The sequence below is a fragment of the Henckelia pumila genome, chromosome 2, assembly GCF_033568475.1.
Source record: "Henckelia pumila isolate YLH828 chromosome 2, ASM3356847v2, whole genome shotgun sequence".
NCBI classification, from domain to species: Eukaryota; Viridiplantae; Streptophyta; class Magnoliopsida; order Lamiales; family Gesneriaceae; genus Henckelia; species Henckelia pumila.
Genome location: NC_133121.1, coordinates 99,621,629 through 99,765,807, shown reverse-complemented (window position 1 = coordinate 99,765,807; position 144,179 = coordinate 99,621,629). Strand labels below are relative to the sequence as shown.

At 35.6% G+C, this 144,179-nt stretch overlaps 11 protein-coding genes, 1 long non-coding RNA gene and 1 pseudogene across 15 annotated transcripts; 5 read left to right on the top strand and 8 right to left on the bottom strand.

The window, feature by feature from the left end:
- The first annotated feature begins 37,459 nt into the window (after positions 1–37,459).
- On the top strand, positions 37,460–40,626 carry LOC140878014 (RNA-binding KH domain-containing protein PEPPER-like; annotated as a pseudogene).
- Positions 40,627–48,748: 8,122 nt separating this feature from the next.
- LOC140882327 (protein LOL2-like) lies at positions 48,749–52,874 on the top strand. Of its 3 annotated transcripts, none has more exons than XM_073288269.1 (7): positions 48,749–48,842; positions 50,702–50,815; positions 51,427–51,537; positions 51,846–51,970; positions 52,278–52,319; positions 52,411–52,482; positions 52,609–52,874. In XM_073288269.1, exons 2-7 carry the CDS (start codon positions 50,704–50,706, stop codon positions 52,639–52,641), a joined length of 495 nt encoding a protein of 164 aa, XP_073144370.1. In that variant the 5' UTR covers positions 48,749–48,842; positions 50,702–50,703; the 3' UTR covers positions 52,642–52,874. The 3 variants fall into 3 exon arrangements, with proteins under 3 accessions (XP_073144370.1, XP_073144371.1, XP_073144369.1); XM_073288270.1 differs by having other exon boundaries at positions 48,755–48,983; positions 51,846–51,958; XM_073288268.1 differs by having other exon boundaries at positions 48,757–48,983.
- A 106-nt stretch (positions 52,875–52,980) lies between these two features.
- LOC140882326 (probable L-type lectin-domain containing receptor kinase VII.2) lies at positions 52,981–55,218 on the bottom strand. Its single transcript, XM_073288267.1, has 2 exons — positions 53,897–55,218; positions 52,981–53,416 (listed from the first exon to the last, which is right to left on the bottom strand). Exons 1-2 carry the CDS (start codon positions 55,134–55,136, stop codon positions 53,061–53,063), a joined length of 1,596 nt encoding a protein of 531 aa, XP_073144368.1. The 5' UTR covers positions 55,137–55,218; the 3' UTR covers positions 52,981–53,060.
- Positions 55,219–58,592: 3,374 nt separating this feature from the next.
- LOC140884075 (dihydroceramide fatty acyl 2-hydroxylase FAH2-like) lies at positions 58,593–61,789 on the bottom strand. The gene is made up of 7 exons (XM_073290742.1): positions 61,633–61,789; positions 60,909–60,967; positions 60,673–60,765; positions 59,980–60,176; positions 59,790–59,895; positions 59,543–59,689; positions 58,593–59,003 (listed from the first exon to the last, which is right to left on the bottom strand). Exons 2-7 carry the CDS (start codon positions 60,957–60,959, stop codon positions 58,887–58,889), a joined length of 711 nt encoding a protein of 236 aa, XP_073146843.1. The 5' UTR covers positions 60,960–60,967; positions 61,633–61,789; the 3' UTR covers positions 58,593–58,886.
- A 4,464-nt stretch (positions 61,790–66,253) lies between these two features.
- Positions 66,254–68,818, top strand: LOC140879654 (tubulin beta-7 chain). Its single transcript, XM_073283469.1, has 3 exons — positions 66,254–66,744; positions 67,420–67,689; positions 67,949–68,818. Exons 1-3 carry the CDS (start codon positions 66,351–66,353, stop codon positions 68,617–68,619), a joined length of 1,335 nt encoding a protein of 444 aa, XP_073139570.1. The 5' UTR covers positions 66,254–66,350; the 3' UTR covers positions 68,620–68,818.
- Positions 68,819–69,133: 315 nt separating this feature from the next.
- On the bottom strand, positions 69,134–72,264 carry LOC140879655 (ferredoxin--NADP reductase, root-type isozyme, chloroplastic-like). Its single transcript, XM_073283470.1, has 5 exons — positions 71,971–72,264; positions 71,818–71,874; positions 70,497–70,829; positions 69,844–70,063; positions 69,134–69,731 (listed from the first exon to the last, which is right to left on the bottom strand). Exons 1-5 carry the CDS (start codon positions 71,992–71,994, stop codon positions 69,232–69,234), a joined length of 1,134 nt encoding a protein of 377 aa, XP_073139571.1. The 5' UTR covers positions 71,995–72,264; the 3' UTR covers positions 69,134–69,231.
- Positions 72,265–73,156: 892 nt separating this feature from the next.
- LOC140883652 (AUGMIN subunit 2) lies at positions 73,157–75,831 on the bottom strand. Its single transcript, XM_073290210.1, has 6 exons — positions 75,530–75,831; positions 75,284–75,409; positions 75,041–75,145; positions 74,585–74,653; positions 74,156–74,269; positions 73,157–73,771 (listed from the first exon to the last, which is right to left on the bottom strand). The coding sequence occupies exons 1-6, from the start codon at positions 75,653–75,655 to the stop codon at positions 73,454–73,456; spliced, it is 858 nt and encodes a 285-aa protein (XP_073146311.1). The 5' UTR covers positions 75,656–75,831; the 3' UTR covers positions 73,157–73,453.
- A 2,121-nt stretch (positions 75,832–77,952) lies between these two features.
- On the top strand, positions 77,953–82,391 carry LOC140879653 (protein ALTERED PHOSPHATE STARVATION RESPONSE 1). The gene is made up of 7 exons (XM_073283467.1): positions 77,953–78,085; positions 78,568–78,660; positions 78,814–79,875; positions 80,277–80,461; positions 80,689–80,909; positions 81,377–81,710; positions 81,790–82,391. Exons 3-7 carry the CDS (start codon positions 79,068–79,070, stop codon positions 82,210–82,212), a joined length of 1,971 nt encoding a protein of 656 aa, XP_073139568.1. The 5' UTR covers positions 77,953–78,085; positions 78,568–78,660; positions 78,814–79,067; the 3' UTR covers positions 82,213–82,391.
- A 133-nt stretch (positions 82,392–82,524) lies between these two features.
- On the bottom strand, positions 82,525–83,310 carry LOC140879656 (photosystem I reaction center subunit psaK, chloroplastic). Its single transcript, XM_073283471.1, has 3 exons — positions 83,096–83,310; positions 82,924–83,004; positions 82,525–82,816 (listed from the first exon to the last, which is right to left on the bottom strand). The coding sequence occupies exons 1-3, from the start codon at positions 83,183–83,185 to the stop codon at positions 82,589–82,591; spliced, it is 399 nt and encodes a 132-aa protein (XP_073139572.1). The 5' UTR covers positions 83,186–83,310; the 3' UTR covers positions 82,525–82,588.
- Positions 83,311–94,838: 11,528 nt separating this feature from the next.
- On the top strand, positions 94,839–97,357 carry LOC140882156 (protein kinase PINOID-like). The gene is made up of 2 exons (XM_073287957.1): positions 94,839–95,893; positions 96,425–97,357. The coding sequence occupies exons 1-2, from the start codon at positions 95,313–95,315 to the stop codon at positions 97,191–97,193; spliced, it is 1,350 nt and encodes a 449-aa protein (XP_073144058.1). The 5' UTR covers positions 94,839–95,312; the 3' UTR covers positions 97,194–97,357.
- Positions 97,358–103,143: 5,786 nt separating this feature from the next.
- LOC140883709 (protein BREAST CANCER SUSCEPTIBILITY 1 homolog) lies at positions 103,144–109,591 on the bottom strand. 2 transcript variants are annotated; one of them, XM_073290278.1, is made up of 14 exons: positions 109,466–109,591; positions 109,301–109,354; positions 109,143–109,213; positions 108,491–108,604; positions 107,035–107,504; positions 106,791–106,892; positions 105,725–106,696; positions 105,506–105,606; positions 104,972–105,158; positions 104,784–104,884; positions 104,525–104,651; positions 104,280–104,445; positions 103,910–104,028; positions 103,144–103,641 (listed from the first exon to the last, which is right to left on the bottom strand). In XM_073290278.1, the coding sequence occupies exons 1-14, from the start codon at positions 109,519–109,521 to the stop codon at positions 103,297–103,299; spliced, it is 2,985 nt and encodes a 994-aa protein (XP_073146379.1). In that variant the 5' UTR covers positions 109,522–109,591; the 3' UTR covers positions 103,144–103,296. The 2 variants fall into 2 exon arrangements, with proteins under 2 accessions (XP_073146379.1, XP_073146380.1); XM_073290279.1 differs by having other exon boundaries at positions 107,035–107,498.
- Positions 109,592–110,611: 1,020 nt separating this feature from the next.
- LOC140880439 (CSC1-like protein ERD4) lies at positions 110,612–114,609 on the bottom strand. Its single transcript, XM_073284880.1, has 6 exons — positions 114,074–114,609; positions 113,312–113,460; positions 112,897–113,172; positions 111,811–112,655; positions 111,477–111,732; positions 110,612–111,152 (listed from the first exon to the last, which is right to left on the bottom strand). Exons 1-6 carry the CDS (start codon positions 114,342–114,344, stop codon positions 110,775–110,777), a joined length of 2,175 nt encoding a protein of 724 aa, XP_073140981.1. The 5' UTR covers positions 114,345–114,609; the 3' UTR covers positions 110,612–110,774.
- A 21,451-nt stretch (positions 114,610–136,060) lies between these two features.
- On the bottom strand, positions 136,061–141,561 carry LOC140877633 (uncharacterized). Its single transcript, XR_012149293.1, has 5 exons — positions 141,427–141,561; positions 137,330–137,475; positions 136,899–136,962; positions 136,776–136,818; positions 136,061–136,231 (listed from the first exon to the last, which is right to left on the bottom strand). It is a non-coding gene; the product is annotated as an uncharacterized lncRNA (long non-coding RNA).
- Between the last annotated feature and the right edge of the window lie 2,618 nt (positions 141,562–144,179).

The following is a 144,179-nucleotide window of genomic DNA, read 5'->3' as shown; positions in this document are numbered from 1 at the left end:
ACAGCCGGATAAACCGGTGAAAAAGATAATCCCAGTAAAAGCAACATATCAAGTAATACAACAATAAACATGCTTTCAAGACAACAACACAATCAATAACAACGTAATGAAATGCATGTCTTTAAACCGGGATATCAAATCTGATAAACGAAGGATTGCTGCTGTGCTTTTGGAATCCCGAGGATGAGATCATGGGATGACTCACCGACTCTCCCGATCGAGGTGGTGTCACATATCTCACTCCTCTAGACTTTGAGCAACCATAATGAGTATGCTAGCACTAGGCGATACGACTACGACCTAGGCCGCTCAATCATAGTTTCCAAACGTCCAAACAAAAAGGGCGGTTCTGCCCGCTGAATCAACGTAATCTCAAGATGAATGCATAACAGAAATATAAAACATAAGCCACATAGTTAAAAGCAAAATCAATCAACAAGACACAAGTTCCTCATGCTAGAACAAGTGTAGATGCAATATGTGATTTGAAAGGGAAACTCGAGAACCTACTGTCCCGAGTATGCTATCCCGCTACGATGACTGCTTTTACCTTTCAATGTCGTAGATACAACTCCGAACAAGCTACAACAAAAGATTGTATCAACAACTATACAACCTAAACAACAAACAACGGTTCAAGGAAATCTCTTTACCGTTCTTCGTCCAACTCTCGACGAACAATGCTGCTAACACAGGGCTCGACAAAACTCCAACGAATCTGTACGAATACAAGAGTTGATCAACAACTGTGGGGCCTCGGGTTGCTAATCTCAATTCTTAAGGGCAATTAATGAATAAGCAATCACCAAGCATTCGAAGCTTTAACAAACGAAATATTTTTTTTTTTTAAATAGGCTGCGCTCGAGCGGCTGAAAAGCGCCGCTCGGGCGCGCCCTGCCCATTTCGAGGCAGAACTTTCTGCCCCGGGCTGCGCTCGGGCTGCTGTTTTCTGCAGCTCTGGCACGACCCTGGGCAGATTCTTGCCCACACTTGACAGCTCCCAAAAACTTGGCAATTGACAGCTCCAAAACTTGTTTCCTTTGATGTAAACACAAACTTATACATCTAAACAAAGTCTCAAGCAAGTATACATGTATTTTATTACATCAACCAAGTCGCTAAAGAAACGATAACAATAACGACATAAACTATCTCAAGTTTTATACATGTATTCCAAAACCAACAAGTTCTAAAGTTCCTTGTTTCTAACATTCAAAACATCATCTACAACCCGAGCCCTCACGTGCTAGACTCTCTCCCAGCTGTCAATGACGTCGATGATCAGCTCCTACCCTCTCTATTGTCATGCACACATACAAAACAAGACAACAGCCGGATAAACTCCGATGAGATATAATTCTCAGTATAACCAACATATCAAAAGCGTTAAATAAATCATAACGACTCTATTTAAAACTCAACTCAACAAATAGAGTACTCAACGCTTTAAAGACGAATTGATTCACATAACTTCGAAGCCATCAAGATTCATAACTGATCTTGACATGGATATCCATCTAACGAATTCGTAAACGACTCGCAAATAAGGTTAACCGCAACCTTGGCTTAGAATCCATTCGATATAACATCATATCAACTCAAATTTAAAGATCCACTACCTGAGATGGATCGACAACTCCACAATCAAATCAAAACATAAACAAGTATGTGATTTTTGCGGGCCAACTCAAAGATAATCGTTTTTGAGTTTCAAAGTCCCTATTTCACGATGTCGTCATTATACCTTCGTTTATTGAGGTTCTGAACTCTTCAAATCTATAAGATATAATCAAAACACATATATCAAACTTCATATCAACCTATCATGTCAGAAACGAACCAAAACCATCAAGATTTCATCAATCAAAACCATTTCAAACCTCAATCAACTTTCTTTGGTTCAAAGTCGGCGTCTCGTGTTGTTGGCCTTCCAAACGTGACTGAAATTGAACAAGACACATTCTTTAACATTGATAACATCTCAATAACAACATCAACTCAGAATTCGGCTATCAAAATAGTTCCAAAACTCGATTAAACAACGTAACGATTCAAAATCGGTAACCGACGTAATTCCCGACTTCGAAACTTGTAACTCAACTCATATATCAGCATATATCTTATAAAACTCAGCCATAAAACAACACATCAGCAGCTATACTTGTCAAGATACATGCTACAAATCATAATCAATCCCTTCAAGCATTCAACTTTGATCCGGTGTCAAAACTAGACGCAATACACAACTCAAAACATAACCGAAAACTCAATATCTGATATCTATCAATTTTCGAAATTCAAACCATGCTAAAAGATATAAAATCTTACACCAAATCGAAGCCCTTGTCGTAAGGATTCCAGAACACTTTTCGGAATCAAAATCGGATACCCGGAGCAAAAGTTATAAGGGTTTGAAGATCAAAAACTCAAAGAAAACAAATAAGATCTCGGCTCTGTTTCTCAATTTCTGAATAAGGAATGAAGTACACGTGCAAAAGCTGAGTAATCCAACACAAATCTGATAACTTTCAATAAAATTGCACTTTAGTCCCTAGATTCTTCAATAATTGCAATTTGGTCCTCGGCCCTTATTTTAATTCAATTTCAATCCTAAATAATTTAAGAATATTAGAATTTAAATCAAAACTCTAAATATTCCCAAATTAAATATACTCGGATTAAAATTAAATAAATTCGGATTAATCTCTAATTAATCCCGGGCCTTACATTTCTCCCCCACTAAGACATGAGTTCGTCCTTGAATTCATAAACAGTATAGATATGCAGTCCGCATGCTCATAAGAATAAAGAATAACTGAAAACTGAATAAGAACTCACATCAATGAAATAAGTAAGGAAATCGTTGCTACATATCATCTTCGACTTCCCAAGTCGCTTCTTCAACTCCGTGTCGACTCCATTGAATCTTCACCAATGGAATGGTCTTCGTTCGGAGTTGCTTTGTCTTTCTATCAAGAACCTGAATAGGTTGCTCGAAATAGCTAAGAGTGTCATCCAAATCAGCTTCATCGGAGTGAATCACATGAGATGCATCAGATATGTACTTCCTCAACATCGATACATGAAAGACATCATGTATTCCAGATAAAGACATAGGAAGAGCGAGTCGATAAGCTAGATTGCCTATCTTCTCGAAAATCTCATACGGCCCAATATACCTCGGAGATAATTTCCCTCGTTTACCGAATCGAACGGTTCCTCTGAACGGTGAAATCTTCAGAAACACTCTATCTCCCTGATCAAAAGATAACGGCCATCGTCGTACATTCGCATATCTGGTCTGTCTGTGCTGTGTTGTTCTCATTCTCTGCTGTATTAGTTTCACCCTTTCAGTCATCTGTCTGATCATATCTGGCCCTAACTCAGGTACCTCAGAAACATCATCCCAATACAAAGGCGATCGATACTTCTTTCCATATAACGCTTCGAATGGTGTCATCTCTATACTCGTCTGATAACTGTTGTTATAAAAAAATTCCACGAGTGGTATAGAATTTTGCCATGTAACACCAAAATCAAGTACTACAGCTCTAAGCATATCCTCAAGCATCTGAATAGTTCGTTGAGATTGACCGTCGGTTTGAGGATGGTAAGCAGTACTCAAATGTAAACGCGTACCTAGAGCTTCCTGTAGGCTATGCCAAAAGTGCAAAGTAAACCTCGGATCTCGGTCAGATACAATCGACTTTGGCACACCATGTAGTCTTACCACTTCTTGAATATAGAGATCCGCCATTTGATCATGACGATAAGTCATTCGATAAGGAATAAAGCATGCAGATTTCGTCAACCTGTCGATGATCACCCAAACAGCATCGCACCCTCGAGATGATCGCGGTAACTTCGTTACAAAGTCCATGGAAATGTGATCCCATTTCCATTCAGGAATTGATAAACTCTGTAATAAGCCACCCGGTTTCTTTCTTTCAGCTTTCACCTGTTGGCAATTCAAACATTTGGACACAAATTCAGTCACACCAGACTTCATTTGTTTCCACCAGTACAGACTCTTCAAGTCATTGTACATCTTCCTGCCTCCAGGGTGAACACTAAAATGACTACAATGGGTTTCTTTCAGAATATTCTGTCTCAAGTCTGCAATATTGGGAACAACTATTCGGTTATTCACATACAATATATCATCATCACTAAGCTTGTACTCAGACTGATGTCCTGATCTGATCATTTCAATCGATTTCTGTACATTCTGATCAGCTTTCTGTGCTTCTTTGATACGAATCAACAACTCTGGCTCAGCACTGATTGCATAAACTTTCATAGGCCTTCTATCTGTCTCAAATACATATCCAGAAACACAACAATTCTCAATCAAATTAGATACACCTATAGTAGATAAAGATAGAGCACATACTTTTCTACTTAGGGCATCTGCTGCTGCGTTAGACTTTCCCGGATAGTATTTGATTTCACAATCAAAATCCTTCAATAAATCAAGCCATCGTCGTTGTCTCATGTTCAATTCAGATTGTGAGAATAGATAATTCAGACTTTTATGATCAGAAAAGATTTCAAACTTCTCGCCGTATAAATAATGTCGCCAGATCTTCAATGCAAAAACGATAGCAGCCAATTCAAGATCATGAATCGGATACCTAATCTCATGTGGTTTCAGTTGTCGAGAAGCATAAGCAACAACATGTCCTTTCTGCATTAAAATACATCCCAAACCCTGGTGAGAAGCATCACAATAAACAACAAAATCACCAGTACCTTTAGGGATTGTCAAAACTGGCGCAGAAGTCAATCTCTTTTTCAGTTCAATAAAACTCCTTTCACATGCCTCAGACCAAACAAATGGTGCATTCTTCTGTATAAGCTGTGTAATAGGCTTCGCTATAGATGAAAAATCTCGAATGAATCGACGATAATAACCAGCTAAGCCCATAAAACTTCGAATTTCTGGCACAGACATCGGTCTTTGCCAACTGATCACAGCTTCTACTTTGCTTGGATCCACTGATATACCATCTCCTGATATTATATGGCCAAGAAACACGACTCGCTGTAACCAAAACTCACATTTGGATAACTTGGCATATAATTTTTCTTCTCGTAACGTTCTCAATACAATTCGGAGATGATCAGCATGTTCACACATATTCTTAGAATAAATCAAGATATCATCGATAAATATGATCACGAAATCATCTAGATATCTTTGAAATATCCTATTCATCAATCCCATAAAAACTGCTGATGCATTCGTTAGACCAAAAGGCATGACTATGAATTCATAATGGCCATACCTGGTTCTAAATGCAGTCTTAGGAATATCTTCGTCTCTAACCCTCAGTTGATGATATCCGGATCGCAAATCAATCTTCGAATATACTGACAATCCCTGCAATTGATCAAATAAATCATCGATACGAGGTAAAGGATAGCGATTCTTTACCGTTGCTTTGTTCAATTGCCGATAGTCAATACATAGTCTCATCGATCCGTCCTTCTTTCTAGCAAACAATACCGGAGCATCCCAAGGAGAGACGCTCGATCTGATATAACCCTTGGCCAACAAATCTTCGAGTTGGTCTTTCAGTTCTTTCAATTCAATCGGTGCCATACGGTAAGGTGCTTTTGATATCGGTTGTGTACCTGGCATCAATTCAATACTGAAATCTACCTCTCTGTATGGTGGCAGTCCGGGAATCTCGTCAGGGAATACATCTTCAAACTCGCTCACCACCGGTATATCAGTCAATTTCGGACTAGTCTTCAGTATATCGACTGCATAAATAAGGAATCCTTCTGCCCCTTTCTGTAACAAGTCAGTCATAGAAAGAACATATATCAAAGGAATTCTAGCTCGTGATCCCTTACCATAAAATTTCCATTCATCAGTCATATCAGGTCTGAACTTCACAATCTTCTGAAAACAGTCTACTGTAGCTCTGTACTTGGTTAGCATATCAATACCGATTATGCAATCAAAATCAGACAAACCGAGTACAATACAATCTAGCTCAATCTCATGCCCCTCACACTGTAATATACAATTTTGTACAGACTTCACTGATATAATACCTCGACCCAGAGGTGATGAAATAGATACAACAGTAGCTAAGGGCTCAACAGGTAATGAATGCAATGCAACAAACTGCTCAGACATAAAAGTATGCGACGCACCATTATCAAATAAGACATAAGCAGGATAACCATAAAGAGAACAGTTACCTGCAATCACATCATCTGGTGCCGTTTGTGCTTGCTCCTCAGTCAATGCAAACACCCTTGCTTGTTGCCTCGGAGGTTGATTCACCGTCTGATCTCCTCCTCTACTCGGTGCGGCAGGCTGTGGTTGAAAAGAGTGAACTGAAGATGTAGATTGACCCACCGGTCTCGATGCTCCTGCACCCTGTGCACCTTCAGATCCTCGTTGTGGACACACTCTTGCAAAGTGTCCCATCTTGTTGCAAATGTGGCAGCTTCCAAACACACCTTGGCATTGTTCATCAGTATGGCAACCTCCACATTTGGTGCAATATACATCAGACTTCTGTCCAGCTCTAGACTGTCGGGATCCACTAGAACTAGAAGAGCTACCACCACCTGATCTCTTGAACTGTTTGCTCTTACCCTTGAAGAAATTTTTCTTTCCACTGCTGCTACCTCCAGCTTCAAATCGAGGTGGCTGTGGGATCTGTGGCTGTTCTTGTGGTTGTCTCACTGGCTGTGGCACAAACTGTAAGAGTAGGTGCCCAGTGAGCCAACTGTGTGGCTATGGGCTTTGTTGACTCTTTGTATAAACAATCTTTTGTTTAATATTATTTACACTTTTATGGCAATGACTTTATATTACTTCATATTGTTATATTGTGATATACTATTGTTGTTTTGATAAAGACCTTGAATATACTATAGTGTATGTAAGATGTGGTAGAACATGGAGATGTCTATCATGAAATACATCTTATAGTCACTGTATATTCTAAAACCGTTCCTAGTCGATTGAGCCGTCCGATAATAAGGATAAGGATCGCTCGAGTTTGAGACTAGCATTTGCGATGCGGAGTACCACGTTTCATTGGTAGGGAACATGGAGATGTTCGAAGCATGCAAATGGATATTCATAGGATGAATAGTCGAACTACCCTATCCGGACTTTCCAAGTGGTTATCACTTATCGAGTGGATAAAGTCCGCGGTTTTGGTTGTACACCATTAGTCCTTACGACTTGAAACATCATGGAGACTCTATATGCTAGTACTGTGCTTTGACTCGTTTACCGACTCTGAGGGGGTCATCAGGTGTCGAGATTGGGTACAGTTACGACACATATAGGAGTCAATGCATTGTTGTCAAGGATTCACCACATACTTGCGAGTGTGGATATCCTATGCGATCTGAGGAGATATTAGTGTGACAAATCTCTGGCCAGAGTACTTGATGTGATTTAAGAAATGGTTTCTTAGTAGCACATGCGATGTCACTAATTTGATCTTCAAGATGCATTGCATAGTTATCGAATCTTGAGCGACTCTCGATATACCAATGGTTGTTGATTCGATCGGGATATATGGATGAAGGGACCGTACTGTACGTTAACCAAAATCTACTGGTTCTTGTAGGCACTATCAGTGATACCTAGGGAATCATGGGGCGATGTTGCTAGGCGCTTTACCATGATTCGTTGGGCAAGTCGGAAAGTGTTGTTCCGAGTCACAAGGAGTTGTGAGCCCACGGCTAGCTGTATCCCTGAACCATTGAGGGTCACACAGTGTAATGGAGTTTTAATCCCCGTTGAGATAGTTAAATTTAAAGAGTTAAATTTAATGAACTAAGGAGTTGGACTTCTTAAATAAGAGTAAGGGAGTAGGATTTCCTAAAATGACATAGGGATGGACATTTTTGGAAACCACTGAATTCGGATTCAGGAAAATTTATTTTGACTTTAAAACGTGCAGAAATGGTTTCTGTGCACATTGGTGAAATCGTTTCATCAATCGGAGTCACGATGAATTTTATATTAATTTCTGAACGAGCGGGCTTTGCTTGTCGGGCCCCAGCTTATGACTAATGGGCCCTAAGGTGTTAGTGGCCTGCATTATAAATAAGTTATTTCAGTACAGAAATTACACACAACAGGTCATTATTTTTGAGACAGGATTTTCGAAACCCTAGCCCCTCTCAAAAACGTTTTCGGCCGCCCCCTTGCTCTGTCACAGAGAAATTCCGGTCTGTGATTTTGAATCGCAGTAAGGAATAACGAATCAAATTCGTGTATTCTCTTCGCAGAAAACTTCTGATAGATTTTCTAGTGCAATCTATCAGAGGGATTAAACCTCTGTTCGTGGACCTGATTGAAGGCGTTCATCGGTTCCAGGGAGAGACAACAAGAGCAGAATTGTTCTGTTGGTGTCCATTAATCTCGTTGCGAGATTTGAGGTAAAATTTATTTAATTGTTATTTAAATTTTACACACACACGTAATTCAATTGATGAACGGTTGATACCCATACCATGGAAACGTTCCATGAAAAAATTTTAAACTTCCGCTGCACCGGGTATCAATCGTAATTGGTCTGGGAACTCGCCAGTTTTCCAACAGTGGTATCAGAGCCAGGTTGCTCAGATCAATCGATTGAATTAATCAATTGTACAAAATTTTTGAGTCTCGGTTTATGAAACAAAATAAATATTTTTAAATAAAAAAAAATTTTTTCGGGGCAAAACCCGGGCAGCGATTGGATCGCTGCCCGGTGGGGCAGCAATTGTTGCTGCCCCGGGCGGCGCACGGCGCCGCCCAAAGGGGGCGCACGGCGCCGCCCAAGGCGGCGACCGTCGCCGCCCAGGGCGGCGCACGGCGCCGCCCAGGGGCGGCGCCAGGCGCTGCCCTAAGGGGGCAGCCGGGCTGCCCCCGGCCCGCGCCCCGGGTGCGGGCCAACCCGGGAGTGTCCCGGGTGGCCCGCGGGAAAAATTAATATTTTATTAAAAATTAATTTTAATATGTTAAAATTTTATTTTTGGTCCGGTCAAAAATTGTTTTTGATTGGTTCACGAGATTTCGGATCGAATTGTTCGAGTCCGTAAATTTTAAAATTGATTTTGGATAAATTTGAATTTTTGGAAAATTTTAATATTTTATCCGTAAATTGAATTTTGAAATCAATTATTTTGGTACAATTGATGATAAGAGATGATCTTATGATATATTAGATAAAATATGATTTTATTTGTAAAATTGGATTTTATAGATAAAATATGATTTTATTTGATATGGAGATAAAATATGATTTTATATGTGAAATGTGATTTTATATAAAATATGATTTTATCTTGTTTAAATTTGAATTGCCACAGCATGTTATCCAATAAATTAATTTTGAATTAAATGTTATTGGATAAGGATGATCGATTGCCATGACCAATTTTGTAGGTGTATGTTAGGAATTTACATTTTGTCTTTATTGTTGTTGGTTTTATTAATGGGCCTGGTTTATGGCCCGATATGAATGTCATATGTAATAAAAGTGGGCTTGGTTTATAGCCCGTTCCCACCCCCTAAAAATGTATCCCCTACTTGTCATTGTTATTTATTGTAAATACATTAGATTTAGTGGGAGATCAAGATTTGAAGATGGTGGGCCCAGCAGACAATGAAGACTGAAGAAATGTAAATTGGAAGCATATGTAATAGGATTGCATTTGCATACTGCATATTACCTAGGATTGGACTAAGACCCGTGATTGGCAACCACGGGTCAATTAGAAATGGAATCGATCATCCTATATAATATGTGATATTATGATTGTATGCATGTTTAGACATAAATTGCGTGAATCCGGCAATGCATGCAATAAATTAAATATGATGAGACAAATATTTTTATAAATAAAATCCCTCATTTTAAATATGATTTAAAATTTATATCAAGATAAATAAAGGAAATTTAAATATTGTTTAAATGTTCCTACCTTCCATCAACGGTCAATGTATGTGATGCTACCCGCGGATACGGTCCGGCTCATATTATTGGGGGGGCCCGTCCGTCGGAAAGCTGTACATTGGATCGACAAATGTTGTAAGTTGGGTGGAACTCCCATGGGATCGGCTCATATTATTGGGGGATCCACATGGCGACCGTCCATCACAACTTAATATTGATGGGTCATCTTGACATGTCACTTTAAACGGCGTCATATTATTGGGCCCTTATTGGACATGAGGTAAACACATGGGGGTTGCTTTGGAAGCAATTGGGCTCTACCTTTTGAGAATTATGGTTGGCTGATATTATTCGGGACCATAAGTTTGTCAATTGGACTCCATGTTCTCACTAAGGAAAAAGTTTCCCGTTTTCACTAGAGGGTGGTGAAATCGTTAAAATAGTGGGAGTGAGATTCATAAAATTAAATTCGCCTATTTTATGTCTTAGTAAATTGTTAAACAATCATTGATATATGTCTGTTTTCCTTTTCAGTATTTCATACAATGAATTCGCGAAATCCTTTATTCTCGATCCTCGAACAAAACAAGCTGACTGGCGCCAACTATACGGAATGGTTCCGGAAGTTGAAGATTGTCTTAACTTCGGAGAAAATGCTCTACGTGTTAGAGAAAGCACCTCCGAAGGAAGCACCAGCTGACATAAGTCCGGAGGAATTGGCCAAACTTGATGCATGGTGTGACCATGACATCAAGACCAAATGCTATATGCAAGCCTCGATGTCTGATGAACTCCAGAGGCGATTTGAGGACACGGTGAATGCTGCTGACATTCACACGCAACTCAAGGAACTTTTTGGGGCTCAGTCGAGGGCTGAAAGGTTCTCTACTGTTAAGGAGTTGATGACGTGCCGCATGCGTGAAGGGACTTCGGTCCGTGATCATGGGGTACGAGTGATTTGGCTCATACAGAAGTTAGCGACCCTTGATTTGGTGTTGGAGCATGAACTCAATGTGGACTTGCTGCTTCTATCTCTTCCTTCTTCATTTGATGGATTCGTGATAAATTTTAATATGAACAAGATAGAGGCCACCCTTGAAGAGATGGTCAATATGCTCGTTACATATGAATCCACACTTAAGAAGGATAAGCCAGCTTTCTTGGTGGGCTCCTCATCTTCTGCTAAGAAGGGGCCAAGTATGAAGGGCAAGAAACGTTCTGCCCCACCCAAGAAAGTGGAACCCGAGAAGAAGCAAAAGACAAAGGCTTCAAACGATGGAAAATCCAAGGATGTTTGCCATTACTGCAAGAAGCCGGGTCATTGGAAGCGCAACTGCAAGGAGTATCTTGAGCAGTTAGGAACTGCAAAGGGTATGTTCTATATCGAAATAAACATGTCACTTAATACAACTTCTTGGGTATTGGATACCGGATGTGGATCTCACATTTGCAATGATTTGCAGGTGATGACAAGAAGTCGCAGGCTTAGAATGGGTGAGACCCAGCTGAGGCTCGGGAATGGTTCCAGAGTTGAAGCTACGGCCATTGGAGATGTTTGTTTGATTTTGCAGAATGGTTTTAAATTATTGTTGAGAGATGTTTTATTTGTGCCAGATTTAATTAAAAACATTATTTCTATTTCTATGCTTGATAGAGATGGTTATTCTTGTAATTTTGTGAATGGGATTTGCAATATTTACAAGAATGAATGTTTAATTGGAAATGGACAACTTGAAAACGATCTATACAATTTAAAACTAAAAGACGTTCCAGTAAATTGTATTGACAAACCGGCGACAACAAACAAAAGGAAAATCGATAGTCAAAACCCGGCAAACCTTTGGCACGCTAGACTAGGTCATATTTCCTCAAGCAGGATGAACAAGCTAGTGGGAGAGGGCATGTTTGATATGTCTGATATTAACTCTCTACCTACTTGTGAATCCTGCCTAAAAGGGAAAATGACTAAATCTCCTTTTAAGGGGAAGCCTGAACGTAGTCAAAATCTGTTGGATTTGATCCATACAGATGTTTGTGGTCCATTTAGAGTAGGGACTCAACATGGCCACACCTACTTCATTACCTTTACTGATGATTATTCTAGGTATGGGTATTTATATTTAATGAAATATAAGTCTGAAGCATTTGAAAAGTTCAAAGAATTCAAGGCTGAAGTAGAAAACAAGCTAGGTAAAAGTATTAAAGCACTTCGATCGGATCGAGGTGGAGAATACTTGAGTACCGAGTTTTTGGACTATCTAAAAGAGAATGGGATTCTCTCTCAGTGGACTCCTCCTATGACACCACAGCTTAATGGTGTATCGGAGCGTCGTAATCGAACTTTGTTGGACATGGTTCGATCCATGATGAGCTTCACTGAGCTTCCACCTTCGTTTTGGGGCTATGCGCTTGAAACGGCGGTATTGTTGTTGAATAACGTCCACACTAAAGCAGTGGACAAAACACCATACGAGTTATGGAATGGCAAAGCTCCTAAGTATTCGTACTTGAGGATTTGGGGATGTCCTGCTTACGTGAAGCGGACAGTGGGAGATAAGTTGGATAGTCGATCCAGCTTGTGTTATTTTGTGGGGTATCCGAAGAATTCAATCGGATATTATTTCTATTATCCTGCTGAAACAAAGGTGTTTGTTTCACGGAATGCCACCTTCTTGGAGAAGGAGTTCTTATTGGATAAGAAAGGCGAGATGATGGAACTCGAAGAAGTTCGAGAAGAACCCGAAATACAAAATAACGATCCCACACCTCAGGAACCATTGCTGGACACGCCTGCACCTAGAAGATCCGAGAGGACTTCTAGACCTCCAGTTCGATATGGTCTTCTTCTTGAAGAGGGTCAAGATGAACCCGACATTGGATGTGATCCAAGAAGCTTCAAGGAAGCAATTTCTGATGCGGATTCGAATTTATGGCTTGAAGCTATGCAGTCAGAATTGGATTCGATGCATACTAACCAAGTCTGGTCTTTAGTGGATCCTCCCGATGGAATTGTTCCAATAGGGTGTAAATGGATCTACAAAAGAAAGCTTGGGCCTGATGGTAAGGTATTGACCTACAAGGCGCGATTGGTGGCTAAAGGTTATACTCAAAGGCAAGGAGTTGACTATGACGAAACCTTTTCACCAGTTGCAATGTTCAAGTCCATAAGAATCCTTATTGCCATAGCTGCATGGTATGACTATGAGATATGGCAAATGGATGTGAAGACTGCTTTTCTTAATGGAGACATTAAGGAAGAAATCTATATGAAGCAGCCTGAGGGGTACACATCCATGGGAAGCGAGCATAAGGTATGCAAGCTTCAGAGATCAATTTATGGTCTAAAACAAGCATCAAGAAGTTGGAACCAGAAATTTGATGAAACAATAAAAGATTTTGGTTTCATCAAGAACCCGGAGGAACCGTGCGTGTACAAGAAAGTAGTTAAGGATGCTGTGACATTCTTAGTACTTTATGTTGATGACATCCTACTCATTGGGAATGATGTAGGGATGTTGCAGTCAACAAAGATATGGTTATCAGGTAGATTTTCGATGAAGGATTTGGGTGAGGCATCCTACATTCTTGGGATACAGATCTATAGAGATAGGTCTAAGAGAATGATAGGACTCACTCAATCAACCTACATCGATACCATATTGAAACGGTTTTCAATGGATGGGTCCAAGAGAGGACATCTACCCATGTGTCATGGAGCTTCTCTATCCAAGTCTATGTGTCCCAAGACTGATGCAGAGATAGAGAATATGACACATGTACCATATGCGTCAGCTATAGGTAGTATCATGTATGGGATGATATCTACCAGACCGGATGTAGCATTTGCTCTGAGTGTCACGAGCAGATATCAGTCTAATCCTGGTCAGATGCATTGGAAAGCCGTGAAGGACATTCTTAAGTACTTGCGAAGGACTAAGAATATGTTCATGGTTTATGGAGGACGAGAACTCAAACTGGAAGGCTATACCGACTCTAGCTTCCAAAGTGATGTGGATGACTCGAAGTCAACCTCTGGATTTGTGTTCATGCTCAATGGTGGTGCTGTCTCTTGGAAGAGTTCCAAGCAGGACACCACAGCGGATTCCACCACTGAGGCTGAATACATTGCAGCATCAGCTGCTGCTAAAGAGGCCGTTTGGATGAGGAATTTCGTCCAAGAGTTGGGCGTCATTCCTGAATTTGTTGGTCCAGTCCCGGTGTACTGCGACAACACGGGTGCCGTTGCTCAAGCAAAGGAACCAAGGTCTCATCAAAGATCCAAACACGTACTGAGGAAATACCACATAATCCGGGAGATTGTGGAAAGAGGAGACATCAGTGTCGAACGAGTGGCCTCTGCAGACAATATCGCTGATCCACTTACTAAGCCTTTGCCAGGACCATTGTTTGACAAACATCGCGAAGCAATGGGTCTACGTAGTATGACTAGTTGGCTATAGGGCAAGTGGGAGATTGTAAGAGTAGGTGCCCAGTGAGCCAACTGTGTGGCTATGGGCTTTGTTGACTCTTTGTATAAACAATCTTTTGTTTAATATTATTTACACTTTTATGGCAATGACTTTATATTACTTCATATTGTTATATTGTGATATACTATTGTTGTTTTGATAAAGACCTTGAATATACTATAGTGTATGTAAGATGTGGTAGAACATGGAGATGTCTATCATGAAATACATCTTATAGTCACTGTATATTCTAAAACCGTTCCTAGTCGATTGAGCCGTCCGATAATAAGGATAAGGATCGCTCGAGTTTGAGACTAGCATTTGCGATGCGGAGTACCACGTTTCATTGGTAGGGAACATGGAGATGTTCGAAGCATGCAAATGGATATTCATAGGATGAATAGTCGAACTACCCTATCCGGACTTTCCAAGTGGTTATCACTTATCGAGTGGATAAAGTCCGCGGTTTTGGTTGTACACCATTAGTCCTTACGACTTGAAACATCATGGAGACTCTATATGCTAGTACTGTGCTTTGACTCGTTTACCGACTCTGAGGGGGTCATCAGGTGTCGAGATTGGGTACAGTTACGACACATATAGGAGTCAATGCATTGTTGTCAAGGATTCACCACATACTTGCGAGTGTGGATATCCTATGCGATCTGAGGAGATATTAGTGTGACAAATCTCTGTCCAGAGTACTTGATGTGATTTAAGAAATGGTTTCTTAGTAGCACATGCGATGTCACTAATTTGATCTTCAAGATGCATTGCATAGTTATCGAATCTTGAGCGACTCTCGATATACCAATGGTTGTTGATTCGATCGGGATATATGGATGAAGGGACCGTACTGTACGTTAACCAAAATCTACTGGTTCTTGTAGGCACTATCAGTGATACCTAGGGAATCATGGGGCGATGTTGCTAGGCGCTTTACCATGATTCGTTGGGCAAGTCGGAAAGTGTTGTTCCGAGTCACAAGGAGTTGTGAGCCCACGGCTAGCTGTATCCCTGAACCATTGAGGGTCACACAGTGTAATGGAGTTTTAATCCCCGTTGAGATAGTTAAATTTAAAGAGTTAAATTTAATGAACTAAGGAGTTGGACTTCTTAAATAAGAGTAAGGGAGTAGGATTTCCTAAAATGACATAGGGATGGACATTTTTGGAAACCACTGAATTCGGATTCAGGAAAATTTATTTTGACTTTAAAACGTGCAGAAATGGTTTCTGTGCACATTGGTGAAATCGTTTCATCAATCGGAGTCACGATGAATTTTATATTAATTTCTGAACGAGCGGGCTTTGCTTGTCGGGCCCCAGCTTATGACTAATGGGCCCTAAGGTGTTAGTGGCCTGCATTATAAATAAGTTATTTCAGTACAGAAATTACACACAACAGGTCATTATTTTTGAGACAGGATTTTCGAAACCCTAGCCCCTCTCAAAAACGTTTTCGGCCGCCCCCTTGCTCTGTCACAGAGAAATTCCGGTCTGTGATTTTGAATCGCAGTAAGGAATAACGAATCAAATTCGTGTATTCTCTTCGCAGAAAACTTCTGATAGATTTTCTAGTGCAATCTATCAGAGGGATTAAACCTCTGTTCGTGGACCTGATTGAAGGCGTTCATCGGTTCCAGGGAGAGACAACAAGAGCAGAATTGTTCTGTTGGTGTCCATTAATCTCGTTGCGAGATTTGAGGTAAAATTTATTTAATTGTTATTTAAATTTTACACACACGTAATTCAATTGATGAACGGTTGATACCCATACCATGGAAACGTTCCATGAAAAAATTTTAAACTTCCGCTGCACCGGGTATCAATCGTAATTGGTCTGGGAACTCGCCAGTTTTCCAACACAAACTGTGCTCCTCGTTGTTTTAGTATCCCTGCTTCAGCACCCTTTGCTTGATTCAGAGCATCAGCAAAAGTATTCGGTCTTCCCGAATTCACCAGTGTAAACACCTCAGGATTCAAGCCATTGATGAATTGATCGGCTTGAGCTTCGTCACTAACAGCAATATGTGGTGCAAACTTCAACAGGCTAGTGAATTTGGCAACATATTCTTCAATATTCAATTGTCCCTGTTGCAAACTTGCAAACTCTGCTCCTTTGTCCTTGCGATAAGACATAGGAAAGAAACGCTGATAGAAAGCAGTTCGAAATACAGACCAGGTAATAATAGTACCTTGGTTTTCCAGTGCTCTCTTCGTCGCTATCCACCAACTTTTGGCAAGGCCATGCAGTTGATGAATTATCAGTCTCACACGATGATCATCTGTATAGTCAATGGACTCAAATAACTGCTCAATATCTTCCAGCCAGTTCTCACATTCTATAGCATTCTCCGTTCCTTGCAACTGTGGTGGTTTAAATGACTGGAATCGTTTCAGAAGTTTCTCCATTGGATTAGCATCGCTGAACTCATCAGTAGACGTACTACCCTGTCCATGTTCTGACACTGTCACTGGGACCTGTGCAGCATTTGTCTGTTCAGGCTGATTTGTAACCAATGTCTGCCTAACTCTCGGTGCTGGTCGGGGAGGCATATATGATAATCAAACAGATTAGTGTACAGTTCATCATATAATAACACATTTCTGTTTCAGTTCCTCAATTCCTTCTCAAAAGATCGAATCTGATTCAATCATATTATTACATGCTTCCAATAATATCAGATAACGAATAGCATGCAATTCTTAAAGCTGTAAATCAAGTCAGATAATAAACATGCTTCAAGAATACTTAAATCAGAGTAAAAGATTCGATCTACCCCACTCATCTATTCTTAGTCCGAGAAACTTAACGCTCTGATACCACCTGTTGTGGGGCCTCGGGTTGCTAATCTCAAATCTTAAGGGCAATTAATGAATAAGCAATCACCAAGCATTCGAAGCTTTAACAAACGAAATATTTTTTTTTTTAAATAGGCTGCGCTCGAGCGGCTGAAAAGCGCCGCTCGGGCGCACCCTGCCCATTTCGAGGCAGAACTTTCTGCCCCTGGCTACGCTTGGGCTGCTGTTTTCTGCAGCTCGGGCACGGCCCTGGGCAGATTCTTGCCCACACTTGACAGCTCCCAAAAACTTGGCAATTGACAGCTCCAAAACTTGTTTCCTTTGATGTAAACACAAACTTATACATCTAAACAAAGTCTCAAGCAAGTATACATGTATTTTATTACATCAACCAAGTCGCTAAAGAAACGATAACAATAACGACATAAACTATCTCAAGTTTTATACATGTATTCCAAAACCAACAAGTTCTAAAGTTCCTTGTTTCTAACATTCAAAACATCATCTACAACCCGAGCCCTCATGTGCTAGACTCTCTCCCAGCTGTCAATGACGTCGATGATCAGCTCCTGCCCTCTCTGTTGTCATGCACACATACAAAACAAGACAACAGCCGGATAAACTCCGATGAGATATAATTCTCAATATAACCAACATATCGAAAGCGTTAAATAAATCATAACGACTCTATTTAAAACTCAACTCAACAAATAGAGTACTCAACGCTTTAAAGACGAATTGATTCACATAACTTCGAAGCCATCAAGATTCATAACTGATCTTGACATGGATATCCATCTAACGAATTCGTAAACGACTCGCAAATAAGGTTAACCGCAACCTTGGCTTAGAATCCATTCGATATAACATCATATCAACTCAAATTTAAAGATCCACTACCTGAGATGGATCGACAACACCACAATCAAATCAAAACATAAACAAGTATGTGATTTTTGCGGGCCAACTCAAAGATAATCATTTTTGAGTTTCAAAGTCCCTACTTCGCGATGTCGTCATTATACCTTCGTTTATTGAGGTTCTGAACTCTTCAAATCTGTAAGATATAATCAAAACACATATATCAAACTTCATATCAACCTATCATGTCAGAAACGAACCAAAACCATCAAGATTTCATCAATCAAAACCATTTCAAACCTCAATCAACTTTCTTTGGTTCAAAGTCGGACTGAAATCTGGGAGCTTGGAGAAACGTTGGAAGCATTTTAATGGAGGGAGACAGCTTGGAGGAGATGAAGAGACTTTGTCAACCAAGTTCTAAGAGTAGATAATATATAAAATCCACAATTTGCATTTTAGTCCCTGAAAAATCCATTTTTTGCAAAAAGGACCCTGATCAAAATCAAGTCGGCTCGTGAACTCTATAATCTCCGATTAACTCAAATAAACTCATTTAAGATAAAAACAGGACGTTACAATTCTCCCCCACTAAGAAGAGATTTCGTCCTCGAAATCAACAAGAATCACAACTCATAAGATAGAATAAAGAACTAAAGACAGTAAGAAGAACTCACGTCATCCGAATAACTCCGGAAATCGCTGTCTCATGCCAGATTCTGTCTCCCAAGTTGCTTCCTCGACTCCGTGATGGCTCCACTGCACTTTCACCAACGGAATCAACTTGGTTCTGAGTTGCTTCTCTTTTCGATCAAGGATCTGAATCGGTCGCTCAAAGTAGCTCAGAGTCTTATCTAACTCGGCTTCGTCAGGCTGAAGAACATGAGAAGGATCTGGATGATACTTTCGCAGCATAGAGACGTGAAAAACGTCGTGAATACCAGATAAAAATGGAGGAAGTGCAAGTTTGTAGGCAAGATCGCCTATCTTCTCGAGAATCTCGTATGGCCCAATGAATCTCGGAGATAACTTTCCTCTCTTACCGAATCTGACAGTGCCTCTGAACGGAGAAATCTCCCTGATCAAAACTCAGAGATCTACGCCTGACATTCGCATACTTCGCCTGTCTATCTTGAGCTGACTTCATTCGGGTCTGAATGATCTTAACCTGCTTTGCCATATCTCTAAGCATCTCCGGCCCCAAATCTGGTGACTCGGACAAATCATCCCAAAACAACGGAGATCGGCACTTTCTACCATACAAAGCCTCAAAAGGCGCCATACCGATACTCGCTTGGAAGCTGTTGTTGTAAGAAAACTCGACAAAAGGCAAAGAATCCTGCCAACTAGTGCCAAAGTCTAGCACTACCGCTCGCAGCATATCCTCTAACGTCTGGATAGTCCGCTCTGACTGTCCATCGATCTGAGGATGATAAGTTGTACTCAGATGCAATTGAGTACCAAGTTCCCCCTGAAGACTGTGCCAGAAGTGCGAAGTGAATCTAGGATCTCTGTCTGAAACGATCGACTTCGGCACACCATGCAATCTCACAACATTGCTAACATACAACTCAGCCATCTGATCATGACGATACGTCATCCTGTACGTAATAAAACATGCAAACTTTGTCAATCGGTCGATCACTACCCAAATGGCATCGCATCCTCGAACGGATCGTGGTAGCTTCGTGACGAAATCCATGGAAATGTGATCCCACTTCCATTTAGGAACAGATAGACTGTGCAACAGACCTCCTGGTCGCTTCCGTTGTGCTTTAACTTGCTGACAGTTCAAACACCGAGATACGAACCTCGCAACATCGCTCTTCATTCTCTTCCACCAGAACTGGTTCTTCAGGTCGTTGTACATCTTACGACATCCAAGATGAATACTAAACCGACTGCAATGAGCCTCTCGAAGAATACGCTGCCTCAACTCCGAAATATCAGGCACAACAATACGGTTATTCACAAACAAAACATCATCTCTAACCTGGAATTCAGACTGATGCCCAGATCTGACTTTCTCTACTGAAACCTGAATGCTCGGCTCAGACTTCTGTGCTTCTCTGATTGCAAAAAACAACTCCGGTTCGGCTTGAATAGCAAACACCCTGATAGTCTCCCTATCTGTTTCAAACTCTAAACCAGAAGTGCAACAATCATCGATCAACTGAGAAACACCAATAGTAGAAAGAGATAAAGAACAAAGCTTTCGGCTCAAGGCATCTGCAACTGCATTCGCCTTTCCCGGATAATACTTGATTTCACAGTCGAAATCCTTCAACAGGTCTAACCATCTTCTTTGTCTCATATTCAGCTCTGCCTGTGAAAACAAGTACTTAAGGCTCTTATGGTCAGAAAAGATCTCGAAAGACTCACCATACCGATAGTGACGCCAGATCTTCAGAGCAAAGACGATCGCAACTAGTTCAAGATCATGAACCGGATAACGAGTCTCGTGCGGTTTCAGTTGCCTCGATGCATACGCCACCACATGCTTATGCTGCATAAGAACACAACTCAAGCCTCGGTTAGAAGCATCACAATAGACTGTGAAACCTCCAGTACCCTTCGGAATAGAAAGAATCGAAGCACTGGTTAGTCTCCTCTTCAGATCAACAAAGCTAGCCTCACAATCTGCAATCCAGACAAAAGGCGCATTCTTCTGAGTCAGCTGGGTAATAGGCTTGGAAATAGACGAGAAACCCTCGATGAATCGGCGATAATAACCAGCTAAACCCATGAAGCTTCGGATCTCAGGTACTGATGTCGGTCTAGGCCAATTCATAACCGCTTCAATCTTGCGGGGATGGACAGAAATCCCATCTCCAGAAATGATATGACCGAGAAAGACAACTCGATCCAACCAGAATTCACACTTAGACAACTTGGCAAACAACTGCTCAACTCGCAAAATCTGCAGTACGGTCCTCAAGTGCTCTGCATGGTCAGTACGGTTCTTCGAGTAGATAAGAATATCATCGATAAAGATAATGACGAACTCATCTAAATAATGCTGAAAGATACGGTTCATCAAACCCATAAAAACCGCTGGAGCGTTAGTCAAACCGAATGGCATGACTATAAACTCAAAGTGACCATACCTCATTCTGAATGCGGTCTTAGGAACATCTTCCTCTCGCACTCTCAGCTGGTGATAGCCTGACCTCAGATCAATCTTAGAATAGACAGAAGAACCCTGCAGCTGATAAAAAAGGTCATCTATTCGGGGTAAAGGATACCTGTTCTTAACTGTAGCCTGATTCAACTGACGGTAGTCGATACAAAGCCGCATAGAACCATTCTTATTCCGAACAAACAGAACAGGAGCACCCCAAGGCGATACACTAGGTCTGATGTATCCCTTGGCAATCAAATCTTCAAGTTGCTCCTTCAACTCTCTCAGTTCAATAGGTGTCATACGATAAGGAGCTTTGGAAATAGGTTGAGTACCTGGCACCAAATCGATGCTGAATTCGATCTCTCGAATAGGTGGCAATCCAGGAATATCTTTCGGAAACACATCAGCAAAATATCTAACCACTGGTAAATCTACCAAAGATGGGCTAGATTTCAGTACATCAACCGCATAAACCAAAAATCCTTCTGCACCCCTCTATAACAAACGAGTCATAGATAATACTAAAATCAAAGGAATTCTAGATCGAGAACCCTTACCAAAGAATTTCCACTCGTCTGCCATTTCAGGTCTGAACCTGACAACCTTCAGAAAACAATCAACTGTTGCCCTGTACTTGGTCAAAGCATCTATACCGACAATACAATCAAAATCTGACAGTCCAAGCACAATACAGTCGAATTCTAACAAATTCCCCTCAAAACAAAGTTCACAGTTTCTGACTAGTCTGACAGAAACAATTCCTCCACCCAACGGTGAAGTAACAGCTACTATATTAGGCAACAACTCAGTAGGCAAGGCATGCAATAACACAAATTTTTCAGAGATAAAGGAATGGGAAGCACCTGTATCTATCAAAACATGAGCAGAATAACCAAAAATCGAACAGTTACCTGCTATAACATCATCAGGTGCTGCCTGAGCCTGATCCTCTGTCAAAGCAAAGATTCGTGCCTGCTGTCTCGGAGGCTGGTTCGCACTAGAGTTACCTCCCTGTCTGTTCTGCTGCTGAGGCTGGAAAGAGTGCACTGCAGAAGACTGCCTCTCGGGTTGAGCTGCAGGTCGAGATGAAATTCCGCTCTGAGCTCTATCTCTGTTACGCTGAGGGCACACCTTAGAGAAGTGTCCCGATTGCTGACAGGTGTTACAATTACCAAAGACTCCCACACACTGATCCGGTGAGTGTCTTCCCCCACACTTGCTGCAGTACATGGCTGAAGATCCAGAACTCTGTCCTGAACCGAATTGCTTGGAACCACTGGAACTAGAAGAACTGTTCCCCTGCCTCTTGAACTGTTTACCTCTTGCTTTGTACTGATCTTTTCTGTTTCCCCCACTATTTCCACCTTCATACCTTTGCTGCTGGTTCTGATGCTGAGGTGGCTGATTCTGATACTGAGATGGTGGGTTCTGATACTGCCTCTGTTGCTGAGATGCTACCTGGTTACCTCTTTGCCTCCACAAGCCTGCTTCTGCTCCCTTTGCGTGATTCACGGCATCCGCAAAGTTGTTAGGCCTGTTGGTGTTTACCAACGTGAAGACGTCGGGGTTCAAACCATTGATGAACTGATCTGCCTTAGCTTCTTCATCTCCGGCAATTAGCGGTGCAAAACGCAACAGACTATCAAACTTAGCCACATACTCTTCAATGTTCAGATTCCCTTGCCTCAGGTTGGCAAACTCTGCTCCCTTATCTTTGCGATACGAGATAGGGAAAAACCGCTTATAAAATTCAGATTTAAAAAAATTCCAAGTAACTTTCGTACCTCTACTCTCCATTGCTTTCTTTGTCATGATCCACCAACTCTTAGCAACCCCACGTAGCTGATGAATGACTAACCTGATTCTGCGATCATCTGTGTAATCAATGGAATCGAACAGCTGATCAATATCATCCAACCAACTCTCGCAGTCAACTAGATTTTCTGAACCCATCAATAACGGCGGATTGAACGACTGAAACCTCTTCAGCAAGGTTTCCATAGGCGTTGCTGAAGCATCCAACTGATCAACTTTAGTGCTAGCTTGCTCAGTCGCAGGGATAACTGGCGGTGTGTTTCTGTTTATCACTCGACGAGGACCCATCTGAATAACAAATGTTAGGGCACAAGATATCTCAATCGCTACAATCGGTGCCCCTTTAAAACCGCTCAGTAAAACCGGATACCAGTCGATAACATAAGCAGTTATATCTCAAGTAGATCATGCTTTATAAAAGTAAATCACATAACCATGTAATTCAATAATTCTCAACAATAAAGCATGCTCGCATGGAATTAATTATACAGCTAAAATAATTCAAACACATGCGAGGAGCCAATACACACAGACTCGATCTACCTGCTCACTCTAGTTCAACCAAGAATCTTATCTCTCTGATACCACTTAATGTGAGACCTCGTTTCTAATCAACTAATATCAGACAACAAGCGATAAGTAAACAAGAAACCAATAATATATATATATATTTTTTTTTAATAAAAGAAGGCTCGCGCGCCCGCGCTGACATCAGTGCGCCCGCGCCTAAGCTCCGCTAAAACCAGCGCGCCCGTGCCTAAGGCAGCGCGCCCGCACTGATGCTGCGCAAAAACTAGCGCGCCCGCGCTCTAAGTAAGAGCGCCCGCGCCCATACCTCGCAAAGAGGCCGCGCGCCCGCGCCGTCCTCTCGCCCAGAAGAGTTAAGGCACCGAAATAAACTCAATCAAAACCTAAACACTTGCATTAAAAGTATTTGACATGCCAATAACAATACAAGTAAGGTTTAGGGAAGAGAAACATTAAATACGGTAGTACCTACATCGATTCTTGCTTACAAAACAATAACGAAAAGTTCGAATGACTAAACATGTTTGCAAAACATAACTAGGTTGACATGCTGATTCGAATTCTAAACGAGTCTCACTTCTATCCCTTGCTCTTGACGCTAACCAGGTCTATTCTGACTTGATCCTGCCCTTCCTGTTGCCAAGTACACATACAAAATAAAGCAACAGCCGGATAAACCGGTGAGAAAGATAATCCCAGTAAAATCAACATATCAAGTAATACAACAATAAATATGCTTTCAAGACAACAACACAATCAATAACAACGTAATGAAATGCATGTATTTAAACCGGGATATCAAATCTGATAAACGAAAGATTGCTGCTGTGCTTTTGGGATCCCGAGGATGAGATCATGGGATGACTCACCGACTCTTCCGATCGAGGTGGTGCCACATATCTCACTCCTCTAGACTTTGAGCAACCATAATGAGTATGCTAGCACTAGGCGATACGACTACGACCTAGGCCGCTCAATCATAGTTCCCAAACGTCCAAACAAAAAGGGCGGTTCTGCCCGCTGAATCAACGTAGGCTCAAGATGAATGCATAACAGAAACATAAAACATAAGCCACATAGTCAAAAGCAAAATCAATCAACAAGACACAAGTTCCTCATGCTAGAACAAGTGTAGATGCAATATGTGATTTGAAAGGGAAACTCGAGAACCAACTGTTCCGAGTATGCTATCCCGCTACGATGACGGCTTTTACCTTTCAATGTCGTAGATCCAACTCCGGACAAGCTACAACAAAATATTGTATCAACAACTATACAACCTAAACAACAAACAACGGTTCAAGAAAATCTCTTTACCGTTCTTCGTCCAACTCTCGACGAACAATGCTGCTAACACAGGGCTCGACAAAACTCCAACGAATCTGTACGAATACAAGAGTTGATCAACAACCATGATCACTCACAAGCCAAATCTTCAATCAATACAAAAATGGTTCGAAATCTCCAAAACTCAAACCGACGGCATAACGGCTATAAAATGAACAAACCGGAAACGCAGACAACAGTTCAATACCGATATAACCTCATATCAATGCCCAAAACAACAATAACAAAGCAAACCCATCAATCTCAAAATCCACATTTTCGAAAATGGCTTTCAAAAATCATAACAAATCCGAACGTCGCTCTAATTCAAAACCGACAGATAATAAAAGATCAGAACTCTGTATAGAACAACATACTCGAATCTCGAACGATTCTAACAACATCCAAAAACTAGAATGCATCTGATCGTAGAAAAACTTACGATATAACGGAGCTCTCGCTGCAGTGATCACTAAACTGCCTTCAGAAATAAATTCCAACGGTCGGATCGAGCTCGGACTGAAATTTGGGAGCTTGGAGAAACGTTGGAAGCGTTTCAATGGAGGAAGACGGCTTGGAGGAGATGAAGAGACTTTGTCAACCAAGTTCTAAGAGTAGATAATATATAAAATCCACAATTTGCGTTTTAGTCCCTGAAAAATCCAATTTTTGCAAAAAGGACCCTGATCAAAATCAAGTTGGCTCGTGAACTCTGTAATCTTCGATTAACTCAAATAAACTCATTTAAGATAAAAACGGGGCTTTACATGTTTCTTTTCTTTTCTAATTTTTGTACGCTTTTTTTCTTTGGTTTAATAATTTTCAAATAAAAATCTAAGCCCAGTCCAAAAACTTGAATTTTAAAAAATAACTTCCTACAACAATCTAAATAAAATAAAAGAAACAAGAGTTCTAATCTTTTACTAACCCAGTCCGGATAAAATAATAAAATACTAAAGTTTCTTCTACGGACTAATTTCTCATAATTCTACAGTCCAGTCTAATTCCTAAAAATTTAAATAACTCGTTTTATTAACTAGACTAAAAATCATCATAACTAATATAAAATAAAATTATACCTTAAATTGTGTCCGGATATCTCTTCTCCTGAATGCCTCCAAACACCGTATTCAAACATTAAAAATCTTAAAACAATGATAAACATTAGAAATAAAAATGATTTAAAATCTAACACATAAAAACATAAACTTTTAACTTCAAATCTAATATCATGCATGTGGTCAGGTCGGTCACTTAATTTTTGGGGTGTTGCATGTATAATTTAAATGTATTTGATTTTTAACGTTAATATAACAGACCTCACATTTAATCTTTGGCCCATGACCTCATTTTCTTTAGGACCGCATCTGAGCACTTGAAGCTGTAGCTTGTATTGCATTACCTCGGCTCTTGATCTTGTAGCAAAAAGAGAAGTAACTCTACTCCATAACTGTGTGGAGGTTAAGCAACCAATCATTTGGCTTTGAACACCTTATGTCATAGATGCAAGAATAAATGAAAACAGCAGTTTGTTTTGTCGACATTAACAGATAAAAGTTGGATTGATCATATGAACTCCATGTTCATCGAGTGACACCTTTTGAAGAACATGCAGATCATCAAGAAGATATATATCCAAACCTAATCCACGAATTCCAGCAAGAATATGGACATTCCAAAGAAGAAAGTTGTCATCGCTCAACTTTACAAAGTTTATGTGATTGGCTAGATTAATTATTAAGACGGTGGGACTGGTGGTACTGATAAGAGAAGAGGATGGATTTAACTAAGGGTATTCATTCGGACCAAACTGAACCAAAAATTCAGTTAACTGAACCGAATTTCATGGTTCGGTTCGGTTAAAAACCGAAATATTTTTTATTATTTGGTTTTTCGATTTAACCAAATTTCTATTTATTTACTAATAAAAACATATAAAAATGAATTAAAATATTAAAATAAACAATTAATTTTTTTTTTAAAAAAAGAAAAAATCTGGTTTTCGGTTCGGTGAACCGAGCGAAAAGAACCGAACCGAACCAAACCAAAAATTTGAAAAATTAAAAACCAAAAACCGAAGCCAATGATCACAGGTGGTAAAGAAATCGTAACAAATTAACAATCAAATTCTCCTTCTTACGTAATGAAAATCTATCCACTAATCTTTGCTAGGTTAAGCGCCGCTATACACTTTTGGGCTGATTTAGATTTGGGCGTTGAGTTACTTTTGGGCCTTCCATTGTTTTCTTGACTAATCCCATGAAAAACTCTTCGAATGTCTATAAATAGCTCAGCAAACAGGTTGGCGACGCCACCCATTGTGATTTTGTGATGCAGCTAACAAGCATTAGTTCAATTTCGAGTTAATATTTGCTTCTATCAAAACTCTCTCATCTGTCGTCGACAAACGTATGACGAACACGTATTCTAGATGAGACAATTTCAGTTGGCTACAAAAAAAATACAACAGTGAATCATAAATTTTCATAACCAATTCCTGGTTTGTATCAAACAACTTAGTGGAGTTAGAACTGTTAAACAGGCAGGCTGTCCGCTCCCCCTCGTCTTGTGGTTCGTTTGGTTTAGTTCGTGTAGGCTCGCCTCCAATGGGCATTAAAATCTCAACTCACCTTGCCTCGTCGCGGGTTGCTGGTTAGGAGGGCCAATCAGCCAAAAAAATTTAGAAAACAATAATAATATAAAAATACAAAAATAACACTAATATTTGGAAGGAAAAAAATATCGACGATGTTACACGATGACAAATAATGTTTGTTATAATCAAACAAATCATATAAAATTTTGATGTCAACTATTATATTTTGGATTAAAAAAATAAATAATAGTGTAAGATATTAAAAACACATCAAATACTAGATTTAAATGTTCAAAAACAAAAAAAAACATAATTTAAAAATAAGTGTCTTTATGTCGCAATTCAAAAAAATAAAAATAAAAATTTTAAAAACTTGGCGGGCTCTGTCTCCCTACATGTCTCAACTTGTGGCCCGTTTTGTTGCCCTATTTAGAGCCGCCTCCAAACATGTCAATAAAACCATAATCCAACTTGTCAATTTTTCATGGTGTGACGAACTGATCTGACATATTTGACCCGATTAATCTGCATTATTCCACCTTCCACCTCTTTAAAAAACGTGGGATCCACATGCCACATACTCATTACATTAATACCTTCTCATTATTAATACATACTCATATTCATTTAATATCAATACTCATTATTTATGGATCCCACTGTCCATTCATTATTAAATAAATAAATTTTTAATTTTTTTTACAATTTTAAAATTGTATATTTTTTGTTTTGATTAAAAAAATAATATATTTTAAAAAAATATGAAATAACCGTTGGGGCTCTAGAAATTAATATTTAAATAAATTGTGATTATTTAAAATAACCTTTGATGTTAAATATTTATTTTTTAAAAAAAAAATTAATGAAATGAAAGAATTGTTATTTGCTTTACAAACTGATACATATACACATACTACATACATTTGTATTGAAGCAACCAACCGCTATTTTACTTTTTCCTTTTTTTTAAAACATTTTTTACATTTTAATTGCAAAATATGGGAAAGTGTGAATGAAACATAGTTTTCCTCTCTCTTCCATAAATTAATACGTTAATGCAGATGAATTTTTGGGCTGACTTGACAACTCATATTAATAATTAATACACCCACATTGGTACAATAATATTAATATATATTCATAATCACTTATTAATGCACCACTGTTGATGCTCTAAGTCGAGTTAATCAGAAGTATGAAGTTTCAATTTAAATGTTAAATCTGTCCAAAAAGAATGCTGTTCATTATCAATACGACACATCTATTTCTTGAATCTCGAGGTATCCAAATGGTCACATTTTGTCCCATCTGTAATTTGGATCCCGGTCTTTGTTTTCATGCTCTATGAGAGTTTGATAAAGCACATGATTTTTTTTTTTAAAAAAAACACATTATAAATCATTATAAATAATATAAATATTTCAAAATTCGTAACCGACGACCATGCATAAAACAATAATATAAATATTTCAAAATTAATCAACTGTATGTAAATAATTTCAAATAAAGAAATTTTTTTAAAATCCATTAATTATACATAAAATATTACAAAAAGATATATATATTTCAAAGTTTATCAATCATTAATCAATCATTTCTAACAATATATATTTGAATTTTTCAAAACTCATCAACTATGCATAAATCATTAAAAATGTTGTGAAAAAGTAAAAATTTATGGTAAAAAGTAAAAACTCCAAAACTCAAAATATATCAAACTCTACGCTTTATAATATTTTTCTCTCAACTCAATTGTGATTTTCATCACAAATGAAGACCTATTTATAGATCCACATTTGAGATTAGTCCAAAAATTAATATATCATCATCTACATCATCACGCACTAATTTTCAACATTTTACAACTCAATATTAAACATTCAATATTCAACAATAATAAAATAATATATTTTCAACATTCCCCCTTGTGATGATGATCGTCATATGATTATTTTCTTTATTACGTGTTTTATGCTGCCTCGTTAAAAACCTTACTAGGAAAAACCCAGTGGGATAAAAATCATAGCAAGGAAAAAAGAGTGCAGCCACGTAAACTCCCTCTCATGTTAACATGAGTGATTTTTCACATATTCCTTAGATTGCGCATCTCAATGTTGTATATATACACTACAAGAAAAACGGGATACGACAACGGATATAAGTAGGGGTCAAAAAACCGTTGTACTTTAAGGTGTTGTCGAAAGTATAACATTCAACAACGGTTTATATCCGTTGTGGATTCCAACGTACGACAACAGATATGCAACAGTAAATATCTGTTGTCGTATGCAGTATTTGACCACGGTTTATAACCGTTGTCTTAAGTTGCCTTTAACGACAGTTATAAACCGTTGTCTATGTTGACATACGACAACAAATTTGCAACATGTAATATCCGTTGTCGTAGACATTATTCAACCATATTTTAAAACCGATGTCCTATGTAGGTGTTTGCTTATTATTCAACCACGTTTTAAAATCGTTGTCGTATGTTGTTTTTTACAACAATTTTAAACCGTTGTCTTAAATTGATTTTCACAACAATTATTATTCATTGTCCTCAACATTACAAATGAAACAAAATTTAAAATTTCTGAAATAAAATTAAATATACAATTTTTCAATATTACAAATCAATATTATTATTCTAAATTCTAAATCAATCTACACTAGAAAATATATTGATCGAGTTATGAACTAATCTATATAAATTAACTCGGAACTTTCCAATGTATCGAGCTATGAACTAATCTATATAAATTAACTTGGAACACTCCTTCCAGATTAACATATCCTCTGCATAACGACTATCTGCACAAGTTGACAAATTCAAAGCAAAAAAAATATCAAAATTCTTGAATTCAAACCCATAAAACAAATATGCTGGGAAGATCGACTTGATAGTAAATTTCCAATACAGTTATCCAAAAAATCCGCATATGACTGAACCATCTTAGAAGATAAACAAAGAATCGAAGTAAGCAACAAAGACCACGTGACATCTCCCTGGCAAAATAGTACTTAAAGAACACCAGTATATAAATAAATTATAGACAACTATGTTTACCGAATCTTCCAAATCTGCATCCACATTTGAAATTTGATGTTGCATCTGAAACTCGGTATGTCCGACTAATTCACGCTGCAACTTTATAAATTGTAATGTTTCGAAGAGTATCAAAAATAGTATAACATCAACATTTTCTTTAACAATAGTACCCATCGTTGTTGATCAATTTACTAAAATAAAGAACCATTTCCCACAAGAAAAGTCCAAATTTACTATCATTATACAAACACATTACCTTTAGGCCATACTTTGGAGACATAAATTTTCACCATTCTCAGCCTAGCACCTAAATCCCAGGTGGACTCTGAATTTAATGGAGCAAAAGGGATGGGACTTGGGAGGATGTGATGGGATTAGATGAGAGGTGAGCATGCATCTTGCTCTTGTACAAGGCATGAAATTTTAACTTTTCCATATAATTTCAACTCAAGATTAGCCAAAAACAGATACTTAGCTGCACATCGAACAATTGACAAGAAAAATCCAAATACATTCCTTGTTGATAGTAATAAAAAAAGAAAACTCACAGATCTCGGGATTCCCTTATGCTTGTTGAAATATTTCTGGGGCATAATTGGAGTATCCTCATCTTCTGAAGATGAGTCATGCTCAAGGCCCATGGCAGAAGGGACATTCCTTGAATCCTAGTCTGTAAGATAGAATAGACCTGGCTTCAACTGATCTCTCACGTTGGAAATCAAAATCGTACAACTTAATAACAAGACAATCAAGCAATCCTTCAAGATTTCAAAATCATAATTTTTAATAATTAATATATAATTAAAAGCTCAAAGTCAATATTTAAAAACAAGCTGAAATCCCATTAAAATATCTGTCTGGACCTTTTTGTTCTCTCAGCTTTTTTCACTAGGTCGAGCGAGCTTAGATTCATGATCGGCTGGACACACGAGCTTTAACCAGTTAAGATCAAGCTCATCAGAAAACCCGAACATGAAAGCTCGAGCTAGAAAAATCTAAAGCTTGATCAGGCTCATGTGGTTAAGTCAGCTCGACGGGTTTATGCGCTGGCTAATGTGTTTAAAGCTCTATACTCAAACACAAGAGGAAAACCTTATATTAATTACTATTGCATTTGAAAAGAGAATAAAAAAAAACCTTTACATATATAACTCAGAACAAATTATCACAGATGGTGTCATCAAGAAAGAACTATGATATATGAAAGAAATGGGAAAAATGCATGGCCATGTAGTTCTCTATCCTTTGTGTGGCATGGGATGCTGCATCTGCTGCTTCCTTGGCCATCCCAATTATAGCATAAGCAAGCCCAAAATTTATGGAAAATTTTAGCATTTAAACAAGAAGAAAAAAAATGCCCACAAATATGAAATAGATATAAATCCAGCTATCAAATAAATTGCTATTTTACCTTGGTTTTCTCTCTGGGATGAACATGTTTTGGAATATATCTAAGAGCTTCAGCTTTCTCACCTACATTAGTAGGTGCGGATAGATGACCGGTAACCTAAAGATGACAATATAATAAAAGGTAAAAACATGGAAAAAAGAAAAAAACAATGAAATCTCTCCATGAACTATCAAAAGCTATATCCATGAACCTCGAATTCCTCCTGATCATCCTTCCATCTGGCACTGTATTCGAATTGATCATTTAGAAACAAAATAGAGACACACCCAAGATAAATAATTTTTACTGCCTCTTTTGTGATTACAAAAACTGAAACTTACAATAGAGCATATGAGAGAACATAATAAAGATTAAGAAATAACAAATTTATGCTTCCAAACTTGGCTTGAGACACTAAAAAAAATACAAAATAGAGCGACCAAGACCAACTGCCCGTAAATAAAAAATCAAACATCTGTCAACTGTCAATGCCTACTTGACATGCTCGAGTAGTCCTGGGACCTTTTCCACCAAAGTTGTGACCAACTACCACTCGAGGAGTAATCCTCATATGACCAAGATTGTTGACAGAACAATTGTGAAACCAACCCCATTCAGCCAAAATAAGAAACACAATCCATATATTCTCCATCTCTTCCCTCACAACTTGTTAGGCCTTCCCAACTCTGTATTCTGATACAAATTCACCAATTCACATGATATAGTTATGATAAATGTAATCAAGTTTGGAGCATGCCTATTTACATCTTAGTTGTAAAAATGTATTTAAATGATAGTTTTGTAATCATACAAGATCTTAATCAATGACAAGTACACTTTAAAGTATAAAGAACACAACGAGCAGAGGGAATGGATCAAGAATTTCAATAGCGCAAACAAGAAGTTGATGGGTAAAAACACAATATGACAATTAAATTTCAAAGCAGAACATTAGTATAGTCTACAACTTTCAAGCAAGGAAATGATGTAGGGTGGTGCCATCAACAAACCTTGATTCTTTTTATTTGTTGAGGTCCGGAATCCGTGTAGCTAAATGTAAAAGTATGCTAGAACTTATTTTCCAAATTTGTCTTGGATTGATTCCATAACGTGCAGGTCAACGTTCTTCTTTCAAGCTCGGACTCAAGATCATTCATCTATCAAATGACAGGAAAGATATAGTGACCAACTACTCCAGGATACAATTTGCTATTATGCCAAACATTTACAGCCTAGAGGATTGTGACTTTTATTTCGTAAGGAATGGTCAGTTCCCGATACTGCTTAAAAAAAAAATAAGTAAATGGAATAGAAAAGAAAGTAGCTTACAGCAAGTAAAGTCTGCACATAGTGTTCATCCGGGATACAATTGTGCTGTTTCTGAAGTTTCTGGATTTAATTATAGGATTTTATTAGCTATATTCCTTGCCCAATAAAAGGCCAATGATGAGGATGAAAAGTAAAAATAAGACAAAAATTTTCGGCATGATCATTTTATTGAATTTCTTAGACAAGGTCGGAACAACACACCTATTTCTTTAGATTTCAGAATCCATTTTGGAACTGAAACTCCATTCGGACAAGCCTTCCGCACATTGTTAGTCTACAAAATATCAATACGCATTTTAAAATTTCAAATAGTGAATTGAAACTCTTTTTATAACACAATCCAGACACACATATGAAGTAAATGAAAGGAAACAATTTGCAAAAAATGAGAAAACAATGAAGAAGTATCAAATTTACTGACTAATTTTCAAAGATTCTGCATTAAAGAGTTCTTCTTGGTCTCGATCTGAGTGGAATATGTCATGTGAGCAAAAGGAGTCACGACATCGCGGACACTTCTACCCTTTAAAACTGAAGCATTTGGAATTGAACTGCCATCATCATTGTCATCGTCATCAACAACTGTTGCAGTCACATTAGAACCATCAACGACCTGTGAAGGATTCTCTACTTGCTGTGTGGTGTTAGGAGGCCTTGAGACTTTACTCTTTTTCTCAAAAGACCTTGGAATGACGTCAGAAACCTTCAGAATCCTGTTATTTGCAAAAGATTTCCCATTCAATGCCTGCAAAATTATAACACAATACATCAAATTCTAACTTCTTAAAAGTTCCCAGAAGATTCTTCCTAAACCCTGTAAAAAAGAATACCTTTACTGCAATTATGACTTGTTCTGTGCTTTCAAAAGTTACAAATCCAACATACATGCCTGGATTTTTCTTGGCCGAGTTGAAGAGAATTCCCTGTTGAGCGACAGAAATCATATCACAACGCACGAATCAAAGCTTGATAAAAACCATTTGAAAAAAAAGTAACTTGAACACTCAAAAGAAAAATGGAAAGTCTCGAGACAGCATTTCTAAAGTTTATGGAAGAAAAGTTTTGCACATATTCCCATTTTCACCAATGCAAACTAAATCCTGAAAAAAGAAAAAAAAACTTAACTGACCTGTTCGCTCAGAAAGTTCTTCAAATTATTCGAAGACCATTTCATCGGTAAATTCACCAAGCATTTGGATAATCCCGAAGAAATCTCCTCACCTTCCGTCTCCAACGCCTCCATCATCATTACATTGCCCACCTCTCCCTCTCTTCCTTCTCCGTTAGTTTCTGTCTTGGCGATCTTTTTTGCCCGCTCGGAAGTGGGGTCCCAGGTATTGTCGGGTCTAGGCCCATTCACTGAAAGCATAGCAACAAAATCCCAGTATCCAATCTTTAATCCACCCATTCACTGAAAGCCCAAACAACAGTAAAGCTAAACCACAACATCGATCTACTAAAAGACCACGAAGCAAGAGAATGAAGCAACAAAACTTACACGTACAGTGATGGTCGCGACAGGACAGCATTGAGATTCAAGTTGAAAACTCGAGATTCAAGTCACCATTGGAGTTGTTAAGGCTTGGGCTAGCTGAAATGAGGTCGAACGACCTGTTTTCGGCGCCCGATCGGCGGCTACGGCGCCGGAGTTGAGATGGGTTGAAGGCGACGGGTTGGGGCTTAGGGTTTGGAGTTTGCCTTTTCTTTCTTTTGTTCTTTCTTGTGTTAAAGACTTAAAGAAGCGGGTAGCCTATTATTATTATTATTATTATTATTATTATTATTATTATTATTATTATTATTATTATTATTATTATTATTATTATTATTATTATTATGTATATTTTTATTAAAAAAAAGAAAAAAGAAAAAAGAAAAGACAACGGTTTGACAAAAGTGTTGTCTTAGACTACATAAAATAATAGAAAAAGACAACGGTAAAAACAAACCGTTGTCGTAGAGTTTAAAAAAACGCACATAAACAACGGTTAATTAAAACCGTTGTCGTAGGCCATAAAAAACACGCTCATAGACAACGGTTTTTAAAAACCGTTGTCTTTGACGCATATAAGACAATAGATTTTTAAAAACCGTTGTCTTTTTCATTAAAAATACGGTCAACGACAACGGTTTTTGTAAAAACCGTTGTTAAAGGCCAAAAGACAACAGTTTGTGTATAAAACCGTTGTCTTTTTAGTGTGGTTAATTAGCATATTTGTTGTAGTGATACTTTCTGAATATCGTCGTGGGAAGTGCCTTTGTGAAGAGATCTGATGAGTTCTTAATTGATTGAATATAACATATGTCAATATCTTTATTCTTCCACTAGTAGAATTTTCGCATTTTACTTCGGCAATTATTAATTACGAAGTAGTATGTAATAAACAACTTCGGTCATAACACAAGTGAAGTAAAAACAAACATTTTACTTCAGTATTTTAAAAAACACGGGCTTCACTTAATTTTTGAGAACATATTACTTCGGCATATATTTGTTTGCCGAAGTAAAAAGGGAAAAATAAAATTTTTAATGGTAAGTTGTGAAGTAAATTCCTTATCTTTCCAACCTTCAATCAATTATTGTAGTCGACTTACAGATCGTGAAAAGCCCAAACTCCATCGATCTCCTTCTTCCAAACTCCATCGATCTCCTTCTTCAGCCCTAGCGCCCCACCGATTGACAACTCCAGCCTTCCACCACCACCAGGAGCCGTTCGACGTCTTCCAAACTCCATCGTTCCCCTTTTTCAGCCCTAGCGCCCCGCCGATTTACAACTCCAGCCTTCAACCACCACCAGGAGCTGCTCGCCGATGGAATAATTGTATGAATCCTTTTCTTTTCCTATCGATTCGGGTTTTAAATGTACTTTTTGGATGAGTTTTCTATTTTTTTTCTGAAATCAGGTTCTGTTTTTTTAAAAAAATCAATTCGGGTTTCCTCTTTTTATTTTGGTTTTCAATGTTTCATTATCGTTGTTCCCTCGAAGAAACTAAAAATATGCTAATGAATCGCACATTAGTGGTATGTGCTTAGGTATGGCCTGTGCTCGAACCACCACTTCCAGCGGAGGAAAACTCCCGATTGAAGTTAAAATTGGGTAGAGCTTGTTCCAAGATTCATTTTGACATCAAAATTTCCAAGAACTCGTGACTTGAAGCTCGAGCCTGTCGCCCCTGTTTCTGCTATAGCTGTACGAGTTTTTGTTCTTCGATCTTCAGGTGATTTTTCTTTGATTAAAAGTTTGATATTATGATAAAAAAACATAGCTGGTTTCAGTCACATTCCACGGGTTTTCCGGAGATTTTGTCTTCAATTCCAGGTTGTTTTTGTTGTCATTTAGTTTAGATTCAAAATATAAAATATCAGAGCCAAACTCTATTTCTTTCCAACCCGATTCAGTTATGTTCAATTTCAGGTTGTTTTGTTGTCTTTTAATCTCATGTTTTGTTGTGTTATGTGTACGTCACTTGCTGATGTTTTGGACTCTTGTATAAATTCTAAGGGCAAGTCTGCGTTTTGGGTTTTGGGCCTCTGGCTAATCCCATGTGGCTGAGAATATTTAATGGATAGAAATTGTAATTTGATGTGTCTTGGGTTAGCTTGAATGAAATAAATTCAAGCTTTTTATGCATTGAGTGTTGAGCATTTGGGATTTCACCTGGGTACTGCATACTTCTGTATATTAGCATGTTAAAGTGGATTTTCCTTTTGCTTGATGAATAATTGCTCGCTTATTGGTCTTGATCTGAACCAGTTTTTTCCTTTTCTTGGTTTCTGATTTTTGCCTGATCTTTTGTTGGTTATCATTGTAGGAATGAGAAAGTGAAGTTGATATTTATCAGTACCATTGGTGAATTTATCGAGTCTATTATGGAGATTATGACTTGTAAAATTGTGAGTGGAACCTTTTCAACATTTGACCGTGTGTGATTATTTTGGGGTGCATAAATGAATCTGTGCATTCGTGTATGTGTTTCATTTAATTTAATGTGCTGAACTAGATGAGGATCGGTGAGCATTTATATTATACATATTTCATACACACTCATTTTTCAAGTGGAGGATCCCTAGTTGGCATGCACATGCAAGACCAATAACTTGACAAACTATATAATGCAACGATGCACTTGGAACCATTATTTTCTCATGCTAATGACTACATGTGATTCTTATTTAGGAACAATGAGCTGGCAATAACTACATCCGCATAAAAAAAAGTTCAAAGCTCAAGTTTCTAGATGAAGTATCTTCCCCGTTCTGACAGGTGTGGAAAAGACGGTGCTGCCATACGGATGTCAAAATCACCAAGCAAGAAAAGGAAAATATGTGATTTATCTACTAGACAAGACTATTGCAAGGTATAGACTCTAGTCATCTGTCATGTGTGAATAAAGATCAATTTCATTTGCAACTCTTCTTAGGAATTCTGGTAGAGTCAGCGAAAACTTTTTACTTTGAAGAAAATTTTTATATGATATTGTAATTTTCATTGGTTTTTGATAAATTTGTCCTGCTAACTTCTTGTTCTAAACTATGGTCAAATGTGACGTATAGTAGATCAGGGTTGCACCGAAGGGATATCAACACCTGCTTATGGGATATCAACACCTGCTTATGTTCATACTCTTAGTATTCAATGGTTGAATGAGACGTAGTTTCTAGAATCTTACAGTATCAGGTTAGCTGATCCAATATTAACCAGTGAGATTCTTGTGCCTATTCCTGTTAGGATATGATGAAACTGGATGCGGATGAAAGAATGCTTTTAAGAGGTTCAAGGGGCCTTCCCAATATCCATCATGTCAATGACACTACCATGGTAAGATTTTGTCTAGTTTTAATGCAAGTAAAATATTTAGTTTGTATTTTAGTTTGTTTCTGCTGCTCTCCAGCCAATCTAAGTTCATGTAGTCGAACTGTAATGTTTCTTGTCATATATTTAAAAGGGTTAAATATGTGCGTCAAGTTCCTTGAATTCTTCCTCTAGTTTCTCTCTATCTGTGATAGTATCCTTTTTGACAGAAATAATCCATAAAAAATGTAACCAACATATGAAAACATATCCTCACCTCTAATTAATTTTTTTTTGTTTCTTTTGTCAAATTATGTTAAATATATCATGCGCCACAGATGAGAGTCTCGTTGTGGCTGGACTACAATATCTGTTGTGATTATGTGAACTAGCATATTGGCCTTATGGATATATTAAGGGATAATTTATAGATTACATGGTTATTTTAGCCATGCAATGCTTCGTCAAATTATTGGGATATGATCATTCTGATTTTTTTATTAAAACAGCAGAAAAGGCATAAGAGAGGAAAAATTGTCAGTTTATGATATTATTCCTTCTTGATTATGTAATTTTTCACGAATTGGTGTTTGGTTTCCTGAAAAAGTGGGTGCCCTGATTTTCCGTTGAGCAAGCAGCACTACTACAGTCCTATCTTTGGCTTCTCGACTAAACTGTAGTACATGAGTTTCCAGAATGCAAGTAATCCTTTTTTTTAGAGGTGCAAGTAATCCTTTATATTTTATTGTCACTATAAACTATTTTTTCATGGGTAAAAAGCCACATTACAATTAGCTATAATTTTACCCTCTTGCATATTGGTGACTTCACATCATTAATTCGAAATGAATGGAGAGAATCTGGAAAAAGAACCTCGTATCATGGAACTTAGGAATCAGGTAAAGTTTTTGTTCTCTGAGAGGGCATACACTTTTTATTTTCCTTAGGTATTACAAAATTGATTTTTAGCATTAGTTGTATTTTTAGATTTTAGCAGCTCTTAGTAAGCCTCCCCATCCTTTCAAACAGTCTTTGGTTGATCTCAAGGGTTGCATCCACAATGCACCACTCTTTATTCTACAACTATTAATTCAAGCCACTTAAACTTCATGATAGGAAACATTCTTTTCTTGCACTCCATTTTATGAGCTCATGATTTTTAAAGATGTGTGTGGCATACACAACCTTAATTGATTTATTATAATCTTGATGTCATGGACGTAATCAGTTAAAGCACAAAATGATCAGTTTTTGCCCCCTTGAAATGATCATTTGATCTCAACTAGGAAAATGTATATCCCAGTCATATTTTTTTGGCTCTATAATCCTTTTCTCACGATCCACTTCAGAAAATTTTTGCCCTTTATGATGAACGAGGTGGTACTCTATATTGCTTGTTATTTGCAGATGAATTACCAGTATATGCTAGTTCCGATGAAAGGGTTGTTGATTTACAAGGAGAAGCTGTCAAAGTCCTAAAAGGCTTGGAAGTTGTGGTGGGTCACCTGAGAAAGTTTTTGGTGGATCACACAGTTCTTCCTTTATTTGAGAAGAGTGTAAGTTCCTGGTATAGGTTTTTTGGTTTCATGCGATCACGAGACTATCGTGAGAATGTTACTCCTTTTTGCAGTATAATGCTTCGGCGACGCAAGAACGACAAGTAGAATCTTGGGCTGAGAAAAGATCACTGCATACTACCCCACAAAAGTCACTAGGTTCCGATTACTCCGTTTTTCTAAAGCAGGATTCACTCTTCCTTGACCATGAAAGAGAGCTAGAATCCCGTTTGAGTTCGTCCAGACTTTCAGTTTATGGAGCAGATCATGGACTTGGAAGTCGCCCTTCAGCAATAGGACATTCTGGCGGGCCTATTGTCACTCAGGTTTGGGCATGTACTTTGAATATTGCTTCTGTTCATTGAATTTAGGAGTTGGATGTTACTGCTTGCACTATTTATTCCTGTAAATATGCCATGTTGATTCCTTGTGGCAGGTTGCACAGACAATGCAAGTACCATTTGCTTATGCAGAGGATATAATTGGAGTTCAGGGAGCAAATATTGATTACATTAGACGCATTAGTGGTGCCATTCTAACTGTGCAAGAGAGTAGGGGCCTGCCTGATGAAATCACCGTGGAGATAAAATGCACCTCTTCACAAGTTCAACTAGCCTAGCAACTTATTCAGGTTAAAGTCTCTTCGGTTTTTTAATGGCTTTTTTTCTAATCTGATCATGAATTCATGATCATAAACTTTGGTTCTTTGGCTTAAAGTTCAAATCCCCAAATAGGGGCTGAGAAACTAAGTTGATATGATTTTGATAACAATTTGGTTTAAATTTGCCTTGAAGTAGTAAACGTAAGGAAGTTACTATACATATAAATGGCCTTGTTGTTATCTAAAGATAAAAAATGAGGTGGACGTTATCTTTATGTTATGCAGGACTTCACCAGTGGTCACATAGAGCAACTTCAGGGGACCTATGGCAAGCTAGAATCCACTTTACGACATTCCTACTCTCAGTTAGGTAGCAGTTCTTACGAAATACGTGTGGATGTGTACACGTTTTGGTGGTTGAATATGTCATTTCAAATTGTTAGTGTATTTTGGTAGATAGAATACTTGTTGATTTATGTATGTGTCGTTTTGGGATGGATTAATTAATATTATTAGTGTATTTTTAAGTTTCAAAAATATATTTATGGCATTATTGTATCTAAATCTTAATTTAGAAAATGTGTTCTATTGCTTCGACAATTTTAGAATAAACGAAGTAAATCATTATCTTCTACTTCGTCTATTAATAAAATTACCAAAGTACAAATTATTCTATTACTTCGGTAATTTCATTAATAGACGAAGTAGAAGAATGCATTTTAATACGATAATATAGGAAATTAACGAAGTAAAATACATTATTTCACTTTGTATATTATTGAAATTACTGAAGTAATAGACAATATTTAACTTCAAAATTTGATTAAAAATCGAAGTAAAAGAATAAATTTTACTTCGGTTATATACGAAATTAACGAAGTAATAGACAATATTTAACTTCGTCCAAAACCCGAAGTAAAATCATAGTTGTTACTTCGGCAAATTCATTAATTGACGAAGTATAAGAATATATTTGACTTCGTAACTTATGAAATTAGCGAAGTAAAATATATGTTTTTACTTCGGCACCGGTCCAATTCTGCCTCCAAAAAATGACCAAAGACTTCGGTAATTTAAGGTATAAGACTTCGGTGATTCAGAGAAGTAAAAAAGTACCATATTACTTCACATGACACTACTTTGGTAATTAAGTGCCTTCGAATTCGGTTATTAACCGAAGTCTTACGCGATTTTTCTACTAGTGTTCTCAAGCTCTTGAGTGTAGGCAAAGAACTTTGAGGGTATATGTTTGGTTCTGTCACTTTTGATGTATCCTTCTTTCATTTGAGCAACACATGCAGCATTATCTTCATATAGTGTCACAGGCTTCTTGTCTACTGTCAATCCACACGATGTTTGAATATGTTTGGTCATTGACTTTAACCATACACATTCACGACTTTCTTCATGTAATGCAATAATCTCGGCGTGATTTGATGAAGTTGTTACGAGTGTTTGTTTCTATGAACGCCAAGAAATTGCGGTGCCTCCACGAGTAAATACATATCCGGTTTGGGAACGTGCCTTATATGGATCAGATAAATATCCAGCATCAGCATAACCAATGATACTTTGATTGGTGTCTTTTGAGTACAAAAGTATCAAATCTGTCATTCCTAGATAACGGAATATATGTTTAATTCCGTTCCAGTGCCTCTTTGTTGGATATGAACTGAATCTTGCCAATAAATTTACAGCAAAAGATATATCAGGTCTAGTGCAATTTACAAGATACATAAGGGCACCAATGACACTTAGATATGGTACTTCTGGACCAAGAATAATTTCATCATCTTCACATGGACGGAATGGATCCTTTTCTATGTTTAATGATCTTACAACCATTGGAGTACTTAATGGATTTGATTTATCCATATTAAAACGTTTAAGGATATTTTCTGTATAATTTGCCTGGTGAACAAAAATTCCACATTCTTTTTGTTCGATTTGCAAACCAGACAATACTTGATTTTTTCAAGATCCTTCATTTCGAATTCTTCCTTCAAGTACATCATAACTTCTTGAATTTATTTATTCGTTCCAATGATGTTTAAATCATCAACATATACAGCAATAATTACACATCCGGATGTTGTTTTCTTGATGAAAACACAAGGGCATATTGGATCATTTACATATCCTTTTTTCATCAAGTGCTCACTTAGCCGATTATACCACATTCGGCCGGATTTCTTCAACCCATATAATGATCTTTGCAATTTTACAAAATAAAATTATATGGGTTTTGAACTTTGTGCTTCAGGCATCTTAAATCTTTCAGGGATTTTCATGTATATATCACTATCAAGTGATCCGTATAAGTAAGCTGTAACAACATCCATAAGACACATTTCCAAATTTTCAGATACGACCAAACTAATCAAATATCGAAAACCTTGTGCAACAAGTCTAGCTTTATATCTGACTATTTCATTTTTCTCATTTTGCTTTCGAATAAAAACCCATTGTATCCAACAGGTTTTACACCTTCAGGTGTGAGGACTATAGGTCCAAAAACATTACGTTTATTTAGTGAATCCAATTCAACCTGGATGACATCTTTCCATTTGGACCAATCATGACGAGTTTTACATTCACCAAAAGATTTTGGTTCATGATTCTCATTTTCATTTATGATGTAACAAGCCACATTATAAGAAAATATCTCATCAATATCTTCTATGTCTTTTCAGTTTCATATTTTTCCAGTATTAATATAATTCATAGAGATTTTATGATTCTCTTCAGTTTGTGGTTCTGACAGAACATTTTCATCATCAGGTGTTTCTTATGGAACACCATTTTCTATTTTATGATCATCGTGTTTCTCTATGCCTTTTCTTTTCCGAGGATTTTTATCCTTGGAACCGACTGGCCTTCCACGCTTCAACCTTTTTATGACATCATGAGTGTCTTCAATTTGTTTCTTTAAAATTTCAATTCGAGCAGGAGCATTTACAGCATGTATATATGATTTTGTTACCTCTTTTGTGTCTGCAAATGCATCTGGCATTTGATTTGCAATTTTTTGCAAGTGCACAATTTGCTGTACATCTTTCTCACATTGTTTGGTCCTTGGATCCAAATGTAACAATGATGGTACATACCATGTGATTTCTTTTTCGATGTGTTTCTTTTCTCCCCCTAACATTGGGAAGATTTCTTCATTAAAATGACAATCAGCAAAGCGTGCTGTAAACACATCGTCTGTCTGAGGCTCAAGATATCAAATGATTGATGGACTATCATAACCAATATAAATATCGATTTTTTTTTAGGACCCATTTTTTATCGTTGAGGTGGTGCAATAGGCACATACACCATACATCCAAAAATTCTCAGATGAGAAATATTTGGTTCTTTACCAAATGCAACTTCAATAGGGAGAATTTATGATATGCACTTGGTCTGATGCGAATTAATGCCGCAGCATGTAAAATTGCATGTTCCCATATAGAAATAGGGAGTTTTGTTCTTATAATCATTGGTCTAGCAATAAGTTGTAGACGTTTAATCAATGATTCAGCTAATCCATTCTGTATATGAACATGAACAACAGAATGTTCAACAATAATTTCCATTGACATACAATACTCATTGAAAGTTTGGGAAGTAAATTCTCCAGCATTATCAAGTCTTATTTTCTTGATTGTATAATCGGGAAATTGATTCCGCAATTTTATTATTTGAGCCATTAATCTTGCAAATGTCACATTCCGACTTGACAATAAGCATACATGTGACCATCTGCTAGAGGTATCGATCAATACCATAAAATATCGAAATGGTCCACATGGTGGATGAATTGACCCACAAATATCACCCTGAATGCGTTCAAGAAATATGAGTGATTCTGTTTGGATTTTAGCTGGCGATGGTCTTATAATAAGTTTTTCAAGAGAACATGTTTTACATTAAAACTTATTATTATGAAAGAACTTCTGGTCTTTCAATGGATGACCATGCGTATTTTTAATAATTCTTCGCATCATTATTGAACCAGGATGTCCCAATCGATCATGTCAATTTGTTAATATTGAAGAACTATTAACCACCACATTTGATTCGATTGGACTTATATGTGTATAATGCAATCCAATAGGAAGCATTGATAATTTTTCAACCACATATTTCTTTCTTGATTTATATGTGGTAAGACACATATATTTCTGATTTCCATCAGTTATCGTCTCAGTATCATATCCATGAGAATATATGTCATTAAAACTCAGCAAATTTCTTTTCGATTGTGGTGAATATAAAGCATCATTTATCAGAAATTTTGTACCATTTGGTAACAAAAATTGTGCTTTATCACAACCTTCAATCAAGTCTACAGGACCTGATATTGTATTCACCATAGTTTTTGTTGGTTTTATTTCCAAGAAATATCTTTCATCTCGCATAATAGTGTGCGTTGTACCACTATCCGATATGCAAATTTTCATGATATTATTTCCATGTTTGCTCATAGCATTTTTCATATCAAACTTCATAAAAATGCAATAACGAAAAATTAAGTACAATACAAATGCAAAATATAACATGCTTTATAATACAAGAATACATGAAAAATACAAATTTGTTACAATCTAGTCCCACCAATCTTTTAATCAATGTCTTTGAAATCATTCAAAAAATCTGCAGCATTGAAACTAGTTGAACCAATTAAATGGTCACTATTTTCAACAAAATTGGTATTTTTTCCTTTCCCCTTTGTCGATTCTTAATAGAGCTTACATAGGTGCTCAGGGGTTCGACAAATATGTGACCAATGTCCTGGAGTGCCATATCTATAACAAACACTCTCAGATCTTTTTGAGTGATTTTCATTTTCACTCGTATTTTCATGCTGTCTTTTTGGTGGGTGGTTTGTGACGTTCTTTTGAGATGAGTTATTGAAGTAACTATCTCGATTATTTTCATATCCACGATCGCGACCACGACCGTGATCATTTTTACGTCCACGCCCACGTCCTCGTCCTCGTCCACGACCAAAATCTGGTCTATTCCTTTGATTTTGGTTTTCATTTTTCATTACGACATTTACTTCAGGAAATGCCGTTGATCCAGTGGATCGGGATTGATGATTTCTTATTAACAATTCGTTGTTCTTTTTCACTACAAGAAGACATGCAATGAGTTCAGAATATCTCGTAAAACCACACACTCTATACTGTTGCTGTAGAGTTATATTTGATGCGTGAAAAGTGGAAAATATTTTCTCAAGCATTTCCATCTCTGTGACTTCAAGTCCACAGAATTTTAATTGCGAGACTATTCGATACATCGCAGAATTATAATCACTGACTTTTTTAAAGTCTTGGAATCTCAACGTATTCCATTTATCACGGGCGGTCGGAAGTATCACTTTCCTTATATGCTCAAATCTTTCTTTCAACCATTTTCATAAAATCATTGGGTCTTTTTCTGTGAGATACTCACATTTCAACCCTTCATCAAGATGCCGGCGTAAGAAAATCATTGCCTTTGCTTTATCTTGTGAGGTTGATATATTAATTTCTTTGATGGTATCACTTAGACCCAATGACTCAAGATGCATCTCTACATCGAGAGTTCATGTCATATAATTCTTTCCGGTGATATCAAGCGCAACGAATTCAATCTTTGCCAAATTTGACATGGTGGTACTAGAAAAATAACAATGCATTTTATTAGTTAATTTCCATTAATATGACAATACAAAATAATGGAAGAACGAAGATTACAAGTGCGTGTACAAATAGAGAAAAAGTATGTGGTGGAAAATCGCGGGTGAGTACAAGACTCGTGAGCATGATGATCATAATCGTTATGAAAAATAGCCTTAGAAATGCCATCATCTCCGTCTTTGAAAAACAAGAAAATATTTTGAGAGAAAAAATGAATTTTGGTGTGATTGAAAATGAGTTTGAGTGAACATATTATAGACCAAAAACTAGCCGTTTTGTTACCGTTTGTGACCGTTGGGGGTAAGGAAAAAAATCGAGTATGTGTTGAATAAAAATTCGTGATAATGATGCAATACATATAATGATAATCATAATTAAATAATTATGTATATCATATCACATTATTATAAGTTCGATGTCATAGACAGTCTTTTATATAATAATATGAGATTATACGAATATGATTAATATATAAATACACAATAATATATATCATATCACGTTATTATAAGATCAGTGTCATATACAATATTTTATATAATAACATGAAATTATATATTAATACAGTTAGTATATATACATAATAAATATATATCATATCACGTTATTATAAGGTCAGTGTCATAGACAACCTTTTATATAATAACATGAAATTATATATTAATACAATTAGTATATATACATAATAAATATATATCATATCACGTTATTATAAGGTCAGTGTCATAGACAGTCTTTTATATAATAACATGAAATTATATATTAATATATACACAATAAAAATATATAAACAGTAAAATAAAAATTCTTACTTGTTGAATATTTTTGACTTCTTTTTGTATTTTGGAGCATCAGAAATTATAGAGAACCTTCGAGCGATCGTGCTGATAACGTGTTGTGAAAAATTAAAAATTTATGGTAAAAAGTAAAAACTCCAAAACTCAAAATATATCAAACTTTACACTTTATAATATTTTTCTCTCAACTCAATTGTGATTTTCATCACAAATAAAGACCTATTTATAGATCCACATTTGAGATTAATCCAAAAATTAATATATCATCATCTACATCATCACACACTAATTTTCAACATTTTACAACTCAATATTCAACATTCAATATTCAACAATAATAAAATAATATATTTTCAACAAAAAATAATATATTATTTTTTAAAAAATTAGCAAGCCAAGTAGCCAACAGCCTCGCCTTGACTCACACAATTCAAACGGGTCAACTTGTTTTGATCTGCCCCCAAACGAGTCGCCAAAATCATAATCCAACATATATTTTTTTAGTGGCAGAACGGGCTAATTCAAAGAATCCAATAAATACTTATTTGTGATATTCAAATGTTGTAGTAAAAATTATTATTTTACCTTAAAATATAGGAACAAAACCATAAATCATTGTTTTAAATAGGGGAGTCAATTCGGGTGGGTCGGTGGGTTCGGGTCGGGTTGACGAATATATTATTCAAAAATTCTCAACCCGAATCAACCCGAAAATGGTGAATCCGAACCCGAACCCGAACCTGAATAACCCGATAAACTCGAACCAATCTGATTTTATTTTTTATTTTTAACAAAATAATTAAATAAAAATTCAAAACACAAAATAATAATAATAACAATATTTAATTTAATCACATAATAAAAAAATCTAAACTAATATATAATTTTAATTTGAAAGTCTAATTGTAGAAAATTTAAATTATACTTAAAAAAAATTAAAAATCAAAATTATACAAAATAAATATTAAATGACAAAAAATCTATTATATCAATATATAATAATTTTTTTAAAATATACGACATAATAGCAAATCTTTCTTAATTTTATATAATAATAATAATAATAATAATAATAACAACAAAAAAAATATTTCGGGTCATCTCGGGTCAACCCGGTTTGACCCAAACTCAATCCGAACCCGATCAATTTTTTCGGATCAAGTCGATAATCTAAACTTATATCTTAATAGTAATAATAAAATATAATTATTTTTCATATAATAATATTAATATAACAATAATAAAAAAATAATAATAATTTTTAAATATGGAATTATAATAATATTAAATATTTATAATATATTTTTTAGAATACTAAAAAAATAATATTTTTATAAATAATAATAATAGATAAATAAATAAATAAATCATGATACTAATAATTATTAATAAATAATAATGTTATTTATTATATAATAATTTATTATTTTATATATGAGATTATAAGAAATTATTATTATTATAGTATAAGTGTAGATTATTTGAAATAAACTATATATATAGAAAAAAATTTCTACAAAAATAAAAATGAGAAGTGAGTATGATCATTTTTTTGAATCTAGTAGTTAAGAACTTAAGATTTAATATATCAACAAATTAGTACTGAGAATAATTAGTAATATTGCACAAAGAATATTTTATTTATTGGGTTTTTAAGAGCATTTTAGTAGTTAGTACACTCATGCAAATTAAAATAAAAAATATAAATTATGGATTTATGGTTATGACTTATGTGGTGTAAATTCATCAATATTTCAACAATGTCTTAAATTCAAATCATGTCATTTGTTAGTAATAATAATTTTATTTGTCAAACTCAACATACGAGCTAAGTTGATATGGCTCACAAGCCATAGAATATGTTCAAGAATATATAGAAGAATCAAACTCAAAATCAAACTCAAATCGGAGAAACGAACCAAATTTGAGCTTGCAAGCCATATAAATATATATTTGGAGCCACGTAAACGAGCCGACAAACATGTTTCCGAGCTCACAAACTAAATATCTTAAATTCGACTCAATAAGCTAAACGAACAAACTTTGTAGAACGGTTCTATTCATTTGTATCCTTGCACCCGTAAACAAAGTATCGGGCTAAAGTGCAATTATACATTACCCCAAAAAAAAAAACCCCAAAGTCAAAGAATGAAAGAGAACCAACCATGAAAGGCGAATTTTCAACGTCGGCCTCCCGCCTCTGGTAATTGTCAACGGTGGAGCTAATCCCATCCTCCAAACAAATTCTTTGTGATTGTCGGTTTACTACTATTCGATTTCATTCATTCGACGATCAATTTCGGTTGCGTTTTCGTTTTGTACCGTAATTCTACGGCTATTAGCGGTAAGAAATCATCGTCCTGCTGTAAGATGTTTTATTTGCATGTTTTGGATGTGAGATTATTGACGCCCTTCGGAAAATTTGTTCTTGCGATGACTTAGGGTGATAGCGGGATTAATTGCACCCAAAGCCATGTCAAATTTGAAACAGTCTGAAAGCTTACAAATAGAGATGAAAAATCCCTGACCATGTTTTGAATTAATTGCTCATGCCCACACGATGAATCAATATTTTGTTTCTATGTGTTTCTTTGTTGGCTAAGGCAGATAATGATGCTGTAATTTATCCTCCATTGGTAAATGGAAAACAAGGGGTCTATGTATATTTCCTGAGTAGGACTTCAAGAATAACTTGAGCTGTTTGGCTGTCAGTTCTTTTCTTATAGCTTATCTAGTTAGGGGTATTTACAGCATTTAACGAGTAAACGTAGCAATATATAATCTCACTTTCCTTTATTCCTCGTGGTAGCATTAATTTTTACAAAACATTCTACCGACCTCAATCCAAAAAAGGAAAAGGAATCGTGAAATTCTGACAAATCTCTGAAGTGAAAGGCGCCTAAATGATTACGATCACTTATAACATTTATCAATATGCAAATCAGATTCTCCAACAGTTGCCCTGAATCCGTCGATAGATATTCATCATTCCAAGCTTGTCTACGAGACTTCCAAAATTGTGTTCTGGCAAGCACTTAGTTGGCATATCTGCCTGTTGCATTCCAGTAAGAATGCAAATGATTCAATCTTATCCTTATCAAGTTCATGCCTAACAAAGTTTATATCAATCTTGACATGTTTCATTCCTTCATGTGGAAATGGATTGTTCGCGATGATTTTGACAAACTTGCCATCACAATATTTTCATCGAATTCCAGATAGAGATTGGCATATACAAACCATACATTAGCCTTTCTAGCCTAATCACTAATGTGCAGTAGATGATTACTTGGTCATCGTATGAGTTCCGACAATTTGCTGCTTGTTCCTCATCTGTTCCTCATCTGTTGTTTTCACTAAACATTGAGAACCACAGGTAAATGACTTTGATACCATGAAACAAGTACATAAGTTGATAACCGTGCGCCTGCTTATGCTTTTGTCATAGCAGTAATTTATGTTAGCATTCTACCTGCCTTCGTCCGTGGATCCCAAAGAAAAGGAAACTGGGTGCTAATATTTGTCCATAAATAACCAAATTCTCCAACATAGCATTTACACCGCTTTTGGTCGACAAATAAACATATAAACGCTAAAAAAACATGTGCATGTCAAAAGTTCAGCATATGGGGTTCTAACAATGATTTTAAGAACCCTCGGGATTTATGTCAATTTATCATAGGGGGTTTCAACACATTCAACATTAAAAGAGGTGTTAAATGTAATGTCATGCAATTTTGTCACAATCAATAGCAAATTTCTTGCATTCTGTTAGTTCTCATTTTTGTTTGTTTCTCTATGCTCAAAGATAGGGACTTGCCACTGTATTATTTAGCTTTCTGGTGAGATTAACGTGCAGCAAATAGCAAAATCCATAATTACATAAAATTTCTTCTTCATCACCTGCCTATGGTGCTGCTTGATAAATTCTTTCAGAGATTAAAGTTTCCACTTCTAATTTTTATGGTTGAGGCCAAAAATTTCAAACTTGTGGATTTGCCTAAAGAAAGAAGAATCTGTTGAGATTAATTTCATTCTTATCCTGAACTCCATGCATGACAGAAATGCAGAACCAACTTGTTTGCAGTGGGTGTAGGACTATCCTTCTCTATCCCTCTGGAGCTAGCAATGTTTGCTGTGCAATATGCAATATGGTTACTGCAGTGCCACCTTCTGGTAATGCGAGAAACACTACTTTCTATTATTTAGCTCATCTTCTTAGCATCAGATAGGAACATCATCGGTTATCAATTTTGCATCACAAACTCGCCATTTTGGATTTTGTTGCAGTTTTACTGCTTTATGCATTTAAATTTCGTTGCACATTGTTTCTGTGGGCCTTCTATTTCACCTTTTTAAATTATAGTTATTTTAATGGATCTTATTTTCTCCACCATGCAGTGCATCTCTCTGTTTTTCATTTATTTCGATATTACCTCATAATAATATTTTATGATTGGATACCGTATCTAATAATTTCATGTCATAACTTTTGAAGAGGTGAGTATCGTTCTAGGAACATATTTCTCAAAATACCAAAATGTTTGAGTTCTAATGATGATGCATCTTGTGCTTTGCTGACTATACAGAAACCAATTGCCATACAAATATCCTTGTTTGAGGAAGTCCATAAAATAGTAGTCCGTTGTTGCCAGTATTGTTTTCTTGGAGTTGATAATGAAATCAGTGGAACCTGTAATTTATGTTATTCGCATGTTCAGTACATATTTTGGGTCTCCACGTTTTAGATTGGTGGCTATGTCAACTAAGTTCATTTGCGTGGGCAGGGATGGACATGGCGCAATTAATATGTGGGGGTTGCCATACATTACTCATGCATTCACGTGGGGCTGCGAGTGTCAGATGCTCCTGCTGCCATACGGTGAACCTTGTGCCAGGTAACCATCTGATGAAATGTATTTCAATCACATGATGCTTGGACCCTATTGCTTTTGGTAATCTCAATCATCTTTTTGATTTGTTTTGTTGATTTCTTGTCCACGAGCTCTTTCCTATTAGTCAGATTGATTTCTTTAAAAACATCAACTACGTAATATCTCAAATCATTAAATATGCAAAATGTCCCCTGCATTACCACTCCAAACAGATATGCTTTGGAGCTTCTTTGACTTTCTAGTTTTGCCTGCTAACTTGTCGATTTTTGGTGCTATTGGCTACTAACTAGCTCTGATTTATGGATCTGCAGCACCTAATCATGTTGCTCATGTCAACTGCGGAAACTGTCATACTATGCTGATGTTTCCAGCTGGGGCTCCATCAGTTAGATGTGCAATTTGCCATTACATTATGAGTACTAATGTTGGTGCCGCGGTATACACTTCATGAAGTGATATGATCTCTTTCATTATCTCCTTGCATGAATCTTCGAAGATACAAATGGGAATCACACTTTCGTCTGTTGGTTCCATTTACTTTCCTGATCTTAAGGCTTGCTTTTGCATGATGTTGAGGAGATTAATATGAATAATAAGTAAAAAATGATAACGATTTATGCTTATGGCTTATTGGGATTTGCAATAATCTGGTTGGTGTCTTGAATTCAGCCTTGTAGATTGTGTGCATTGACATTTCATTTTTAATATCTTTCTTCTTATCCACGATTCAACTTCCCGCGCAGGGTGGGAACTCCACATCTACATCAGCACCGCCTACTTTGAAGGTGAGTTGCTTGTCTCTGATATAGTTGCAACAGTTTAGGAAAACTGACTTGGCATGCCATTACCTGATTCAAACCGTTATGCTTTATTCAGGCAACAGCCCGTCCACATAGTCAAACCGTGGTTGTTCAGAATCCTACTACAGTCGATGAAAGTGGCAAGCTGGTGAGTTTCTTCATGTTGTTTGCCCTGGTTTCCTCTTTAGTGCAGGGGTTTATTTACAATTCTATTATCTTATCTTATATTCCAAATGCGAAAAGCTTATATTTACATTTACATATACTTTTATAGGTGAGCAACGTCGTGGTTGGTGTCACAACATGAGTGAATGACTTCCAGTCGGTATAGAGATGCATATTTTGGCTATGATAAGTATGGGTTTCTTTGTGTGAAGTGCCAAGAGAGAATTGCATTTTTTTGTATCACATGGATCGATTATCTGTTCCGCTTTGACTTTGCAACTCGGGACTTGTACATTATATCTGTCAATGTGTGAGCGAGATTGTATGAAATGGATTTTGTTGGTCTCATGATATGATGCACCGTATTGGGTTAGATGTTAACATGTCAGCTGTTAGTCGATGTTGTTACATATTTCAAATATTTCTTATTTCGAATTTAGTATCATACTTTGAGGTGCCACAGTAACAAGGACAAGTAAGAGCTAGTACGAGTCACCAAATGGTTGTACATAATTCTTCAAAAATAAAAAACCCATATTTCACAGAACTATCGATGTGAAGTCATCGATGGTGTGCATGCGTGTGGCCATCTCCTCGCTTAGCTCGCGATGTCATGTGATCCAGCGAGCCTGGTGCTGCCATAGAATACAAATTTGATAACACATTACAGATTTGTTCCCAGTTTGGCTGTCGGCTGGTAGACAAATCAGTGCACATTAACCCAAGTTCAATAACTTCCATGGCTTGTTCAACAACGTTGCCTGTTTTCTTCATTCTTTTATCTATTGCAGACTCGAGGTTGTCTGGGTATTGCATCTTCACCCAATCGACAAAACCAGAGTCATGACTTTGGGAATCTTCCAATGCCCTTTTGTTGGCCACCATCTCCAATATGAACACACCGAATTTGTAGGTCTCTGGTATGATCATGCTGAAATTTCATTAATTTTTCCAAGTAACTTGTGTGATGAATAACAAAGAATGTATCATAGTTATAACATGCAAGCCCTGTCAGGCGGAGAGGAGAATGAAGATTCTCACTTCAATTCATTAGACTTCAAAATTACAAGTTTTGTCATTGTTTGATATACTGAGTTATTCAACTGTTGGGGCACCAACCAGTCTTGTTTATACTTTCATGTTTCCAGGTTAAGTCTTTATGATAAGCTATGTTGGGAGCTTAACTTGATTAAAGTCTGAATTTGATTAAGTGAAGCTTCGAGCTACTCCGTCGGATGTTAAAGTTGGTAACATGGACTCATGCACTTGAACAACATAGTTCACTTTCAACACACAAGCACAAGCAAGCGTTCGAATTTGTTAGTTTTAAACATATCAACACCAGCACCTTACAGGTCATTTGATCATTTGAATTCAGAAACTTGCCGGGGACTTACTTTTCGAGCTGCTACGGCGATGATGATCAACTTTGAACCTTGTTATGAGCGGTTCTCCGTCTTCAGACAGCAGAATGTTTCTTGATTTCAGATCATAAACAATTTCAGGGAATTCCTCATGCAAATAACAAACACCTGCTGCAACTCCTAACATCACTTTCAGCCTTTGTTTCCATGGAGGTGTCGTATTCAACAGCCATGTTTCAATGTTGTCTGAATCGATCCACTCAGTGATGATGGCCCTAAATTTGCGGTGATCGCACCAACCCATTACAGGGACAACGTTTGTATGGCGTAATCGAACGAGAATCTTACATTTTTGGACAAATCTTCTTCTGTTCACTCCTGGTTTCATGTCCCAATAAATCTCAATCTTTACTTGGTTTCCATCTCTTAGTACCCCTCTATATATGCTTACATTTCCAGCGTTTTCAACCAAGTTTCTCTTCGAGAATCCATTTGTCGCAGCTTCGAGAATCGAAGGAGTGAACATGTGTTTTCTCCGGAGAAAATCTGGTAAAAAGTCTGGTCTCCAAAAACAGAGCCATCCGCAGAAAACAACCATTAAAATTACAGAAACTGGAAACCCAACCAACAGAAGCAAAGCCTTGATCCCGAACCGCTTATGATTTGGAAGAAGCCCCGAGTGAACAAAACTCGACGAATTAAACCGTTCCAAAAAGTGTCTGTCCGAGAGTTTAATCTCTGAAAACTCGTTGTAAGAAAGGTTCAGAGACTTGAGATTTTCGAGGCCAGAAAATTTATCTAAAACAACGTCTCCAGAGAGGTGATTGTGGCTCAAATCAAGTTGTTGAATCTGAGAACAGTAGAAAATCTCACCCGGAATGCCACCCTTCAAAGAACTATTAGCAAGATCAATGGACAATATGGACAAGGGGCAGAATTTCCAGAAGAAAGTAAAGGACAAGTAGAGTGGCGCTAGTTTGGGCTGGCCACGGAGATTGATCTCCGGAAAGGATTCGACGCAGTTGGGATTGTCAGAAATGTTGCATAAATGGCTTGCAACAATGGTGGACTTGAAAATTTCATGAAGATCAAAAGGGGTGGAGGGGCTGCAGTATCTGAGAGAAGGATTGGAGTGGCAGTTGTTAGTGATTATGGAGTTGAAATCTGAAGGGGGGTGTAGATTATTGAGATCTTCTATTACAGTGCCTTGAAAAGTTAGAGGACACGAGATTGCGAGGAAGAAAACAAGGGAAGTTGCAGAAATGGATGCCATTAGTGAATTAATTGACAATGTGGAAGTGGTACATTATAAAATCTGCATCAGCGGTTATCAGCAGTTAGCATACGGCAGTTGACCGCTCAACTGATCCAAAAATTAATTTGATATACTTTTTTATGTCTAAATTTTTAATTTTTAAATCACTTTACTTGTTATCCTACCCGGATCCATCTCTAATCACTTGACATAAAATAAAGTGTCCAACATCCATAAAATAGCTTATGTAAATTTTTCTCAAAATAAACGACGTTAAAAGAGATCTTAACTCGTGTATTTGTCTTCTTTTTAAAAATATTGCAGTGCCATTGATGTCATTTTGACTGTAGCAAAATATGAAAATCAACGGCTCTTTTAATCCTTTTGTCTTTAGTGAGAATATTTTCGAACAATTCGTGAGTACATCAGATCGAATGTTATACACAATATTTTCCTGTTCAAACTGGTTTGCTTGTTCAACGAGGCTTTGTAGAAACTTGTGAGTATTGAAATGCTTCAAGTAAATAACTCCCTTTAATTCTCTTGTTTATTAAAACATTTCATCTGTTCCTGGAGTTGGTTTTCAACCTCTTGGAGATTCAAGTTGATTGAAGTTTGGGCACTGGAAGGAGCCACAATTGCAGTTTTCTTTCATTTGGTTTTGAACTGTTCAAATCTAAAATCTGTTTGGACCACATTCTTTTCCGTGATCACAATTCAATATCGTATTGTGGAGATTAATAGCTGTAATAGGAGCGAGTTGAATTGCTCGAGTGATCACATGTTTGACAAGCTTGGATCTCTTTTTCTTCTTTGGGTGATGAGTTTTGGGAGGTCTGGTCTGGTTTGGTCTGATCTGCTTCTTCCGAGTTGGTTTCTCGACTGGACTTCATTTTGTCTTGGTAACCAAGACCTCCATTGGTATAGATTCTTGCCCTTTAAGTTGTATTAGATTTCTCATTCAAAATCTTTTGCATTTGAAGAGTTGAAGTATCACCCAACTGAATGTCAAAATTCTTCAAATTACAACTGATTTGGGCCATGAACCCTTGAGATTGCAACTACGGATGATGATCATAGAATGAGATTTTTGAACAAAACTTCGGACAGGGTGATATGGATCCAGCAATGATAATAGTCATCACATCCAGCTTTTCCACGGTGATGGTATCAAACAACCCGCTTTACCAAAATAGACTCCGCTACAATATCACCAAGAAGTATGTATTCCATCTTTATGCATTTTTTCTTGCATGATGACTTGATAGGAACATTTGTTATGGAGTATATTGACATCATTTATTCTCGAAGTTGCCTAGAAATTTGGTATAAGTCAACGAGTCTAGGTGAAGGTAGATCAAATGTCTCAATGAATGAATCTTTAGTGATGGATACCGATATCCCACCAATAGAGCTTTCTACTATATCAGACCTGGAAAAATTTGGGCGACGCCTACTTGTAGATCTAGTTGCCACAGCTCAGAAATTTTCACAGCCCAGATGCTTATAGAGATCACAACATCTCTATCATATCATCATTCTGTAGGTCGTACACAGTGTGAAAGTCGACCTGGAAAATGTTTTGGGCGATTGGAGACATGGTTGCAACAGAAATTTGTGCAACGAAGAACATTGAGTACTTGTAGATAGATATTCTTAAGAACAAAAATTCTAACTATTGTTAAGAACAATAAGAATAAAAGATTGAGTTTCAAAATATTGAGTATATATACGTTTACTTAGGTAAACTTGTCAGTCCACGTGGTTACATGTTTAAAATTTTAAAAGCTAAAGGGCAATTTTTTTAAAAAAAAAAGTAGTAAAAAATAAAACATAAATGAAAATACATAAAAATTAAAATGAGTAACTAATTTTGACTGTTTCATATTGCATTAATATTTACGAAGTGAATGTTAATTACTTGGAAATATTGGATAAGATTAGACTAATTTTTGAAAAGTTGATATGTATCAGCTTAATTTCAAAATTGAATTGTATCATCTTGAGTTCAAAATCGAGTGGTACCAGTTTGACTTCAAAATCGAGATATACCAGATGAATTTTCAAAATTAAGCTGACGATTGTCTTATCCGTTCCAATTTTCATTCCCCCGAGTCCATGCGTAATCAATTTAAATAAACTAAATCAGGAAGTATGAAAACTTAGGTCGGGACTTAGTGAAGATGTCTGCCACTTGTTGCTTAGTTGAAATATATTCAATTTGAATGTCGTTTATCATAACATGATCTTGAATGAAGTGGTGTCTAATGTCAATATTTTTTGGGGTTAATTGCATCCACACCCACTGTAAAAAGTGTAAAAGGCATAAAACCCCTTAAAAAATATTAATAGGCTAATGCATCCCTCAGTTTTTTAAAATGTAGCACATTTCACCCCTATGTTATACAAACTCGGGCACATTTATACCCTCTCATAGGGGTTTTTATGCTAATTTTTTTAAAACATAGGGTCTAACATGCTATTAATTTTACACAGGGGGTTTTATGTCTTTTAAACTTTTCACAGGGAGTGTGGATGCAATTAGCCCATATTTTTTGTTCTGAAAATCTTTGAGAAAAGTCAACCCTGCTTATATTTTCAAATAAAAATAATACTTTTAAAATAAATATTACTAATTTTCGTCGGTGTCTCAAATATAAAATCTGTCTCGCAAAATTGACTTGTGAGATCGTTTGCATGAGTTTTTATGTTAATTTTTTTTTTCGAATTCTAAGTATTTCAACATACGATTTCCACGTGCAACACACGTGCAATTTTTCTAGTATATATATATATATGCAAGAATAAAATTTGGAAGTTCGGATGTAAATGCAACATCGATTGAAACCAGCAACAAAATTAAAATAACGAAAGTGAAGACCAAAATTCAGTGTGGAAATGAAGAAATGTTTTTACTATAATGATAATATGTTTATCTATTATAAACAATATGTTTTCAATATTATTTGTTATTTGATGGGTTGATTTTAAAATTATTGATTTATTTGATTGACAAATTTATTGTTTTATATTTTTCAAGTTTTTCACTCTGAATTGATATTTTCTTTGTTGTACTTTAATTATATATTATTGGCTTCCATTTTCATTAAAATTTTATGTACAAGTCAAAATTTATGTTCATAAATATGAACATATAAAAAATTAAACAAGACAAATATGAAATATATAATTGATATGATATAAGAAAAGAAAAAAAACAAATTAATTAGACTGATTATAAATTAGTTTAATTTATTTAGATATTTGATAATTTAATGAATATTAATTTAATAGTTTATGAATTCTTAAATTTAATGGAGTTATGAACTCATTAAAATTAAGTTGTGTGATTGTAATTTAAGAGTTCATTGGTACATCGATTTTTTTGAAAAGTAATTTAATGGGTTTGGTAGGATGAATTCTCAAATTGGCAAAAAAACAATTGGTGTTACGATTTACGAATGATGTATGGGCTTTTATAACAGAAGAATTTTTCCTCATTGTAACAATATAACTATGTTTATTTTACAATAAACCAATCTCTGGATGATTTTTTTTTTTTTTTTTGTAAAAAGTATAATTCTTTATCGACCTTTAACCTATAATTACAATGGTGAGTAAAAGTTGAGACAACGAAGTAATCTAAATAAGGGACAAGATTAAGAAAACAAAAATCTACAGCCTGAACTACCTTCCTTGCTTAGAGAGCAATGCTATGTTCGTAGCCGAACCGGTTCCGCGAAAAATGATTCAAAGCTTTCCCTGAAATCAACTGTTTTTCTTAGCAGGTTTGGGAGGTAGTGTTCCAAATATCCTGTCCCAGAAAGGTGAAGTGATTCCGAACCCCTTGTCTTGAATCTTGAAGTGGTGGTTCATGTGATTTCTCTACAGAAATTATCATGCAGATCCATATATTATTTTTCAAATAAATATTTATATACAATAGTACATACATGGACTCATCTCAATAAAATGGTAGAATTTAACATCTATTTCAACATTTTCCATTCAATGTGAATTTAGTCGAAGCAATAATATTTCGACAATTAATTTTAGTCATACATTATCACTGAATGTGCCAAATTCTATGTTAAAAGTATACATACCATAACTAAATCATCTATCCTAAGCTCAAGATTCTAAGAAGTGATTTCTAACATGGCATCTATCATACAGGTAGTCACAAGTTCAACTCCTAAGGTTGAAATTCCCATCATTGTTACTGACATCATGGAGATCCTGGTTACTATGTATGAGCATATACATATTACAAAATACCCAGTTTCATGCATGTGCACTAATTGGGTGTTAATTTCAAGTATGTATTATCTGTCTCCGACTTAGATATGCAAGAGCGAGCGTGTACTGGTCCGCCTATAATTACACGCAGGACATAATTCTTGCCTAATGTTGCTTTACCATACCTTGATATCGTAAGGAACTCCTTTGGATGGTTTTCCATAATGCAAGTAGTAATGAGTGCAATCATATATAACATATCCCAGTAAGGTACCGGCAAGAAATGTGGGGGCACGTGAGGCAGGCACTAGAAGCTTAATCACGTTCCACACCTGATAGATGTAACAAATATAAGGATTAGAAAAGGGGGGGATGCTATAAAGTTAAAAAAAATTGGATAATGTAAACGAAGATCGTGTTTTGAATGCATACAGGCACAAGTACAATTGCAGTAGCAGCTGGAGGGAAAACAAGACGGAGTCCATCCATTGGGTGCTTGTGATGACATCCATGGAGGAGGTAATGCATTGTGTTTCCCCTGCATGAAATTTTCAAGATATCAAAACTTGTTGCTTCATTTTGAAAATAAAAATGTCAGGTTAATGTAAGAAGACAGACGAACCAATAGCTAGTTGTTTTTATGTGGAATAAAAATCGATGCAAGGAGTACTCGAGCAATGTCCAAAAGCATACACCGGTAATTAATGACGTTGCTAGATGATATGGAGGAAGGCCATTCTTCATGGATGATGAGATTAACCAGCATACAACTGGTAGCCAGATCGTAGGAATCGTCCACCAAGGAGTACGTGTCATGAACTGGTCCAAGTAATCGAAAATATATTCATTTTGATCACTCAATATGTATCTTATTGATTATATCAAACTTCAATTGCAACATCTAATCCAAAACATACTGTTGAATTTTAAATAGTTGTAGTAAAATGAGTAGAAAAAGGCACAAAGCAATCATAGCAAAGTGATAAGGCCATAAATTATAACATCCAAATACAATGCATAAAGTATTTCAAATCTAATAATATTTTAATTTGAAACACCTTTATACAGAAACAAAAATCTCATGATAAAAAATGTAAATTTTCAACACAACTAAATCTCAATCAAAGCATATCTGAATAATAAAGATATCAAATCTGAGTTCAGAAATATTGTTTGATTTCTGATATACTCCCTTTATGATTGATTAATCATGTTGTTCTTGGGCAAGAAATGGCTGCCGTAATAACATGGAAAGAACATTTTACAAAATCTAAATGTTTTACAAACCATATTCCACAAAAAATTCTCAAGATACCTCAAGAACGCCGTTGGAAAAAAATCTCGGGGTTTCCTTGCTCACTATAGGTTGGTGAACCCATTCATCATAAGCTTCTCCAAGACGGCCAACCTATTAGGACACAATTTCATCAAGTTTTAATTTTTTACAAGTTCAATTAATTTCCTTATAATCTAGCCACTCAATGACATAAGATAGAACAATGTGGATAATATAAACAAAAACATAAAGATGTTTTTTGCCAAGCATCCAACCTGAAAAACAAGTGGTTTGTTTAAATCCACCATGTAACCCTGATTGACCATCTTATCACCTGTTAACGCAAAAATAAGGAATAATTTCTACTTGAATCATTTTCATTTCACATAGATTAACTCAAACAACTAGCATAAATTTCAGAATTTCACAAATAATTTTTTAAACATGTACTTTTGCTCATAAACAATTAATCCACCTCAATTTATTTCTCAGTTATATATTCTTCCATTAATCTATATATTTTTTAGGGAAAATTGTTTTTTTAGTCATGTATATTTGTCACTTTGCAATTTTAGTCATTTATATTTTCAGATTTCAATTTTAGTACGCAATCTTTATTTTTTTTTTGGCAATTTTAGTTTTTTTTATGTGAATCAATACAATGCTGATGTGAAACTGACGTGAATCGTTTTCGAAATAGAAAAGACTGAAATTGTTAAAAATTGAAACATGAAGAACTAAAATTAAGAGAACCGAAATCGCAAAGCGACAAATATAAAGGACCAAAACTGCAGTTTTCACAATTTTTTATCAGCGCCTATGAACATTTTGTTCCAAAAAAAAAAAGTAGTTTTCACAATTTTTTATCAGCGCCTATGAACATTTTGTTCCAAAAAAAAGGTGGAATTCGAAATGCATTTTGTTGACGAAGAATTGAATATCAAATGTGAAAAAGACATACAAATCCATTGGAATTAACAACAAATTGAGACAATGTACCTTAGAACAATGTCACCGGGAACGATGGCCCAACTTCACGACACTTTGATTTCGCTGTCCAATTTATTTATTTATCGGGAAAAAAAATTTCTATATAAATGAATTCTCTTGAGAGATAATGGACAACGTTGAAATGCGAGAAGGCCTGGACTCAGGAGAAATATGTGGGGTGGGAGAAGGAAGGAGAGAAGTCGTGGAATGCACTTCTCACCGCCAATCCCCGCGAAATCGCAGGGGGGCCGCTGAATTAAGTTACAGCCCACCGCTTCTTCCGATAAATCAAACAATTTTACACAAATATTATTTTGTAAATATGATGCGTGTCAATCAATAGAAGTTGAAGGCTTTGTTATTTTATTTCATTAGTTATTTTATTTCATTAGTTTTGGTGGGAAGTTTAGAAATGATTTGATAGCATTGTAAGGTAATGTATATATGCTTGCAATATGTATAATAATTCTGAATCTGATGGAGGAAGGCATGCGAGAGAAAAAAAAACCAAAAATATAATTCTCTTTCTAATTCTTCTTCATTGTCCTTTTCATAAATTTTTCTTATCATTTGGTGTGATAAGTGTGGACTCAACCATGGACACTTGAGGTAAAACAAACTAAGAATAATTCCACAACGATGGTAATTGTGAGACTCTTGTTTCAAACGAAAGCTTTAAAATGAAATTAAAATGTGCTATAATCAATCATGTGCCGGCTTCTGGGAAGGCCACCTAGGCAACTGCTTAGGGTCCTCCCCTATTGTAGGGCCTCAATTTTTTTAAAAAAAAGATTATATTATATATGTATGTTTTATTTTTTCTATTCAAAATCTTTGATGGATTATGGTTCATGGATTTTTAAATATTTTGTAAAAAATTTGAAAAGTTAATATTTTTTTGATTTTGGTAATTTGTTTTGTTTACGTAAAAATAAAAAATAAAAAAAATTCTTTATAATATACAAAACTCTTTTTTCTTAAATTTTTTCTTTCAAGAGTAAGGTTGCTCAAAGTGGATAAATTATCGTATCGTTTTTTTTTATAATGCGTTGATGTTTTTATTTAATTTTTAACTATTTTATTTTTGAAATTTGATCTTCACGATTTTTAATTCCTTACATATTTTAGTATTTAAATTATAATTTGTACTTGTTTTGTTATATTTAAAAAAACGAAAAATCAAGTATTTATGTTTTCTTAGTTTGATGATTCTTACTATGTTTATGTTATAAATCTTTTTTAGTTTTAGTGTTTTTTTTTTAAAAAAATTCAATTCAATTGTTTATGTCATTATTTTTAGTCGTAAGAATTTGAAATTTTGATTTTCACATAAAATTAGTGTATTGATTCTTTTTTGTTGAAAATTTGACAGTAAATAAAATCAGTGATTAATCTTTTATTAACATCTAAAATACATTTTATATTGTGTTTATATTATATCTCATATCATCGATCCATATTTGTTATTATTTTTTTTTATTTTTTTTTGTATTTGTTTTGTTAGATTTGCTTGTGAAGCATGACGAGAAAAATAACATTAGAATCTGAAAGTTCGACGAGAAAAAAATGCAATAGATTTATTAAATTATACATTGGTGATCGTTAAGTTCATTTTAATTATTACCAGTTCATATGTAATATATTTATTTTTAATAAAAAATTTATATATATTTTAAATTAGTCTACGACCTCCAATTTTCTGAAGACGGCTCTGGCTACAATGGACACCAGCCGGCAGACCCTAAGAAATAAGTGTTATGCGGGGTAAAGTACTACGTGCATGGGAGCCACCTCTTAAATCTGCGGGACAAAATGCTACATGACGGGAACCACATCTTGAACCCATAAGAGCCACCTCTAGATTCCCGGTGGTGGTGGATCGAAGGTCGGGTCGCGAAAAGGACTCTGAAGGAGGGGTGATTGTGAGATCCCTGTCCCACATGAAAAAAAACAAAAAACTTTTGTAACAATTTGGTTTAATCATTTTCGTAAAGCGTATTCATCGCGCAGGCCGAGGGCATGACATAATGAAATTTTAGCACGAAATGAGTCAAGCTTTGATCAAGTAAATGCTACTTTGCTAACCGTGTTGACAGAGCTTCAAGCTTTGATCAAGTAAATGCTACTTTGCTAACCGTGTTGACAGAGCTTCGAGCCCTAAGAGCCTTCATCCACAGTTATTTATGATTGCAGATTCTCCACCTCTAACCTTTGATAACGATCATCTACTCAACTAAAATTAATATTAAATCAGATAGCGAAGCACTGCCGGAAATTTCTTTTCATGCGATTTCAGGAACCAATCATCCAAAAAAGATATGTATATTGAGAAGGCTGAAAAATAAAATATAATTGTGTTGATAGATGGTGGAATCACTCACAATTTTTCATCGAACAAGGAATAATTACTAAATATATGTTACCGATTATTCAAAACAAGAAGCTTCAAGTCACAATGACTTAGCCAATATAAATAGAGTGTATGGGTCAGTGTCCATAGCTAACCATCATTATTCAAGTCATTCCATCACTGCCGATTACTATGTTCTTCTGTCGTTGCATGCCAGTTGGTTTTCGGTGTAAAATGGATGAAAATTCTTGTACATGTTGAGATGGATTATAAACAATTAACTATGTCTTTTAATGTTTGAGAGATTTCTCATACTTTTCAGGGATTGAAGAATAGAAGCATGGGCACTCTAACAAAAATGGAATTTGACACTATTCAAGGTACTGAATTTTTCTTCTAAGTTAATTCCAAAGTAAGTGAGGGTGAACCTAGCCCATGTCCATAAGACATGGCCCATCTTCTTGCTAAATTTTTCAAGTTTTTGCACCACCCACAATTTTGCCTCCAAAGCGCTCTCATGGTCATCATTGCATTCCATTACAGCCTAATGCAGAATTGGTGAGTGTGTGGCCATATCGATATGTGTACTTCTAGAAAAGTGAAATAGAGAAAATGGTTTGAGTTTTTACAACCTGGTTTGGTAATACCCACGAACAGTCCATTTTCATCACCAGTTCTATTAGTAAAGAAGGCAAATGGGGATTGACGATTTTGTGTCGACCACCGAATCTTGAACAATATTATGGTCAAGGGTAAATATCCAATCCCTGGATCAATTAGCTTCATGGAGAAAAATTCTTCTCAAAATTGGATTTGCGGACCGACTCCCATCAAATATGATTGCATCAGGGACGGAACCAAGATTTTGTTTATATGAATAAAAATATGAATAAAAATCATAGGGTCAATATACATATTAAATATATGTTAATATTTTATTATTCATATATCTTTCAACTTGTTTATGATTTTAAAAAAAAAATTGAACATCAATCATGCTTGTAATGACACAAAATTTTAATATATCAATATCTTTATAAATATTTTCTATATTCAATAGTTAATGTAATTCAATAATTAAATTGTATTTTATAAAAAAATTCATGAAAATTTGACGTGTTAATGAATAAAATATTTTTTCTTTTTAAAATAACTTGAATAATTGTTTTATATTTTATAAAGTATACATTTTTGAATTTGATAATGTACATAATTATAGATTTACTTTATATATACGATGTTATTTTTTACTCAATAGCATATAACGTTCAATATATTGAATGTTCCATGAAATGGTCTACATATACACAAAATTTAGAAGCATAAATAACTTGAAATAAAACTCATATATATCAATAAATTAAAAAATCCAGTTAACTACAAATAATAAATATATATAATACCCATATACTAACTATATGGGCTGGGCTAACCCCCATATAATTCCGTCCCTGATCAGGAATACATTCTAAAAATAGCATTTCGTACACATGGATGACAGTATGAGTTTATTGTAATACCATTTGGGCTTACCAATACACCATAAACCTTTCAAAACCTTATGCATGATAATTTCCGTCCCCATCTCTAATCAAAATGTAGGTTTGGAGTTTCACAGGTTGACTACTTATGCCATGTTATATCTGAACAAGGAGTCCCAGTTGATCCAGGAGAAATACAAGCAGTACCTTAATGGACTACGCCCACAACAACCAAGGGGGTCTGTGGGCTCTTTGGTCTATCATGCTACTATCGAAAATTCATTCGGAATTTTGGGTGCATAGCTGCTCCTTTACATCAACTCTTGGCTAAGGATTAATTCATACGAGACGATACCACCGAGTTGGCCTTCCGAAAATTATAAGAACCACAAACATCACCACTGATTTTGAACCCTTCAGATTTTTTTTATTGAATGTGATGCAATTGGAATTGGTATCAGTGCTATTCTTTCTCAACCCAATAGTCTAATAGCATATTTTAGCGCTGCTTTGAAGGGATCAACTTCGTCGTTCTAAAATTATGAGAGATAAATGTTGGCTAATGCAAAATAGTTTTAGTTTTCGTTTCAATTATACATCTCTATTTATAAAGTATAGAGAATATTACACAAAAAAATATTACAATTAAATCAATCACTAAATATTATCAATGTATAACATATTTTTTTAAATAATTTTTATAATTAATTATTGTAATTTGAATGGAATATTTTTTTTTTTTTAAGATATCATATTCAGACCCTAGAAAATCTGTGTTGGTCACCGTCCATTTAATTTAATTTAATTTAATTTAATTTCCTGACATCCAATCCAATCCATTTCTCCTTTCTCCAAATTCTGAAACCGAATCGATACTTGCCGGAGACGCCGTGAATATGAGAGAAATCCTGCACATCCAAGGTGGTCAATGCGGCAACCAGATCGGCGCCAAGTTCTGGGAGGTTATCTGCGACGAGCACGGAATCGATCAGGCCGGAAGATACAGCGGGGATTCCGATCTACAGCTCGAGCGTGTCAATGTTTATTACAATGAGGCCAGCGGCGGAAGGTACGTCCCACGCGCCGTCCTCATGGACCTTGAGCCCGGAACTATGGACTCCGTCAGATCTGGTCCTTTTGGACAGATCTTCAGGCCGGATAATTTTGTTTTTGGCCAGTCTGGTGCCGGGAACAATTGGGCAAAGGGCCATTACACCGAGGGAGCGGAATTGATCGATTCCGTCCTGGATGTTGTTCGCAAAGAGGCCGAGAATTGTGACTGCTTGCAAGGTTTGGATAGATCTCTGCTCCTGTTGGAAGATCTCGTTATAAATAACTGTGTCTTAATCTTTATTTTTATTTTGTAATCCTAGTATCGACAATGTGTGTGCTTTATTTTATGTTTTGTCAGAAAAAAAAAAATGTGTGTGGTTTGTGCATGTATGCGTTTAAGTTGCTTTAATTTTGTTTCTTCGTGATGGTTGTTGAGGGTTGGTTGCTGTTTAAGCGTTTTTTAAATTTATATGTGTGATTCTGCGCTGTTTATGCATTTATTGAATGTGTGATTGAAGCGTTTCTTAGCTATGTATCATCATCATGTAATTTAACGGTTTTGTTTTGTTGGTTTTTGCTGCAGTTTTTGTGGTAGATTTTGCCTGCAATTCTCTGGCTTATTATGTTGGTTTTCAATGAAAATTAACAGTTTCTTCATTTTTCTACAGATTGCCTTCCTATTATTTTATTTTGGAGTTTCTTGTAGTTTTGCTAAGTTGTTAGATTATAAACCTAAGAGGCCTTTCATCCCCAAAAGGCTTCGCGATTGGGTGATATATCCTTCCTCGGTTTATAAGCTGTTTTAATGTTCGACATGTGATATTTGTAACATAAGCTCAAATGTATGGTCTTGCTGTTTTCTGTTAAAGTTATCCCCGTGATTGTGTGATGTCATCGTATATTTATTACCAGGATTTCAAGTCTGTCATTCGCTGGGTGGAGGTACTGGATCTGGTATGGGCACCCTTCTGATTTCCAAGATAAGAGAGGAGTATCCAGACCGCATGATGTTGACATTTTCGGTCTTTCCTTCTCCAAAGGTTTCGGACACTGTTGTTGAGCCATACAATGCCACCCTTTCTGTTCATCAACTTGTGGAGAATGCAGATGAGTGCATGGTTTTGGATAATGAAGCTCTCTATGATATTTGCTTCCGTACTCTCAAGCTCTCCACCCCTTCATGTGAGCACACTCTTTCATTTCTGTATTATGTACTTCTACTTGTAGCAGACCCAAGACTTCAGTTTTCAGAGGGGGACCCTTTTCTTTGTCCCTCTCTGTTGGGTCAATGGAAAGCACCACCCATTGACACTGGATTATCTCTCACAATCCGTCCAAGGGTGTGGAAAGTGCCACCCATTGACACACCCTAATTATTACTAATTGATTGTAGCAGGGTAGTGTCTCTAATGTATTTGACTTTGACTATGTGATTTCTCAGTTGGAGATCTCAACCACCTAATATCAGCTACCATGAGTGGTGTCACATGCTGTCTCCGCTTCCCAGGGCAGCTGAACTCCGACCTAAGGAAGCTCGCTGTTAACCTCATCCCATTCCCACGGCTTCATTTCTTCATGGTTGGGTTTGCACCTTTAACCTCCAGAGGCTCCCAACAATATCGTGCTCTCACAGTCCCTGAACTAACTCAGCAAATGTGGGATGCCAAGAATATGATGTGCGCTGCTGACCCACGCCATGGTCGCTATTTGACTGCCTCAGCCATGTTCCGTGGCAAGATGAGCACCAAAGAGGTCGATGAACAGATGATCAACGTTCAGAACAAGAATTCCTCGTACTTTGTCGAGTGGATACCAAACAATGTTAAGTCTAGTGTTTGTGACATCCCTCCTAAGGGTCTGAAAATGGCATCTACTTTCATCGGAAACTCTACTTCAATCCAGGAGATGTTCAGGCGTGTGAGCGAGCAATTTACTGCCATGTTCAGGCGCAAAGCTTTTTTGCATTGGTACACCGGCGAGGGAATGGATGAAATGGAGTTTACTGAGGCTGAGAGTAATATGAACGATCTTGTGGCCGAGTATCAGCAGTACCAGGATGCTACAGCTGATGAACAATACGAGGACGAGGAGGAAGACGAAGTTGCGAATTGAACTGCCCTTCTTTCAACGTGTCGTGGTTATACCCGAATCTCATTCTGTTGATGTGTTTTCTAAGCGTGCTATCTGTTGATGTGTAATATAAAGATAAGTTAGATTTATTGTGTGATCTGTGTATCGTATTCAACATTGTGTTCTTTTTTGCCTTCTTCGTTTGGGGCTTGAATTTGATATATTGATATATTTTTTAAATTTCTCTTTTACTTTTTACCCGACATTTGACTAGACATAATGTATAATGGTTTTGACTTGACATAATGTATAATGGTTACCACATGTAAGTGAGGGAATTGACAATTATAATTCATAGCCTATAGGGGATGTGAACACAAAAAACTCGATTTCTAAAATGACAATCAGGACATGATCTATTAAAAACCAAACGTTATGTTTAGAATGTGATCGTTACCAATTAGAATATTTCTCGAGCCCTCACAATTACAAGACCAAAAAAACAAAAGGGATTTCGGCAAAATCCTGCACGTTATTTTTTGAAAAGATTAAAACATTATCCACTAGGCAAATTCTTTTAACAAAATCGAAGCATACAGATGTCTTTTCTTCATGAGCTACGACAGCCATAAATACATAACAAGAGATGAATGGTCAATACACTTCAACATGCCACTGCTTGTTCTTCTTCAACTGTGAAAGCTTCTCCTCCCAGCTCTCCCCTCTCTGCTCCGCCACCTTCTTCAACGTATCTTGAATCCCAGGCATCATCCCCTTGAGCCCACAAAAGTAAATATGCGCCCCGCCATCCAAAAGCTTGAAAATTTCATCACTGTATTCTTCGATTTTATCCTGAACATACATTTTTCCGCCCTTTTTGTTCTTTTGTTCTCGACTAAGAGCACGATCATACCTAAAGTTGTCTGGATAGTCTAGGAGATACTTGGAGAATTCGTCATCATAGAGAAGACTATCCGTGTTTGCAACACCAAGAAATAACCAAGCCAGACCACCAAACTTGTATGTTGGAACAGACTCCATGAACATACGTCTGAGATAGCCTCTGTAGGGAGCTACACCAGTGCCAGTGGCAATCATAATGTGGGTGGCATTTGGATCATCTTCTGGAAGAAGCATAATCTTGCCCGACGGACCTATGAGGTTACACTGGTTAGTAAATCTAGACTACTGAAAGCCAAGAAATCTATTGCTTTTTCAGATATTACACCAAAAAAAGTGCTAGATGATGAATTATGAATATCTTACCCGTTACCAGAATCTTGTCACCGGGCTTTGAATCACATAAAAAATTGCTGCATACACCTTGTTTGGAAGGGTCTTCTAATCCAGTCTCCGGATCATAATACACAGCCCGTCGAACACACAGACTTGCTGTCTTGCCATCAAAAGAGTCTCCATATCTAGTAGATGCTATAGAATACAGGCGAACATTATGGGGGTTACCAGGCTTTTTCGGGTTCTCACCCTGTAATGATACAGAAAAAAAATATAAAAAACAAAAATTGTAACAGAAAAATAAACTTCATAAAACAGAAACTTGGTGAAGCTGGAGCTTTAGAGACAAGAATGAATCCAAGACGGGAGATAATTTAAAAAATGCCCAAAAAATACAGAAAATAAGATATCAATCTTAACATTGGAGCAAAAATAGCAGGGATTACAGAAGAGAAAAAGACCAGACAAATGGAATAACTATTTAATCAAGCATAAAAACTTCAACATGGTGAGCCGGTATATGACCAGCTCAAAGACCCATCGAGTGAGAGCGCATGAAAAATAACTATTCTTCTCAATTTGAAATAAGCGAAAACCAACAGGTGACTAAATAAATATAGTTTTCTAAGCAACACTAAAGTAAACAACACATTATGGAGGCAGAAAATGAAATGAAAACATACTGGAGGAATGACTCCATAACTTTGCCCTTCCCAATATGGAACATTTCCACCATGATCTATCACAATGTGGCATGTCTCTCCGGGAGCATTCAGACCAACAAGCCTTTCAACAGAGACAATTTTTGCTGCATAGGGCGCCTTGTTTTTGTATATGTGCATTGGCGGCTCTTTCGCATCATCTAAACTAACAGGCGAAACTGCAACCTTACATTTGCTGGCTTGTTGCACTGACATGCAAATTATGGGTCTACTCCTTGGCCCCGAGTTCGTATTTTTAAGGTCTAAAGACAAGCCAGACGCCCATAATTTATCATGAAAAGGCACATTATAACCCTGTAAAATGATGAGATGTCATACCACTTAAGAGATTGAATTCCTTGATTGTGACAACATTCACTAATGTAACAAGTCGTAAGGCAACCAAGTTTTATCAGGGAAAAATAGTTTCAAGAAATCTACAGTGCATGTAAAAAATAAATTCAGGTAGTAAGTACAGATGTAAAATTTAGGTGAAAAAAGGTTCAAAGATTGAATAACCTGTGAGTGAAGCAAGTATGGTGGACGTAAAACAAATTGCAAAATATAGTTAATTTTCCGTTAAATGGTGACCAACAAGACCTTGTAATAGTACATCCAACAAGTTAAACCACTTCAAATACATCCAATCATTTCAACACAAAAAAATTTAACAGTTTCCTGTCTAAAGAATTCTTAGTTGAATCAAAAAATCTCTTAGGTCCCTAAAACAGCAGCAGGACCCTTTAAAACAGAGTTTCAGAAAAAAAAATCAGACAAAAGGAAAGTAACAACCCTCACAGATCACTCTTTTCTTGATATAGAGCCTTGCAAAAGCTCAGTAGCACAAGGTCCCATTACATCTATGCATGTGTAGTTGAATGAACAGAAGAGAATTAAAACAATAGATCTCTCAAAACAAAATTCAGAAAATTTTTTTAGATTCTTCCCCTTTGCAAGGATCGGTCACATCACCATAGTACACTGCACTTCAAAGCTAAAGCACTAGAACTACGATTGCAGACACCAGAAGGTAACTAGAGGAAAGAAAAGCAAACTCATGCCTGCTAATTTTCAGGGTCAGTAGACTAAATTTGCCCATGTTCTGGAAAGATCTCGAATAAATAATAAATCGGGATACTAAAAAGTTCCTGAAAAATATCTAGCTCATCGACCAATTAACTAGGGGAAAAACAAAACAATACACTTGTTCTCTGAGCAATTCAAAAGGATCACCGCATTCGATCAACCCAATATATAACATAGAAACAGATTGTGGAATAAATAGAGGGGACCAATAAAGAACCTTAAACACGGATCGGCGAAGAGAGGAGTCGCTGTTGACGTACATGGCAAATGGGACCTGCAAAAAAATCCAAGATTTGTCAAGACATCACATAAAATCGACCCAAGAACCCAATGAAGGAAAGAAAAACAGCAGGTATGCTTCGAAAATTACCTGATACACAGCGGAATGAGCCATGATCGATGTAAACGAGCTCCAAACCAGATAAAACTGTTCCCAGATAATTATTTATCGAAGAGGGTACCGATGGCCCACTAGGTAGAAGGTAGGAAAATGGTGGGTGACGGCTCTAGCCTCTAGTACATATATTTATACTCGTGGAGTCAAGATTCAAGATTCAAGATTCAAGAATGCGGGCTTTTTTATGCCCAAAAAAAAGAAAAAAAGAAAATGGGCTGTCAACTGTGGAGGGCAATGATCTTTGGGAAATTGCAAAGGACGGATCTTTGGCTCTTCATGGTGTTGTATCTTGCGCTCAACTTCAGGCTTTATTATTTCATTTCGATCTTTGCATTTGCTTTCGAAACCTGTCTGTTTCATCTGTTTATTTATTTGAAATTATAGCTTTTAATATTTATTTCATATTTAACTCCCCTTTTTAATTTCTTTGATTGATTCACCGTGTATTTATTTTAAAAAATACAAATCATAATGTATTATTTTACATTTCGTAAGGTCAACCATGTTTGTTGGAGTGAAAAATTGCCTCTGAATTGGATTTCAATTTAGACTCGAACATCATAAGAGAAAAAAAAAAAAAAATTGCATATAATATGTTTGAGTCGATAAAATAACTAGATAGTGGACTGATAATCATGCATTCGAATTTTTATCAATATTTTATTGAACGAACATATCTTTTAAAGTTTGTCCATTGTAATTAATTTTCTTGATTAACGTGGTTTAATAGTTGTTACATGGACATTAGTTCAGTTCAAATATTTAGTACCCGAAAATAAAATGTTACATTTGTATAGGAATCATGTTGATTTGTTTGACACGTTTAGTGGCCATTTGGGAAACTTTACGTGGTACTTCCGTACTGTAGTTAATAGGAGGGGCCTATTAAGTTATTTGTGTTCATGATTGTTAAGATATATCTATACATCTATCCGATATAATCTATACAATATAATAATGACTAAACCCTTTAAAATAATTATTTTGGTGAAATTAATGAATGAACAAAAATGTTCTTTATCACTTATAACTATCATCTTTCAATTTTATTTTTCAATTTAAAAATATAAAAATATATTTATTATTTTTAGATGTAACAAAAAATATTTATGCGCCCGAAAAAACGACAATACAAATAAATAAAAACGACAAACGAAAAGAAAGTAAAATTTAGTTACACCCTGGACAATACAAATGTACAATTTACAATGCAACAATCGGGGAAAAAAAATTAAAGTGAGTACGGAAAATAGTGGAATTCAATGGAACAAATAACACAAATGGGGAACCCAAAGGCCAAAGGTGGAAGGAACAACACATTACATTAGAATAAGCTACGTACGACTACACACGGCTACATTTGTGAGCAAATTTAGAAAGAAAAAAATTTATAAGAATGAGCAACCTGCACTCATAGTTCTGTTTGATTCTGATGGTGTAAAATTTGTGAAATTGATCAGACTCCAGTTTTTTTAACAGATGGAGGCCACGACAATCTCCTGTGGCTTGTGCCGTCTACATAATCAGAATCACCGCCGATATAATTAGATTCTACAGCTTTGTCGGCTGCATCGTCCCCTTCTGGACCTTGTACACCGAAACTTGATTCAGTTCTCCAAGGTGGGGTCACACAATCGGACTCTCCAATCACTCTTTGAGAGGAACTACCAACTCTCAGTGTTTGAAGCTTAGCAAAGGACTCTCTCATTGCTGTCATGGCTTCAAAGAAACGGGTGCACGATGCCAATGCAACAGGAATAGGACGGAGCATTTCCTAAATGACAAGGCAACACAGGGTCAAACAAGAGTGCGAGTTAAATTCGTGTGGCTTACATTCTCAATAGACAATGAGTACATTTTGAAAATCGTAGGCGAATTGCTAATTCACTTGGAAAATAAGCTAATTGAGGTAGTGCTTGCAACCTATAAAAATAAGTGATTATGGATTTTTCCTTAAAAAATTGTCAAGGAAAAATTCACAATTCCTTATTTTTATAGGTTGTAAACACTACCTAAGTTTGCTATATTGGAAGTAGATGTAAATTACATTATTTCACAAACATATGGAAAGGAATTCAAACATATGTATAGTTGTGTTTGAAGGAATATGGGTATTTCAACTTGTGATGCGAAAGTGTGGGATGGTCTGTTAACTTACCCCCCATACTGTGGGTGGTTCCTTAAAGTTCTGGGTCCATTGAAAATCAGCTGCGGAAGCAGTCAAAGCACCATAATCACTTGCTGCCTTCATAAGCAACTCTGAAAATTGTTTCTGTACAAATTAGGAACAAAATCATAAGAATCAAATCAATATAATCTTCCGACATTTAAGTGACGTGGAACGGTGGAAGAGTGATGATGGTTATTTCAATGCTAAATTTCTGAGTCATTCATATCTTAGTGGACAATCAGAACGATCCCAAGGTCAGCCTCCATAGTAACAACTAGCGAACCTTGAAGGACAAATTCTGCCAGATATACTCATGCATATATGAAATGATGAATTAGTGAAAATAAGTCGAGCTTGAACGGCACTTTCACATGAAAATGTCCGGGACCTCGTTGATTGTCTCAACAAAGAACATACCTGATACTCAGCTTCCACAGGAATGCAATCTAACGAGTAAGGTTGTTGGAGGCGAGCTATAATCCTATCCTGAGGAGACAGTATATAAGCACGAGACTCTTGCGCATGAATTACCATAAAAGGGTGTAAACAATACAGATTTTTCCTTCTCAGCAAGATGAAAAAAGATTTGATCAATTTGCAATCACTCTATTTTACCTCCCATGCATCTGTATTATTTCATTTCGGGTTCATTAATTCATTGCTAACAATAGAAATTTGTAGAAAACATTACTAGACCATAGCTAAGACACCAGCAATTGTCTCTCGGGTGAATCAATATCTGTTTTGTCTTCCTCCACTAAGAATAGAAATAAGACACTCACTTGAATATTCTCGAAGATGTGATAGCTTCTCCATTTCAAAACTTCTAATCAAGACATGAAGTGTTCAATAACATTAAGGAAGGTACATTACCTTGTTCATAATTACATCTTTCAAGATAGTGGTGATCCGAGCTAAAGTTTCAATCTTCTTTTCCATTTCACTCACATGAGTTAAATGAGCAACATTCTTGTCCTCCTGATATTCCAAAACACACCATTTCAATCCTCTTCTCAAGAAGCAATTAAACATAGAGCAAGTAATTCAAAACTCAGCCATTCAAAAAATTCAAAATTCGATGCCAAGATCGTTGTGGGAATAAATCGAAAACACCACCTTTCTTCCTTGAAGTTCGACTTGCAGATCTGTGATTTTTCGATGCACAGCAGTTAACTCTCTCAAAATCCTAATCAAGTCATCCCCCTTCTCACCAGAACCAGTTGACAAGTTCTGCATATCTTCCTAATCCAACAAATACACAAAACCAAAAAAATAAAATAAATAACAAAATCCAAAACACTGCGAGCATCAAAATAATACCAATTTGAAAATCGTAAAACGATCTTGTGAAAGTATAAGGACCTGTAATGGAGGCGGAGGCACGGAGAATCCTAGATCGGCGGCGATGGATAGGGCATCGGACATTCCACCCACTCTTCTCAGTGGTTTCTTTCCCACCCACGTCGTGTCGCCGCCGGCCACGGACATTTCTGTATACCCGGAAGAGCGTGTATATAATGTATGTCCGCCCAAATGTAAATAAATTAAGCGTATGCAGCCGGCGGAGAGGCAGTGAACAGTGGCGGAGGGATGGTCGGCGGTGCTGAAGGGACCCAGGCGGTGTTTTACGGCATACGATTTTGGGATTTAGAATTAATGACTGTGGCAGCGGATTCAACAACTGATATTTGAATAAATAAATATAAATAAATAAATAAAATAAAAAGAATGAAAGAAAGAAATAAAGAAAGAAAGAAGATAGGTGTCTTCTCACCTCTAATACGTATCAATTGGTTCAGGTTCGAAGTTTAGTCACACATTTTATTTCTTTTGACTTTCGTTTGATGATGCAAGTAGTCACTTGTCTGGAGGAAGATCTACATGTCAATAGTGCAATTGCAAATGATATTAGATGTCTTTTGAGTCGTAATTTTAATGCGAATTTATTTCATGTGCGTTGTTCGGCTGGTTGCGCATGTTATAGCTCATTTTGTTTTTTTCTCCCAATCTCTCTTTATTTGGGATTATGAAAAGTTTTTTTTTTTGTTGGTTGATCTTGTAACTAAAAACAATATTTTGGTTGAATAAATTACAAGTTTTATCTGTCAAAAAAAATTACGTATCAATTTATATAATCAATTTTTTTATTGATTGAATTGAACTAAAATTTATTTCATAAAATTTGATCATACAACCGTCTCATAAAGGTTTTTTCTTAAGAATGAAAGGATTCATTTGTTAAAATATTCACGTGGTTTCAAATAATTCCTAGTCATGTCCTTGGTGATTTTCAGGTGTCCAGATCTGTTCCTCTATTAATTTTTTGGATTTTGGATTTTTTATTCTAGAATTTTGAGTTTTCGTTTTTTTTATTATTATTACAAATTAGAGGGAGGAGAAAATTTGCAAATTGACGAATAAATGAGATCAATTAAGGGTGAGATTGGGTCGGAACTCGTCTCATAGTCCTCCCATTCAATCTCCCGAAAAGAATAAGGAGACTTTTTTTAAAAAAATCTCATACTCGACACATTTCGGTATTCGAATATTTTTGAAACCCCGTCGAATAAAGAGAAAATATACCGATAAATTTTTTTTTTCATGTTTAATGTTTTGTTCAACAAAAAAAAAAATTGTTTTTATATTTTTAAATACTAATTAAAAACTTATATTTTTAAATAAAAATAAATCTAACTTAAATAAATAATATTAAAATATTACGGATATTACTTCACGATTTAACCAGAGTAAGAAAATCATAATATCCACTGTGTAATTATTAATTATTATTATTAATATTAATAATAATAAAATATTTGAGATACAAATGAGAACATCATCTTGTATATCGATAAGCGAACCGATCCATTTTTAAAAAAATGGAAAAAGCCCCCGAGAGCACGCGTCTACCTTGTTCCATTCCACGGCTATAAGTGCATTAACGATTTTTCTGTTTGATTTCAGATATTGATGCAAACTTCCAGCTATTTCAGTATATTGATTTTGCAGAAATCGACATATAATATTGGGATACATATTAACAGATGAGATATAAAATTAAATTTGACTCGGAAAAAACTTCAAGGACATAATCGATGAGTTAAAACTAGAAGGAAATAACCGAAAAGGAAGATGAAAACATTTTCAATTTGAATTAAATTATCTTCGTTTCAAATTTCTTGAACAAGTAACTATTTTAAAATAACTTTGCCTAAATAGGTATGTGCTTGTAATGAATGGATTATTAGCTGATTGGTTTAAAAAACAGTGCTATACTTGAAATTGAAAAAAGTCAGTGTCCTATTAATGCAAATTTATGGGTTGGAAAGTAAGATGTATTGTTTAACGAGTTATTCATATTTATAATAAAAAATAATATTTTTTATAGATGACTCAAATAACAAATTTTTTTCAAAAAATTGACTTGCGAGACTGTCTCATATAAAATTTTGTTTTGTTTGATTCCTCAAAAATGATAAATTATAGCATGTGAATATGCAAATGTATTATAACTCTAATCATTTGTAAAATTTATGCAAAACTTTAGATAAAATAAATATAAGTTAATTTGAATGTAATACCAAAATTATATTGGATTTGCATGTAAATGATGAGCATGGCAAGTATATTAGCATTAACTGTATAGTTTATCATAAGTTCCAATTTTTTTAGGAAAATAATAAGTTAAAAAAAGGAATACATGGTAATTTTTATTAATGAACATTGAACTGGAAGCAATATTTTGACTGCGACGTTCCTTTTAATAAAGAAAAATGGTGTAAAGTAGATAAACCTTTAAGTATTTCAAAAAGTGAGTCCCTTTGCTTAGGATTCTTCCTCGCACTGCACTTGGGAATCGAGGAGTCGTGGGTGTGGAGCTCAACCTTTTCACATTTCTCCATCTTGTATATTCTTCAGGTTCTTTCTTGCCATGGCCTGTTTTTCAAAATTATATCTTTTGTATGCTCTGCACTGGTTTTTCTTTTTTCTCCATTATGGGTTTTTTTTTTTTTTTTTTGGGTTTGTTTGGTCGTATTGACTTCCGTGTCAGCGCCGTTGTTGTTTAGTTGTCATCTGTTTGGTTCTTGAAAGCGAAAAAATGATGTATTATCGGTGGTATTTGTGACCTGTTTGAGGGGAAAATTGTACTTTAAAGAATATAATTTCTTCAAAAGTTTTTGTACTGTGTGTTTTTGACAGCGAATTCCATGATTTCTGAGGCAAAAGAAGGAAACTTTTTGTACTGTTTTTTGTCTGGAGACTGGATTTGTTTAATGCTGAAAGCTTCTAAGTCTGTCCAGTTGCATTTCATTTGCCGATTCTGAGCTCGAAGTGAAAAGGCTAATGGGTTTTGTTTTGACAGTCTTATTTTCTGATTTGTATTTCTATTGAATCTGCAGATTCTGGGCACTAGCTGAGGCATATATATCTGAAGGACTTCAGATCTTTTATGGGTTTGCGAGCTTGGTAGAGTTTTTGAAGTGGGTTATATGGTAACTTTATGCGCTTCGGTTCTTGAAATTGTAAAAAACTATTCGTGCTGTGTAGTGTCGGAATAGTTTCGAGTAGGTTTTTGGTACACCGTTTCCACGCTTCTTTGGGAGCATCATCTATTCCTCTCACTGTAGTGTCTGAATATTTCCCAGGATTTAGTCGTAGGAATACCGTTTCCATGCTTCTCTCAGAGCATCATTGCCGTTTAGTCACTTGAATATTTGATTATACCGGGCTGAAGCAGCATTTCAAGTTGTCTTCTAGACAATGAAGTATGACGTTCATCCTCAAGAATATGCAGATTATGGTGTAGATTCTACAGCGAGCAGTAAACGTTGAAGAATTGTTATTCTTCTGCGTTCGGCCTCTGCTACAATTTTTCATTAGCACATTCAGATTGGAAAAAATGGGGTGTGTTGCATCAAGAATTGATAGGGAAGAGCGGGTGAAGGTCTGCAGGGAGAGGAAGAGGCTTATGAAACAGTTGTTGGGATGCAGGAAAGAATTTGCTGATGCTCTGTTAGTGTACTTAAGATCACTGAAAAATACTGGAGCGACCCTTAGACAGTTTACCGAATCCGAATCCTTGGAACTAGAGGACAACACTTCTGATTTTGCTTTTCCTCCTTCCCCTCCAGCGCCCCCTCCCCCCCCTCCTTTGCCGCCTTCACCTCCACCACCACCTTCATTCAGCCCCGATTTAAGGAAGCTTAAGAATAAACACCCGAAGGCTCATTCCGCTGTGGAAGAAGAAATAATAGAAATTGATGAGGATAAAAATCACACTCCACCACCTCCACCTACTGGTTCTTCTTGGGATTATTGGGACCCTTTTGGTTCTTCATCACCCCAATGTGGTAAACAAAGTGAAGCAATGGAACAAGAGGATGAGAACTGGGCCGAGACAAATACTGAATTTATAGACGAAGATGAGGAAGCAGCTGTTGATGCTACTAAAGAAACCGATCTGATTCCCATGAAACAGCAGAGGTTTGAACTCGCTGATGACAATTCCTCAATGATGAACTGGCATGCTAAAGACACAGCTGATATGGGTATGGTGGTTTGGAGGAATAACAAGACCTTGAGCAGTATTGTTAAGGATTTGGATGAATATTTCCTCAAAGCATCTGGCATTGTGAAGAATATAGCTGTTGTTATAGATACCAATATGGGTGATTCTTTCCGTTATAACGGCATAAATGAGAACAAGAGTAATTACTTTTTCCCTCTTAATTGGAGCAAACTATTTGTTTTTCTCTTCTTGGTTTATGATAACTCTTAAACTAGACCTATCTTGCAAATTTGTCTGTCATGTTGTTTTCCTCTATGTTTTGTCAAAATTCCTCGCATCTTATCTGTTTTATACCCATCAAACTTTACAATGGTGGCATTTTTTTCGAATGCATGAGTTCCTTTTTGTTTTGTTTTGTGATCGACCTGATGATATTGAAGTTCCGTGGGTGATGCCGAGGAAGGCATTTCTTAGGTTAATTTGCAATGGAACATCAACTTTTTAATCTAGGTTTTAACTAATTATGCAAGTGGTTTATTCTCTTCGAACCAAATTTGTATGGTAAGACATTTTGGGGGCTTACACCATCTATATTTGCAGGGAAGAGAAGTAATTCAACAAGAGTTTTTCGTGCTCTGACTTGGAGCTGGTCCCTTAAATCACTTCAATCCTCAAGAGAAGCCGAACTTTTCTCCCAATCTAATGAACCCTGTAAACCTGGAGCTCATTGCACCACCCTCCAGAAGCTTTATTCCGAAGAGCAGAAACTCCATAAGGATGTTAAGGTAATTGGGCTGAAAATAAAGTACAAGTACATACCAAGAAAAAGCAGTGTAGTGTTTGTTATAAGGAGATTTAGAAAGGAAGTCATAGAGATCTACCTATAAAACAGATTCCCATGTTTGTCTAAGGACTAAGCCTTATGAATGTGAAAAGTGTATTATTATCTCTATGATTAACTTTTTTTTTGTTCACAAATTTAATGGCAAGCTTGGTTTTATATTTTTTAAAGGAGGAGGTGAATGCCAAGGTGGAGTATGGGAGAAAACAAGTGCTGCTACAGAGACAAGAGGAAGACCATGATTGGGCCAAGGCAGAGAAAACTCGGCTAGCTGTTGAAAGTTTAGAGTCGCATATTTTATCTACGCAAGAATCGATCAGTGGGTCTTACTCAACTATATCAAAGCTTATAAATGAGGAGCTACACCCTCAGATTGTTGCGCTAGCTTCAGGGTAAACTCGCAAGTTATTGAACTTTATGCGTGTTGAATTTGTTTAGTTGCTAGCTGGGACTACAAGCTTTGAAATTTCATAGGCCATATTGGTAGAATTTGTTTTCTTGCATGGTCAGGAAGTTCAAATTAAGGTGATAGAGCTTATATTAGGAAACTGTTTTAAATAAAACGAAGGCTTACTTGTTTTCCCCCCAGTCCAGATTCTTGAAGTGTAAAAATTATGCTTTTCTAATCTCCCATGAATATCTGATTTGCGTATTGCACACGAGGGGGGTGTATTGAAGTATAAAAATTATTGTTGGGTCACCTTCCATGTGCTTGAGTTTTAAAATTAATCTCCAATTCAGATGTCCCAGGATGGCCAGTTTTCATATTTTGAATCACACTGAATACATGCTTCTGGTCTTTTGACGTATACCCGACTTAGTTCAAAGTTCAAACTGTCTTGTGTTTCTTCTTTTACAGATTGATGCATATGTGGTACACAATGCATGAGTGTCATCAAGCACAGAGTCAAATATCTCAGCAGCTGATCCATCTTGCAGTTCAGCAACACATCGAACCTACTTCTGAATACCATCTTCAGGCTGCGGCTCAGCTCCATACTGAGGTCACTTCTTGGTACAACAGCTTCTGCAAACTAGTTAAATTCCAGCGAGACTATGTAGGTACCCTCAGAAAATGGACCGAACTTACCAGCTGCCTTGCAAATATCGGAACTCCGCAGAGTGATAACTCTTTAAAGTTGGATGCCCTTCTCGGTGAATGGCTGAACCAACTCAATAATTTACATGATAAGGTAACTTGTTTGATTAAATCTTGAACCACCTGTCAACTTTCTAACTTGGTTAATTTGTTATCCCATTTTTCAACTGCAGTCGGTGTCTGAAGCCATCAAGGGCCTGATATCTTCTGTTGAAACCATAGTCTTACAACAGCAAGAAGAATACAACATGCGCAAGAGAACCGAAAAACTCGGGCTGAAATTGGAAAGAGAACTCAACTCCCTTTCAGAAGTCCAGTTTAAGTTTGAGGGAAGCGTCTCGCTTGAAGAAGCAAACTCTGTGACCACATCCAAGCATCCTTTGTTGATTAGGCGCGCCAAAGTCGAAGCTCTCAAGACATTAGCGGATGAGGAGAAAGCCAAGTATGTGAAGTGTGTCAAAGCCACTCAAGCCATGATTCTGAACAATTTACAGACTAGGCTCCCAAATGTATTCAGCGCCCTAACGGACCATTCGAAAGCTTGTGTTCATAGCTTTGAGGCCATTCTGGGCGGCCAGATTGCATTAGAACAGTAAGGGGTGAATCGAATTCGATGTCCGGAGAACGTGCAACTTGTGGAAATCAGGTAGTTGATTGATGTTTAACCAATGTGCAAGAGGAGTTGAGTTGCACATCAACTGCTCAACATGTTCTGATTTTGTTGTAGTTCAAGTTCAAGTCCCTATACGTTTTCCTATCAAAGCATGTCACATCTTCACGACCATATTGAATATGTTGATTAAATCTTGATAGAAAATGAAAAAAATGGGGGCTCCCTGTTCTTTTAACCTATTCTCCATCATTAAAGATGACTAGTATTGCATATAAACCCCATCTGATGAGTCGAGTTAATCAATATGCACATAACATTGAACATTACAAGATAAAGCATCTCTGCTAAACAAAGACAATTTAAAGGGAACCAATGTTTTTGAGACCAAGTACAACCCCAACCCCAATGATGTGGCCTACAACACCACAAGCCAATGTATCAGCCAAGGTGAACCCCGCTGGATCACCGGTCTGCAGACCGGATTCCCTCACCTCCAGCTTCAACCCTGCAGTCGCCTTGCGGTTCGCAGACGGAGCCAACCCGAACCGACCCGCAAACAACATTAAACTGGTTGCTGTCACCATTATCTGCATTTGGATCAGGCACAAAATAATTGTTTCAAACTTCCAAAGTTATCGACTTTCTTGAATTCCCAGAAAGATTTGAGAGTATTTAAAGTTGCAAACCAGCATACCAAATTAGTGGGTGAGCCAATGAAGTCACAGCGAGCTCCCAAGGCTCCCTGCCCTCTGCGCTTAATGGGTTGAACTGCAACCTGGAAAACCAAACAGAAACATATGTTTCAAATCTTGGAATAAAATCCCAGATCAAAATTCTGAATCTCACTCGAGGGAAATTTGACTTACCAAGCTCTTGACAGGAGAAACTACTGGTGCTGTTTGAGGCCTGAGGCCATTGAACTGCGGCAGAGAAGTCATCATCACTGTACTAGCCATTTAGATCGGTCAGATTTCTTGATCAAAATGCAAATAACTCTATACTCGAATTGAATGATGCAGATTCGGTGATGCCTAGTGTTATATGTGCTGTAGTTGGAATTGAAACAAAGCCACACAAAGAGCTGGTGGCCTTGAGAGTTCAAAAATGGATACATCGAAATATTGCTGCTGAGATGGCGATGATGTATTGGTTGGTTTCTGTTGGATAAGATATGTTTGTGTCTTTGTTTTACGTAAAAGTAGAAACTATGTAATATATATGAAAAGTTGAAAGTTATGAGATGATTCATTGATTCCTGCTCAATACATTCTATGATATACAAAAAAAATCTCTCCCGTTAGTTTTGTGAAAATGATAGGTTATTTAATCTGATTCATAAAAAAATAATATTTTTATGTTAAAAATATTATTTTATAATTTTATTAATAGACAGACGGAGAAAGTACCAAATTAAAAATATCATTTTTTCATTTTATTAATGGAAGAAGTACCCAAACCATATATAATTATGCTCATATAGTTTTGCCTAGTGGATTTGTGTTTGCTTTTAACATTTCCAAATAACATATAAGCCCAAGTAATTAAAATTATTTAACTCACCATGACTTTTATTTTTTGGCCAAGTTATTAGTTCAATCATGACACATTCTATTCTTTGTTATAAGTATGTATCAACTTTGACACATCACACGAAAAGATAGTAAATTTATTATTATTATTAGTTTATTAATACACGCATCGCGTGCTTGTATAATTTTTTTTTATAATTAATTTGATTTATATTAAAATAAGAGTAATATCATAGTTGTAAAAATTATCGAGAGATTAAACTATAATTTGAAATACGAAATTAAAAAAAACAAAAAAAACAAAAATGTAATATATATATATATATATATATATATAGAGAGAGAGAGTTCTTTTATGGTGCCCAACACTATATGTCAACTTCATGTCTACCATGTACAAGCCAACTCATCTATTGTACCGGTCAACTCACCTATTGTACATGATGGACATGAAGTGAGCATATAGTGTTGGGCACCATAAAATAACTCATATATATATATATAGAGTTTCTTTCAAATGTCCACCTACTATGTCCACCACCATGCCCACCAATGATGTGGCACTACAAAATAGTGTCACATCATTGGTGGGCATGGTGGTGGACATGGTAGATGGGCACTTGAAAAAAATTCTATATATATATATCACATAAGTGCAATTTGGATAGAAAAAAAGATGGTATCTAAAAAACCTATTCTTTATATAGGGGAAAAAATTATATTTAACCATCAATTGTAACCCTAATGCCCCACTCCTCACTCATTGATTGGTGCGAAAACTTTGGACGATTTTCATATAAAATTTGTACTATATAATCGTTTTAAACTTTATTATTATTATACAAAAAATATTGAGATGTATTTAGTCTGCATATGTTACTTTGTTGAAGTTTTTAGAGGTCTATTTTGGAATAAATTAGTCAATTTTTTATTTTCGTATATCATTTATTTTAAAATATGTTCAATTTATTATTTATTGTTTTAAGTTATAAAATCATTAGAACCCATTTTGTGTGAGTTCATATCTTTATCGTTACTATAATATGCTATATATTTTTTATATGATTATACATATACTTGAAACAAAATTTCACACACCAAGAAAAAAATTTCTAGCTACGCTTTTGTATTTAGATCGATATATATATATATTGATTCTTAAAACAAAAAATAGGTCTCTGGTGAGACACAAGTCAACTCGATATATATTTACTATATTATTAAGTGTGTGTACCTTAGAAAAATTATTTTTGGTGTCATGGTAAATTTTCTTAAATTTTACGATTATACCCCCACACTCCCAAAGAAAACTATCATGTTTTATTTCCTCCCACCTTCTTTTTGGTTTTTCTTATAACCTCCTTTTTTCTCTTCCATTTTTTCTTCACTGTCAAATTAAAAATTTCTCTGCAGCCATTTTATCAAGTTGAAGTCTTTATCAAATTATATATTTATGGGACACGCATCGCGTATGTCATGGTGACTTGTATATCTATACCTATTTATTAAGTGAGAAGACCTTAGAGAAACCAACTTGATATCTTGTTATGACCTTAATTTGAATTTCAAATTATTTGAAAAAAATGGTGAAAAATAACTAATATAAATATATAATTTATGGTATTTTAACTACTACTCATAGACTTATAGCTAATATTTAACCCAAAAAACATTCATTTTTTGTTCCCGAAAATTTATTATATTTTTTTCCAAAATTAATTTTAATAAAAAAATTCATTTTTTTTGCCACACACAACGGGTGTGCAAATACGCTAATATATATATATATATATATATATATATATATATATATTCTTTCAAGTGCCCACCTATCATGCTCACTATCATGCCCACCAATGATGTGGCACTATTCTATTGGACCACATCTTTATCACATCCAATAGAATAGTGTCACATCATTGGTGGGCATGGTAGTGGGCATGATAGGTGTGCACTTGAAAGAAACTTTCTATATATATATATATTATATTGAGCAAGAGCACCTAGTTGGTCTCTTGGTATGCCCAACCTCAAATTGCCAACAAAAAAAAAAAAAGAACCCATAAAAGTGTCAAATTACAAAAAATGCATATCATATTAAAAATCAATTACTTTAAAAATAAATTTTATATAATATACACACAATACATAATATTTATGTATTACGTTACGTATACAATGAGTATGCGTTACCGCTTATATATATATATAAAAGAAAGATAATATCGTACGATTTGATTCATATTAGATATATCATTAATAATTTAAATTATGTGAGGTGAATAATTATAATATTTTATTTTTGAAACAAACACCAAATAATTATAATATTTACAGCCACGCAGTTGATGAGATTGGATTATTAAACGAATCAATGAATTACTGGATCAAGTTGCTTGATAATGTACGCGTGGAAGACCCATAAGATATTTGTACTTGGGCCTGTTTTTCTTATGAGACTAAGAGGCCCATGTTCACCTATTAAGGTTATCCAATTTTGTTTTCGGCCCCTAATTAATTTTTCTTCCATTGGAGGACCCAAATTTCAAAGCATCCTCGTAAGAGCATGTTCAACAATATGAGGAAGTTGATGTGGTGAAATTGATAACTTAATCGCATGATAATGTCAATGTTGATAACTTTATTGTATGTTTTTACAATGATGCGATGATGTTGTGGTGATGATGTTGAAATATTATTTTTTATTCTATTTACTTAATTTTTAAAAAATATAATAAAATTGCACATAATTATAACAAATTTAAAATACATATAATTAAAGTTTAAAATTACACATAAGTTTAAAAACATAACATAAATATACAATAGCTAGCTAGCATTGGAAGTCCCATAGGCCATATACTTTTTGGGGTTTGGATTATTTTGGGAAGTGAAACCCAATTAAATCTTGGGCTTTCCATTAATGATATTTGCTGACGAGGGTCTTTGTGGTTCGTGTGCCGTTAGTTCATGTGAAATTTGTGGTTCGGATTTGGAAACTTGAAAGAAAATATGGTCCGATGTGAAATTTTTGTTGAACATAATGCATTTATTTATTTACTTATTATGTATGATGTGGAATTCGAAGTCGTGGTTTTTCGATATATACTTTGTAAACTTTTGGACTAATACAACAATCTGTAGACAACATTAAGCATGTGAATTGCACTTGGTAAAAACCCTATGCTAGAATGTTCATCGGTCGGTTTGTTTTAATTTGTCTAAATTCGGTTCGATTTTACAGTTTTCAATTAATGAATAATGTAATCCGAAGTCAAACCATTTTAGTTCGGTTCGGTTCGATTTTGTACTACAATGGACCAGTTTATACGGTTCGGTTTAGTCGGGTTGATCAATAATACATAACACAATAAAATGTAAAAGTGTTCATCGACCGGTTCTATTCCGTTTTCGGTTTTGTATTTCGTTTCTTTCGGTTTTCGTTATAGAGATATATAATCCGAGATCCTAACCATTTTTCTTACATGATTTTTTACATGATTTCTTATTAAAAATTTAAAAATAAATTTTAAATGAATTACATAAACAAAAATCAACTAAAAATTACATTAAACGACCATCAATTAATTAACTATGAATTAAAAAAATAACAATAAATTACATAAACGACAATCAACTAAGAATTATTTAAAATGATTATACATTCCCTAAATATTATCTCATAACATATATATAATATAAATACAAATATAAATATAAATAAAATTATTAATTTAATGAATTTTGATTTTTTCGATCGGTTCGGTTTTGACATATATAATCCAAAACCGAACCAAATAAATTTCGGTTTTAAGAATTATATCCGAATTACAAAATACGGCTTTTGGTTCAGTTCGGTGTATGGTTTTTCCGGTTTGAATTTCCGGTTTTTTCGATTTTATCCGAAATTTGAACACCCCTACCCTATGCTGCTAAGTTGCCGATAAAAGGTTTTCGCATTCGTGGTTTTTCGATATATACTTGGTACAATTTTGGACTAATACAAGAATCTGCAAACCACGTTAAACATAGGAACGACAACGGGGTGGGTTTGAGCAAACCCAAGACCCGCCCCGTCCCGCCCCGTGAATCCGGCGGATCCAATCTGGGTTAGACTCGTTGGACCCGCCAAATTTCATATAATTTAAATTTTATTAAATAAAAATTTAAATAAGTTAAAAAAATTAACAAAACATTATTAAATTATTTTTCAACTTTATATTAACAATATTCAGGACAAAAAATATTCTCACAAGTTAAAATATATCATTTTTTATTTAATTAATAATTAATAACAAAATAAAAATTATAACAATATATTTTCATATTAAAAATATCATAATATATTAAAATTATTTTAATCCAAAAATATTATAAACTCAAATTATGGATAAAGTGTTGATTATTTAATATAAAAAATATAATTATATATTATTAATATATATATATATATATTGGTGGGACGCGTCTGGCCAAATTCAAGACCCGCTTGGTTGGGTCTAGACCCGTCTATCCGGACCGGGCTTAAACGGGGTCGGGTTTAGACCCGACTCATTGTCATCCCTAATTAAGCATGTAAATTGCACTTGGAAAAAACCTATGCTGCTGAGTTGCCGATAAAAGGTTGATAGATATAAATATAATCTAACTCGTGATCATAACTATTAATTAAGCGTTCATTTACCCACCAAATTTAGATATGACGAAGACGAATTATAGATGGATCTACTTGTATCGATCATGCATTTGCATGCTGACACGATTCATGGGGTGACTCGTCCAAAAGGACAATTAAAAATAAGTTACTCAAAAAAAACTAATAATAATAATTAAAGACTCCACTTTTAATAAATCCCATGTTGCATATTTACAAGACCGATTCAAACTAGCTACCTCTCAAACAAAACTCACGCATTAATAATTTAGCAGATTATTTAAATAGTAATTGACTATTGTAGCTACTCCTAACATTGTAAGCTTCCAGTCAAGACAATGCCATTTTTCCTTGACATTGGGAACTGCTGATATCTTCTTCCCAATTGGACCAAATCATTAAAGAATAATATTCAAAATATGCCAAGTTCTGTATTTTTTTTGCTAATTAAGATCACCATAATAAAAAATTAACAAAAACACAGAAAGATTTGCAGAAACAATCGACAAAATCTAACCGAATTAGATGAACAAACATATTATAATTCATGCCATCTTTCGAGCAAACATCGGAACAACGCAAACAGTTTTGTGGAATATATTTATATATTTTTGGTTGATATATAAATAATAATATCCAGAATTATTCCATCTTATTTTTTGAGTCTCTTCTGGTTTGGTGATTATGTTGCCAAAATCATAATAATCAACTACAAAACTTTGCAGTTATTAAAAATTTGTTTAGTTTTGCATATGCGAGCAGTGTCTCTGTGTTGTCGATGTGACAGCATATTTTGTCCTCTTGTCTCCTTGTCAAAACGGAGGGAATATTGGTATTGTGTTTTCTTTCCTTATTTATAAAATAACAATAACATAACATTAAAATTATTTTAATCCATTGTCACGATCAATTTTATGAGATGAATTTTTTATTCAATTTGTTTTACAAAAAATTTTAATTTAATACTAAAATTTAGGGGAGTTCACGGTTTAATTAACCGCCCGAACTGAGCGAAACCAAAAATCCGATTTTAAATTTTTCAGATTTTCGGTTTGATTTGGTTTTTTTAGCTCGATTCACCGAACCAAACCGAAATTTAGTTTTCTTATATTTTTTCTAGTTTTTAAAATCATTTTTAATTTATTTTTATTAATAAATAAAAATAAATTAACACGAAATTTGGTTCGGTTCTCGATTTTGGTTAACCGAATTTTCGTTTCGGTTCAACCTGAGTGAACACCCCATCTAAATGTACTGATTTTTATTATATCTACAAACACAATCGATTCATCTTACATATATAGATACATAAGAGATTTCTGCATCGTCATAATATAATACGAGATTAATAGATAAATGTCAATTTAAATGAAATCTTGGTGTCTTTAATGTTTTCTCCATATCATACTAGTTGACCAAAAATAAATAATTTAGTGGGTCAACAAATGTTTCACTATGTCAGTTTGATTTTAGTATAATCGTTATTTTGTTATTGCTTAGTGTTTGTGTTTCTGATGGTGATTTACTGATTTATACATGCATTTATATTAAATTTTAATTTAATGTAATAAATTATCGAGGAGATTTAGCTTTTATTTTGATTAGCTGATTTAATAAGTATGAAAAGACACAATGCAATTAACCCGACATATACCTCATCGATGACGTATAAAATCTTAATCACAGTAATTACTCCTAAACCGATCTTATGAGATAATAAAGAGAGACATTAAAAGATGCAAAATCTTGAAAAGAGAAAACCGATCCCACGAAAATCTCCATCCCAAGATTACCAAAAAAGTAACCTCAATTATTTACCTATTTAGTTCTTCGTAAACAATATTAATTAATGTACATTTTAGTAATCCCATGTAATATGTTTGGTATCAGTTCATTAAACATGAAATTAGTTACCTACGAACACTAAGTCCCCATTATTGTCTACCCCAAATGAAGGATTAACATTTGTGAAGTTTTTATTTATAAAATCAAAATAATTATACGTACCCTCGTTTTATATCTTTATTGATAAAGATTTTTTTTTCTAATATAATATTTCTTTTTTAAATCTTGATTCATATATTTATATATTTTTTAAAATCTATAGATAGTTAATTAGTATTAATAAAAAAATGAAAAAAATCATTAATTAACAAAAGTGTGATGTTTAGATAAATCCTAGTATTTTTTACAATGCAAAAACTCTTGTGAGCTAGAATGTATCACAACTTAATTTTATGAGATGGATCTTATACTCGACTTGACCTAAAGTACTATTTTTATGCTAAAATTATTATTATTATTATTATTATTATTCTTATTTTTTTTCACTTTATACATAGATTGTTTCGATCCATTTACATATGACCTGTCTTATTTATAAAACGGTATAGTTTTTTTTTTTGGTCTTAATTATATCAATTTATTGTGTTTTCCTCATAGATTTATAATGTCATTAGAAAAATAAGATTTACAAAAAAAAAAATTATTATTTCATCTTTATGTAATTCATTCAAATCATAACATGATTTCCATGCAAGACTATTTAATACGAAGATATCAGTAAAAATCAATAAGAAGCGCAATACTATATATACTGGATATTTGAAAAACCGAAAAAATTAAAAAGAAAATCGTATGTACAATCGGTGTGAGAGTATATTTTTTGAAATGAAATAGATATGGTGCGTATGAGTCTCTGGTAATAACCATGGACACCTTGATCAGATGATGTACATTAAAAATTGAATGTCTTGCTGCCAAACAAAGCACATGGGAATTAATGGCTGCCCAAACAAGACACCATGAATCTTGTACGACACCATGAAATTTGATCCAATATGTCTCGCTACACACACCACACACACACACACTCTCTCATAAAACACCCAAAAATAATAACTTGTAGATAGTCTTGTATATTTATCTATAACTCGAGTCAATTTAATCCATATTTATATTAATAATAATAATTTTGACACAAATAATTATTTTTTGTGGATCGGATCAGATATTCGTATCATTTTTTTTTCTCTAAATTTTCAGTTTATAATTTATGATTCATACACATACACAAGCTTTGTATCTTGCACCCCTCTTGATCCATTTTAACTTGAGTATCTTGAAAAATAATTAATTTAGAACTCATATTTTCTTTTGTTTTTCGATGATGGTGCGATTTTGATCAAGTCGGATCATTTTCTCGAACAACGGAATTCGACATTGGTATTCAACCTGAAAGCATTATATATTCATAAAAAAAGTTTTATGACGTGGGAATTATTCACATTCGTTATTTTTTGGTGTGCATTGGATAAATTTCAGAACTAACGTAATAGCCTGCAAATCACGCTAGTAAGATAAACTGCACTGAACAAGCCATGTGTAACAGACTAGTTCAAGATAGTTTTGATAGAGAGAATCGAACATCTGACCAATGGTCAAATGCTTACCTACTCCACCAACTTAGAGACCAAGAGATAGGCGAGTTGGTAAGGCCTGAGGTGACGTGGGAAGAAATTTCCCAGCGTTGCGGGTTCGATCCTCGTGTGAAGCATATTCTCTGCTGAAATATTGTGGGAGGTATGCTCTGGGGATTGGGTCATGTGCTCCCTCCTTCAGATCCCTGCCGCTCGTGCACATCTTTCGATTTACCCTCCGCATGAGCCAATGGGCCTCTGACTCATGTGAAATGGAGTCTCCTTCGGGGTCAACCCTTTTTGAGAAGAGATTGATATTCATCGAGTTTTTTTTATTCATTCTTAGCAGACATCAAATTGGTCTGCAAAAAATTCGGATACATAATTCATTTGAGTAACTAGGGTTGAGTCGACGCTACCCGCAGGGTAGTGCCATGCGGGTGACGTGGCGCCTCATGATTAATTCAAATCAGTGGGCTCCATGTGGGATCCACTATTTTTTATCAATCATGGTTTTACACGTCACCCGCAAGGTAGTGCCATGCGGACGGCATGTACTAAACCAATAACTAGATGCGTTAATTAATTATGTTATGAGTCCAAATGCGCAATATCACTAAGGCTGGAAAATTTTACGTAAATCCCGACCCTTCTCGATTCCCAACCCGTTCTCGTCCCGAATTTTTCCCGTCTCGAACTTTTCCCAACTCGAGTGGTCTGGATTTTTTTCGACCCGATCAATTTCGGGATCAGGATCGGGACAGGGAACTCTTCCCGACGGGATTCCCGATCCGACCCGAACATAAAAATAATTTTTTTAATAATATTTTTTAATTAAAAAAATATTTTTTTTATAATTTTATGTTTTAATATTAATTTTTTATAATTATCTACATATAATTTTTTTTATATTTATCCCTTTTAATATTAACATTGAGTTATAAATTTTTATTTTGTTTTTTTATTATTATGAATAATTATATGTTTTTTTTATTAATCAAGTAGTTGTTTTAATTTATTTGTAATATACTAAGAAGATGTTTTAGTTTTTTAATGGTTATTTACAAAGAAATTTTAATTTATTTGTAATATACTAAGAAGTTGTTTGATTTTCTTCATAATTTTATTTAAAAAAATATTTTCATAATATTTTTTTTAAAAAAAATATTGTTCGGAATTATTCTTTTCCGATCCGACGAGATTCTATCGGGACGAAAATTGAATAAGGGTTACGGGACGGGTTCCGACCCGATCCACTCTAAATATCACTAGGGCGTTCACGAAATTACAAAAATGTACGACCAAGAGGGGCAATCTCGACATTCTAGGTGTAAGGCTGTTAAGTCCATGTCCCGAGCCCAATCCAAACCAATGCTTGCCTGAAGATGCTGGAGAACACAAGCAACAGCCTTCATGGATGCCACGTGTCGAAATCTCGGCTCTCCGTAGTCCCGCACGTGCGAAGATGCATACGTCGTTCTGTCGGACCTAAACATAGATCTTGCCGCTAAATTAACCTTTTAATTAATATTATGGTCAAATAAATAAATATGATTAACATTATAATTTTAGTCATTTAATAAAGAACAATATATTTAAGCAAGATATTATAAGATTTATGACTAGAAAATATCCCATCCGCCGTTCGTTAACATGACCAATTATTCGCTGAGCTTATTCAACGGTTGATTTGGACAAATTTATATATATGATTTTACTTTTAAAATATATATCTAAATAATCGAGAATAATATAATTTCTCTATTATTAATTTATTATCCCACAAAAGTAGTCGATACTCTCAACATCTTGGAAAAATCCAAGAATCTAATTTACGGATCGAGAAAGGGTATGATTATTTTTATACATTTTTAAATATGATCTGATATTTCATATATATACACCTTTTTTCAAATATTTTCAACGGAAAAAACCTCATGCAAAAAAAAAAAAGAAGAGAAAAAACAGTATTTGTGTGTGTTTCCTTCTGTATATACATATATGATTGACACTGATCCAAAAATTTAGACTCATGCTTGCAAAAACATGGAGTATATTTCAATTTATATTTAAGATGAATGAAAAAAAAATTAAATTTTATATTTGAGAATGTAAAAAAAAATTCAACAATTCTATTATATAAAAGACGAGCATATTATACACTAACTACTTTTGAAGACATCAAAATACATTATTTCACTACGATCCTTTTTTATCCATTATCCCACTAAACCTTCCATTCACTCCATATTTTGCTTTCAAAAAACAAAAAAATACATATAAAAAAAGAGTAACATTCCTGTGAGACGGTCTCATCCATAAGACGGGTCAATCCTACCCATATTTATAATAATAAGTAATACTTTTGACATAAATTGTAATACTTTTTAATGGATAACTCATACAAGAGATCCGTCTCATGATAAAAATGACCCTTGAGACCGTCTCATAGGAGTTTTTGCCATAAAAAAGACCTTTTATTTTACACACTTAAGATATGTGTAGTTTTTCACTAGTTTCTATTAAATAACATCCAAGTGTCTCCAAAAACAAAATAACATCCTAGTGTGGCATTCAGCCCATTAATGTATATATTTTTTGAAAGCATAAAATACTTACAAACGCATAATATAATATAATATAAGTAGAATACAAACGATAACTGCTTGTGAATGGAAACTATAGGTCGTACTGTCAATTATTTATGGTATCGCAGTTGAAAATTTCAATTTAAATAAATATTTGAAAAGAGCTTCCTGTACGTACTTGAAGTAAATTATTATTAATAAATAAGTGGTAGCCCTATGAAACTGCACAAAGAAACATGACAAAAGGGAGACAGAAGCAGTACCAATATATATATATATATATATTGAATTGAATTATTATTACCACCAATCTCCATTTTATTAAAATTTTGTCACTACTGTCCCCGTACCTTGTCCCTTAAATAACCCCCCAACGCCCCATTTTCTTTTTTTCTCCCTTATTATTACATTACGGCCCCCCTCTCATCTTCCATAGCTTCCACTCTCTCTCTCTCTCTCGTAGCCATACCCAAACCTAGCTACGAGCTTTGTATCAGAAAATTCAAGCTTTGTTATTAATGTCTTCTGTACGGAAACAAACCCCACTTTAATTTAATTTCTTCTTAATAAGCCTGTGTTACGTTGCTCTTTATTTACTAGCTACCCCCCACGCCTTTTCTTTAAATTAAAGAGCTCGTTTATATATATATATATATATATATATATATATCTCTGATTTTGTTCATTAATTTCTTCTTTGTGCATGTTAAGCGTGAATTGTTGACTAATTTGTAATTGGTTTTCTTTAAAATGGGTTGCTTTTGCCTGGTTTAAAAGCATCATTCGTGAATGATATCATCCACACTGTTAATTAATCTTTTTTGACTGGAATGATTATTAATGTTATTCGACTTTCTGGGTGAAAAAAAAAAGAAGCATTTCTTTGACTGTGCATGCAAACGCGGCGGAAGATGGTGGAAGAATCACGCAGGAATTCTAATTCGGATGAGATTATCTTCGGGCGAGGATTTTGCTCCACCAAAAGCTCCAGGAGCAGTGACACTACTAATACTATAAGCCATTGCACGAGCTTCAGCCGGCTTTCATTCGACCTTCCGACGAGCTCGCCGGAGGAGCCAGCTGGGATTCAGCCCCACCGCTCGTCGTTCCAAGTCATGCGTCCGAAGTCTTCGACGTCGGGGCTGAGTTTCCGGGACTTCAGCCTTGTCCGGCAGATCGGCAGCGGAGACATCGGCAGGGTTTATCTCTGCCGCCTCCGCGGCGGGGATGAGCGGAGGCTCTACGCCATGAAAGTGGTGGATAATGAAGTGCTGGCTATGAAGAAAAAAACCCAAAGAGCTGAGACAGAGAGGAAGATCATGAGATTATTAGACCACCCTTTTCTTCCCACTCTCAAGGCAGAATTTGAGGCCTCCAATTTCTCTTGCGTGGTGATGGAGTATTGTTCCGGCGGGGATTTGCATTCTCTGAGGCACAAACAGCCGCTGAAACGTTTCTCTATCAGCTCCGCTAGGTAAATTAATTCTCTTCTATTTTGTCATCTTGTATAAATTAATCCAAACATATTTGAGGTACTAATTATCTGTTTGAAAAAAAGGCTGAAACTTGTGTCATTATAATGTAGTTTTCTCACTCGATATGATTCTGTTTATACATCTGTTCTTTTGTTTGATTATTATGCTATTATATGACTGTTGATTCAAGTTCTTTTCTTGAACATGTACTGTGCCTGTCTCATTTCTTGCAAAGAAAAAAGGAAGTCTGCAATTTTGTTGGAATCTGTTCAAGAAGAGGAAAACAAAGAACATTTTTATATGAATTTGACACATTTTAGCCGCAATTTTCCTGTTATTTAATGTTTTCCAAATCTGGGTTTTCTTGTTTAAGTCACTTACTTTAAATCTGAAACCAGAAGTTACCACATTGGGTTTCTTCACTTTATCGTCTCCACCAAGAAATCAGAAGCAGTAGTTTACTTTTTTCAAAAAATTATATTTCTTTTCAGTAATAAATAAACAAACAATTCAATATTTTTTATTAACAGGTTTTATGCAGCTGAAGTTTTGGTAGCACTAGAGTATCTTCACATGCTGGGCATAATATACAGAGATTTGAAGCCAGAAAATGTGCTGGTCAGATCCGACGGTCACATTATGCTGACGGACTTTGATCTCTCCCTATGCTCCGACGCAATCCCCGCCGTTGAATACCCAGACTCCTCACCGGAGTCTCAATCTTCACCGGCGGCAGCCCAGGGCTCCCGGCGCTACCTCACCCCATTCTCATGCATCTCCAACCGGCTCTTCCGGTCCAAAAAGATCCAAACTTTAGCCGCGAACCGGATATTCGTGGCGGAGCCAGTGAACGCCCGGTCAAGCTCCTTCGTGGGGACCCACGAGTACGTCTCGCCGGAGGTTGCCGCCGGCAGGCCACACGGGAACGCCGTGGATTGGTGGGCTTTCGGCGTCTTTATCTACGAAATGATATACGGGCGAACCCCATTCGGCGGCGCGAAGAACGAAGCTACGCTGCGCAACATCACGAAACAGCCGCTGGCGTTCCCCGACGAGTGGCGCTGCGGCGCGAGCGAAGCGCACGCCAGGGGGCTGATATCCGGGTTGCTGAACAAGGATCCGGATCGGAGGCTCGGGTCGAAGCGGGGCGCCTCGGAGGTGAAGACCCACCCGTTTTTCAAGGGGTTGAATTTCGCCCTGATCCGGTCCGTGGCCCCGCCCAGCACCGTGCCGGTGGGAATCAGGAGGCGGAAGACCGCGGCGTCGCGTTGCCAAACGGCGCCGTTTAATGTGTTCTGAAGATTAGTGAAAGTTCACTCCTTTGACATATTTTTATGGTGTGGGGGTTTCCCGCAGATTTTGGTTAGGAGTAGAGGACGCCACAAGTAAACAATATAACATAATATTATTATATATGAATTTGAATTTTTGAATATGGTTTTATTTTTGTTTCAAAAAGTGTATAGGAAAATACTATAGGGTGAATATATTATTGTTGACTTTAATCATTGCGATAATGTTTTTCTTTCACAATTTAGTATGGACTGATTATTTACATATTAGTTGCCCATAAACCTTAGAACGAAGGTACAAAGCATACATGAGAGATCTATCATACACATGAAGATAGAGGAGTAGGCCAAACCTCCAAGGTGATGGAAAAATCACAACAAAGAAAATGAGAACTTTCAAGACCTGATTAAGACATGAATATGAAATTCCCAATTAATTAATATTATGTAAATGTTACACATAACAAAAAGTGTTGGAGGGAAGATTCCTCTTGTCTAAGTAGTACATAAATCTTGCCAAAATGCAGTAGGCTTTTGTTCAAATTAATGTTGGTTATGTCATTCTTATGGAGAGCTGCCTAGTACCCCACATAGCCTCAACTTTAGGGTTCCCATTTCCATTTAAAATATTTTGGAAAAATCATGTTATTGAATCTATTAACATGTCTATCTTCAAATTTTAGTCTATTAACTTTTTACAGTCTTGTTTTGATACACTAATTTTTAATGAAGTGCATTTTGACATGCTTCACGTCATTATTTACCGATATCGAATCAACAATTGAACCAAAAAAGTCAAAATTTAAAGTTATTATACGAAAACAAAACTTCGAAAACTTAGTAGATCAAAATCTAAAACTGAACAAGTTAGTGAAAAAAAGAACTATTTTTCCAAATATTTATTACTTATGTTTTTTTGCCTCTCCGAAATAAATTAAAAAAAAAAAGAAAAGGAAAAATGTGGGCACAAATCCTTCCAAAATTAGCTAGGTGAGGTTGTTGGCAAGAGTTTGGTGGATCGGTAGTCTTTGTTTGGATGGCAACAACACATATGGGGAACCTCTATCATGCTCCCGCGGGGACACTGAGCATCCCGCATCATGTGTAGCGTTTGAATGTTGTGCAATGAAACTCCTATATCCCCAATAGTAATATTGTTTATTTTGGCTTAAACTCTCATGAAATGCTTTTGAACTTTACCTAAAAAGTAATGTATCTTGGTGGGGCATCAAGTACATGTATCTTTACCGATTAACCAATTTCTAAACGCTGAAGTGATCATAAAAAGATACCACTTTTTCATAAATTTATCCTGAATCGCGATCTTTTGGCTCAACTTTATCCAAGTTTTGCCGAGGGAGCAACCCCATTTTTCACCTTGAATTGGTCAAAATATGCGGAATTTCTTACTTTTCGTGGAGGATTAGATCTAATAATTGAGCGCCTATAGATACTTTTTCATTTTATTAACCAATGATATTTCTCGAGTCATATATTTTCAATGTGGATCTTTGATTACATGCGGAACAAATCAAAATACTAGAAACGGTTGCGACAAAGGAAAAATAGCGGCATCCAAAGTGTTAAGTGTCGTGTGTGATGGAATGTAACATATGACATTCATTAATTTCTGAAACAATTGCGTTGTGTGATAATTTTAAAAATGCATGTTTATTTATTAGTTAATATAATATAAATATTTTGGCTTGAAACATATGGACACGTGACGCATTAATCATTGAAATCAATAAAAGTATATGATTATTCGTGTCGGCCTTTGATGTTTGACCACACATGGATTAATGTCCATGTGCAACCTGCCAACCTATCAGCCCACTTTTTGTGGCACTGTCCCTTTCGTATCCAGTTACCTAAGCCCAGTTCATTCCAACAATTTCTGGCCCATTGGGCCCAATTACCCACCATGATGGGACCCCCTTTACGTCGCTGGTTCCATGCTTGGACACCTTTTTTAAACTAATGCAAATCTTTATTTAATATCAATAGTCTGGTGTACGCGTTGCGAGTTAGTATAGTCTATTTTTTAGTAAAAAAATAATGATAAAATAAAAATATATATTTTCTTAAATAATTATCCACCAAACAGTGGGCAAATAGGTAAAAGGTGACATTTTCATAATTAAATGACTATCACAAGACAAAACATATGAGGGGGACTTGGAGATTATACCAACAAACTAAAGTCTCTTTAATGCTCGATATAGTACTAATGTCCAACTTCACGAGTTGCGTGTCTGTACACTCTTTTTCCCCAAGTTTATCTATCAAGTATTATCTATTACTTTAGACAAAAAATTTCATGAGACGGTCTCACGGATAAATTTTGTATGATTGATATCTTATTTAACGGGCCCATGAAAAATATTGATTTTATATTGAAAGTATTATTTTTTGATTTTATATCGAAAATATTATTGTTTATTTTAAATATAAGTCTGGTTAATACATCTCACGCGTATAAATCTGTGAACATCGTCTCGCAAGATAACTAGTTAGAATAGATGAAGGGATAAAATGATAGTTATATTATTGCTAGTTAAAAATGTAATTGCTTACAATTGCCAAAGTGGTGTTTGTGAATATTGCTGAGGGGTGAAATGATATTTATTAAAATAAGTAGGGGTGATATACGATTAAAAACAAGGTCGCACCAAACTTACCAAAAATTACTCTCTATGAGGTCAAGACTTAGCATAAGTGATAGATTTGGGGTCTAAAATAATAATTATATATTTATTTATTTACATCGTGTTAATTAATTTTAGTGTCAATTTTTGGATAATATAATAAATTAAATATTAAAAATTTTAGATACATTCAAAATAATATTTTGTATTTTTTTTAAAATAGACAAGATAAATAATAGATAAGTTAATTACCTAAACTCCTTAAAATTATTAATATATTTCATGTATAGACGAAGATCCAATTCTAATTTTCATTTAAATTTCATTAGCAAGAAATTGTACTTTAATATATATTATAGATTTTTAGTTTTTAAAATGTAAATTTTATTTTCTATTTACAATAATTTTATTTTATTTAAAACTTCAAAATAATAAAATAAAATTAAAACTCAATTAAAAATTATATTTTACACAAAATTTTAATATACATAAAATCACAACACAAAAACTCCTATTAGATATTCTAACGGATTAATTTTATTTGACTAATATCTTTTTTTACTAGACTAACTAAATAATATTACTTTTATGTCAAAATATTAATTTTTGTTATAATAATAAATCAAATCGTCTAACGCATATAAACTGTTTTACAGTTAATAAACCATAATATACCAGGGAAATGTATTCACATTTTTGTCTCATTTATTTTTTTGAAAAAATAACAGTGAAAGGATTGGCATCAATCAATTATTGAATAATAATTATGGAAAACGGCTTCACTTAATAATGACAAAATATTGACAATGCCATGTGCATGGTACGAATTGCGATATTGATAAAAATCTGATTATTCATTTTGGAGACAAATAATGTTAATTTTTATGCATGAATAATATAAAGTGTAAGAGTTCCAAGATTGGAATATGTTATTACAAAAATTATTGTGAGATTTTATCATAAAGTTATTTTTGTGAGATGCATTTTTTATTTGACTCGACAAATGAAAAAATATATTTTTAAATACAAAACTATTACTTTGCATTCTACATTTAATCAGATCAGCACATCTCAAATATAAATATCTTTAAATCATCTCACAAAAAACTTATTCGTTTGAGTATACTAATCGTCCAATTTCAATAATGTAAATTAACATATTAAAAATATTACGCATATAATTTAATTTTCTCGTTTGAATGGGAAACATTATCCGTCCATTTCACGCTCAAAGTGACATATGTATGAACGAATAGAGGAATAAGAAATTTTATTTTCTCATATGCTAATTCAGTCCAATGTTTTAATGCACCCCTCTACTTCCGAAAACAAATAAATTAATTAAGTTGGTCAATGCTCCGCGAATAACATTTTTTTTAATCACTATAAATAAATCTTAATATTTTTAGAGAAAACATATACAATCTTAATCTAAATTACAAATATATAATATAACTGTCCACACTATTGACAGGATTTGACAAAAGAGTCGAACTTGTTTATCTCGAACATATTAATCACACAAAAAAAAAAAACAGTCTAAATCAACCTTGATAAATAAAAAAAACTACCAAGACTCGGCACATATCGAACTTGAAACCAGTTAATTGATAAAATAATTGAAATTTATTGCTTCAAGTTGCGTACTCAAAATTGAAAGATAAAAGGTCAAAATTTCAGTTAAAAATGATTTAAAAATTGTAAAAGTCAATATTTCCAAGAGAGATTATTTATTAAAAGACGTAGTCACGTGAGTGTACTGTATGCATTGTGACTTGTGCCTAGCTAACCCACGGAGCAATAGAGTTATAGCCTATAGGAATAGAACTAGCATAGTCTTACGTATGTTGTGATCTACTACTATTAATTTTGGGTTTGGAATCCAAAGTCTATGATTATCTTATATTTTTCTTCCTTCTGAGTTCTGACTATATAGGTCAATTTTTTTTTTTGCATAAAAGAAGAAAAATCAATGTATGAATTTTTTTTAATTAATTAATTCAAAAAATTGGTGTACATTTTCTAAGACGAAGTCACCATATGCATATTAGTAAAATAATAGAAAACATTCTTAAATATAATAAAGTGTATATATTTCTGATAAGAAAATTTACTTGTATAATTGAGACTGAGGAATTAAAACATTTTTTTACTAAAAATTAATTGTTTATTTTTTCTTTAAATTTTCAATGTAGTCTCAAATTAAAATTACTTGATTGCCTAATATTTGGATTATAACTTTAGATACGTTATTTATAAATGTCCAAATATAATATGATATATAAAAGAGATGATTTTATTTTTAAAAAATAGAAATAAATGATAATTGCCGGGAAGAAAGGGGGAAATTTGTGATTGAATTTTGTTTTGCCTTTAAAAAAAAAACTAAATGTTGAGGTGAAATAATTATTTTTATTGGAAAGAACAATCGAACCAGTGCTACTATGCGATTTAAAATATTTAAGTTTACCATTATAACCAATTATAGTTTTTGATAAAACGACAAACGGTTCTACAAAAAATTTATAATTATATTGTTTTTATAAACTCCCTTGAAAAGCTAATAACATTGTTAATATACTTTCTGAAAAAGAACAACATATATTTTTTATTCGGGTTTTTAGTTCGAAAAAGAAAAATTAATTTACTTTTTTAAAATAAGAAAGTGTTTGCAATAAATTGTGCTTTTGTAGAAGTGATTAATTTATAGATTATAAAAAAGTTAAGAAAAATCAAAAGTTGGTAATGTTTGAAAACAAATGTGAAAATCTAAAAATCAAAGTTTGGTAGTGTTTGATAAATAAGTGATTAGAATGATTTTAACAATGTTCTTATTACAATCACTTTTGGAGAATCATAATCACCACATGACTAGCCTTTAGATTTCAATTAAGTTAAACATAAGCTAACACATAATCTAAGTTTAAGAAACACATAAAAATGATTTTTTAAAGCCAAAAGCTTACAATCACTTTTTTTTAGTGATTGCAAACACTCCCTTGACAGCTTATAAGCTGTTTGCAAAAGCTTTTAAGCTTTCCCAAACACCCTCTTAATTCGTGTAAAAACTAAAACAAGACAACATATATTGGACGGAGGGAGTATATATATATCAAAACAATAACGAAAAGCCAATGACACCGAATTCCTGATGCATGAAATTTTCACTCGTTATTAATAATGTTACCCACTATTCCAAAATTTTATGCCTCATGATTATAAACATCAAAGTTTCGACTCTCATTTTCACTAATAAAATCTTATTAGGGTTTTAAGTACTTGAAATATTCACAGTATCAATGCGATCAGTTTTGAATATTAATGAGATGATAAATTTTAATGAATGTTCAAGAAATATGCATTGTGGTTAACTTATCTAATCAATTCAAGGCAAATAAAAATACAATTCAATGTTATGGTGTTTGCTGAAATAAATGAAATGTGATGGATCCAACCTGATAGCTATTCAAGATTTTGCAACTTGTGACCTGCAATGGAGTTCAGGATCCATGAATTGCCTGCCACTATGGCTCCAGTTGAACTGGCTAAAGCTTTTGCATCGCTAAGTCTACGCTTCAAGATCGAGTTATGTCCAGATGATTTGCAGTTCTCGGGAAGTTCTTGGCTGTATACGATGTATGTTTCTGCACAGTATTCCAAAGGTGGGATGGAATGGTCTCCCCCAACAGGCTTTCTATTGAGGACTTTCCCTCCGGCTGAGATAACAAGGTCGTGAAGATATCCTTTGTACGAAGGCGCGAAATCACCCATGAAATAAAATTTGCATCCACTAAATAGCTTTGGTTGCTGCAAGACGTAGAAAACTTGTGATTGAACTTTCCTCTAGTGTAATGGACAGAAAGAATGGAAGAAAAACGTCTTATCTAGTTATCTTACTGGTTATTGTGAAGAAAAATATGCGATAACAAACAAACATGAGGTGTGGATGCAAATGGCTACACAAATTACAGTGTTGTTTGTGACAATTTTACGGAGAAGTGTAATGTCTTTCGTGCATTATATCACTCAAAAATTATATAAGAAAGTTCCCTACTTTCATGGTGAAGAAAATAACCTTGTTCAGAAGTCTTAATCTTCCAATTCTGGGGCCGTCCCTGATCCCATGAATGTCACATGTAATCTCGTACTGCTGCTCCTCAACAAATTCTTTGGCGTTCAAGCAAGCTTTAATCCCTGGTTGAGAAAAAAAATCACGGCATTGAGAAAATAAAAGTGATAGATGACCCGAACCATTGAAGACACGAGTGCACCAAAATAGTGGTTGATTTAGCAGTAATCTCTACAAAGACCAATTAAATACTCGAGATAAAATAGAACTCATTAACATTCAGGGATCAGCACAATGATGAAGATGTTGATAGCGTTCCAGCTTAGTTTCTGAATAACCTTAAACAACTGGGATATGAATGGTAATTCATACTTACAGTCTATGTTTAAAATCCATTTTCCTTCTAGCACGCCCGTCAAAACTTTTAGGGTTCTTCTGCACGCCCCATTCTTATCTGTAGATGCAATGACATGGGTGACACTTACGTCCCAGTTCTTTAGGACAGTCACTCCCGACAACTTTTTCAATTCAGAAACTATTCCCTGCATTCACAATGTAATGGATGCATCGATGAATAAGGAAATTTGGAGTTTATGCATAATAAGCTACGAGTTTCTTTACCTTCTCTACACTGGTTATCGCTGAACAGCAGAGAAACAGGTTTTTGAGCTTTTTCTCAAACTTCCATGGTATAATTGTGCTACTTTCACATTTAGAAGTGATGTTTGGTGGATGGACATTAGATAGACTGTAAAGAGTATTAAAAAAGAAGGGTTCAAATGTACAGCGGTTTTAAAATGATCTGGAGAGAATAAAAATTAAGATGTGACCAGAACAAAGGTCTGAAATCTGAATACAACCGCTGGAAACAATTACAAACCTGCTGTTACGTATTTTTCTTCTCTGCTTAGCTTGAGATTCAGGTTCCTCATTTGGCAGTTGATGGAACGCATGAAGAGGGCATAACATGACGAAGTTTTCCTAGGATAAGTAGAAGTCAATAGAAGCTTGTAAATGCTTTGCAATTTTGCATTGTTATGAGACTGAGTTTAACTAAGCAACACTCACATAATCCCATCTACACTCTGGAGTTAGTCTTGCACAAGGAACATGAAAGCTCTTCCGGCAAGTCTTCTCATAGCATCCAAGGGCAGCACCCTTAATTCCACAGCAACAGCATCTAATTCTATGACTTCTAGACAATTCAGCTTCAAGGTTGATGACATCGTCTCCTTCGAAGTACACGTCAGGTGCCCTGGATAAACACGTTTGATAAATAAAATTAATTGCTTGCAAATAAATAGTGTTTAAAGTTGGCGCAAGCGCAACACAAAAAAGAACGTCAGCCAAATGGCCTTAACCTTAACTGATGCGTCATTAGAATTGATGCAATTTAGATTTTAGATCCAAAATTACAATAATCATTTATTGTTTTGCAAGTCCATTCCTCATAAAAAAGGAACTCAAGGAAAATTAAAGCAGGAGATGCCAACTACAGAGAGTTCTGCTATATCCCAAACTTATTCTAGTGACCTGGAAAATAAACATATATAAAAGTTTTCAAAGGAAAATACATAAAAAAATTGCCGAAAGAAACCATACCATTCTGTGCAGTGTTTGTGCACATGTATGATTTTTGAACTTGCTGTCTGATTGTCTGTAACTAGCTTCCCATTGCAGTATTTAACCATGTCCCCTGAAGCCTAAATTTTTATGTCACATTCAAGAAATTGACTTTAGTTAGATAACCAATTATAATTTATCAGAAACAGGAAGGGACGAAATATCACACATTCCTTATTTTCACAAAAAAATATGTACCTCAGAGTCATCTGATGATTGACAAAAAGAACAATGGATTTTATGAGAGAGCATCTTGCATTTCTTCAGTGGTGTCATATTTGGAGTGGGCAGTGTTTTAGAGATTTCTGGAACGATTTCCACTCCTGGTTGATAGGTATTGCATTGATTTTCTTGGAAATATTGACCTCTCATTGCAGACTCTTCATCAAAACTTTCCGGGGTGATGCTACAATTGTTATTGGACGCACCTTCCAAAAATTTCACCTTCTTTGAAGATTTCAACCTTTTGTTACAACTTTCTTCACAAGTCTTGTTTGGCATTCCCTGGCCTGCAACTTCCTTTTTGTCGCCAACTCGTGAGAAATTAGCATCTGTCTTAGAAATCAACCTCTCACTGCATGGACCTTCGTCTTTTAAACTGTTACCAGTTTCAGCCTTTTGAGTCCTGATGATTCGACCACCCAATTTCTGCAGCTGGCCAGATTTCTTACTAATTTTGTTACCTTCGACGCTTTTTAACTTTCTGTTTTGTTGGTGATGTTTTGAAACTAATGCATCGTTAAATGCAGTTTTATTTCTCTTTAGCAAAGGTTCTGTCTCATTTAGGAGAGTAGAAACTTTGTCTGCCACCTCTTGTACAATGACATCAGAGCAAACAACTTTTTTATTTTTACCTGATATTCTTCTTGTGTTCAGAGAGAAACTAGTTTGGCCAGATTTCAGAATGCTTTCACCGTCCACTTTCTTCCGCTTCAAATAAGTTGCATCTACTTCATGCATAGTTTTCTTATTTCTCTTGCTTCCTTTGGTCTCAGTTAACATATCAACTGTCTTATTAGCCGTTCCACTTTCATTTTGAGCATCTTTTCCACTTTTCTTTGTTTTGTCCAAACCTTTTCTTCTCTTCATATTCATCTTAGTACCTGAAGTCGTAGCATCAATAGCCTCGGCCTCTTCTTGGCATCTAGAGTGCTCCATATTATCTTCAATCTATATAAACATGTTCGTTTAAAAGTAAACAATGAATTAAGAGTGTTGAGTGAAGAACTAAAGTCTGCATGTAAAAATATCAAATATTAAATACCTGCATAATGACAGGGCTCAAGCAAAGTTCAGGAGAGCAGGGCCTCTGTGTCCAATCAAACATCTCACTGTCAATAAAATCTGCCCTATTACAGTGGCCTGTCTGTACAAATTGCAAAGGAATATCACATAAATTTTAAAGCAACAAATATATTTTTTCGCCAAATAGATGATGCAAATGAAATTGGTCGATGCCATCACTTTCATAAAACCAAAACTAGCTTGTGGCTTCTTTAGAAAGTTACCTCATCATCTGAGTCCTTGATGTCACTGAAGCAAGGAGCATCTAGGGGTGTGCCAATAAGTTGATCCTCGTTTGACTGCTGGGTTGATTTCTCAATATCCTCTTCCTCTCTTAGCCAAAAGAATGGAGTAAATGCAGGATGACCTTTGCAGACAGCAGGCATGTTTTTTTCTGCGAGAGAGTATCCTTCAGGATTCTCTTTGCCAATTTCATCAATTCCTTCTTCCAGCATTCCAGGCTGTCTTTGCACCTCTGTAGTAGAACGAAGTGGAACCTGAACCCTTTTCTTGGTAGGAAATGAAGGTTTTCCAAAAGCTGCGCCAAAATCTCCTTGATCATTAGTTGCTTGCCTTCCAGATCTTTTTCTTGGACGTAGTTCCTGACTTAGGCAATCTAAGGCTTCCGACTGGGATTGGCCTTCATCTTGGAGCACACAGGTGTTAGCACCGGTTTGGTTGTCTTTGGCTGCACCTAACAGAACAAAGACAAGAGCAGTAAATTAGCATATTCAATTGCTAAACTGCATTAGCATATACAATTGCTAAACTGCATTAGCTGTTGGTGAGACATAATTGCATGAGATTCAACCAGAGTAGCAGGAATTCATCAAATCATTGGGCAAAAAAATGTTATTTGTCATGGTGCAAAATTTCCTATTTCCTCGCTATGAGAAAGATACCTAAACATGCAATCACATATTCTCCAATTTACAAAACTAAAGCCACTATCATGTTAACATCATGTCTTTTAAGTTTTAAGTTGCCTTTCTATGCAAAGATATCAGGGTAATTGTTTCGGCTAATGCCTAATGGTCATATTATAAATGACAGACTAACACCAATTATGTTTATGCTAGTTGGGATACACATTGCTGTTAGCTGGAAAGGATAGGGCTTGTGATCCAAATCACTTGTATATATAAGGTGATTTTACAAAGGAGAAAGACATAGACAGTTCCTATTTACAAAACTTTCTCATTAAGAGAACAAACAAGTGAGAAACGGAAAAGGACGAGTAGAGAAAAGGGTGAGATTGGTGGAAACAGAGAGTAAAATACAATGCTTTTCAAGGACAAAGAATTACTAGTAGAGTGATTTGGATCACACCAATCTTACCCTTTGCTTTTCTAAAATAAAGCAATCTCACCCTTCTCTCTACTCTTCCTTTCCAAGATAAGGGTGAGACTGGTGGCAGGAGAGCAAGTTAAATACAAGGCTTTTTATGGATTGGAAATCCATCAATGCAAGCATAACCTAATAGTTCTCTGGTTTACTCATTATTGCTAATAAACTCATAACGAGCTCTTTAATTGTTTTGTTCTTTCTTCTTTTAACGTTGTGTTGCCAGAATTGCTTGAGATATAAATTGAGGCCGCTTAACATATACTACCAGCAGCAATCTGTCCTTGAGGAAGATCAATATTAAGCAATCAAGTGAAAAAAAAAAAAAACCATTACCTGATATTTTTGTTGAAGTAGCAGTTTGAGTGATGAAAATGTTGACCCCCATTGCTACTTCCATACTCCTATAAACGCTGACCAAGTTATCCATGTGAGGAGCAGGTCGAATTTCTGCCGCAAAAAAATGACAACAAATTAGTCTAGGTATTAAAATCCCCAAAAATAAACAAGTGTGAACGCATATCAAATCAAAATAATGGCAAGATTTAGGAAGAAAGTGTCAAGATTGCTTTAAGATTTCAATAATGAAGTGTGTGGCGCCATTGCAGGTTAGGCAGACTCACCATTTCTATCATCCAGAAAATAGTTCTCCAAGTTGTGTGGTGAAAATGTTTCATATCTTGGTATATCCAATCCATGCACAAAGTTGAGGTATGGATGGTTCATGATTTCCAAATTGGCTAGAGATTTACTAATGGTTTAACGACTCTTAAAACCTTTTTCTCTATATTTTCCAGCCCCTTTGGATCTTCATAGGATTTAGTAACTATTCAAGATTAAAGAGGGAACATGGTTTCATCAAGTATACCCAACTAAACTTGTTTTCTTTGGTGCAATCATGCAATGATCGTGGCAACAGAGATATACGGAAGCTCACTCTATCGGAAACAACCATACAAATTCAGAAAGAAAAAAAAAACGCAAATACCTCTACGCCTATACGGAACCTTACAGACTGGACAATTTGAGGCCGATTTCATGGATTTCTCGATACATGAACTGCATCACACAATCAACAGAACACATCAAATTAGTACAGAATCAAGTACATACCAAAATAGAAAACTCAAGCACAAGAGATCTCACTTGCAAAATACATGATTACAGCTAAGAGAAACTGCAGAACCCAGGAGACTCAAGCTGTAGAAAACACGAAGCATGCTTCAGCGCCGAAAAATTCATTACTCGAATAAAAGAGCCTCGATTTATGCTTCGAAAACTGACATATCAAAATACAGACAAAATGTTTACCAGATCGGGCAGTTGAGCTCCCTGCCCATTCTTTCTAGATGCGATGCGTCCGCCATTGACGAAATCTCTGCTGCTGTGTGTTCGATACGCGACTGGAATTTTGAACGGGGAATGGTGTGGATTGGATGTGGAGGCGCCTCTTCAGTGTATACTTATTTTGAAATTTTGGCTCCCGCGGGTAAATATTTCGTGCGTTTTTCCCTCGGAAAACTCTTCTCGTGTTTTGCAAGTTTTGCGTTCTAATCCACGCATAGTCGCATTTCTATGCTTCACGATTTTCTTTTGTATTTTATAAATAATTATTGGTCTGATATGCTAATTTTTAATTTCAGCTATTTTGATTTAATCAATGCCGCATCATCTGATAAGTGAACAAAATAATTTTTAATATCGTGTCAATATTTTGCAGTGTCACGTAGTGATATGATCAAAATAGTGAAAAACTAAAAATAAATATAACGATACTAAAATTCAAAAATCCCAAAGGACTAAAAATAATGTCAAGAAATGCCCAAAGAATTTTTCCGAGCCCGTAAGTTGTTAGTGGCTGCTCCTAAAGGGTGTAATCTGGAAGCTCCAACTCGCTGGGCAGCACCTTCACATTCTTGTTTGTTCTTGGATGTTGATGCGGCGTACAACATTGCTACAAATCAGTTTGCGATTGGTGGGGTGGTTCGTGATCATGTAGGCCAGATTATTATTGCTTTTGGGAAGACATTATTAAGCCTCCTTCACTTATTTATGCAGAATTGGTGACGATTCGAGAAGGTCTTAAGCTTAGTTCAGGATCGAGGCACAATTTATCTTTTCTGACTCTCTCTTGGCTGTGCAAGCAATCACTTGTTCGGAGCAAGATCGAAGCGTCAATGTGCAATTGCAAATGATATTAGATGTCTTTTGAGTCGTATTTGTAATGCGAATTTATTTTATGTGCGTCGTTCGGTTAATGTAGTTGCGCATACTTTAGCTCATTTTGTTTATCTCTCCCAATGTTTTTTTATTTGGGAATATGAGAATTTTCCTGTTTTGGTTGATTGATCTTATAACTAAATACAATAGTTTGGTTGAATAAATTACAAATTTCATGTGTCAGAACAAAATAATGTCAATATCTACTGGAAGAGCAGCCGAAAGAAAAAAAAAAAGGAAAGAAAGAGATGATCATATATATTCCTTAGAAATAACACAAGACTTGCTACTACACAACCCACAAGACAAATACACACCAAGTGTTCTAAAAATTAAAATAAAATTATAAATACATTAAGATAAACATCACCCAAAGTACAAAAAATTCACAAACTGTGCATCAAAGAGTAGAACCGGATCTTGAGACTTGAGATAGAGCATCTTCGAACTGATCTTCATCAGCTTTATCAGAGCTCAAACTTGCTGGAATGAATGACCTGAAAACAAGTTCCATGTTCAAAGTTTCTTTCACCTCGTGGGAGACGACTTCGAGCGCCGGAGACTGGAAAAATCGGTAGTATTTTTTGCCACAGACGAACCCAAATATGAGAGTTAGAATCAGGAGAGGGATTAAGAGGGGTGCATAGACGAATCTCTTTGTTCCAAAATAACCAAACATCGTCACTTGGTACAGAAACAAGGCCGCTACGATTCGGTTGTGAATGTGTGGCCACATTCTTCCGTAGCTCTCGTAAGAAGGGACATAAACTTTGAGTACCTGTGGACAACAAAAGGCAAGAGACGAATACGGTTCAATTTATACATCCGAAGACGGACAAGGAAGCAACTTGGAGTTTTAGAAATATTAAGAATAAAAATTACAACTTTTTCATGATATTTGCCATTATGATCGCGATTTGTTCTTCATATGTCGAGAAATCGAGGAGGTAAGTATTAGATCAAGGTTAGGAATGTGAGTGATCGATCAAGTGTGAAGTGTATATGTTCAACCATATGCTTTTTGTGATAGACATGTCTCTTAATAGGTCTCAAGAATTCGATAGATGATTCAAATACATTGTATAGAACAAGAGAGTGTCACCTGATTTCGAAAAACGAGCCATGCTAAGCCAAAGTACACCACGCCAAATGGAATTATAATAGGTGCTATGACGGAATAGCAGAGCACGATGGTAGCGATCAGCAGATCCCCGGGGATTCTAGTGGCGTATCCAAGATCTCCGGGAACCCAAGCTTCTCTCACCTCTGCCTCGGTTTTACAGAGATACTTTCGCTTTAGGTGGAAGATTATCAAGGGAACAATTCGCGATAACTCGAGCCCGTATCCAACAAAGAACCTGGACGAAAAGGAGCCCACACAATTAAAATGACACTCTCTTGAGCAAAAATCGGAAAAACAGGGGATAAAATCTTACTTCAAGGCCACAAAAGTCAAGAAGAACGTAGCACTGCCCGGGAGGTTGGTTGCTAGTGTATCGATGATGGAACTTGGCTTATTCTCAATCTTCTTAAGTTCGGTGAAAAGAGATGAACTGATAGTAACACCAATGAATACATTTAGAACCGAAAAGTAGAAAAACTTTCCTGAAGCAGCTCTTTGGGCGTGACTCTCCGAAGGGATGCCCTCGGCCTTAGACAAAAACAGTAGAAATTTCGGTAGCAAAGCCAGAAATAATATCAGCGCGAGCTGAGGCAAGTATGCCTCAAGTACTGTCTTTAAGGCAGGCTGATCAACTATTACTTTTAGAAATGGGAGAACCTTCATCAAGTTAGGAAGAGTAGTTAACGCGGAAACGAACCCAATCGGGATCATGTAAAAGAATATGGTCAAAAACACGAGGAAGTAGATGAGGTATTGTCGAAGCTGCCTGTTGTAAAAGTTCTTGGGAAGATTAGTCCATAGTAGCTGCCGGGGCTCTGGTGCATCAAGAACCGTCCAAGTGTCGACCATAGTGGCGTGTAGGCTTTGCGAGGCGGTGGCTGCGGTTTTGCGGTCGTTAAAGAAAATGAGAGCTGAACGTTGCTGTTTGTCTTTCAGCGTCACCTTTTGCTCTGCTTCTAATTTCGGGATCAATTCCTGAATCTTTTCATCGTAGTATTCTAGTGCGTCGACCTTTTTACCAAACAGACCGAGGAAACCAGTTTTAGCAGTTGGTCTAGTTCCTTCCGGATTACTAGTTTGCTTGGACTCTGCATACACGACTTCTGCTCGTGCGAGCTTCTTTCTATATCCTTCCAACTCTTCATAAATTTTATTCACCTGGTAAAACCGAAACATGTCAAGATGCAAACAATGCCTAGCTTCAACCAAAAGTGGGACAATTTTCACTTGTTTTTAGTCTCCACAATTATCTCTTTACATATTTTGCCTGATCACACATCGATAGAGAACATAGCCTATATATAACTTTTTAGAAAAAGTGACTCCCAACTAGTGTTATCAAACGCATAACTAACAGATGAAAAACACTCAAGAAATCGTCACAACGAATTCGAAGTACCTTCTTGTTGTCTGTGACCACCATGGATCTATAGAAGGTCTCTGGATAGATGGTCTTAAAATACGAGTCGACTTGTTCCTTCCTCGTTTGACCCTCCGGGGCGGGAGGTATGTCTCGGACTAGTACAGCAAACTGTTCATTCTTCACCTCGGCCGACATAAGAGCCGTGGCTCTCAAATCGGAAACATGTCGGTACGCCCTCCACAAGAGGCAGTATGCAACAAACGAAATCCAATAGGTAGCGGCCATGAACGCCCACAACCGCGGAGATTTTACCTGTATTAATCCACAGTAAAATGAACCAGAGTGAGCCGATATCACGAGCAAATTACACCGGATAATCACACAGGTTATTGATGAAGTTCTAATATATGCATCGTGGAAGAAAGAAAATATGAGAAGGTGGAAAACTAACTGGAATATGTCCCATAGCTAACTTGTCAAGGTCTTCAAAAGATCCTTTACTCATCGTATCATTGGTCTTGAGAGCGCCGTGAGCAGTTGCCGCAACTGGTAACAGTACAGGCAGAAGAACGACTCCGCCCAAAACGAAAATTCCCAACACTGCGTGAAATAAGCAACCAATTCAAAGCTTTGCAGAAGTGAGACTTTCGATTCGAGTTGGTTTAACATGTTCATTTTACTTCATTCAAAAACCACCAATGAAATACATTCTCACACACCCAAGAAAAAGAAAAAGAAACCCAGAATTTTAAGTCAGAGATTGATGCTTCTTTCTCCCTTTAGGCATGAAAAAGCTAGCTAGCAGGAGGTCCATCAAACCCGACACGTGATTCAGAGATTTCTATAGGGCACACAACCATGTTTTCATAATTCTGATTTCCAGGCTGGGTTCAACAATCCTTGGTGGTGACTGAACAAATTTGGCATTACATATACGTGGCAAAATACAACCATGCACAAAAAACATCAAAACCAATCTACGAAATTTTCAAGAAAAAAATAGGATTTCAAAATTGTTCTTCAAATTAAAGCTCTCCACGGTACTCGAATCGAAACCAAAAAAAAAAAAAAAAAAAAAGGCGTAAATTCAGTACAAGTATTAAACCAAGATCAAAAGAAATTATTTACTTTCCAAGAAACCAGAAGATAAGAACTAAAAACACACACACACACCACTTTTGTTTAATAAACAAACATGAAGATAGAAAAATACCAGTGGTCAGGAAAACGAAGTAAACAGCAGAATCAACCCCGGACATTCTCACGACATCAGATTCATTGGAGGAGAAGGCCTCCCTGATCCAATCAAACGGGTTGCGGGTGACCCGGATGCTCTCGTACGGATCCAAACCCTTGAGTATCCGATTCGGGTAGTATATCACATTGTTCCCGGGCCGACGAGACAGCCAAGTGAACAAAAGCATCAACACCAAGAATATCACAAAAGACGTCCCCAGAGACGTCAAGAACGAACTGAAATCCATCTCCGGTCCTCAAGTTTTTATCTTTAGAAATCAAAATCCTCTCTCCCCTCTTTCTTTCTTTCTCTGTTCCTCTGTTCAATATTCTTGACAGTGGCGTAATAAATAGTGGAGACCCTTTTGAGAAGCAAACGGTATTTAAAGAAAGGCCAAGGTAACCGTTGAGAAGGGAGACGAAAGGTACGCACAAATGAGAGAGAGTAGGCAGTTAAGGGGGATTTGATACAATTTCAGAAGATTTGAATATTATTTGGGTTTGTGGGGGTAAAGAAGATGTTTGGTTTTTTATACAAAAATGTTGTTGGGTTTGTGTATGATTCGTGTGTTCAAGAAGTGTTTGCTCCGTGTTCATGTTGGGGATTTGTAATAATACATGACAGAGTGACACTGAAGCAAAGTGGATTAGGATGGGAAAGAGATGTTTGTATGAATGGGGCCCTTCACTTTCTTGGTTTTTACCAAAATAAAATGACTCGTGTACTTGTATTATGGAGAGCGTTGTGCTTTACTACATTCTCGTTTAGTATTATTTTATCTTTTATTTATTCGATCTTATTATCTATACATCTGTACAATTTATACAGTATTATAACGGTTGAACACTATATACAAACTAATTTGGTTGGTTAGTGACATACCAATTTTTTTACCACAAGATCCGTAACCAATCTTGAATTCAAAAACTTAGTCACAAACATGAATGGGAATAATATATTCGTGCATATATTGACAGTGTCAATACGAAACCATGTTTTTAACACGAATTATATCAAATAATTCGTGAAAAAAATATCAAATCATTATAATGGTTTCAAAAACTTCTACGAGACTCTCTCCTTAGATAATTACGTGAGACATATTTTCGATGAGATCAAACAATAAAAAAGTATTGATTTACATTATAATTATAGTTTCAAATTTCTATCAATCCGTCTCACGTACATTATTATTGTTGTTGACATGTTGTTAGGTTTTTGATTATAATCCTGAGTTATTTTTTCATTTTGTTGTTTTCTTTTTAAAGTATGTTTCACTATTCTATGTATGTGGTATAAAAGAGTAACACTCCTGTGAGACGATCTCATCCGTGAGACGGGTCAACCCTACCCATATTTATAATAATAAATAATATTTTTGACATAAAATGTAATACTTTTAATGAATAACTCATATAAAAGACACGTCTCAAAAAAATAACCTTTGAGACTGTCTCATAAAAGTTTTTGTCGGTATAAAATGATATAATATATTCGATTCTATTTTCGATTATTGAAATGCAATTGTCATGGAGATCGTTTATTTATATAATAAAATAAAAATTTAAAACAATGGGTTATTAAATATCGGGACTCACATTTTATCTGATTTATTTCATCAAATGTTTAATTAAATGGATATTTAAATTTGTTTTCGTAGATTGGCATATTAATTTCCACACTTGGAAAGAACGAAAACTAGATTGTTTACATTTTGATTATAAAAAATAACCATGCTTATTTAGTTAAGATATAGTTACGTGTTGTATATGTTTTGTTCTTATTAGTATTGTGGTAAGTATAAACAAAAGCATTAAAAATAGCGGAGTTGATATTTACATTTTAATTTTATGTTATTTGCACTTCACTTGTGAGTAAATTAAACATATATTTTACACATAAAATAAAATGTAGATAACACAAAATGAAGTATAAATATCAACTTCCTAAGAATAGTTACTTATTTGGAGAATGTATTTAGATACTTAAACGTACGTGGAAACGAAACTTAAAACGTCAGGTTCTTGAGAGAATACCAGTTGGTTGATATTAAGTGATTTTAATTGCTTTGACTCGAAAAAATGAATTGGTTTGATCAATTTCATTAAAATTCCATTTATTGAAGTTTTGGCCAGTGGATACATATATTTAAGAGACTATGCAAAAAAAAATAAAAAATTGCAATACGATACAATACAAATGAGATAATAAATGCGAGAGCAATCCATCGTTCCCCTTTTTTCGTTACAAAAAAATAATATAAAAAAATATATTCAAAGTGAGAAATGAGATGTGAGAGCCGTTGGTCAGTGACATCACCTTTTAATTGAGTAATTATCAAAAGTGATCTCAACTTTTACTTTATTACGAAAATATTTTATATATATATAAAATTTGACTAATACTACTTCCGTCTTAATTTCATATATACCCTATTTTATTTTTTGGTTATTTCAAATATATAGTCCAATTTCTATGTTTAGTTGCATTTTTTTTCATTTTACCGATAATATACTACCTCTATTAACTAAATTTTGGAAAAATATACAACCATGAATGGATTTAATAGACACATGAAATTTGTATGTAAATTCATTTTCCTAATAATTTTCTCAATTTATGTGAGAAACAAAAAAACCTATAAATTTGGAACGAAAGGAGTACAAACTATTTTTTATAAAAAAAAAACCTAAAATATTGAATATCTCGAGCGATCAAATTTATTTCTAAACTTGCCTAACTAATAAAAATTTGTAGTTTACATTTAAAAAATACAAACAAACAAATAAAACTGAACAAAAATTTCTTGAAATTCTACGCATATTTTATTTGACTTACTCATTGCAAAAATTACCCAAAAATACATTTATTATAAATTTTATTTACTGGGTATATTTAGCTTCGAGTCAAAATAACTATACCCACAAAACAAATACCAAAAATCCCACAATGTATTTATTATTCATTCGCTTTCGTCTTCAATTTTTAAGTTGTCGGCCAGCTCGAGCAGTTGTGCATCCCTTTTCTTCCTCCAAATTAAGATTATATTTATGCCTAAAGCACGTGCGCACCAACCCGTGTGCTATGCGTGGGATTTTATTTTCTACATGTATCTTATATTATAATATTTATTATATTACAAATATATCAATTCATAACTCATACTTAGAACAACAGTCGGGTAAAAAATTGAAATCATGAATTATAATATTAAATTTTCGGATCATGCAAACAAAAAGTGCTCGACATGTCATTAGATTTTCTAAATATAATAAATCTAGGACATATATAATGAAACCCTACTTCGGGTCCGAGATAATTATATTTCGGATGGAACCCTAATCTTGCCAAACAAACCTAACTTTCAATCGTAAATTCATACGTCTCATATTATACTATATGTCTATCTATATTATAAAGCGTATGTCTTTTTTAATAAAAAAAACATTAAATTTATTTATTTAAAATTAACAAAAATTATCATGTTTGTCGTATAGTTATTTCGTATTGTACAAACACGCAATGCGTGCAGATGAGTATCGACATAGATAAAAACAAAATTCAATTAATTCTAAAATAACTACTTATTTTTCAATGTCACAATAATAGAAACTTTCTTGTTATGCATCACCAACTTTGTATTGGAAATATATCTTTCTTGATATTGTGTATATCTTTTTGTATCTTTTTATTTATTTTGTTTCATTTATCTCTATCTCGTGAGATTGTATATAAACATATTTTGTATGTTTATTTTTTTATGTATGATATTATATTCTCTCAATTGTTTCTACATGGTATCAAGAGCTCACGGCCTACGCCACTAACCCTAGCCGTCGCCCCTCTTCCTTCAGTTTTTTTCCCGGCGATCTCCGTTGCTGCAACCAATTCGGCAAGCTGCAAGCACCCCGATATCCTTCAATTTTGCTGCTCACGCGCCTTTGACACTGACATCCACAAATTATCTCTCTTGGCGTCTCCAATTCATGACTCTCCTCACCGATCATGATCTCGTTGTGTTTATCGATGGTTCTCACCCCTGTCTGCTCGGAGCATCCACCTCGCCTCCACGCCTGCCACGACCATCGTCGTCGCTGTCACTAATTCTTTGAACCCTGCGTACACCACCTGGATCCGTCAAGACCAGTTGATTCTCAATATCCTCATTAGATCTCTATCTCCTTCCCTGATTCTGTTTATTCCCACGACCACCACTTTCGCTGACGCTTGGACCACTCTTGCCAATACCTATGGCAAGCCCTCTCATGGTCGCATCACTCAACTCAAGACGCAACTTTGGAATCCGGTCAAAGGATCTCAATCTAACACTGAATTCATGCAGTTAATCAAATCACGAACTGGCCCTCATGAATGCTCCATCTTCTCTACATTGGGGGCACTCAAGCGACTCTTCTGTTATCTTAATGACACTCGTTCATATTGTGTAATGCTTTGCTGCCACAACTCACCATCTCTTCACGCCTTTTGTGATATTGACTGGGCGGGTGATGTTGATGATCGCACTTCTACTGGTTCATATATTGTTTTCTTGGGTCCTAATCCCATTTCCTAGTGCTTCCGCAAGCAAAGTTCTGTTTCTCGTTCCTCTACTGAGGCTGAATATCGCGTCATTGCATTCACTGCTGCAGAGCTACAATGGAATCGGTCACTGCTTGATGAACTCTGCCTCACTACTGTCACCTCTCATGCTTCTATCTATTGTGACAATGTTGGGACCACCCATCTCTGTCTTAATCCAATTTTTCACTCTCGCATGTAACATATTGCTCTGAATTATCACTTTGTTAGCTGGTTCAAAGTGTAAAGCGTGTCTCTCATGTCTCCTCCCCTGATCAGCTTGCTGTAGCGCTAAATAAACCTCTTTCTAGTACGCGTCTACGCCTTCTGTGTTCCAAGATTAGTGTCTCTTCCCATCCACCATCTTGAGGGGGCCTATCTTTTTGTATTTTTTATTTATTTTGTTTCATTTATCTTTATCTCGTGCAAGGGTGGAGCCACACTAGCCCGGGTGGCCCGAAATTTTTTCAAATTTTTGAATATATAAACTTTGAAAAATTTTGGATTAATTTGGTATTAGCCCGGGTAGCTCAATTAAAAATATTAAAAGATTCGAGAGCTCAAAGTTTTAGCCCGAGAAGACCAAAAATCCTGGCTCCGCCACTGATCTCGTAAGATTGTATATAAACATATTTTATATCTTTATTTGTGTATCTTTAATATTATATTCTTCCAATCGTTTCTAACATTTGAAAGCAAGTAAAAGTAAGTAAGTTGCTATTTATTTAATTAACAATTAATATATTAATATGAACTAGTGGCACTACATCCATGTTCCACAAATTTAAACCAGATTCCAGCTAATTATGCGTACAAAACATGATGTTTAAGCATCCAAAGCGTGTATAATTAATAAAATAATATTTAATTTTTTTAAAAAAATAAATCTATCAAGAGGATGAGGTTTAATTCGAAATCATGATATCATTGGAGAGAGAGAGCGTACTCGGGGGAAAAAATCCACATGATGGTAAAAAAAAATAAAGTTAAAAAGATGAATATAGCAAGATTAATTAGGTGATTATCGAATAATTAATCACATTACAGTGAATCGATACACATCTATACTATACTATTTCATAAAGGTTGAGACCTTTTTAGAAACTGTTTTAGTCTGTTTGATGGCATCAATGTAAATTTACAATTTCAACCCTCAAATATACATTATACTTCATATAGATTATTGGGCAAAATGATAAAAAAAAAAAAACACACAAGTTGCATTTTTCACACTACTATCAAAAACCACCCACTATATATGTCATTCTAAAATTAAAAATCAACTTCAATTAATTTCATTGTACTTTTATTTAATATCAACATATTATTTGCAAATTATTAAAATTTCATATTTATTATAATTTTAATTAGACATTAATTACATACACGCAAAACATGTACATCGATTGCTAGTTTTATATCATGGACGAGTAACATTTTATTTATAACTTTTAAATTTTAATAAAGCTTCTATCAAATGAATAAAACTAGTGGACCACTAGTAATCATAATAATTACAGAATAATGTGATTGTCATATATAACATTTACGTAAAGACGTCAAAACGGGTTAGTGGGGCAGGCCGATCCATAACCCATCACAACCTACTATTAGGTGGGGTGGGACAGCTCACTTTTTAGGTGGGTTGAAAAAACACCAACCCAACTAACCTATTTTAGTTGGCGGGACGAACCAACCCAACGGACATACGTGTAATTTAACGGGTTTTGGCAGGCCAACCCCCAACCCACCACAACCCACCATAAAGGCGGGGCAGGGCAGGCAGGAGGGGCGGAAAATTGCCAACCGCCCAACCCAACCCACCTATTTTATATGGCGAGCGGACCAACCCGATGGGCCTAGCTCATTTTGACACCTCTATTTTTACGTTAAGGTTATTGAGCATACTATTTATTGTTTTAAAATCAAATTATTCGATAAAAATCGATGAGAATCTATATCGATATAGATTCCGTCGTTATTTTCATTTAGCGACAGAATAGCAAAAGATTTTGCTGTCGTTATTTGATTTTTTTATTAGATATCTAATAGACGATCTTTTTAGGGGTGATATATATGTACCGTACCGTATCGAAAATTGTATATCGTATCGAAAATTACGATATAAAAAAATATTATACTGATACCGTGCCGAAATTTTCGGTACATATATATATAGCATATCAATAATACCAAAATTTTACGATATATACCGAAATTTCGGTACGGTATCTGTATATACCGTTTTATACCGAAAAAAATCTTATTTTTATAAATTTATTGTTTATAAAAATTATATATATATTTAAATTTCTATATATTATTTCGGTATACTGACAAGCTCATTTTTGACACCTCTACTTTAACGTTAAGGTTATTGAGCATACTATTTTATTGTTTTAAAATCAAATTATTTGATAAAAATCGATGAGAATCTATATCGATATAGATTCCGTCGTTATTTTCATTTTGCGGCAGAATAACGACAGATTTTGCTGCCGTTATTTGATTTTTTTATTAGATATCTAATAGACGATCTTTTTAGGGGTCATATATCGTACCGTACCGTACTGAAAATTGTATATCGTACCGAAAATTACGATATAAAAAAATATTATACTGATACCGTGCCAAAATTTTCGATACATATATACAGCATATCAATAATACCAAAATTTTACGATATATACTGAAATTTCGATACGGTATCTGTATATACCGTTATATACCGAAAAAAACCTTATTTTTGTAAATTTATAAATTTATTGTTTATAAAAATTATATATATATATATATTTAAATTTCTATATATTATTTCGGTATACTGACAAGCTCATTTTTGACACATCTACTTTTACGTTAAGGTTATTGAGCATACTATTTTATTGTTTTAAAATCAAATTATTCGATAAAAATCGATGAGAATCTATATCGATATAGATTCCGTCGTTATTTTCATTTAGCGGCAGAATAGCGAAAGATTTTGCTGTCGTTATTTGATTTTTTTATTAGATATCTAATAGACGATCTTTTTAGGGGTGATATATCGTACCGTACCGCACCGAAAATTGTATATCGTATCGAAAATTACGATATAAAAAAATATTATACTGATACCGTGCCGAAATTTTTGGTACATATATATTGCATATCAATAATACCAAAATTTTACGATATATATCGAAATTTCGGTACGGTATCTGTATATACCGTTTTATACCGAAAAAAAACCTTATTTTTATAAATTTATAAATTTATTGTTTATAAAAATTATATATATATTTAAATTTTTATATATTATTTCGGTATACTGATATATACCAAATTTTTAAATTTATATCGTTATCGTATCGAAAAATTCGGTATCGTTATTGTACCGAAAATTTAGATATTTTTTCCCACCCAAGATCTTTTACACTTCCATATTTTTCAAATCGAATATATTGTTTAATACTCCTTCCGTCCCAATTATATTGTTCACGTTTCCTTTTTTATTTGTCCCAAATATATCATATACCATATTTAATAATATTTTTATACATTTTTTTACTAATACACCCCTATTAACTACACATTAAAAATTGTGCAATAATTTTTTAATACATTGAATAGGGATAAAATAGAAAGTTTATATAAATTTGTTTTTTCAATATATTTTTATTAATATATGTGAAAATACAAAGAGTACAATATATATGGGAGGGAGGGAATATAACATTATTTATTGTCCATATCTCTATGAAGGACACGTGTCGGTAATGCCGACACGCACATCAGGGTGCTGGCGGGTTGGAAAATAGGGCCTTAGATAAAGATATCAGGGGCCCAATTGTCATTCCAGTCTGTTGGAAAAGTAAACATTAAACTGTCGGCAGTTATCCCTATTTTATATATAATATATTATTTAAAATCAAATACTATTTCTTGTTTTTGGGCTCTTTTAAAACCGAATCACGTGTGCCCTTCAGCCCCACCATCTCCGCCTTTTCTTTATTAACTCCATACAATTTGGTTTACTTCAAGGTTTTGAAAACGAGACATTACCAAGATTGTCGTGATTTGCAGGCTATCACGTAGATAATTTCTTCATCTCACATTCGAAAAAGTAATGATTTAATGTCGTCATATAAAAACAAAAAGAGAAACAATATCAATATCGACGTTGTTAGTGGCAAGCTAATCTTACCATACAATGACATACACATATCTCAAGAAATCTAAGTTATCTTAAATTACAGGGAAAACACTCAATCCTCTTGTGTTTGTATAAGTGTGCTATTATTAGTTTGACTGCATAAGGTAGAGCCGCTGTGATGGCTCGAGCGAATTATTAGGCAGGCCTTCTCAAATCACAATGATGTTTCATTATGGAACCTAGCCTTTAGGAGTTATTAATAAATTTTCAAAGGAAAAAAAAAATTTAAAAGAAAACAGATAAATAAAAGTTGTACTTGGATGTTGAAATTGGGCTTCAATTTCGCCGATAGTTATTGCATGTGTGGGCCCTTTATCAGATGTCATGGGAATAAAGGTGACCATTTGGCCCATTTATCATGACACACTTCAAAAGAGGCTGGCTTTAATAAGCCATTCGTCCGGAATATTTAGCGACAAAACTTGCTCAACAAAATTGTATATTCAAAAAATCCTTCAAATAAGAGGTTTCGTGCAAGATTTACTCTTTCTTCATTTGATGCAATAATCATCGAAGACACCGTTTGGTACAAATGATAGGATAAATTTATGATATATAATACAAGGACAACTAATGAATAATTAAAATTGTTGGATAGAGTATTGAATGTTTGTATGATTTTGACATGGATGATTAAATTTGTGTATTTGATTGAAATGATAAAATTGCCCTTATCATAACAAATCATTATTTTTGTGTTGTTTAGATTGTTATAAATACTTGTAAATTTTAAAAATCTTTTTTTCCTCACACGCGCACACAATTTATTTATTTACACTAGTCCTTATTATAAGTTAATTAATTTATATTTTTTTAAAAAATAATTGATGCTCGTATTTAAAAATATACTCAAATATTTACACTTGTAATTATTTCTCAATGTTTAATTTTTTTTGGAAAATCAAACAGAATATATTATTATTTTTTAAACTAAAATAGAGAATAACACAACAAAGAGACAACAATTTTCAAACCAAATAGTAACTTGTAGGGATGTCTTCTCCTTGGTGAACCAACATTATCACGGGCCCAATCAATTTTTGTGGGTTTTTAAAAAATGAACCAAGCATGGGTTGAAGAGTGATAACTTATTAATCCTTTATTTATCAAGTGTAGCAACTAGCAAACAGTACCTAATTATATTAAGATTTAACAGGAGACTACTATTTAAAAATAAAACAGAAAATTTAATCAAATAAACCTTGAATAATTATTTGTCCTGATATTCACTTGATTAAATGTATAATTGTAAAAATAAGTATAATTAGAATATAAATTATCTTTATACAATTAATAACTTCTTATCATTATTTTGGCACATATTTGTTTTAAAAAAATATTCAAATATATAATACACACGTGTATTAGATTTAGATTTTTAAAATACAATTTTTAAAGAATAAAAAGGTTATTACTTAAAATTTTAATGATATCAATTATAATCATAAATTTATATTTATTTAAATTTTATATTGTAATAAAGATATTGTTGAATCCGATATTTTGGTGATAACAAACAACAACTCATTGTATAGGAATGTGCTGCCAACCATTGTATTTCAGGAATCTACTACAACTTCTACCGGAAGCTTGTCAACCGCCTTTGCTCTCGACCGGCTGAAGTCACAAGCCTATCGACTGGCTATCAAAACCAGCAGAGGATAAATCTATCTACCGGAAGCTTGTCAACCGCCTTTATCTCTCGACCGGTTGAAGTCACAAGCTTATCGACTGGTTATTCAAACCAGCAGAGGACAAATATCTCTACCGGTAGAATGCCAACTGCCTATCTAGATATCTCGAGACAAGTACCTGTGACAAGATGTTCTTTGCAGGATCTTTTATTAAAAGCAGAACCGGCGTTTCAGAAGATTTGTTGACTCCTGCAAATCAAGACAACAGGTTGTACCAAAATGGCAAAAACACAGAATGACTGCAGATAAAGCATTCGACCGTTTATTCCAGTTTTGGACCCTGGAAGTTGTCTGCAGTGTACGATCCTCATGCAGAATCATCAATGCATTTATGAGCATTAAATGTGCATTCAATGCAGCATCAGAACGTTCAAAATAAAGACGTTGATGATTGACCTATATAAAGGGAAGATTGCTCAAAAAGAAAAGATATACAACGTGAACAACAACAAGTGATACGAGACAACGAAGAGAGACAAGCAACTCAGAAAAATTTCAATCACTTGACTAATATCAGAAGTCCTCATCTGATATACCTGAGCACACTTACAAGATCATTCATCTGCTGCTCAAATAAACCCTCGCCTACAGTTCACATATCTGATCGTCAAGGATCATCCTAGGGTTTTCAAGCCTCTCGACCGCTCTGCAGTCTGAGAAGCTCAACTCAACTATACTCAGTGTTGAAGAGACTTGAAGCTGCTCTGAAAGCTTCCACCAGTCTGATAAGAACTGAGAATCTTATCTGTGTAAATCTAGGAGTTTCGGATTAGGCATTGGATAAGTCCTAAGTCTGAAGTGGGTGTATTACAAGACGTTGTAATAACCAAAGTCTTCTAGTGAATTCCTTCCTAAGTGGAAGAAGGGGAGACGTAGAAGGATTAAGCCTTCGAACTTCCATAAAATCGTGCTTTAGCATTTACTGCCATTTATCTTACATCCTGCTCATACATTGCATTATAAACTTTGCATCACTAAAACCTCTGAACTATTTCCGCACTATTTAAAGTTGTTCAAAACGTTTTAGAAGTTGAGAAAACTGATTAAGTGAACTAAACCTCACTTGATCATTTTAAAGAAGAAGAAGAAAAGTTTCAGAGTGTATTCACCCCCCCTCTACCCTCTGAACCGATCCCAACAAGTGGTATCAGAGCGGGTTCCTTTCTCAACTGCTGATCTGAAGTTTTCAAATCATGACTTCTTTCAACAGAATTCCTATGTTCTCTAAAGAAGAGTATGATGATTGGAAAATTCGCATGCAGGCACATCTTGCAGCACAGGATGATGACATGCTATATGTCATAACAGACGGTCCTATCAAAATTATGAAGGTCAACCCAGCTCTAGCCGATGGTGCATGACAAATGATTGAGAAACCAAGAGCTGAGTGGACCACTGAGGACAAAAAGAAGGCCAATCTTGACAATGTGGCCCGGGACATCCTATACAAAACACTGGACAAGAATATGTTCAGCAAAATCAAGTCATGTTCCACAGCAAAGGAGATTTGGGAGAAGCTCACTCAGCTGTGTGAAGGGAATGACCAGACAAAGGAAAACAAGCTCACTCTGGCCATTCAAAAATATGACAACGCCAAAATGAAGCCAGGGGAAACCATGGCTGAATTTGATGAACGGTTCAGTAGTATCATCTGTGATCTTATTGCTTTAGGTAAAACTTATACTAACCGTGAAATTGCTGTGAAGGTTATGAGAGCTCTGCCCAAAGAATGGGAGATCAAGACAGTGGCCATGAGAGAGTCAAAAGACTTGAGCAAGGTTGAACTGCATGATCTCTTTGCAGATCTCAAAGCCTATGAGTTCGAGCTCAACATGAGAACAGAAGATGAACCATCTACTTCTCAACCAACCAAGGCCTTAACCTCAACCGTGATATGTCCACCGGTCGAGGAAGCTCCAAAGAGATCAGCTGAGCAAATCAGCAATGAAGCCATGACACTCTTTGTCAAGAAATTTGGTAAATTTATGCGTAAAAACAATTCTAAATTTAAAAATTATCATAAATCGGACCATACAAACGATGGTCCTACTTGTTTTAACTGTGGAAAGCCAGGCCACTTCATTGCAGACTGCACCAAGCCTAAGAACAATGATCAGAAGCAATTCTCCGAAAGAAGAAGGGGTAAGGAGGATAAAAGGACGTTTAGAAAAAGAAGAGACCAAAGGGTTCTAGTAGCAGACGAAAGCAAAAACAAGTGGGCTGAGTCTGACTCTGACAACTCCAATACCGGAAGCTCTTCAGATGACAGCGATGATGAAAAAGTGGAATGCCTTATGGCCGACATCGAAGAAGAAGCTGAGGAGGTATTTGACTTTGGCTCACCTGAATTTACTCACAGTGATTTAGTTACTGCTTTACACGAAATGACTAATGAATACAAAGCATTATCCAAGGAGTTCGAGGAAGTAAAGGCAGAAAGAGCTGACCTAAAAGATAAGTCAAGCAAATCAAGCTGCATGCAGCAAAAAGAGCTTGATGGTCTTAAGGTCAAGCTAAGTCTGCTGGCTACTGAGAACGACACCTTGAAAAGAGTATTCCAAGCTACCTTGATTGAGAATAAAAAACTACTTGAAACCATTAAGGCTTGGAATAAATCTTCGGTAACCATTGACAAGATTCAAGAAATCCAAAGACCGGTACATGATAAAACCGGTCTAGGGTTTGGAACAAATGAACAGTCTATGGAATCCTGTATTCAGTCAAGCCTGGACAAAGGCAATCTTAACAAAATAAGATTTGTCAGGTCCAGCACGATATATGAACACGATAAGTGCAGCTTTGACAAAAATCAGAAAGTATCGAACGAACGAAGCTCTAAGCATAGAGGGCTGGGATATGTGGATCCCCAGACCTCTAATCAAAGAGGAACTTGGATCAAACCAAAACCTAATGAAAGAAGAAAGGGAAACCAATCTAATTTCAAAAGGCCATGGAATGAGTCTAACTACTCTAAGAAAAGATGGTCAAAGGAGAAGCCTTACCAGTACTTTAATTGCAGGCCAGTTCAAAAGAGGTACAGGCTAACTGATGAAAATAAAAAAGGCAAGCAGCACACAGCAACCTCACAAGCACACACATTTACTGCCTATCGACCGCACAGATTTCTGGACACACACACGGGCAAACCTGTAAGGGTGTTCCAGGTGTGGGTCCCGAAAGGGCTAATCCGACCTGGACCCTACTAGATATGGGTACCAAAAGTTCTTCACTCTTTGCAGGTACTAAAAGTCCAAACGGGCGAGAAAACCACTTCTATCAAGGACACTACCTGGTATTTAGATAGCGGTTGCTCACGACACATGACAGGGAATCCAGAACTTCTAACAGAAGTGGTGTTGTGCAAAGGACCAAAGATCAGCTTTGGAGACAACTCCAAAGGTAAAACCGTGGGTAAGGGTAAGATCATCCATGGTAACATCATTATTAAAGATGTGTTACTTGTTGACAAACTATGCTATAATTTGATAAGTATTAGTCAACTATGTGACAATGATCATTCGGTCGAGTTTCACAAACACACTTGCCTCATAAAAAATGACAAAGGTGAGACTCTTATGACCGGTGTACGAGACCTAAACACCTACAAGGTAAACTGGTCTTGCTCACATATTTCTTCACCTACTTGTCTTACTGCTCATCATGATAAACATTGGTTGTGGCATAAGCGATTAAATCATCTAAATTTTAAGTCCATTTTTAACCTGAGGAAGCATGATTTGGTTTCTGGTCTGCCCGAAGGAGATTTTATAAAAGACAAAGTTTGTCCTGCTTGTCAACTAGGAAAGCAGGTGAGAGCAACTTTTAAAAATAAAGGGTGTATGTCTTCTTCCAAATGTTTAGACTTACTTCACATGGACCTATTTGGTCCTATACCAGTAAGAAGCATAGGGGGAATGAGATATGCTCTTGTTGTTATAGATGACTTTTCTCGATTTACTTGGGTCATCTTTCTCTCTTCAAAAGATCAAACTGCACCTCACCTGATTAAGCTTTTTAAACGCTTGCAAAATGAACAATCTACTGTGATAGATAGAATCAGGAGTGATAGAGGGACTGAATTTTTAAACACCACTCTTATGACTTATCTAGATGATCAGGGAATCAAGCATGAGTTGTCAGCTGCTAGATCCCCACAGCAAAATGGGGTGGCTGAAAGAAGGAACCGTACTTTAAAAGAAGCAGCCAGAACTATGATTGCTGATTCAAATGTTTCTCAAAGACTTTGGGCAGAAGCAGTTAACACAGCTTGCTATACTCAAAACAGATCTATGATTAATAAACGATTTAACAAAACTCCATATGAGATCTGGAATGGCACAAAACCTGATATTTCTTATTTCAAAATTTTTGGGTGCAAATGCTTTATCCACAACAATGGCAAAAACCATTTGACAGCCTTCGATGCCAAAGCAGACGAAGGAACTTTTATTGGTTACTCTGCCGTTAGCAGAGCTTATCGAGTGTTCAATCAAAGATCACTAACGGTCGAGGAAACCATTCATGTTGTTTTTGATGAATCTACTCTATGTACAGAACAAACTCAAGGGAGCATAAATGATCTGAGTCACAGACTGAAAAACACAAATCTACAGGAAGAGAGTGACAGTGATCTATATCCTCCAAAGAAGGATGATCCAGTTCCCTCTACCGGGTGTGATCAAACAAGGCCAGAAGTGGATCCACCGGTTGATAACAATCCTCCAGCCAATGATGATCCAGTAAACGAGGACGTTCATCAACCAATTGATGACAACCCTTTAGGGAATTATTTTAGGTGGAACAAAGATCATCCACCTGGGTTGGTCATAGGTGACCCTTCTGCTCCTCGAAAAACACGTGGTCAAATGATTAATGAATTCTTGCATGCCGCTTTCATATCTCAGGTAGAGCCCAAGAAAATAGATGAAGCTCTATCAGATGCCAGCTGGATTGAAGCTATGCAAGAAGAGTTGAATCAATTCACCCGCAACAATGTTTGGCATCTAGTTCCTCGACCGAAAAATCAAAATGTGATTGGAACTAGATGGGTGTTTCGTAACAAGCTCGATGAACATGACACTGTTGTGCGTAACAAAGCTCGACTTGTTGCTCAAGGATTCAGACAAGAAGAAGGCATAGACTTTGAGGAATCCTTCGCGCCAGTTGCAAGACTAGAAGCAATCCGCATCTTTCTTGCTTATGCAGCCTTCAAGAATTTTAAAGTTTATCAAATGGATGTGAAGTCTGCATTCCTCAATGGTCTACTTCAAGAAGAGGTGTACGTTGAACAACCACCAGGTTTTGTCAATCCTACTCATCCTCAATATATCTATAAACTTGACAAAGCTCTCTATGGATTAAAACAAGCACCGCGTGCTTGGTATGACACTTTGCTAAAATTTTTACTGGAACATGATTTCCAAATTGGAACGGTCGATAAGACCCTGTTTAAATTTGTAAAAGGTGATCATGTGTTACTAGTACAAATTTATGTTGATGACATTATATTTGGGTCAACTAACCCCAAGTTGTGCTCAAAGTTCTCTAAACTGATGAAGGAGAAGTTTGAAATGAGCATGATGGGCGAGCTAAACTTCTTTCTTGGACTTCAAGTAAAGCAACTTGAAACTGGAATATTCATCAATCAGTCCAAGTATGCCAAGGAATTGGTAAAGAAGTTTGGAATGGAACAATGCTCAACTGTATCTACCCCCATGAGTACATCAATTAAGCTTGATAAAGATGAAGGGGGAATTCCGGTCGAGGTAACCATGTATCGAGGCCTTATTGGTTCACTGCTCTATTTGACTGCCAGTCGACCGGATATCATGTATTCAGTTTGTTTATGTGCTAGATTTCAAGCCGCACCTAAGCAATCTCATTTCATTGCTACCAAACGAATACTTAAATATATTAAAGGAACTACTAATGTGGGTCTTTGGTATCCCAAAGATTCAAATCTTAATCTTATTGGCTATTCAGATGCAGATTATGCAGGTTGTAGAATTGATCGCAAAAGTACAAGTGGCACATGTCAATTCCTTGGAGATAGACTAATTTCGTGGTCAAGTAAGAAGCAGACATCAATTGCTACCTCGACCGCCGAAGCAGAATACCTTGCTGCTGGCAGCTGTTGTGCTCAAATACTCTGGATTCAACAGCAGCTTAATGATTATGGGATTCGGTCGAGTGAAGCTCCAATCTACTGTGACAATACAAGTGCCATAGCCATCACTCACAATCCAGTGATGCACTCTCGGACAAAGCACATTGATGTCAGGCATCACTTTATCCGAGATCATGTCTTAAAGAAGGAAATCAGGCTGGAATACATCTCTACCGATCAGCAAGCAGCAGACATATTCACCAAGCCTCTACCGGACGCTAAGTTTTCATATTTTCGAAATATTCTTGGCTTAGTAGATTTAAGTTAGCATGCATGTGTTTAGGGGGAATGATTGTCAATATGACATTAATAGATTAGCTGTTACGTTGCCATTAATATTGGCATATCATCCGCCTTTAACTAGTCTCTGACAGGCTTCGTACTAGCAGCTTGGTGCTTTGAACCAAATGACATTAATTGGGCGCCGTGATTATGCTCTTCAAAACTTTTTGAATTTCAAAAATACTTTTCATGACATCACCCTATGGCCCATAGGTTCCTATATATACTTCTTTACACTCGTATATCAATCTTTCACCTTTGCTAAAAACTTTCATATTGTATTAAACGCTCCATCAAATTACTCTCAAGCTTTTGCTTACTCTTTGCTCGAGTTCTTATCTACAGATATCATGTCGATCCAGAAGACTTGCCTCGCCATCAACTTTGATTCCGTTGTTAAGGCAAACAACGCAGGAATAACTGAGGTCTTCACCATGCTTGAAGCCTCTGGACTGAAGAAATTTCTGGAATGCAGCGCCATCTGCGATTTGCCTGTTTTGAAGGAGTTCTTCGCAACCGCTCAAATCGAGCATGGGACTATCAAATGCTTGATCAAGACAGAGGTCTACTCCTTCAATCAGAAGTTCTTCGCCAGCACATTTGATCTGCCCTCCAGGGGTTTGACAAAATGCACGGATCTTCCAGATGGTAACTGCTCTTATTGGTTGAAGGAGTTCTCAACTACTGATGCTCCGATCAAACTGCCGGCCCAGAAGACATCTCTCAAAGCTCCATTCAGGCTACTGACTAATATCGTGGCCAAGAATCTTCTGGCCAAGGCTGGATCTTACGACAAGGTGACGCTGGAGAAATTTCAATACATGGCTTGTATTGCCTCCAAGATCAACATAAACTGGTCAGACATTCTGTTCAATATTCTATGTGAAATGATCAGGGGCAAAGGGCAATCCGAAGGATTTGCTTTGCAAATCTGCCACATCTTGGGCGTCCTTGGAGTGGACTTTTCCAAGACTGAGCCTCTGCATCCCACCAAATGGCTCAACAAGTCTACGATTCTCAAATTCCTGAACAAGAAAGAGACTGCGGTCGACACCTTGCCCTCAACCGCAAAGGTTATTGCTATCCCTCAACCGCTTTCAACGGTTCCGGTCGTGGCCAAACCAGTCCATACCAAAAAGTTTGCCAAGCGTCAACTGATCATCGAATCTGACTCTGAAGATGAATCACGTGAGAATGTTCCACTGATTCAAGCCTTCAGCAAGTCATCCCCTTCGGTCTCCAAAGCAGCTGTGTCATCCACGCCTGCAGGCGAGAAGAAGAGGCAGCACAAGAAGCTAAAGTCTCTTTCTGGACTTGCTCCTACCCTGCCAACGGTCGAGACTACTACCGTTGTTGCTTCTACTGCTCCTCGTCCTACAAAAGGTGTGATAATCCGGGAAGGTGCCTCATCAGCTCCTGAGGTCACTCTAGCTGATCCCAAAGACAAAGGGAAAGGTGTGATGATCTACACACCCAAGGCTCAACCAGCAGCTACGATAGAACTCAATATGATCATCTCTCACGTGCTCCGTACTGTCAAGCGTCATCTACAACGTTTTGACAGATGACATCACTCCCGCACTCACTTGACACTCGCTCAAATATTTCCTAAATGGAAATCTCTAAACGTCATTGAGCAGAAGATGCTTCTATTTGCTGATACTGAAGACATCGTGGAGGCTCTGGGAAGAAGACATATCATAGACTTGAAGCTTCGAGGAAGCCTGCTATCACTGCTAATTAATGAGCGTGTCAAGAATTTCAAATCCAAGAGTCCTACCGCTGCCGATGACTTTGTGATTTTGACTGGACTACAGGATAGTCTACGTCAAATCACTCAACTACTTCAGCACTTCCAAGCTCTCAACAATGTCAAAACACCAGCTTCAGCAGCCTGTTTACAAGCTTATGTGCTGGAAGCACAAGTGATGATGAAAACCTTTCTCACTCAAGATCAGGGTGAAGAAGACGTCTATGCTCTCCCTTCTTCAGATGGGATTCTGACCGATCTCATCACTGCTGACCTCTTTCAATCATATGCTCTAAGATCGAGTGTAGCAGCATCTTCATCGGTCGACCCCTCCTCAACCGCAGTCCAAGCAGTTACTCAACCGGAAGCAGTTGTGATTGCTCACTCCTCTCCCGTGACGACCGCTCACACTTCTCCCGGTCATTCACAAGATGTTTTAGAAGTGGTTGCACAAGAGATACCTGTCACCTCTGTGACAGAGGCTCCTTGCAGTAGTGAAGCAACAGTGCCCCCAACGGAGATATCAAGCACTATTGTATCACCTGCATCTCCAGAACAGCAAGTGACTGATGCTGATCCAGCACTTCAACCGTCTCCATCTACTGAAAAGTTTATGGAAGATCTCATTATGGATGAACCAAGTGCTGATCCTGGTACTCCACCAACCATATTGGCTGCAGTCGAAACTATTACATCTCCAACTGTACCATTATTGGAAGGTCCATCGGGTAGCTCTCCAGCAAATTCACCCGCACCACATCATCGTGAGTCTAGCCCGGTTTCACCAAGAAATGACCCAGAAGGGCAAATGCTTCAGACTGATGATTCTTTAATTGAAGCCATGGCCGCAGCTCTAGATCATACCTTGATAAATCGGCTTCATGAGCTCATGCAAACGGTTAGGTCCTTCTCTCAAGACATAACAAACTCATCCTTATCGGTCGATAATTCACGCCAGACGATGATTCGGCATTTCGAGACCGTGTCTCGAGACCTTGCTCGTCTGTCCACAGAGATCACTAATCATCATCGCACTCAAATCAACACGCTCTCTACCGTCTCCGAACAAGTTATCCGATCCGAAAATCGCCTTCATAAGCAGTTGAATGATCGGATGGACACTATGCAAGCCACTCTACTTGCTCAAATCGATGCAAAAATAGACACTATGCAAGCCTGCCTTGGCACTCAACTCACTGAGGTCATCCTTCGGCTCAACCAAGGTGATGCCAAAAAGGGGGAAGAAGAGCAACGTAGAGCAGCAGAGGCCAGAAGACGTGAAGAAGAGTCCAGAAGAAAAGAAGAAGCCGACAGAAGAAGAAGAGAAGGCGATAGGTCAGGAGGAGCCAGTTGGTTCAAAAGATGAACAACTTATCTCTTCTTTACTTATCGCAGCCGCATCTTATTTTTTTCTGTAGGTGTAATAAAAATGCTTATTGTACTTAATGAAATTCATTCTCTCAATGAAGTTCATTTTAATGCTTTCATATTGTTCTTGGAGCACTTAAGTTTTGTCATCACCAAAAAGGGGGAAATTGTTGAATCCGATATTTTGGTGATAACAAACAACAACTCATTGTATAGGAATGTGCTGCCAACCATTGTATTTCAGGAATCTACTACAACTTCTACCGGAAGCTTGTCAACCGCCTTTGCTCTCGACCGGCTGAAGTCACAAGCCTATCAACTGGCTATCAAAACCAGCAGAGGATAAATCTATCTACCGGAAGCTTGTCAACCGCCTTTGCTCTCGACCGGCTGAAGTCACAAGCCTATCGACTGGCTATCAAAACCAGCAGAGGATAAATCTATCTACCGGAAGCTTGTCAACCGCCTTTATCTCTCGACCGGTTGAAGTCACAAGCTTATCGACTGGTTATTCAAACCAGCAGAGGACAAATATCTCTACCGGTAGAATGCCAACTGCCTATCTAGATATCTCGAGACAAGTACCTGTGACAAGATATTCTTTGCAGGATCTTTTATTAAAAGCAGAACCGGCGTTTCAGAAGATTTGTTGACTCCTGCAAATCAAGACAACAGGTTGTACCAAAATGGCAAAAACACAGAATGACTGCAGATAAAGCATTCGACCGTTTATTCCAGTTTTGGACCCTGGAAGTTGTCTGCAGTGTACGATCCTCATGCAGAATCATCAATGCATTTATGAGCATTAAATGTGCATTCAATGCAGCATCAGAACGTTCAAAATAAAGACGTTGATGATTGACCTATATAAAGGGAAGATTGCTCAAAAAAGAAAAGATACACAACGTGAACAACAAGTGATACGAGACAACAAAGAGAGACAAGCAACTCAGAAAAATTTCAATCACTTGAATAATATCAGAAGTCCTCATCTGATATACTTGAGCACACTTACAAGATCATTCATCTGCTGCTCAAATAAACCCTCGCCTACAGTTCACATATCTGATCGTCAAGGATCATCCTAGGGTTTTCAAGCCTCTCGACCGCTCTGCAGTCTGAGAAGCTCAACTCAACTATACTCAGTGTTGAAGAGACTTGAAGCTGCTCTGAAAGCTTCCACCAGTCTGATAAGAACTGAGAATCTTATCTGTGTAAATCTAGGAGTTTCGGATTAGGCATTGGATAAGTCCTAAGTCTGAAGTGGGTGTATTACAAGACGTTGTAATAACCAAAGTCTTCTAGTGAATTCCTTCCTAAGTGGAAGAAGGGGAGACGTAGAAGGATTAAGCCTTCGAACTTCCATAAAATCGTGCTTTAGCATTTACTGCCATTTATCTTACATCCTGCTCATACATTGCATTATAAACTTTGCATCACTAAAACCTCTGAACTATTTCCGCACTATTTAAAGTTGTTCAAAACGTTTTAGAAGTTGAGAAAACTGATTAAGTGAACTAAACCTCACTTGATCATTTGAAAGAAGAAGAAGAAAAGTTTCAGAGTGTATTCACCCCCCCTCTACCCTCTGAACCGATCCCAACATAATAGCCTCGCTCGATCGGTAGGAATTGCCCGATCGAGCGAGCACAATTCCAGAAGAAAAAGATCAGACATGGTTGCTGTCATAACCGAGTTCTTCCATCTATTTTCATCTAGTTTTAGCTAGAACATGATCTAAACAATGTTAACCACTAACATCCATTCAAACATGCTATACAATAGATGGAACTAGATCATAACAAGGCCTTACAATCATAATAATCAAGGCTCTCAAAACATGCAAGAAGCATTGTTATTCAATAAAGTTTTAAGCTACATCATGTTGTCTAAAGGATTACAACATCATTTCCAATCCTATATACTTTAACAAGACAACAATTAGATCACCAACAAGTCTTGAAACAAGTAGCTATAACATGATCATGTCTTTGAACTCAACTCTAACATAGACAGCTCACAATCATCTAAACTCGGATCATCACGCTATTCTTCTTATCCCTTGTTCTTCAAGTTCGCTTTTGCCCGGTTCCACTCCCGCCTATTGCCATGACACATACAACACAATAATAGCCGGATAACTCCGGTGAGAAATACATTTCTCAGTAAAAGCAACTAAACATGCATATAAAACATATATCAAGCTCATGATTTAAATAAAGACAATGCATGTTTTAAAACAAGGTTCATCTCTTATCTCGTTGGTTGGGATCCCGAGAAGAAGATATCATAGCTAACCACCGACTCTTCCAATCGAGGTGGGGCTACTTATCTTACTTCTCTAGACTTTGAAGCCACTACATATGCATTTCAGACGCTAGGCTACGCCAACCACCCAGGCCATACATATATAATCCCTCAAATCGTCTATTCGAACGTTTTCGTTCATTTCAAAATCAAAGAATAAGTCTTTCAAGATGAATGCAATATATATCATCACAAGAGAATTCATTAACATCTAATACTCATTCAATAAATCATAGAAGAGCATAGAAAAGCAATTAAGCAAATAAGTATGTGATTTAGGAAACTCGATACAAACCATCTCGAGTTATAATCCCATTCAAGTAGTAGTCCACTTTTACCTTTCAAATGTGATGTGTATGGTGTCTTCTAACTTGTCAAAATCTGAACCAACACAATCACAAGACTTGTATCAAAATCTGCACTTAAAACCATTCAAACTCCATTGTAGAATAGCTTCAAACCTTGATCTTTCTTCAATCGGTTTCAGAGACGATGTTCTCAAGATCGATGTGTCCTGTTTATACACTGAAAACAGAGCATACAACCAAGGAAATATCAGCTACTATACACCTCAACAGCAGCGCGAGCACAAGCTAGCAAACCATTTCAAATCAAGAGTTTGACGGCATATCGGTATAAGCTCGGCAATCCCGAACGCAACTATAACAATATCAGTTGTATAGGATTCAAAACCAACATAATCCTCAACATATCAGCAGGTATATAAATCGAATCATAGCTGGAAGATCATAATAATATGATACAACAATCATTCCTCAACCCAACTTCAAGAAAAACAAGGTATAGAAGCTCATCAACAACAATTCATAACCACATCTGATATCTACCAGTTTCGACTTCTCAAACCATAATGAAAGAACAGAAAACTTACATCAAATCGAAGGTCTCGTTGCAAGGATTCCAGAACATCTTTCGGAATCAAAATCGGATACACGAATCAAAAGATATCTCAATTTGAAGATAAAGAAAATGGTTGGAGTTCTTTGTTCTTGCCTCACGGTTCTTGCCTCTGAAAATCTGATGAAATATGTGTTATATCACACGTGTATGCTGAGTATTCACTTTCAAATTCTGATAACTTCAATAATAATTGCACTTTAGCCCCTTAACTATTTAAAAATTGCAATTTGGTCCTCAACTTCCTATTTCATTAAATTTCAATCCTAATCAATTTAAGAATATTAGAATTTAAATCAAAACTCCAAATATTCCCAAATTAATTATTCTCGGATTAAAATTAAATAATTTCGGGCGTTACACTTTGCTTTTTCTTGTGATGATGATATATTATTGTATTTGATAGTATCACTTAGACCCAGTGACTCAAGATGCATCTCTACATCGAGAGTCCATGTCATATAATTTTTTCCGGTAATATCGAGCGCAACGAATTCAAGCTTTTCCAAATTTGACATGGTGATACTAAAAAAATAACAATGCATTTTATTAGTTAATTTATATTAATATGACAATACAAAATAATAGAAGATCGAAGATTACAAGTGCGTGTACAAATAGAGAAAAAAATATGGTGGATAATCACAGATAAATAAAAGAGTCGTGAGTATGATAATCATAACAGTTATAAAAAAATAGTCTTAAAAATGCCAAAAACTCCATCTTCCTCTTAAAAAAAAACCGAGGAGAAAATATTTTGAGAAAAAAAATAAATTTGGTGTGATTGAAATGAGTTTGAGTGAACATATTTATAGGCAAAAAACTAGCCGTTTATGACTGTTTTGTGACCGTTGGGAACAAAGAAAATCGAGTATGTGTTGAATAAAAATTTGTGACGATCATGTGATGTATATAATGATAATCATAATTAAATAATTATGTATATCATATCACATTATTATAATGAGGTGTCATAGAACTCCTATTATATAAGAATGTGAAATTATACAAATATAGTTATTATATATATACACAATAAAATTATATAAGCAGCAGTGTATAATCATATCACGTTATTATAAGCTCGGTGTCATAGACATCATCTTATATAATATATAACATGAACTTATACAAATATAATTACACAATAAAATTATATAAGCAGTAATGTATAATCATATCACGTTATTATAAGGTCGGTGTAATAGACATCCTCTTATATAATAACATGAGATTATACAAATATAATTAGTATAAAGTCAAATATTGTATATCACATCACAATATTATAATGAGGTGTCATAGACCCCTTTTATATAATATTGTGATATTATACATATATAATTAATATATTATAATATATACAATAATAATAATTCATAAACATAAAAAAATTGCATTAAATAAATGTTAGATGCAATAAAATAAATGTTAGTGTAAACTATATATTTCATTTAGAACAACCGGCAGAACCACGCTATCGTCTAAACAAAATATATAATAAAATTATAATATATATAATAAGAATAAATAAACAGTAAATTAAATATTTTTACTATTGAATATATATTTACCTTTTTCCTTGTATTTTGGAGCTAGGAAAAATTTGGAGAACTTTAGAGTTTCGTGCTGATAACGTGTTATAAAAAGTAAAAATTTATAGTAAAAGTAAAAACTCTAAAACTCAAAATATGTATCAAATCAAACACTTATAAAATATTCTCTCTAAACTTGTGTATTTTCTTTACAAATGTTGAGGTCTATTTATAGATCCTCAATTGAGAAATGTCCAAAAATAAATATGTCATATATTACATAATCAAAAATTAAAATATCATCACATCACCATCACAATAATTTTCAATCTAATTTTAATATATAGTTTTCAATATATTTAGATTAAATAATTTTTTTATGAATATACATGTTCAAAAAAATTATTTAATCAATATAATTTTTTTATTTTATTTTCTTAATAATTTTTCATCCCCATCGTCGAATTCAAAAATTAGAATTAAAATTCAGATATTTTAGAAAAAAAAATTATCATACGGTACTTAATAAATAATAATTTTACAAAATATAATTAATTATATAATTAATTTTAAAAAAGCAAACCCAAAAAAAAAAGGTTGCACATGGGGACGTGCAAATTGCAAGTCCCCATGTACATGCTAGCAGCGTCCGCTGCCAACATAAGCGGACGCTGCAAAATATTGCAGCATGCGGATTGCTGTAGCATGCATTATTTTTGATACTCTTTTATTTTTTAAATTACAAATAAAAAAAACCCGGGTAAGACTAGGATCTGAGCAGAGGTTTCGCTTGGAGAAATATATTTATAAACGTCTTTATAAAAATATTTTTGACAAAATTTTTATAAAATGCTTTAATTTTTTTTAAAAAATAATATATGTTTGGAATTTTTTTTTAATAAAAATTTTTATAGTTGAAAATGTGTTTGAAGTTTGAATAATTATTATAAAAAATGATTTTATAGTTATAAATAATTAATAAGATATTTGAAAAATTATTTTTATACTTATATCGATTATCGTTTAACCTCGTTTTTTTTAAATAATAAAAGATCATTATTATTTTTTAAAAACTATATTTGAATAATATATTTAAAAAAAAAACTTACAAAAATTTTATTCAAACGCATACTTTGAGTTTTTTCTATTTATAAAATACTAAAAATATTTTTGAGGTTTTTATCCAGACAAAATCTTATATTTTTATTATAAAATTTTGATGCTACTTCTTCTATTCCATTTGGAACGGGATCCACTTCTGGGAACATACTATAACTATAAGGCTCCGCTTGGTTGAATGGATATGATAATGTATGGATAAAATAAGTTGAGATTATTGAAAAAATTGGATAGGATTGAAATAGATAATGTTATGTTTGATTTGAATAATTAATATTTGGATTGAGACAATGATAAACTGAAAAATGACTTTTTTTTACCCTTATCATTATTAATAAAATTTAAATATTATATTAATTATTGAATTCTCATTCATTTTAATTCAAACCACAAAAATTAATTTAAAATATTAATAAAAATAGAAATAATAAATTTAATAATAATATAAATATGACTTAAAGCCCATTAACTAACTTAAAGCCCATTAACTAACTTAAAGCCCATAATTAAATAAATAATTTTAAAAATTATAATTTTTACTAAAATAAAATACTTAAATATTATTGGGCTTAAATAAAAATATTTAGGCCCATTAACTAATTAATTAACAAAAGTTCATTGACTGGCCCATAAAATCACTGACTGACCCAAAAATTCCTATGGGCCCACGAGCCCATAAAAATCATTGGGCTAACTTAAAAAAAATTTTGAAAGCCCAAATAAAATTATTTGGAGGCCCAAATAATTTTATTTCTAATTAATTGGCCCAAAAACCAATTAAAACATAAATTACTAAAAAATTAAAAAACTCGAGCCCGGTCCACCTAGCCCGAACCCGGACCGACCTAACCCAAACCACTACACCCAGACCCGACCCAGGTCCCAACCCGACCCGGGAACCACCCGTAACCCAAAACCCGATCCCCCTTGCCCTCCCTTTGTCTCGGCCGAGAGCAGCAGACCTTCTTGGTCTGCTGCCGGCCAGCTCCGGCCGCCCCTGGCCGGAGCGCCACCGCCCAATTGTAGCCTAAATATGGGTGGTCCTAGCCCTACCCTGACCCCGACTCCATGCAACTCAAGGGAGGAGAGATCGAGCCCCTTCCAAGTAACCCTGACCCTGCGCCGATCTGCCCAAGACAGCTTACCCCTGATCGGCCTAGCGCTTAACAGACCTTATCCCAGCCATGGTTCGGTCATTATGAACCTAACACACCCCTTGACCGAAACCCAGTAGCCTTGAACCGCACCATGCCATGAAACAACCGTGAAGATGCCATGATGCCACCAAAATATGAACCAAACCATGAATACCGATTAGTTCTTGCATATAAATCATGAACCTCAACATCAAACAATAAAAATCTGTCAATAATGCATACATAGCTTATATGGTGTTCAAACGAAGGAATAGACATGCCTTGATAATTATTGGACGAAGATTGATGCGTTTACGGGCTCCGGGACGATGAACGGGCCAAAAACTTGACGAATCCTTGAAGAACTTGGTTATGGTGGCTGGGTTTCTGCTGGAAACGTGAGGGAGGGGTTGGAGAAGATGGAGTTGACGGTTGATGAGATAGATAGTGGGGTGTGGGGTTGGTTTTGGGATTATTTATTGATTAGATTAGGTAGAAAATAGTTTAATATTTAATATAAAATGATTAGGTAGATAATATACATAAATATAAGATTTTAAACTTTTTAAAAAATACCTACTAATCTGATATATAATAATAAATCCCGAAATATAATATTAAAGGATTTTTAATGATCAATAAAAATCATTAAAATGAATTATTTTTGCCAAAAATAAATTCTTAAATAAATATATAAGTAAATACTAAAATTTTCTTGACAAAATACCTTAAAATATTATTTTAAGGCTCATAAAACTCATAAAATATTTTTGGCTAAGAATTTTGGTATCTCGTCCGTCCACGGTCCCGTCTACGCGATCAAAAATAATAAATTCTTTAAAAATCTAGAATTTCCATAATTATGGGTTAAATGCTAAAATAAATTAAATCATGTATATAAATCACATAATATCACATAAATACATTTAACACTTAATTAAAAATTAATTTCTCCTAATTATGAATGCGAATTTACGTTTTAAAATTTTCGGGTGTTACAATTCTCCCCCCCTTAAATTGAATTTCGTCCTCGAAATTAAAGTACTTACCCGAATAGCTCTGGGTAGCGAGTTCTCATGTCTGCCTCGGTCTCCCAAGTGACTTCCTCCTCGGAGTGATTCAACCACTGGACTTTGACCATCGGTATGACCCCCGTCTTTAGTCTCCGCTCCTCCCTGGCTAAGATCCGAATCGGCCTCTCCTCAAATTATAAATCCGGTGCTAACTGTATAGGCTCGTAATCCAACACATGTGCCGGATTCGAGATGTATCTCCGTAACATGGATACATGAAAGACGTTGTGCACTTCTGCAAGCCCTGGTGGCAAAGCCAAACGGTAGGCCAACGTGCCAACTCTCTCCAAGATCTCAAAAGGCCCAATATACCTCGGATTCAGCTTACCTCTTCGACCAAATCTCATCACCCCTTTCGTAGGTGATACTTTCAGAAACACATGATCACCAATAGCAAATTCAAGATCTCGTCGTCGAGTATCAGCATAACTCTTCTGACGACTCTGAGCAGTCCTCATACGATCCCGAATCTGAATCACAATATCTGCAGTCTGCTGTACAATCTCGGGACCAAGTAGAATCCTCTCGCCAACCTCATCCCAATGCACGGGAGATCTGCATCTCCTCCCGTAGAGAGCTGCATAAGAAGCCATACCTATAGATGCCTGAAAGCTGTTGTTATAGGTAAACTCCATCAACGGCAATCTAGTCTCCCAAGAGCCCTGAAAATTGATGACGCAAGCTCTCAATAAATCCTCGAGAATCTGAATCACTCTCTCAGACTGACCATCTGTCTGGGGATGGAACGTTGTACTGAACAATAATCTAGTCCCCAATGCTGTGTGCAAACTCTTCCAGAAAGCAGATGTAAATCTCAGATCCCTGCCTGATACTATCGACACTGGTATGCCATGCAGCCTAACAATCTCCTTGATAAAAAGCTCTGCATACTGTGTCAACGAGTAAGTAGTCCTCACTGGAAAATGAGCTGACTTGGTGAGTCTATCCACGATCACCCATCTAGTTCCCAAGTTTCAGTATCCCAAAAGTCATGCTTCTGCTGCGCACTCTGATAAACAAAATATTAACTTTACTAATCATTTTTTCTTAAACACAACAATCACACTATGCCAAAACTTGACTGATTTTATATGCTTATACACTCTACTTATCAATCCTCCAACATTCGTGAGCCGAACTTTTGTTCCCAAGTTTACTTATTAAAGCATATGATTACAATATCAACCCCAATAAGTTCAACTTGTAAAGCTTATCCACACTCTAACCTTCTATAACAAGTTAAACATCTTTGAGTCAAAAATCTGTCATTCATCGCAATTTTCTTCAACTTATCCATTTACCACTACACTTTCAACTATCGAACGCTTGAAAATCTTAAATCTCGAGTGCTATAAATCCATGAAACCCAAAAAGTGAATTTAGTGTCAAACGTCATGCACAACATAAATTCTCCTAACGTCAGGAATATGCTTAAAATATATGAATTCTAATTCTGTGGTTAGTTTAGGCTTAAGGCACTTAGATTCTCCTATTGGAGGAGTGAAATTCCCCGAATAGTATTTACATGTCATCGTCTCTAAATAGCATAATAATATAGCATTCAATATTTAATTCCATATCATTTCCTAGTTTCCTCTATTTATAGTCCATGGAATCTGCACTCCTCAAAATCAAAATACTAAGTCAATTACCTAATAAACTAAATAATCTGCTCACAAGTAATACATGTTGGTCTCATGTACATTCAAAACACAACCAATACCTTTTTTGCTCATGCATCCCAAAAATCTTGGTGGAGACACTCCTATAACATGACCCAATAATTCAAATTTATACAACCCAAGGATATTGAAAGAACATCAATACAAATACTTATACACAATTAATCCCAACGTAAAACGAAAGTATCGAAATAACAATTATAGTATCAAATCATTACACTGACTCGTGATTATTCCAAGTGTTTCAAATACCCATACATGCGTAGAACCAACAACCCA

What these genes read in the sequence shown, in the direction of transcription:
- LOC140882327 (XM_073288269.1), top strand. Translation starts at nt 50,704, where the DNA reads ATGCAGAACCAACTTGTTTGCAGTGGGTGTAGGACTATCCTTCTCTAT. An exon ending in TACGGTGAACCTTGTGCCAG is followed by an intron (nt 51,538 to 51,845) that starts GTAACCATCTGA and finishes ATGGATCTGCAG; the next exon opens with CACCTAATCATGTTGCTCAT. An exon ending in CAGCACCGCCTACTTTGAAG is followed by an intron (nt 52,320 to 52,410) that starts GTGAGTTGCTTG and finishes TGCTTTATTCAG; the next exon opens with GCAACAGCCCGTCCACATAG.
- LOC140882326 (XM_073288267.1), bottom strand. Translation starts at nt 55,136, where the DNA reads ATGGCATCCATTTCTGCAACTTCCCTTGTTTTCTTCCTCGCAATCTCG. An exon ending in TCGCCGTAGCAGCTCGAAAA is followed by an intron (nt 53,417 to 53,896) that starts GTAAGTCCCCGG and finishes TGATCATACCAG; the next exon opens with AGACCTACAAATTCGGTGTG.
- LOC140884075 (XM_073290742.1), bottom strand. Translation starts at nt 60,959, where the DNA reads ATGGTCAATCAGGGTTACATGGTGGATTTAAACAAACCACTTGTTTTT. An exon ending in ATAAAAACAACTAGCTATTG is followed by an intron (nt 59,896 to 59,979) that starts GTTCGTCTGTCT and finishes AATTTCATGCAG; the next exon opens with GGGAAACACAATGCATTACC. An exon ending in CTGCAATTGTACTTGTGCCT is followed by an intron (nt 59,690 to 59,789) that starts GTATGCATTCAA and finishes TACATCTATCAG; the next exon opens with GTGTGGAACGTGATTAAGCT.
- LOC140879654 (XM_073283469.1), top strand. Translation starts at nt 66,351, where the DNA reads ATGAGAGAAATCCTGCACATCCAAGGTGGTCAATGCGGCAACCAGATC. An exon ending in GAATTGTGACTGCTTGCAAG is followed by an intron (nt 66,745 to 67,419) that starts GTTTGGATAGAT and finishes ATTTATTACCAG; the next exon opens with GATTTCAAGTCTGTCATTCG. An exon ending in CAAGCTCTCCACCCCTTCAT is followed by an intron (nt 67,690 to 67,948) that starts GTGAGCACACTC and finishes GTGATTTCTCAG; the next exon opens with TTGGAGATCTCAACCACCTA.
- LOC140879655 (XM_073283470.1), bottom strand. Translation starts at nt 71,994, where the DNA reads ATGGCTCATTCCGCTGTGTATCAG. An exon ending in CTCATTCCGCTGTGTATCAG is followed by an intron (nt 71,875 to 71,970) that starts GTAATTTTCGAA and finishes ATTTTTTTGCAG; the next exon opens with GTCCCATTTGCCATGTACGT. An exon ending in TGACAAGATTCTGGTAACGG is followed by an intron (nt 69,732 to 69,843) that starts GTAAGATATTCA and finishes GTAACCTCATAG; the next exon opens with GTCCGTCGGGCAAGATTATG.
- LOC140883652 (XM_073290210.1), bottom strand. Translation starts at nt 75,655, where the DNA reads ATGTCCGTGGCCGGCGGCGACACGACGTGGGTGGGAAAGAAACCACTG. An exon ending in TGCCTCCGCCTCCATTACAG is followed by an intron (nt 75,410 to 75,529) that starts GTCCTTATACTT and finishes TTGTTGGATTAG; the next exon opens with GAAGATATGCAGAACTTGTC. An exon ending in AAGATGTAATTATGAACAAG is followed by an intron (nt 74,654 to 75,040) that starts GTAATGTACCTT and finishes CTGTCTCCTCAG; the next exon opens with GATAGGATTATAGCTCGCCT.
- LOC140879653 (XM_073283467.1), top strand. Translation starts at nt 79,068, where the DNA reads ATGGGGTGTGTTGCATCAAGAATTGATAGGGAAGAGCGGGTGAAGGTC. An exon ending in ATTGTTGCGCTAGCTTCAGG is followed by an intron (nt 80,910 to 81,376) that starts GTAAACTCGCAA and finishes CTTCTTTTACAG; the next exon opens with ATTGATGCATATGTGGTACA. An exon ending in TCAATAATTTACATGATAAG is followed by an intron (nt 81,711 to 81,789) that starts GTAACTTGTTTG and finishes TTTCAACTGCAG; the next exon opens with TCGGTGTCTGAAGCCATCAA.
- LOC140879656 (XM_073283471.1), bottom strand. Translation starts at nt 83,185, where the DNA reads ATGGCTAGTACAGTGATGATGACTTCTCTGCCGCAGTTCAATGGCCTC. An exon ending in TTTCTCCTGTCAAGAGCTTG is followed by an intron (nt 83,005 to 83,095) that starts GTAAGTCAAATT and finishes TTGGTTTTCCAG; the next exon opens with GTTGCAGTTCAACCCATTAA. An exon ending in TTGGCTCACCCACTAATTTG is followed by an intron (nt 82,817 to 82,923) that starts GTATGCTGGTTT and finishes ATCCAAATGCAG; the next exon opens with ATAATGGTGACAGCAACCAG.
- LOC140882156 (XM_073287957.1), top strand. Translation starts at nt 95,313, where the DNA reads ATGCAAACGCGGCGGAAGATGGTGGAAGAATCACGCAGGAATTCTAAT. An exon ending in TTCTCTATCAGCTCCGCTAG is followed by an intron (nt 95,894 to 96,424) that starts GTAAATTAATTC and finishes TTTTATTAACAG; the next exon opens with GTTTTATGCAGCTGAAGTTT.
- LOC140883709 (XM_073290278.1), bottom strand. Translation starts at nt 109,521, where the DNA reads ATGGCGGACGCATCGCATCTAGAAAGAATGGGCAGGGAGCTCAACTGC. An exon ending in TGAGCCCTGTCATTATGCAG is followed by an intron (nt 106,697 to 106,790) that starts GTATTTAATATT and finishes ATGTTTATATAG; the next exon opens with ATTGAAGATAATATGGAGCA. An exon ending in AGAAAAATACGTAACAGCAG is followed by an intron (nt 104,652 to 104,783) that starts GTTTGTAATTGT and finishes TACTCTTTACAG; the next exon opens with TCTATCTAATGTCCATCCAC.
- LOC140880439 (XM_073284880.1), bottom strand. Translation starts at nt 114,344, where the DNA reads ATGGATTTCAGTTCGTTCTTGACGTCTCTGGGGACGTCTTTTGTGATA. An exon ending in TAGCTATGGGACATATTCCA is followed by an intron (nt 113,173 to 113,311) that starts GTTAGTTTTCCA and finishes GGATTAATACAG; the next exon opens with GTAAAATCTCCGCGGTTGTG. An exon ending in TGGTCACAGACAACAAGAAG is followed by an intron (nt 112,656 to 112,896) that starts GTACTTCGAATT and finishes CGGTTTTACCAG; the next exon opens with GTGAATAAAATTTATGAAGA.